Source organism: Ranitomeya imitator, chromosome 2, assembly GCF_032444005.1.
Source record: "Ranitomeya imitator isolate aRanImi1 chromosome 2, aRanImi1.pri, whole genome shotgun sequence".
NCBI classification, from domain to species: Eukaryota; Metazoa; Chordata; class Amphibia; order Anura; family Dendrobatidae; genus Ranitomeya; species Ranitomeya imitator.
This window is the reverse complement of record NC_091283.1, coordinates 811,631,128-811,751,074: the sequence shown is the minus strand read 5'-3', so window position 1 is coordinate 811,751,074 and position 119,947 is coordinate 811,631,128. Positions and strand designations below refer to the sequence as shown.

The 119,947-nt window shown below is 44.2% G+C and overlaps 1 protein-coding gene across 1 annotated transcript; it reads right to left on the bottom strand.

Annotated features, from left to right (window-relative positions):
* Window positions 1-14,400: 14,400 nt before the first annotated feature.
* On the bottom strand, window positions 14,401-119,435 carry LOC138665907 (disintegrin and metalloproteinase domain-containing protein 9-like). Its single transcript, XM_069753860.1, has 22 exons — window positions 119,027-119,435; window positions 97,530-97,612; window positions 79,397-79,464; window positions 77,001-77,079; window positions 76,515-76,594; window positions 69,874-70,048; window positions 67,983-68,045; window positions 67,305-67,376; window positions 40,315-40,484; window positions 38,871-38,955; window positions 38,678-38,802; window positions 36,894-37,065; window positions 36,159-36,248; window positions 30,574-30,763; window positions 29,177-29,282; window positions 28,680-28,854; window positions 25,889-25,969; window positions 24,631-24,736; window positions 21,894-22,020; window positions 20,711-20,813; window positions 18,338-18,387; window positions 14,401-14,938 (listed from the first exon to the last, which is right to left on the bottom strand). Exons 1-22 carry the CDS (start codon window positions 119,112-119,114, stop codon window positions 14,848-14,850), a joined length of 2,379 nt encoding a protein of 792 aa, XP_069609961.1. The 5' UTR covers window positions 119,115-119,435; the 3' UTR covers window positions 14,401-14,847.
* Window positions 119,436-119,947: the final 512 nt, after the last annotated feature.

The window sequence follows — 119,947 nt, the reverse complement described above, 5'->3', positions numbered from 1 at the left end:
CCTCTGTGTCCACAACTTTTTACTATTGATGCTGCGTATGCAGCATCAATAGTAAAAAGATCTAATGTTAAAAATAATAAAAAAAGAAAAAACCTGCTATTCTCACCTTCCGTCATCCGCCGATGTGCGCGCGGCTGCCGCCAGCTTCCGTTCCCAGAGATGCATTGCGAACTTACCCAGAAGACTTAGCAGTCTTGCGAGACCGCTAAGTCATCTGGGTAATTTTGCAATGCATCATAGGAACGGAAGCTGGCGGCAGCCGTGCGCGCACCGGCACAGCTTCGCTGGACGCTGGAGGGTGAGTATAGAACTATTTTTTATTTTCATTATTTTTTTTTAACAGGGATATGGTGCCCACACTGCTAAATACTATGTGGGCTGTGTTATATACTGTGTGGCTGCTATATATTATGTGGGCTGTTATATACTACATGGGAAGTGTTATATACTACGTGGGCTGTGCTATATATTATGTGGGTTGTGTTACGGTATATACTACGTGGGCAGTGTTATATGCTGCGTGGGCTGTGATATATATTGCGTGGCCACTGTTATATATTGCGTGGCCACTGTTATATATTGCGTGGCCACTGTTATATACTGCGTGGGCTGTGTTATATACTGCGTGGGCTGTGTTATACACTGCGTGGGCTGTGTTATACACTGCGTGGCCTGTGTTATATACTGCGTGGCTGTGTTATATATTGCGTGGCCTGTGTTATATACTGCGTGGGCTGTGCTATATGTTATGTGGGCTGTGTTATATATTGCGTGGGCTGTGTTATATACTACGTGGCTTTGCTATATACTACTATACTACGTGGCTTCTATATACTACGTGGCTGCTATATACATACATATTCTAGAATACCCGATGCGTTAGAATCTGGCCACCATCTAGTATATATATATATATATATATATATATATATATATATATATATACATATACAGTACAGACTGCCAAGAGTGTGCAAAGCAGTCATCAAAGCGAAGGGTGGCTACTTTGAAGAACCTAGAATATAAGACATATTTGTCAAGTATATAATTCCACATGTGTTAATTCATAGTTTTGATGCCTTCAGTGTGAATGTACAATTTTCATAGTCATGAAAATACAGAAAAATATTTAAATGAGGTGTGTCCAAACTTTTGATCTGTACTGTGTAAAATATATATATATATATATATATATATATATATATATATATATATATATATATATATATATATATATATATATATATATATATACATACATAATTGTCTAAGGGTCACTTCCGTCTGTCTGTCTGTCTGTGTGTCCTTCTGTCACGGTTATTCGTTCGCTGATTGGTCTCGCCAGCTGCCTGTCATGGCTGCCGCGACCAATCAGCGACGGCCACAGTCCGATTAGTCCCTCCCCTACTCCCCTGCACTCACTGCCCGGCGCCCGCTCCGTAATCCCCTCCGCTCACTGCTCACACAGGGTTAATGGCAGCGGTAACGGCCCGCGGTGTAACGCACTCTGTTACCGCTGCTATTAACCCTGTGTGTCCCCAACTATTTACTATTGATGCTGCCTATGCAGCATCAATAGTAAAAATATGTCATGTTAAAAATAAAAAAAACAAAAAACCTGCTATACTCACCCTCCGCCGCCTTTCTCGCTCCTCTCCACGCTCCCTGGATCGCTCCATTGCAAGCAGCAGCTTCCGGTCCCAGGGCTGGTGCGCGACAATAACAATAATAATAATAATAATAATAATAATTTTTATTTATATAGCGCCAACATATTCCGCAGCGCTTTACAAATTATAGAGGGGACTTGTACAGACAATAGACAATAATATTATTATTATTATTATTATTATTATACGTGGCTGGGCAATATACTACGTGGCTGGACAATATACTACGTGGCTGGACAATATACTACGTGGCTGGACAGTATACTACGTGGACATGCATATTCTAGAATACCCGATGCGTTAGAATCGAGCCACCATCTAGTATATATATATATATAGTGTGATCTCCCCTACTTAATACATCACCCAAGAAACTTCTGCAGCGTCCGACCAATATACTCAATATACAACAATCATACGCTCATGATACTCAAGCTCTTCCTCCATTAGTTATTCTGCCAGGACTTCGTTGTGAAAATGTATATTTTCAAAGGAAATCTTTATAATTTAATCAGTATATTTTATGTACTGGTCACTGAGACCTATGCGCAGAAAGACAAACTGTAGCAAGATTGTTTTATTTACATAGCAGGTATATTTGTAAATATTAATTAATACATTTATTTGTTTTGTTACACGAAGGTACAAAACAGGATATATTAGAGACCTTGTTTTAAATATAGAAAAATAAAATAACTTACTGTATGAATAAAAGGAACCAGCTTTCCTAATCTTCCTACTGTGAGAAAGTGTAGCCGGAATTCTCTGCATACGTCTCTATGAAGAGGAAACACTAAGAATGAGAGCTGCCCTATAGTGATGGGGATGAAGCAGAAGCCGTAAAGGAGAGACGGGCAATAATATCCATCGGGGTTAACGACATCGAATGTCCTCACAAAATGGGAATCGGACATATGTGCCGATGGGGCCATTGTGAGAATAGACCCTGTGAGTGGGAAGGGGCCAATATCCAATTGTGTTAACAAGTAAGGTGAAAGGTGTGAGAAAAGGAGTGAGTGAATAGACTAGAAACATCAAAGTAAAAAAAAAAAAGGGCTTAAGTGGAATTTTGTGAGCTATTATCTGCCCCGCGCCATCAGATGGTCTGCTGAGGGTTTATGGACTACAATAAGGCCGGCGTCGCACACAGCGTATGAAAATACGGTCCGTATATTACGGCCGTAATACGCTGAAAAGTCCCGAAAATAGTGGTCCGTAGCTCCTCCGTAGGCAGGGTGTGTCACCGTTTTTTGCGCATGGCATCCTCCGTATGTAATCCGTATGTCATCCGTACTGCGTGTTTTTATCGCAGGCTAGCAAAACCGACATACGGCTATACAAGGGATCCATGTGTAAAAAAAACCCATATATACTGTGTATATATATATATATATATATACAGTGGGGCAAAAAAGTATTTAGTCAGTCAGCAATAGTGCAAGTTCCACCACTTAAAAAGATGAGAGGCGTCTGTAATTTACATCATAGGTAGACCTCAACTATGGGAGACAAACTGAGAAAAAAAAATCCAGAAAATCACATTGTCTGTTTTTTTAACAATTTATTTGCATATTATGGTGGAAAATAAGTATTTGGTCAGAAACAAAATTTCATCTCAATACTTTGTAATATATCCTTTGTTGGCAATGACAGAGGTCAAATGTTTTCTGTAAGTCTTCACAAGGTTGCCACACACTGTTGTTGGTATGTTGGCACATTCCTCCATGCAGATCTCCTCTAGAGCAGTGATGTTTTTGGCTTTTCGCTTGGCAACACGGACTTTCAACTCCCTCCAAAGGTTTTCTATAGGGTTGAGATCTGGAGACTGGCTAGGCCACTCCAGGACCTTGAAATGCTTCTTACGAAGCCACTCCTTCGTTGCCCTGGTGGTGTGCTTTGGATCATTGTCATGTTGAAAGACCCAGCCACGTTTCATCTTCAATGCCCTTGCTGATGGAAGGAGGTTTGCACTCAAAATCTCACCATACATGGCCCCATTCATTCTTTCATGTACCCGGATCAGTCGTCCTGGCCCCTTTGCAGAGAAACAGCCCCAAAGCATGATGTTTCCACCACCATGCTTTACAGTAGGTATGGTGTTTGATGGATGCAACTCAGTATTCTTTTTCCTCCAAACACGACAAGTTGTTTTTCTACCAAACAGTTCCAGTTTGGTTTCATCAGACCATAGGACATTCTCCCAAAACTCCTCTGGATCATCCAAATGCTCTCTAGCAAACTTCAGACGGGCCCGGACATGTACTGGCTTAAGCAGTGGGACACGTCTGGCACTGCAGGATCTGAGTCCATGGTGGCGTAGTGTGTTACTTATGGTAGGCCTTGTTACATTGGTCCCAGCTCTCTGCAGTTCATTCACTAGGTCCCCCCGCTTGGTTCTGGGATTTTTGCTCACCGTTCTTGTGATCATTCTGACCCCACGGGGTGGGATTTTGCGTGGAGCCCCAGATCGAGGGAGATTATGAGTGGTCTTGTATGTCTTCCATTTTCTAATTATTGCTCCCACTGTTGATTTCTTCACTCCAAGCTGGTTGGCTATTGCAGATTCAGTCTTCCCAGCCTGGTGCAGGGCTACAATTTTGTTTCTGGTGTCCTTTGACAGCTCTTTGGTCTTCACCATAGTGGAGTTTGGAGTCAGACTGTTTGAGGGTGTGCACAGGTGTCTTTTTATACTGATAACAAGTTTAAACAGGTGCCATTACTACAGGTAATGAGTGGAGGAAAGAGGAGACTCTTAAAGAAGAAGTTACAGGTCTGTGAGAGCCAGAAATCTTGATTGTTTGTTTCTGACCAAATACTTATTTTCCACCATAATATGCAAATAAAATGTTAAAAAAACAGACAATGTGATTTTCTGGATTTTTTTTTTTCTCAGTTTGTCTCCCATAGTTGAGGTCTACCTATGATGTAAATTACAGACGCCTCTCATCTTTTTAAGTGGTGGAACTTGCACTATTGCTGACTGACTAAATACTTTTTTGCCCCACTGTATATTAATATTTCATCCAGCGCGATATAGCAGAAAGCCGGTAATTCAATTACCGGCTTTTGCTATCTCCTTCTTAAACCCGACATGATATGAGACCTGGTTTACATACAGTAAACCATCTCATATCCCCATTTTTTTTTTGCATATTCCACACTACTAATGTTAGTAGTGTGTCTATGCAAAATTTGGCCGTTCTAGCTAGTAAATTAAGGGGTTAAATGGCGGAAAAAATTGGCGTGGGCTCCAGCACATTTTTCTCCGCCAGAGTAGTAAAGCCAGTGACTGAGGGCAGATATTAATAGCCTGGAGAGGGTCCACGGTTATTGGCCCCCCCCTGGCTAAAAACATCTGCCCCCAGCCACCCCAGAAAAGGCACATCTGGAAGATGCGCCTATTCTGGCACTTGGCCACTCTCTTCCCATTCCCGTGTAGCGGTGGGATATGGGGTAATGAAGGGTTAATGTCACCTTGCTATTGTAAGGTGACATTAAGCCAAATTAATAATGGAGAGGCGTCAATTATGACACCTATCCATTATTAATCCAATACTAGTAAAGGGTTAAAAAAAACACACACACACATTATTAAAAATTAATTTAATGAAAAAAACACAAAGGTTGTTGTATTAATTTATTCTACTCTCAATCAACTCACTGAAGACCCTCGATCTGTAAATAAAAAAAAAAATAATAAACCAAGAATATACATACCTTCCGAGGATCTGTAAGGGCCAACGATGTAAATCCATCTGAAGGGGTTAAAATATTTTGCAGGCAGGAGTTCTGCTAATGCAGCACTACTCCTGCCTGCAAAACCCCTGCGAATGAAGGTAAAGTAGGTCAATGACCTATATTTAGCTTCATTTGCGGTGAGGCGCCCTCTGCTGGTTGTCCTCATATGAACTCGAGCCAGGGAGCTTTCTAGGAAAATTCCCACGATCTAGGAACAGCCAGCAGAGGGCGCCTCACCGCAAATGAAGCTAAATATAGGTCATTGACCTACTTTACCTTCATTCGCAGGGGTTTTGCAGGCAGGAGTAGCGCTGCATTAACAGAACTCCTGCCTGCAAAATATTTTAACCCCTTCAGATGGATTTACATCGTTGGACCTTACAGATCCTCGGAAGGTAAGGATATTCTTGGTTTATTTTTTTTTTTTTATTTACAGATCGAGGGTCTTCAGTGAGTGGATTGAGAGTAGAATAAATTAATACAAAAACCTTTGTGTTTTTTTCATTAAATTAATTTTTAATAATGTGTGTGTGTTTTTTTTTTTTAACCCTTTACTAGTATTGGATTAATAATGGATAGGTGTCATAATTGACGCCTCTCCATTATTAATTTGGCTTAATGTCCCCTTACAATAGCAAGGTGACATTAACCCTTCATTACCCCATATCCCACCGCTACACGGGAATGGGAAGAGAGTGGCCAAGTGCCAGAATAGGCGCATCTTCCAGATGTGCCTTTTCTGGGGTGGCTGGGGGCAGATGTTTTTAGCCAGGGGGGGGGGGCCAATAACCGTGGACCCTCTCCAGGCTATTAATATCTGCCCTCAGTCACTGGCTTTACTACTCTGGCGGAGAAAATTGTGCGGGAGCCCACGCCAATTTTTCCCGCCATTTAACCCCTTAATTTACTAGCTAGAACGACCAAATTTTGCACATACACACTACTAACATTAGTAGTGTGGAATATGCAAAAAAAAATGGGGATATGAGATGGTTTACTGTATGTAAACCAGGTCTCATATCATGTCGGGTTTTAGGAAGGAGAAAGCAAAAGTCGGTAATTGAATTACCGGCTTTCTGCTATATCGCGCTGGATGAAATATTAATATTAATATATATACATATATGTGTCTCAATGACATATATACATATTCTAGGTGTACACATTTATTCTACCTATTCTACTGTAAGCTGTCAGTGTGTACACCGCACTGAATTACCGGCTTTTCTCTCTAACACAGCTGCGTATTTCTCGCAAGTCACACTGCTTGTCTGTGTGTAATCCGTATTTTTGGGGCTTCCATAGACTTTCATTGACGTTTTATTTGCGCAATACGGTGACAAACGCAGCATGCTGCGATTTTCTACGGCCGTAGAAAGCCGTATAATACTGATCAGTTTAATACGGCAGATAGGAGCAGGGGCATAGAGAATAATTGTGCAGTATTTTTTGCGAGTTTTACGGACGTAGTTTCTGCGCTCTTACGTCCGTAAAACTCGCAAGTGTGACGCCGGCCTAAATGTACACATTTATGTGATTGGCCTAAAGTGCCTCTAAAATTAAGTAAAAAGTTGAATTAACATGTGGAGTCTGAAATATTGTTTTACTTTCTTACAGTCACACACGGCTTTGTACAGGATCATAATTATATATATTTTTTACATTACTTAGATATAGTACCATCATCTTCACCTCTATACACAGATTGTAAATGGTCACATGGCTTATTTCTGCATCCCACAGCCTCGAGGAGCTCAATAGTACATCGGCTGTGTAAGTATTTGGCTGACGGACATTTTATTTTGATGGCCAGCATCAGAGAAGTGACTATGTCCAAAAAATAGGGTGCAACACAAATAGTTGTCCATATAGTGCCAACAGATTACAATCTACCGATACAAAAGTATAAATCCTACTAAACCCTACAACAAAAAATCCATACAAGTATCATACTAATGTGCCAGGCTCTAAGCAACTCTCTCATAGTGCCAGCCCTGAGAATATTTGGTGCCCATGCAGTTGTGATGAGATTGCCAGCCACATAATAGCAATGCCATTTTGCCTATGCAATTGTGACAACTATACATTAGTTCCCCAGTTTCATCAGTTAGTAAATGCGGCACGTGCCATCCATGAATCAGTGCTCATCAGGGTCAATATTAGAAAGTCCCAGCAAACCAAACACAGAAGACATTACCCCATTGGTTGATCAGAAACAAGTGACATCACAGAGACCGAAGCCTATCATGTGCAAGCAGCCAGTGACATCACAGAGACAGAAGTGTTGTGAATTCTGTGGCTGAATTCACTCCTGTGGTCACAAGTGGTACTGCAGCTTCTGGGCTTCCTCCCTCAGGTGTTCTGGTGAGCTCGTTGGCTGCCTTGTTATTTAACTCCACCTGATTCTGTCTTCCTTGCTCCTGGGCAATGTTCCAGTGTTGGATCTGAGCTTCTGGATCTTTCCTGTGGCCTGCTGCTCTGCTTAGATAAGTGCTTCTTTGCTTTTGTTGCTGTTTTTTCTGTCCAGCTTGTCTATTTGTTTTTGCTGGAAGCTCTGAGACGCAAAGGGTGTACCGCCGTGCCGTTAGTTCGTCACAGTGGGTCTTTTTGCCCCCTTTGCGTGGTTTTTTGTTTTAGGGTTTTTTGTAGACTGCAAAGTTCTCTTTGCTATCCTCGCTCTATCTAGAATATCGGGCCTCACTTTGCTGAATCTATTTCATCCCTACGTTTTGTCTTTTCATCTTGCTAACAGTCATTATATGTGGGGGGCTGCCTTTTCCTTTGGGGTATTTCTCTGAGGCAAGTCAGGCTTGTATTTCTATCTTCAGGCTAGTCAGTTCCTCAGGCTGTGCCGAGTTGCATAGGTAGTGTCAGGCGCAATCCACAGCTGCCTTTAGTTGTGTTTAGGATAGGTTCAGGTGTTGCGGTCTACAGAGATTCCACGTCTCAGAGCTCGTTCTATTGTTTTTGGGTTATTGTCAGATCACTGTATGTGCTCTGATTACTGGCACACTGTGTTACTGGATTGCCTTCATAACAGTACAAGGAGCCAAACTAATGATTCTCAATAGAGGGAAAAAAGAAGTTCTGACATCATTTTTTTTTAAAGGAAAAAAAAAAAGGGATTGAGATCCAGCTCCTAAAATTCGGTAATTTTTATTAGATTCCAAAAACGATAAAATCCACAGACATGGAATAACCAAACTCCCTCCGGGTGGGTGCCCCTACACATGAGGGGCTATACGGCAACGCGTTTCGATCTGACAATCTTTTTCATAGCCATGGCTATTTTTTTTTTCCTTTGGAGGACTTGTTCATTTACCTGCAACGGAGATCCGTGCACCTGTGATCGTCATCGGTGAGCTGGCTTATTTCTTTTCTCTTGTTGTACATCATTTTTTTTTTTCTCAGCTCTGTGTTCTGTCTTTTTTTTCCCCTAGACATTAGGGTGCTTCAGGACACAGCTGTGGACATGGATATTCAGGCTCTGTGCTCTTCAATGGATAATCTCGTTATAAATGTACAAAAGATTCAAGATACAATTGATCAGAAATCTATGCTAGAACCAAGAATTCCTATTCCTGATTTGTTTTTTGGTGATAGAACTAAGTTTCTGAGCTTCAAAAATAATTGTAAGCTATTTCTGGCCTTGAAACCTCATTCTTCTGGTAATTCAGTTCAACAGGTTTTGATTATTATTTCTTTTTTGCGCGGCGACCCTCAGGACTGGGCATTTTCTCTTGCGCCAGGAGACCCTGCATTGAGTGGTGTCGATGCGTTTTTCCTGGTGCTCGGATTGCTGTACGATGAGCCTAATTCAGTGGATCAGGCTGAGAAAAATTTGCTGGCTTTGTGCCAGGGTCAGGATGATATTGAAGTATATTGTCAGAAATTTAGGAAGTGGTCAGTACTCACTCTGTGGAATGAATCTGCGCTGGCAGCTTTGTTCAGAAAGGGTCTCTCTGAGGCTCTTAAGGATGTCATGGTGGGTTTTCCTATGACTGCTGGTTTGAATGAGTCTATGTCTTTGGCCATTCAGATCGGTCGTCGCTTGCGCGAGCGTAAATCTGTGCACCATCTGGCGGTATTGTCTGAGATTAAACCTGAGCCTATGCAGTGCGATAGGACTATGACCAGAGTTGAACGGCAAGAACACAGACGTCTGAATGGGCTGTGTTTCTACTGTGGTGATTCCACTCATGCTATTTCTGATTGTCCTAAGCGCACTAAGCGGTTCAATAGGTCTGCCGTCATTGGTACTGTACAGTCCAAATTCCTTCTGTCCATTACCTTGATATGCTCTTTGTCATCGTATTCTGTCATGGCGTTTGTGGATTCGGGCGCTGCCCTGAATCTGATGGATTTGGATTATGCTAAACGTTGTGGATTTTTCTTGGAGCCTTTGCGGTGTCCTATTCCATTGAGAGGAATTGATGCTACACCTTTGGCCAAGAATAAACCTCAGTACTGGGCCCAGCTGACCATGTGCATGGCTCCTGCACATCAGGAAGTTATTCGCTTTCTGGTGCTACATAATCTGCATGATGTGGTCGTGTTGGGGTTGCCATGGCTACAAACCCATAATCCAGTATTGGATTGGAACTCTATGTCGGTATCCAGCTGGGGTTGTCAGGGGGTACATGGTGATGTTCCATTTTTGTCTATTTCGTCATCCACTCCTTCTGAGGTCCCAGAGTTCTTGTCTGATTATCAGGATGTATTTGAAGAGCCCAAGTCCGATGCTCTACCTCCGCATAGGGATTGTGATTGTGCTATCAATTTGATTCCTGGTAGTAAATTCCCTAAAGGTCGTTTATTTAATTTATCCGTGCCTGAACACACCGCTATGCGCAGTTATGTGAAGGAATCCCTGGAGAAGGGACATATTCGCCCATCGTCATCACCACTGGGAGCAGGGTTCTTTTTTGTAGCCAAGAAGGATGGTTCGCTGAGACCGTGTATTGATTACCGCCTTCTTAATAAGATCACTGTTAAGTTTCAGTATCCCTTGCCATTGTTATCTGACTTGTTTGCTCGGATTAAGGGGGCTAGTTGGTTCACTAAGATAGATCTTCGTGGTGCGTATAATCTGGTGAGAATCAGGCAAGGAGATGAATGGAAAACGGCATTTAATACGCCCGAGGGTCATTTTGAGTATCTAGTGATGCCGTTCGGACTTGCCAATGCTCCATCTGTTTTTCAGTCTTTTATGCATGACATCTTCCGTGAGTATCTGGATAAATTCCTGATTGTTTACTTGGATGACATTTTGATCTTCTCAGATGATTGGGAGTCTCATGTGAAGCAGGTCAGAATGGTTTTCCAGGTCCTGCGTGCTAATTCTTTGTTCGTGAAGGGATCATAGTGTCTCTTCGGTGTGCAGAAAGTTTCATTTTTGGGGTTCATCTTTTCCCCTTCTACTATCGAGATGGATCCGGTTAAGGTCCAAGCCATCCAGGATTGGATTCAGCCGACATCTCTGAAAAGTCTGCAAAAGTTCCTGGGCTTTGCTAATTTTTATCGTCGCTTCATCTGTAATTTTTCTAGCATTGCCAAACCATTGACCGATTTGACCAAGAAGGGTGCTGATTTGGTTAATTGGTCTTCTGCTGCCGTGGAAGCTTTTCAGGAGTTGAAGCGTCGTTTTTGTTCTGCCCCTGTGTTGTGTCAACCAGATGTTTCTCTTCCGTTCCAGGTCGAGGTTGATGCTTCTGAGATTGGAGCAGGGGCGGTTTTGTCACAGAGAGGTTCTGATTGCTCAGTGTTGAAACCATGTGCTTTCTTTTCCAGGAAGTTTTCTGCTGCTGAGCGTAATTATGATGTGGGCAACCGAGAGTTGCTGGCCATGAAGTGGGCATTCGAGGAGTGGCGTCATTGGCTTGAAGGAGCTAAGCATCGCGTGGTGGTATTGACTGATCATAAGAACCTTACTTATCTGGAGTCTGCCAAGCGCTTGAATCCTAGACAGGCCCGTTGGTCGTTATTTTTTGCTCGCTTCGATTTTGTGATTTCGTACCTTCCGGGCTCTAAAAATGTGAAGGCGGATGCTCTGTCTAGGAGTTTTGTGCCCGACTCTCCGGGTTTATCTGAGCCAGCGAGTATCCTCAAGGAAGGAGTCATTGTGTCTGCCATCTCCCCTGATTTGCGGCGAGTGTTGCAAAAATTTCAGGCTAATAAACCTGATCGTTGTCCGGCCGAGAAACTGTTCGTCCCTGATAGGTGGACTAGTAAAGTTATCTCTGAACTTCATTGTTCGGTGTTGGCTGGTCATCCAGGAATCTTTGGTACCAGAGAGTTAGTGGCTAGATCCTTCTGGTGGCCATCTCTGTCACGGGATGTATGTACTTTTGTGCAGTCCTGTGGGATTTGTGCTAGGGCTAAGCCCTGCTGTTCACGTGCCAGTGGGTTGCTTTTGCCCTTGCCGGTCCCGAAGAGGCCTTGGACACATATTTCGATGGATTTCATTTCTGACCTTCCCGTTCCTCAAAAGATGTCAGTCATTTGGGTGGTCTGTGATCACTTTTCTAAAATGGTCCATCTGGTGCCCTTGGTTAAATTGCCTTCCTCCTCTGATTTGGTGCCTTTGTTCTTCCAGCATGTGGTTCGTTTGCATGGCATTCCTGAGAATATTGTTTCTGACAGAGGTTCCCAGTTTGTTTCAAGGTTCTGGCGAGCCTTTTGTGGTAGGATGGGCATTGACCTATCTTTTTCCTCGGCTTTCCATCCTCAGACTAATGGCCAGACCGAACGAACCAATCAGACCTTGGAAACATATCTGAGATGTTTTGTTTCTGCAGACCAGGATGATTGGGTGTCCTTTTTGCTGTTGGCTGAGTTCGCCCTTAATAATCGGGCCAGCTCGGCTACCTTGGTCTCTCCATTTTTCTGCAATTCTGGGTTCCATCCTCTTTTCTCTTCAGGACAGGTTGAGTCTTCGGACTGTCCTGGTGTGGATTCTGTGGTGGACAGGTTGCAGCAGATCTGGACTCAGGTAGTGGACAATTTGACCTTGTCCCAGGAGAAGGCTCAACTTTTCGCTAATCGCAGACGCCGTGTGGGTCCCCGACTTCGTGTTGGGGATCTGGTTTGGTTATCTTCTCGTCATATTCCTATGAAGGTTTCCTCTCCTAAATTTAAACCTCGTTTTATTGGTCCGTATAAGATTTCTGAGATTCTCAATCCTGTGTCCTTTCGTCTGACCCTCCCGGACTCCTTTTCCATACATAATGTATTCCATAGGTCGTTGTTGCGGAGATACGTGGCACCTATGGTTCCATCTGTTGAGCCTCCTGCCCCTGTTTTGGTGGAGGGGGAATTGGAGTATATTGTGGAGAAAATTTTGGATTCTCGTGTCTCTAGACGGAAACTCCAGTATCTGGTTAAATGGAAGGGTTATGCTCAGGAAGATAATTCCTGGGTTTTTGCCTCTGATGTCCATGCTCCAGATCTTGTTCGTGCCTTTCATGTGGCTCATCCTGGTCGGCCTGGGGGCTCTGGTGAGGGTTCGGTGACCCCTCCTCAAGGGGGGGGTACTGTTGTGAATTCTGTGGCTGAATTCACTCCTGTGGTCACAAGTGGTACTGCAGATTCTGGGCTTCCTCCCTCAGGTGTTCTGGTGAGCTCGTTGGCTGCCTTGTTATTTAACTCCACCTGATTCTGTCTTCCTTGCTCCTGGGCAATGTTCCAGTGTTGGATCTGAGCTTCTGGATCTTTCCTGTGGCCTGCTGCTCTGCTTAGATAAGTGCTTCTTTGCTTTTGTTGCTGTTTTTTCTGTCCAGCTTGTCTATTCGTTTTTGCTGGAAGCTCTGAGACGCAAAGGGTGTACCGCCATGCCGTTAGTTCGGCACGGTGGGTCTTTTTGCCCCCTTTGCGTGGTTTTTTGCTTTAGGGTTTTTTGTAGACTGCAAAGTTCTCTTTGCTATCCTCGCTCTATCTAGAATATCGGGCCTCACTTTGCTGAATCTATTTCATCCCTACGTTTTGTCTTTTCATCTTGCTAACAGTCATTATATGTGGGGGGCTGCCTTTTCCTTTGGGGTATTTCTCTGAGGCAAGTCAGGCTTGTATTTCTATCTTCAGGCTAGTCAGTTCCTCAGGCTGTGCCGAGTTGCATAGGTAGTGTCAGGCGCAATCCACAGCTGCCTTTAGTTGTGTTTAGGATAGGTTCAGGTATTGCGGTCTACAGAGATTCCACGTCTCAGAGCTCGTTCTATTGTTTTTGGGTTATTGTCAGATCACTGTATGTGCTCTGATTACTGGCACACTGTGTTACTGGATTGCCTTCATAACACAGAAGCCTATCATGTGCAAGCAGCCAGTGACATCACAGAGACAGAAGCCTATCATGTGCAAGCAGCCAGTGACATCACAGAGACAGAAGCCTATCATGTGCAAGCAGCCAGTGACATCACAGAGACAGAAGCCTATCATGTGCAAGCAGCCAGTGACATCAGAGACAGAAGCCTATCATGTGCAAGCAGCCAGTGACATCAGAGACAGAAGCCTATCATGTGCAAGCAGCCAGTGACATCACAGAGACAGAAGCCTATCTTGTGCAAGCAGCCAGTGACATCACACAACCACTATATTTTTAAAGAAGCAGTCACATCACAGATAAAGAGTCGAGCAAAATGATTGGCAGGAACCTGCTCCAGAGGCCATGTTGGTAGTCAACGAGCTCGGCAAACCTCCTCCTTCCCACCATGCTCCTCTGAGTGGTAGACCTGGTACAATGTCACACCGCACCGGTGACATCACGACAGGTCTACTAGTCAGAAGAACTGCCGGCAAATAGGAGGAGGGTTACAGGGCTCTCGTCCGGGGACCTTGGACCACTAACATGGCCACTAGACCAGGATCCTGCCAGTCATCCTGCTCACCTCTACTCACAGGTTCTTGAGTCACTCAGAAGCTGGAGATATCACCCAGGCTTGTGTTTCAGAAGTATAACACAATAAACGTCGTATGGCACAGAAATAACCAAGATTTCACATTATATGTCGAATAACATTTATATATACAGGTTCTTCAAACAGATCTTATAAAAGTGCATTTTTCATATTTTCTTATGTAGCAGCTTTCATCGTGATTCCTTCATCCCGGTTACGTCTTCATAATGTGGTTATTACTTTGTGACACTGTATGGGTACGTACATTCCTTGGGGTGATGCCAAGGTTTTCACCATGTGGCAAAAAACACCCATGTTTCACTGTTTCCATTGTTTGGCACAAAACTGAGGCACTGGTAGACAAGTCAGCCCGCGTGGCAGAACCGCTACGTGTGAACATACGTCAGTGCTGCGCCCAAGGCCCAGGGATTCTAGCTCGGCAATTTGGGACTTATTGTCCCCAGCGGGATCTTTGGCAAAAATCTGGAAATCAGGTTTTGTTCCTGAGACTTCTCAGTGATGACGTTGAGGTGCTCGAGTGTGAACTGTTGTCAGAAGTTATGTGGCCAGTTATACTGTGGGACTGTGGACGGCTGAGGAGGACGGGAAGGTGGCGGAGGTCTGATGGGCGCCACTGGTTGTCTGTAATCGAGACAAATAAAGGATTAACATTAACCTGAAACATATTGTAACATGATGAACTCTTGATGAGTTTTTGATGTTGCACATTTTCTTTACCATTTTTGCCCCATTAATTAGAATAGGTTACTTGCATTTTTTTGTTGTTGAAAATACGCAGTATAAAAAAACTCACCAAAAACTCATGGTGGGAACATAGCCTTATTTTTTTTCCTTTCAAACAGATCTGTCATTAGGTTTCATGAAAAAACTGCATACATTATTAAATAAATCTCTTAGACCTGATGAGACTGGTGTGTTTATTTTAAGTCAGATAAGCTATTGTATATAATCCATTTTGAAAGCATTTCTGACATTCAATGAAAACTTTCAGATAGCTCTATACAGCTATTCTAAAATAGAGGTTTTTAACCTCACCTGATCTGATAATGTATGCAGCTTTTATCATTAAATTAATTGATAAATCCCTTATAGTAAGATTTAAGATATCACCAGTTGATAAATTTAAAGCCTTTTGCACTTCACCCAAGCCTGTTCAATTATTGACCTTGGCAGAATTGGCCATTAAATTGGGTATCTCATATTTGTGATCATTGAGGGTCTTCAATATGTACTACTAGAAGACCCCTTCAGCCCCTTTTCAATGTATCTCCAGACTCAATGGCTTATCTGTATACAGTACAGACCAAAAGTTTGGACACGCCTTCTCATTTAAAGATTTTTCTGTATTTTCATGACTATGAAAATTGTAAATTCACACTGAAGGCATCAAAACTATGAATTAACACATGTGGAATTATATACTTGAAAAATAAATGATGGTCCAACTAAACGCAAACCGGATGGAATAGCATGCCGCTGCAAGATGCTGTGGTAGCCATGCTGGTTCAGTATGCCTTCAATTTTGAAAAAATCCCCAACAGTGTCACCAGCAAAGCACCCCCACACCATCACACCTCCTCCTCCATGCTTCACGGTGGGAACCAGGCATGAAGAGTCCATCCGTTCACCTTTTCTGTGTCGCCCAAAGACACTGTGGATGGAACCAAAGATTTCAAATTTGGACTCATCAGACCAATGCACAGATTTCCACTGGTCTAATGTCCATTCCTTGTGTTCTTTAGCCCAAACAAGTCTCTTCTGTGTGTTACCTGTCCTTAGCAGTGGTTTCCTAGCAGCTATTTTACCATGAAGGCCTGCTGCACAGTCTCCTCTTAACAGTTGTTATAGAGATGTGTCTGCTGCTACAACTCTGTGTGGCATTGACTTGGTCTCTAATCTGAGCTGCTGTTATCCTGCGATTTCTGAGGCTGGTGACTCGGATAAACTTATCCTCAGAAGCAGAGGTGACTCTGGGTCTTCCTTTCCTGGGGTGGTCCTCATGTGAGCCAGTTTCTTTGTAGTGCTTGATGGTTTTTGCAACTGCACTTGGGGACGCTTTCAAAGTTTTCCCAATTTTTCGGACTGACTGACCTTCATTTCTTAAAGTAATGATGGCCACTCATTTTTCTTTACTTAGCTGCTTTTTTCTTGCCATAATACAAATTCTAACAGTCTATTCAGTAGGACTATCAGCTGTGTATCCACCAGACTTCTGCACAACACAACTGATGGTCCCAACACCATTTATAAGGCAAGAAATCTGTTGGCCTAATGCATATTGATCTGTATGTATTGCAACAACTATTGTTTGTTTAATATGATGTGATTTATATATCTGCATGCATATTGTTCACATGTCAACAAAGTTAAAAAAAAAAAGGAGTCCTCATTTACAGACAGGATGTTCCTCCTCCCCCTTCCCTGTGAGCACATTTCTTGTGTGTAGCTCAAGCTGAAAGGACTCACAGCAGATATCTCTCTCTTTCTCAGAAACCAGATTGATCCTGTTCTCATGTTGTAAGCTGGATGTTCTTGATTCTTAATAAATGAACATTCTCTGTTGCTCGTTGTGGACATCACGCTGATTAACCCGCTGCTTACAAAATCCCACTTATTAAACCTGACAGGGCACACCTGTGAAGTGAAAACCATTCCCGGTGACTACCTCTTGAAGCTCATCAAGAGAATGCCAAGAGTGTGCAAAGCAGTCATCAAAGCAAAAGGTGGCTACTTTGAAGAACCTAGAATATAAGACATAATTTCAGTTGTTTCACACTTTTCTGTTAAGTATATAATTCCACATGTGATAACTCATAGTTTTGATGCCTTCAGTATGAATGTACAATTTTCATAGTCGTGAAAATACCGAAAAATCTTTAAATGAGAAGGTGTGACCAAACTTTTGGTCAGTACTGTATGTGCCAAAATGGTTGAATTGGGGGATGCAAAGGCCCCTATACACATTAGATTAATGTCGGATGAAGCTGCCAATACAAACAGGTTCAGCCAACTGTATAATGTGTATGGGGGAGCCGGCCGACTTATGGTCGGAGGAGATGTCAATTGGACATGTCCGATTTCAGAAAGCCGATTGCTCTTTTCTCCCAGATATAAGCCAACAGCTGACGTGTCAGTCGGTGACTTTCTGATAGAGAACGCAGGAGCGCTCAGCAGAACAAGTAGAGAGTCAGCTGAGATGGCTGTTGGCCGAAAGATCATTTGGCCAACAGCCATCTAGTGTGTATGGCCGGCCTTAGATCTAAGGGCTGACATATAGCCACTGCAGGATGTAAAGGTAAAGTTGAACTAATTGACGCATAGGACCCTGGTCCAACGGCCATGTTGGTAGTTTGTGGCTATCAGACCAGAGCCCTATGAATCTCCTCCTATGTGTCAGCATCCCCATTGCCTCTTTTGATTAGTAGGCCCATGAATGTGTCATGCTGCTACAATGACGTTGTGCAGACTCCACTAATCAGAAGAGGAGCCAGCAATGCCGGCAGATAGCAGGAGGTTTACAAGGTTCTGGTCTGGCAGCCAAGAACTACCATTTTGTGGCCTCTGGATAAGGGTCTGGGGAACCATTTTGCTCAACTCTACAATAGGGATTTAGCCTGACTCCTCATTTACACTGTGTATTGTGACAGGAGACTCTAAACCCTGTCAGTGTTGACCCCAGCTCTTCATTTTAAGGCCCACAGCTGCCCACACATAACACGAAGACATTGCCTACATTTTTAGGTATCACTGAATGCTATAAGCGCATGTGCAAATACAGGCACAAAAGTTGACCTAGGTGAGAACAACCGATTTAGTTTATCAGGTGACTGACCCCAATTCATTCCTATGGATGCAGAGACCGTCGTCATATCCTCAACAGTATATTACTAAATATTTTCTACTGTATATTTCACTATTACTATTTTTAAGTTTAGATGCTGAGCTGGTTAACCTACTCCAAATCTGTTTATTTCCTAGCAAAAATAGTAGCAAAAAGTAATAAACTTAAAATTGACGAACCTTTGAGGAAAGTTATGTGATATAGTAAAAACGTCAGAGAAAGGCTTGTCCTGCAAAAATAAACAAAACACTTTATAGTTTATAATGATACAACCAGAATTAATTTTTTCAATACCTTTAATTAGTAAATTGCACTCATGTAGTCACAATAGTATGAAACAATGGCTACTGCCTTGCTAAACTGAGATAAACCTGTCCTTGTATGCTAAAAGGAATATGTGCTCTCAGTGGATATTCTGATCTAATACTGGAGATACCAGGCGTCTGAGGTAAGGAGAGGCTGCTCACACTGCTGTTCACCCTGTCTATCTGATTTAATACTATATATATCAGGAGTGTTGAGGTAAGAAGAGACTGCTCACATTGCTGTCCACCCTGTCTATCTGATCTAATACTGGAGATACCAGAGGTCTGAGGTAAAAAGAGGCTGCTCACACTGCTGTCCACCCTGTCTATCTGATCTAATACAGGAGATACCAGGGGTCTGAGGTAAAAAGAGGCTGCTCACACTGCTGTCCACCCTGTCTATCTGATCTAATACTGGAGATACCAGGGGTCTGAGGTAAAAAGAGGCTGCTCACACTGCTGTCCACCCTGTCTATCTGATCTAATACTGGGGATACCAGGGATGCTGAGATAAGAAGAGGCTGCTCACACTGCTGTCCACCCTGTCTATCTGATCTAATACTGGGGATACCAGGGATGCTGGGGTAAGAAGTGGCTGCTCACACTGCTGTCCACCCTGTCTATCTGATCTAATACTGGAGATACCAGGGATGCTGAGGTAAGAAGAGGCTGTTCACACTACTGTCCACACTGTCTATCTGATCTAATACTGTAGATACCAGAGGGGCTGAGGTAAGAAGAGACTGCTCACACTGCTGTCAACCCTGTCTATCTGATCTAACACAGAAGATACCAGTGGTGCTGAGATAAGAAAAGGCTGCTCACACTGCTGTCCACCCTGTCTATCTGATCTAATACTGGAGATACCAGGGATGCTGAGGTAAGAAGAGGCTGCTCACACTGTTGTCCACCCTGTCTATCTGATCTAATACTGGAGATACCAGGGATGCTGAGGTAAGAAGAGGCTGCTCACACTGTTGTCCACCCTGTCTATCTGATCTAATACTGGAGATACCAGGGATGCTGAGGTAAGAAGAGGCTGCTCACACTGTTGTCCACCCTGTCTATCTGATCTAATACTGGAGATACCAGGGATGCTGAGGTAAGAAGAGGCTGCTCACACTGTTGTCCACCTTGTCTATCTGATCTAATACTGGAGATACCAGGGATGCTGAGGTAAGAAGAGGCTGCTCACACTGCTGTCCACCCTGTCTATCTGATCTAATATTGGAGATACCAGCGGTTCTGAGGTAAGAAGGGGTGCTGAGGTAAAGTCGGAGGTCTAGCTATATCCCCCAGTGTGACACGGTGAGTAGCTATAACGATGGAATTTAAGAAGTGTTAGCTAGGTTGATAAAGGTGGAGTGAATTATCCTCTCCAACATAGGGCTTCGTAGCAGGTGAAAAATGGAGTCTACAGTATTTGCATTATTGTGAGAGGCCTGGCACAAGGTGGGTGGAGTGAAGCATCCATGGTGGGTGAAGGTCAAAGTCTACTTGCGTGGTTGTAAAAGGTTTCTGATGAGGTAGGTGAAGAGCAGTCCTCGGCAGGTGGAGAGTAAATTTTCTCTTCATGCTAATTGTGTGATCTGGTGGATGGGAGAAATTACTGTTCCCTTATGATAGTAAGAATGGGGAAATTGAGAGAAAAATCTGAGAGTTTATCCTGGAGAACTGGACATGAACCACATCCAAACCAAAAGATTGTTAGAGGGGGCTTGCCTGCAAAGTATCGTTAAAAACCAGAAAATTCAAATTTTATCTCTCTCCATGAGAATCAATGTGGGTATATGCCTCATACTAAATATTAATAATCAACTTCATGTGGACCATCTGTTGTGGGCTCTGTCCTTCTTACGCTACTCATTTAATTAAACTCTCCACCTTTATTTATGGCTAGTGTCGCTGCACAATCCCTCTGCAGAATGGTTGCCACCAAACTCCTCGCCTACCCGTTGTCCTGCCATGTTACACAATGTTGACTGACTCTAATATACATTTACTATCCCTAAAGAAGACTGAGATGATGATTTGCTAGGTTTCCTATAACAGGTCAAACAATATGTTGAAAAAACCTCATTGGTTTCACAAGTTTCATTGTGTTAATAAATATTACCACCATTGTCTAACGTAAAATCCTAGCTCATGCTTTTCATTATTTCATACTTTTACTGAAACATGCCACCCTCTCTATAGTATACCTGAATCTCACGTCTATACATATAAGTACCATTGGGGCATAATTACCTGGTTCCTCGGCACGTTGCTGGCAGCGTTCCGATTGTCGTGGGCGTTCTGGTTGCGATTTGCATAAGTGTTTTGTGCTTGTCTTGTCTGTTTATTTCCACCTCTAGGTAGAAAAAAAGGTTTCCATAAGAAAAAGCTTGAATTAATGTAACACTGATACATGCTCATAAAAGGGGTACAGAGTGTGGAAAGGGGCTCATCCCCTGCAAGGCACGGAGAAAAGGGTTTGGCTGCCAGTAAGGTATTGAACCATCCCAATATTAGATCAATAAGGCCTAACACGTGGCAAAAACTGGGGCTGTGATCACAATTCTTTTTTTTAAATGACACTCCGCTCATTCTTGAGTCATGACAACATGATGGATAAACATTCTGTAGGCAGATCAATCTTGTGCAAGCCTAGATAGGTCCACCAGGGTCTTCTCCACTGTTATCTTGATAGTAACAAACCATCAGGTTGCTGGGCTTCCTCTTTGCCTTGTTCCTCTATTCTGCCGACCATGATGTCTTTCTCATTTTTTTTTAAAACCCTGCTGTTTTCTTCGGTCAAAAACGACCGACCTTGAACTTCAATATTCTTTAAAAGATTCAAGATGCGGCTCTGAAACCCATGGCTGACCGACCCATCCTCATTTAAGTCAATCAACCACAAGTTTCGGAACCGCATCTTGAACACCCCAAAAAATACCAAAGTTCAAAATAGGTCTCCCCAGGCCGAAGACAACAGCAGGGTTTTAAATTGATTGCGATAAATAATATACAAGTGAGGATCTGATTCTCGATACCTCAGCAGACCAGCTGTTTACCCCTTCCGAACAATTGACATACACATATACATCACATATCATGTGCTCCTGAGCCAACATCATTCCTTCCTCTATGTGCAGCAATGACCGCAGGCTCCGCTTGCTGTACCTTAACCTCTTAGACAGGGGCTGCAGCATCTAAGTGGTTAGACAGGGGCCACCTCTGTCACTCCTTCATCCCTTTACCCGGCAATGCGATCAATAAGTTATGATAATTGATCATGGAAAACAATAATCCAGTGATTGCCCCCATCTTCATTCAGTTTGTACTTCTATGAAAGCATCGAAGAAGACGGGCCCATTGAAAGATGTGCTGTGGGGCATTAGGAATGTCATGTTCACTCCTGGATACAGCGATGTTCGGTTACTACAAGTACCTGTTTCTTCTCTTTCGGCAAAACCTCCTCCTAATTGCGTCTCTCTTTATAAACATGACAATTAAGAGGATGAGGATTGGCAGAACCAGCAAGAAGAATATAAGCAGTCCATCACGTAAGGAGGTGTCTGGGAAAACATAAGAAATGAAATCATCAGATGACTAGGAGTAAGGTTCTGTCCACATTTTTGTCATTTCTTTTGTTCTGTTGTGTCATAGGAGCTGAAAAATGAAATCAAAGTACCGGATTTATCACATGCTGGACACCAATAGTGCCTGATAGTCTCCATCGATGTCATCCATAGTTTATAGAAAAAAAGTCCAGCACATTGAGCTATTTCTTTTGATAAATATGATGGAATCTGATCTACAACAAAGATATGAACACAGTCTATATCTCAGAGGTGAACACAGTCTACCCCACAGATGTGAACACAGCATATACAACAAAAGTGAACACAGCTCACACCGTACATGTGAACAAGCCAAAACCACGGATGTGAACACAACCAACACAACACATGCGAACAAGCCAATACCACACGTGTGAACACGGCCTACACCACACCGCATATGTGAACACAGCCTACCTCACAGATGTGAACACAGCATATACAACAAACGTGAACACAGCTCACACTGTACATGTGAACAAGTCAAAACCACGGATGTGAACAAGCCAACACCACACATGTGAACACAGCCTACACCACACCGCATATGTGAACACAGCTCACAGCCTAAATCATAGATGTGAACACAGCCTACACCAGAGATGTGAACACAGCCTGCACCAGAGATGTGAACACAGCCTGCACCAGAGATGTGAACACAGCCTGCACCAGAGATGTGAACACAGTTTGCACCATTAGATGTGAACACAGCTTACACCAGAGATGTGAACACAGCTTACACCAGAGATGTGAACATATCCTACATCACATATGTGAGCACAGGCTACACTACAGATCTGAACACAGCTTGAACCACAGATGTGAACACAGACTACACCATATATGTGAACACAACCTAAATCATAGAAGTGAACACAGCATACTCCACAGATGTAAACACAATCTACGGAACAGATATGATCATAGCATAAACCACATATGTAAATGCAGCCTACACAACAGATGTGAACACAGCCTACTCAACAAAGATGAACACAGCTCACACAATAGATATGAACAAGCCAAAACCACAGATGTGAACACAGTCAACACCACACATGTGAACAAGCCAACATCATAGATGTGAATCCAGCCTACACCACATATGTGAACACAGCCTACACCAGAGATGTGAACACAGCCTACACCAGAGATGTGAACACAGCCTGCACCATAGATGTGAACACAGTTTGCACCATAGATGTGAACACAGTCTGCACCAGAGATGTGAACACAGCCTGCACCAGAGATGTGAACACAGCCTGCACCATAGATGTGAACACAGCCTGCACCATAGATGTGAACACAGCCTGCACCATAGATGTGAACACAGTCTGCACCACAAATGTGAACACAGCCTGCACCATAGATGTGAACACAGCCTGCACCATAGATGTGAACAAAGTCTGCACCACAGATGTGAACACAGCCTGCACCATAGATGTGAACAGAGCCTGCACCATAGATGTGAACACAGTCTGCACCATAGATGTGAACACAGCCTGCACCATAGATGTGAACACAGTCTGCACCACAGTTCTGAACACAGCCTACACCAGAGATGTGAACACAGCCCACTCCACAGATGTGAACACAGCCTACATCACATATGTGAGCACAGCCTACACTACAGATCTGAACACAGCTTGTACCACAGATGTGAACACAGACTACTACACAGAAGTCAATGCTGCCTAAGTGGGGAACACAAAAGGCAGTTTTAATGATGTCTCTTCGGTTGCAGAGATAAATAACAATTCCTCCTATCTTACTATTTTACTATCCCAGCAATAGTCATAGTGCTCCTTGTAAAATTGTAAGTCCCAGTTTGTTAACAATAGTGTATACTATGGAAACTGCTGAGACCTGTGATGGTAGATCAGTGAGATGTGAACAGGTTGCCTGCACCTGGTGGTGTGCAGAATTATTAGTTACAGGATGACTGTTATTTAGACCAGGGGTGTCAAACTGCATTCCTCGAGGGCTGCAAACAGGTCATGTTTTCAGGATTTCCTTGTACTGCACAGGTGATAATTTAATCACCTACACACATAATGAGTTGGTGATTAAATTATCACCTGTGCAGTACAAGGAAATCCTGAAAACATGAAAAGTGTAGCCTATTGTAACACCATGCATCTAAATTTTGGCAGAAATTTCTGGTACAAAGATAGCCAACGAATGGTTGTTGCAAACAGTCTTAAAATACGCCAGATTTATCAAACATCATAAACTTTTTGACAGTGAGGGTGATCAATGAGTGGAACAGGCTGCCACGAGAGGTGGTGAGTTCTCCTTCAGTGGAAGTCTACAAACAGAGGCTGGACAGACATCTGTCTGAGATGGTTTAGTGAATCCTGCATTGAGCCGGGGGTTGGACACGATGAACTTGGAGGTCCTTTCCAACTCTAACATTCTATGATTTAACCACTATGATAAATCTAAGATCTAAATTCTAAGATTGTCCAGTCTCAATTTATACGAATTAGACAATGTTGATAAATCTGCCCCAAACTAATCCAGTACATGTGCATTATCAGGTCCATAAGGCAATTTCTTACTTACCAATGTGGGTGGGTCCACTGTCAATGCTACCGCCATAACCTGCTCTGTCACAGCTCGGCGGGGCCCAGCCATCGTTGCAGTGACAGTTCCCATTGTTGTTACACACCTGAAATTAAAGAAGAAGGCGATTTGATCAAACCAGTCAGGATATTCAGAAAACATGCACCACCGACTGATCTGGATGTCTGAGTCCGGCCAAGGCTACACATGACTACATAGTCTTATATCATGCGTGCCAACTCCTCCAAAATGTCTGGGAGCGATCAGGTATAAAGGAGACCTCTGACAATCCTAGAAGCTTAAGCAAAATATCTTAGGTGGCACCAGAACCTCCTGGAAAGCCGAGCTCTTAGGACAATTCTTCTGTGAAAGGGGCATGAAAGAGGCGGAAGCTGAAAAAGGGGACGGATGTGGGAAGAAGTTTCCATACTGAGTCCTCTCGGAATGGCTGGCTTGGAGGTTGGCAAGTGTGTCCTTGTTGCCTTACGGACATAGTCCAGCCAAGGTCTAGTTTGGGATCTGAATTTTTTTTGTGGTTTGCGCTGGGTTTTGAATTCTGGAAGCTTCGTCTGAGGTATGAAATAATTTTGTAGTCTTGACCAGTTGTCTGAATGTTATGAAGGGTTCTGGTGTTTTTTTTGGATATTTCTTGGTGTTTTGATCTGTGGTCCTGCATTAATTAAGGCCTGAATGGAAAATCCAAATTAATTAAGGGTGTGATAAAAGGGCTGCATGCACGACAAACTTACTCTAAGACATTAGGTTTGGGGCATGACCTGTATATATGAGCGGGGTATGTATTGCTACTGTTCTGAAGTCTGAAAACACAATGGGATCTGGTCTAGGGTCTGTAGTCATCTTGTGATCTAGTCTGCGGTGTTAAATTATATTGGGGTTACACACATCCATGTTTCACAATCTAAGTATGGACCGTGATGAGCGGACTCGCCCTGGACTCCTTACCTAAACTCAACAGGCTCGTGTTTGCCTTTGAGGCTAACAAGCTCAAATTAGGAGACCTATGGTTGGTCTGTGCATCCTGGTCAGTTCTTGGACTGCAAAACAAGGATGCGTGAAACTGGCCTCAAAGAGCTTGAAATGGTTTGGATCCTAGGATTCTAGGGAACCTCAGGGTGTCATGAAGAGCTTTTCATGGCAAGTGGAGGTCTTGGGGTACTATCAGTTGGGGTTTAATCAGTTTGCAAACCGAATTTCATGGGAATGCTCATCGAATTTCCAAATGGAACAAATCACTCACCCCATGGTCGTTACATTTTCCTTTGATATCGCAGGTGAATCCTAAAGCAGAGGCGTTCTGACATGCATAGTTTACGCAGGCCTGAGAAGAATCACAAGGAGTCACTGTAGCATAGTACTGTTGTACAAGTTCCACAACATTTTCACTAGTCAGGGCTTTACAAGCCTAAGATGTGCAAGCCTTGTTTTTTGTTATTTCTAATGTGTATTTCAATTATGTTGGAACCCCCAAAGCAGTCCTAAAGTTCCTGATGTGTTCCTCTATGGAGCGGTGTCTGAGCATCACCATTCTCAGGATGGTAAAAATCCCCAGCCGTCATACGTTTATCATCCTGGGAACGGTCAAATGAATCTTTAATAAAAAATTCAGGTCTAAACATTTACAGTTATCCTGATTATAGGACCTGGACTATCTGTCTGCTTTCACTCCGCACTCTTGCGGCTCTGCACTCAGACCTTGCTTCGCACTCTCTGGCTTTGCTCTGTGGCTCCGCTCTTTGCGGTTCTATCTGGCCCCGCTCTTTGCGGTACTATCTGGCTCCGCCTCCTGTGTTTCTGCACTTGGCTCCGTCTCCGCTCTTGGCTCCGCCTCCAGCGTATCCGCTCTTGGCTCCGCCTCCAGCGTATCCGCTCTTGGCTCCGCCTCCAGCATCTCCGCTCTTGGCTCCGCCTCCAGCGTCTCCGCTCTTGGCTCCGCCTCCAGCGTCTCCGCTCTTGGCTCCGCCTCCAGCGTCTCCGCCCTTGGCTCCGCCTCTTGCGGTTCCGTTCTTGGCTCTGCCTTCTCCTTCTCTTCTCTTAGTTCCACCTTCTACTTGTTACTTGGTCCTCCTGTGTGAACAGGTCCCTACCTGTTCCTTCATTCTCCTTTCCTTCTGGCTTGTTTCCGTACCTGCATCTTCTGTGTGTACAGGTCCCTACCTGTTCCTTCTTCACACTCACAATAGGACTGCACTCGGGTGTCATCAGAGTGCAGCCTGATTCATACACCACATCACCCCGTCCTGTGTATCCTGTGTTCCTGCCAGTCCTGCCGTTCCTGCCCTGCCTTCCAGTCCTGTGTTCTCTGCAGTGCCTCCCAATCCTGTGTTCCTGCCAGTCCTGCCGTTCCTGCCCTGCCTTCCAGTCCTGTGTTCTCTGCAGTGCCTCCCAATCCTGTGTTCCTGCCAGTCCTGCCGTTCCTGCCCTGCCTTCCAGTCCTGTGTTCTCTGCCGTGTCTCTGCCAGCCCTGTCTCAGCCGTGCCAGCCTACTCGTCTGTGTTCCAGCCGTGCTCTTCTGCCAGTCCTGCCTAATGCCCGCACCAATCCTGGTGTTCCTGTCTCCCAAGTGGGATCAGCAGCCACAGCCAGACACCACCCTAGAGTAGCACCTGGCAGCTGCCTGCTGCACAAGCCTGTCCTCACCATCAGAGGCTCCAGTGAAAACCCAGGCAGCTGTCATAGTCACGCCCCTTCCAGGGTAGTCTGGTTTGTGGCACAGTGGGGCCACAAACCCCCCGAGCTCACGCCCACCAATCAGGGCGTGAGCGTGACACAGTGTCCATGTTAGACCACCGCTCTATTCATTTCCTATGGGGCTGCCGAGGGCTGCATATAGAGAATGAATGGAGCACCATTCGGCGACTGACCTGCTGCTGCATGCCGTAATGGGGATAAAAATTCCCAGTCATGCAGATTGGTTTGAGTCCCAGAAAATAGACCCCCTGAATATCAATTATGGCGATTTCACATTGCGTTCAGGTACCCCTTCATTGGTCCTGTCGGGGCTTACATCCAAACCTTCCCGCAAAATGTTGGCGCATAAGTTCAATTCCCGTTTTGTGGGAGGTTCGGACATAAGCCCCTATAGGGCCAATGAACAAGTGTCTAAACACAATGAGAAAGCACCCTTAGGTATCTATCTGTAGCTGTCTTGTTGACTTGTTTTCACTGGACAACCCTTTTTAATGAACGGCAAAAAGAGAATTTCTCTGTCAGGCACCAGTTCCTCAGGCCCTACATTAGGGATAACACAGTGCATCCGTTTTTGCTTGGAGTATTCCTTTACAAAGAATCTGTCAGTAACATCAAACCCCTACTAAACCATTTATACTTTTATATCTTCAATCTGTTGCTGCATTCTAGAGAAATCAGAGTTTTAATTGAAATGGAAATGAGCTGTTAAGTGCTTTGGGTATGACAGAGCACTTTCCAAGCCACTGCCTCTTGAAGTTGTTTCCCTGCCCAGCCCCTGCCTCATTAGCTTGATTGATAGCTCACTGTCTGTGTGATGTCAAGTGACCGGCAAGGAAAATGTCGATTTCTCAGGAATGCAGCAGCAGCTGGAAGATATAAAAGGTGTCTATGGCTTCGTCTTCCAATTTTTGGTTTGGGCTGGCTGATCTTACTGACAGATTCTCTTTAAGAACTGTATATTAAAAAGTATATTTACCACATATGACATTTTTCACTCATCTACACGATAGGTTACAGGGTATTCCAGTAGGTAGAAGTTAGCAGCTATCCACAGCATATGTGATGAATCCAAGATCGGTGGTCTGGGACCAGCCATGTCACCATAATGGGGCACCAATCTTTGTTAGAATGGAGTATCAATGTCATTTGGACTGAGGTTGACGGGCAAAGAATAGCAACAGCCCCATTGGCCCTGAACTGATGTGCAGCCATTGCTCTATTCAATCTCTGAGCACAGTGAGGACCAATGTGGTCCAATATCAGACATATGTCACCCATCCCATGTCATTCTGGTGGACCCCCCCTGCATCATATATTAACGTCATCACATTAGGACTGACCTTTCCTTCTGCACACGGTGCTCCCTGGTGAACTAGTCCGGGATCCGGCACATCGGGGCCTAGGTTATAGTCTACACTGATACAATCCTGCCCGTTGATGTTGGCAATAATTATACTACTGTTCAGTATCTTCTGAGGCGTCCCTGTGCACTGTAATTTACCGCACAGGCTGTTACTGCATAAAAAGAAAAAGGACAAATATAGCATAAATCTTGTGTTAAAAAAATATAGGTCTAAGGGTTCACGTTTCTCCTTGTGGAGAGTGACAAGCCAAGCCTGGCATGTCAGAGTGAGGAGACTTACAAGCCATGCATGCTCCTCTGGGAAATTAAATATGTAAATTATCTCTTCAGAGAGGAAGAGGACTAGAACTCTGGCGCCACCTATTGGAAGCAGCGATATTAAAAGTCAATATCGACTCTTTAACGAGCCTTGCCCCTCCAGCTATGAAAGCTGGGATCATGATTTTTCGGTAACTATCAGTATGAGTTACTTACGCTGTTGAACATTTTTGGGGTTTTCCTGACACGACGCCACAGTTCCCATATTGATCTCCAGCAATGTTTTTCGTTTCATAGCAGACATTGGCAGCTTGTTTTACTCCTTTGTGAGGTAACAACAAGGAAACACAGTTATCGCCATGAAGGGGTTTTACCACCAAAGACTAAACCCCACAAATTCATTAGATTCATACTGTTTGAATCCATCAACATTATTCGGCCAACAGTACAGGGTGGGCCATGTATATGGAGACGCCTAAATAAAATGGATATGGCTGGTGATATCAACTTCCTGTTTGTGGCACATTAGTATATGGGAGCGGGAAAACTTTTCAAGATGGATGGTGACCATGGCGGCCATTTTGAAGTTGGCCATTTTGGATGCAACTTTATAAATGGCCCACCCCACCCAGGCGTATCCATATAAATAGCTCATCCCTGTATAATGTGTATGGGGGCCTCCCAACTGTCCCCTGATAGATGACGTTGAGGAGATAAGGATCCGGCATGTTCGATTTTAGACTGGTCCTTTTGTTCTCCAGAGATAAGCCGCCCCCCAGCAGTGGCTCTTGTACAAAACACAGGAGATTGGCAGAGCGAGCAGTTTTGTGTATGCGATAGTCTGGGGAGGTAGCTAAATGGTTAGCTTTCTAAGGAGTGTGTGGGGCTTTAGGCTAGCCATACTCTTTAGATCCTTGTAGGCCAATTTCTGACGTCTCTATACACATGGACTCTCAGGTCGGTTGAGCATTCATATGTTCTGTATGAGGCGAGGAGAGCAAGACATGGCCAGACACTTCTTGCGATAAATTATCTACCCTAAGAATAAAAGTATGAGTTGTGTTTATCTTTTTCATGACACGGTGATTTTTTGCTTTTGAGATTTTGGTTTTTCCTCCCCTTCTTCCAAGAGACACAACTTTTTGGCTATGACAACCCATCAGCACCCCGCGATGGCATCACGGAAGGCGACGAGAGTCGGTGCACTTGCACACCGTTAATTGTGTCATTTAAATGCTGCTCTCGGTGACTGACAGTGACATTTATATGGTAAACAGCAGCTATCTGAGCTCGCTCCAGTTGCTGTTGTTACAGGAAGATTTGGGCTGGCCCCTATACACACTTGATGATTGGCCAATACCAGTGATATCAATAAGCTTGGCTAACTGTAATATGTTCCATCTTGAAGAATAGGGGTACCCTGCTCCTCGCCCATCAGACTAGGGCTGCTTGACTATTTTCTTTCTTTGGGACAGACCGCACAAAGGTGGTAACATCCCTACTTGGAAAAGTGATTGAACACGATAAACATTTGAGGGTCCCAATAATGATTGCGCCTCCAATGTGGATATAAACCCAATAAATATAATCACTAATGAGAAATCATTGATTACCTGGACCCAGCAGTGCCTGGCACTGATCGTCATAGCTCTGACACACCCCGCTATAGCAGTAAGAGTTGTTGCAGGGGTAACCATCCATTATATACACGTCAACAGGACACAGGGCATAGGATCCATTGCAGTATTCGGGCAGGTCACATATGTTAGACTGAGCTCGGCAAAGTATTCCCCCGACCTTAAACTGAAGTATGAAGAAAAATCAGTAGTCATTTGTTAAAGGAGCAATACACTACAGGAGTCACTACAGGATCAAGAGCAGCATGTCTCTACAAGACAATTGGTTGTATCAAGACCGGCATCACTCTACAGGAAAGCCGGTTGTATCAAGGCTCGCATGTCTCTACACTAAAGTGTGCGGTATCAAAACCAGCATGTCTCTACACTAAAGTGTGCGGTATCAAAACCAGCATGTCTCTACACTAAAGTGTGCGGTATCAAAACCGGCATGTTTCTACACTAAAGTGTGCGGTATCAAAACCAGCATGCCTCTACACTAAAGTGTGCGGTATCAAAACCGGCATGTTTCTACACTAAAGTGTGCGGTATCAAAACCAGCATGTCTCTACACTAAAGTGTGCGGTATCAAAACCAGCATGTCTCTACACTAAAGTATGTTGTATCAAAACCGGCATGTCTCTACACTAAAGTGTGCGGTATCAAAACCAGCATGCCTCTACACTAAAGTATGTTGTATCAAAACCGGCATGTCTCTACACTAATGTGTGCGGTATCAAAACCAGCATGTCTCTACACTAAAGTGTGTTGTATCAAAACCAGCATGTCTCTACACTAAAGTGTGCTGTATCAAAACCAGCATGTCTCTACACTAAAGTGTGCGGTATCAAAACCAGCATGCCTCTACACTAAAGTATGTTGTATCAAAACCGGCATGTCTCTACACTAATGTGTGCGGTATCAAAACCAGCATGCCTCTACACTAAAGTGTGTTGTATCAAAACCAGCATGTCTCTACACTAAAGTGTGCTGTATCAAAACCAGCATGCCTCTACACTAAAGTATGTTGTATCAAAACCGGCATGTCTCTACACTAATGTGTGCGGTATCAAAACCAGCATGCCTCTACACTAAAGTGTGTTGTATCAAAACCAGCATGTCTCTACACTAAAGTGTGCGGTATCAAAACCAGCATGCCTCTACACTAAAGTATGTTGTATCAAAACCGGCATGTCTCTACACTAATGTGTGCGGTATCAAAACCAGCATGCCTCTACACTAAAGTGTGTTGTATCAAAACCGGCATGTCTCTACACTAAAGTGTGCGGTATCAAAACCAGCATGCCTCTACACTAAAGTATGTTGTATCAAAACCGGCATGTCTCTACACTAATGTGTGCGGTATCAAAACCAGCATGCCTCTACACTAAAGTGTGTTGTATCAAAACCAGCATGTCTCTACACTAAAGTGTGCTGTATCAAAACCAGCATGTCTCTACACTAAAGTGTGTTGTATCAAAACCGGCATGTTTCTACACTAAAGTGTGCTGTATCAAAACCGGCATGTCTCTACACTAAAGTGTGCGGTATCAAAACCAGCATGTCTCTACACTAAAGTGTGCGGTATCAAAACCAGCATGTCTCTACACTAAAGTGTGCGGTATCAAAACCAGCATGTCTCTACACTAAAGTGTGTTGTATCAAAACCAGCATGTCTCTACACTAAAGTGTGCGGTATCAAAACCAGCATGCCTCTACACTAAAGTGTGTTGTATCAAAACCGGCATGTTTCTACACTAAAGTGTGCTGTATCAAAACCGGCATGTCTCTACACTAAAGTGTGCGGTATCAAAACCAGCATGTCTCTACACTAAAGTGTGTTGTATCAAAACCGGCATGTTTCTACACTAAAGTGTGCTGTATCAAGACCGTCATGTCTCTACACTAAAGTGTGTTGTATCAAAACCAGCATGTCTCTACACTAAAGTGTGTTGTATCAAAACCGGCATGTTTCTACACTAAAGTGTGTTGTATCAAAACCGGCATGTTTCTACACTAAAGTGTGCTGTATCAAAACCGGCATGTTTTTACACTAAAGTGTGCTGTATCAAGACCGTCATGTCTCTACACTAAAGTGTGCGGTATCAAAACCGGCATGTTTCTACACTAAAGTGTGCTGTATCAAAACCAGCATGTCTCTACACTAAAGTGTGCTGTATCAAGACCGTCATGTCTCTACACTAAAGTGTGTTGTATCAAGACCGTCATGTCTCTACACTAAAGTGTGCGGTATCAAAACCGTCATGTCTCTACACTAAAGTGTGTTGTATCAAGACCGTCATGTCTCTACACTAAAGTGTGTTGTATCAAGACCGTCATGTCTCTACACTAAAGTGTGCTGTATCAAAACCAGGAGGTCTCTACACTAAAGTGTGTTGTATCAAGACCGGCATGTCACTACACTAAAGTGTGTTGTATCAAGACCGTCATGTCTCTACACTAAAGTGTGTTGTATCAAGACCGGCATGTCTCTACACTAAAGTGTGCTGTATCAAGACCGGCATGTCTCTACGCTAAAGTGTGCTGTATCAAGACCAGCATGTCTCTACACTAAAGTGTGCTGTATCAAGACGGGCATGTCTCTACACTAAAGTGTGTTGTATCAAGACCGGCATGTCTCTTCACTAAAGTGTGTTGTATCAAGACCGGCATATCTCTACACTAAAGTGTGCTGTATCAAGACCGGCATGTCTCTACACTAAAGTGTGTTGTATCAAGACCGTCATGTCTCTACACTAAAGTGTGTTGTATCAAGACCGTCATGTCTCTACACTAAAGTGTGTTGTATCAAGACCGGCATGTCTCTTCACTAAAGTGTGTTGTATCAAGACCGGCATGTCTCTACACTAAAGTGTGCTGTATCAAAACTGGCATGTCTCTACACTAAAGTGTGTTGTATCAAGACCGGCATGTCTCTACACTAAAGTGAGTTGTATCAAGACCGGCATGTCTCTACACTAAAGCGTGCTGTATCAAGACCGGCATGTCTCTACACTAAAGTGTGTTGTATCAAAACCAGCATGTCTCTACACTAAAGTGTGCTGTATCAAAACCAGCATGTCTCTACACTAAAGTGTGCGGTATCAAAACCAGCATGCCTCTACACTAAAGTGTGCTGTATCAAGACCGTCATGTCTCTACACTAAAGTGTGCGGTATCAAAACCAGCATGCCTCTACACTAAAGTGTGTTGTATCAAAACCGGCATGTTTCTACACTAAAGTGTGCTGTATGAAAACCGGCATGTCTCTACACTAAAGTGTGCGGTATCAAAACCAGCATGTCTCTACACTAAAGTGTGTTGTATCAAAACCAGCATGCCTCTACACTAAAGTGTGTTGTATCAAAACCGGCATGTTTCTACACTAAAGTGTGCTGTATCAAAACCGGCATGTTTCTACACTAAAGTGTGCTGTATCAAGACCGTCATGTCTCTACACTAAAGTGTGCGGTATCAAAACCGGCATGTTTCTACACTAAAGTGTGCTGTATCAAAACCAGCATGTCTCTACACTAAAGTGTGCTGTATCAAGACCGTCATGTCTCTACACTAAAGTGTGTTGTATCAAGACCGTCATGTCTCTACACTAAAGTGTGTTGTATCAAGACCGTCATGTCTCTACACTAAAGTGTGCGGTATCAAAACCGGCATGTTTCTACACTAAAGTGTGCTGTATCAAAACCAGCATGTCTCTACACTAAAGTGTGCTGTATCAAGACCGTCATGTCTCTACACTAAAGTGTGTTGTATCAAGACCGTCATGTCTCTACACTAAAGTGTGTTGTATCAAGACCGTCATGTCTCTACACTAAAGTGTGCTGTATCAAAACCAGGAGGTCTCTACACTAAAGTATGTTGTATCAAGACCGGCATGTCACTACACTAAAGTGTGTTGTATCAAGACCGTCATGTCTCTACACTAAAGTGTGTTGTATCAAGACCGGCATGTCTCTACACTAAAGTGTGCTGTATCAAGACCGGCATGTCTCTACACTAAAGTGTGCTGTATCAAGACCAGCATGTCTCTACACTAAAGTGTGCTGTATCAAGACCGGCATGTCTCTACACTAAAGTGTGTTGTATCAAGACCGGCATGTCTCTTCACTAAAGTGTGTTGTATCAAGACCGGCATGTCTCTACACTAAAGTGTGCTGTATCAAGACCGTCATGTCTCTACACTAAAGTGTGTTGTATCAAGACCGTCATGTCTCTACACTAAAGTGTGTTGTATCAAGACCGGCATGTCTCTTCACTAAAGTGTGTTGTATCAAGACCGGCATGTCTCTACACTAAAGTGTGCTGTATCAAAACTGGCATCTCTCTACACTAAAGTGTGTTGTATCAAGACCGGCATGTCTCTACACTAAAGTGAGTTGTATCAAGACCGGCACGTCTCTACGCTAAAGTGTGCTGTATCAAGACCGGCATGTCTCTACACTAAAGTGTGCTGTATCAAGACCGGCATGTCTCTACACTAAAGTGTGTTGTATCAAGACCGGCATGTCTCTTCACTAAAGTGTGTTGTATCAAGACCGGCATGTCTCTTCACTAAAGTGTGTTGTATCAAGACCGGCATGTCTCTACACTAAAGTGTGTTGTATCAAGACCGTCATGTCTCTACACTAAAGTGTGTTGTATCAAGACCGGCATGTCTCTACACTAAAGTGTGCTGTATCAAGACCGGCATGTCTCTTCACTAAAGTGTGTTGTATCAAGACCGGCATGTCTCTTCACTAAAGTGTGTTGTATCAAGACCGGCATGTCTCTACACTAAAGTGTGCTGTATCAAAACTGGCATGTCTCTACACTAAAGTGTGTTGTATCAAGACCGGCATGTCTCTACACTAAAGTGAGTTGTATCAAGACCGGCATGTCTCTACGCTAAAGTGTGCTGTATCAAGACCGGCATGTCTCTACACTAAAGTGTGCTGTATCAAGAACGGCATGTCTCTACACTAAAGTGTGTTGTATCAAGACCGGCATGTCTCTTCACTAAAGTGTGTTGTATCAAGACCGGCATGTCTCTTCACTAAAGTGTGTTGTATCAAGACCGGCATGTCTCTACACTAAAGTGTGTTGTATCAAGAACGTCATGTCTCTACACTAAAGTGTGTTGTATCAAGACCGGCATGTCTCTACACTAAAGCGTGCTGTATCAAGACCGGCATGTCTCTACACTAAAGTGTGTTGTATCAATACTGTCATGTCGCTACACTAAAGTATGTTGTATCAAGACCGTCATGTCTCTACACTAAAGTGTGTTGTATCAAGAACGGCATGTCTCTACACTAAAGTGTGCTGCATCAAAACCAGCATGCCTCTACACTAAAGTGTGTTGTATCAAGAACGGCATGTCTCTCTCTGCACAATTTGGCTTTATTACAGATTCTGACACCCTTATTGAACGCAATACAACCATAATATACACAAATATATAATCATGTAAAAATGAGATAATAACCGTTCTTGAGAAGATTTTTAACAAGTAGATTGCAACGTTGCTTGTTCTTTGCAATTTTATCCATTTAAAATGGGAAAAGTTGAAATAAGGATATTTTTACCTTGCAATTCTCACAACATAATCCCTGTGCACACTGTGATCCACTGGTTAGCCTGCAAGTGGCAGCATTGCAACATGGGTTTTTGCATTCCTACAATAAAGTAGAAAAAAGTTTAAAAGTTGCACGTTTTGTAGAAATTGCACACATCCGCTACAGAGATCCCTGGTCCTGATGGCAGGGAATTAATGTTTTTTTTTTTTTTTTAAAAGGGTCTCCTCTTGGTAATTACATGTATTCCTGTTATCTTTAAAATTGGCACCATATAAAACCCAGTATAGAATACGTATTAGGAAAGATCCTCTATGACCACTGTCTCTTAGAATAAAGGGGCCGTAGCCCTGACTACCCCCTGCACAGCAGCAGCGCCCCCAGCAAACTGACTCTGCCAGGAACAGCAACAAGCCCCATTTACTTGAATAGAGCTGTGAATGGAAAGACATTAAAGGTGCTGCAGCACAGGAACTGCAGCTCCTTCACTGTCACAATCAGTGGTAGTGGTTCCAGAGGTCTGATACCTGCCAATCATAAAGTGATGATATATCCTACTGATTCTGAGATTAAATAGATAAAATGAAATGAGGTGAAGAGGCAATGATTTTATAAAAAATGAAGCAGATAAACGCAACCCTCCACCGCCAAAATAAAATGTGACTGTACATTTTTAATGTACAGCCACCCTATAGTATGTAAAAATAATAAATAAATATAAAAAATATATATAAAAATGTATATTACCGTTGAGGATCCGCAGTCACACTCTTCTCCGCGCTCGACCACATTGTTGCCACACACTGGTAAACTGAGGACCTGGTTTGGATCTGGCGGGTTTTTCAGACAAGTCCCTTGACCCCTCAGGATTAGTGCTTCAAAGTCATTGGCACTGCAGGTACTAAATGTCTGTGCATTACTGAGAACGATTCAATGTCAGGAGAAAAATCGATAAATCAGCTGGATTAAAATCCATCTCCAAACCAATTTTGCATGATTTACTTCTGAAAAGGTTTTTTACAAGGATGCGGCCAAAGCGGCCAAAATTCGTGTTGAGGCACAGGTCAGAATCTGCTAATGACAGCTGGTAACAAACACTTTCGGTGTTAATGGCTGCCAATTATGATGCGGAACGACAATTCGCAACTACGAAGCCATTGAGAAAGCGCTCTTTTAGCTGCTGCCATTTGTAAATGGCGCTGAATATTCTTAGGCTGCGAACACAGCTAAAGGCCACATTCACACATCCGTTGGCATCACATAAAACCTAAAATCACGCCATCGTATTAAAAATTGTTCCATTTTCATCCAAGAAAAAAACTTCTGATTCTTCATCTTGTATCATCATCCACATGCAATCCATCTGCTATGTTTTTTTATACATCATCGGATGATAAAACTTAAAAGAGCAAATACATTTTCCTATGTTAAGAATGGCAATGTTTCTCTAACAATCGGATGTAATATGGTTGATCCGTAATGGATCCGAAAATTTTTTTGCACCCATAAACAAAAGGTAAATTTCATCCAAAATGCATAAGACATTACTATATGCTGTGGGCGCTCGGTCCGTGCAAAGAAATGGTCATCTGAACGGCCCAATTGAATTACATTGGTCTGGATGAGGACAGTTTATCACACAATCATCACTGGGACCGAAGTTAGTGTGAGTTTATTGGAGCCATCCATATTTATTACGGAGATGCCTGTCTGTTCTATCAGACTCCGTATCGTATTCTGATCATTTTTTGAAAATCAGACTCGGCCATTCACATCTATACATCCCAAACGGATAAAAAAAATAGGAAAAATCCATATTAAATTAGTTTTCCATCCGTGTCAATGGGAAAAAAAAATTCAGATTAATTTCTGTTTTTCAGGTTTTTTTTAACTCGATGATAAAAGGATGTAAATGGAGGCAATATGGATGATACATGGGAGAAAAATGAATTAGTTTTAGGGCTCCTGCAGACGATTGTATTTTCGATCCAATAAAACATCGGGTCAATGTTATTCTAAGGGGCCGTGCATATATCCAATTTTTTTCCTGGACCATGCAAGAAAATTAACAGACAAAACCCAAGAAAAAAAAAACTGCTCTGCTCCCATCTATACTGAGGTCGACTGACACAAGGTGAGGTTTTAATAATAGATAGGTCCGTCAATCAAAACTATAACTCGTCGCGCAAAAATCAAGCCCCCGTACGGCTATGTCGACAAAAAAATTAAAAAAAAGTTCTGGCCTTTGAAAGAAGAAGTTGAAGAAAAGGGAAGAGAGAAAATGAAAATTGTCAGCGCCATCAAGGAATCACAGAGGTCTTGGTCGCGCTCCTGACATGTCTGCTTTAGTAAATCCACCAGTGACTCACTGACAAAGGGAATGGTAACGCCCTGTTGTCAATTACTGCTAAATAGATTTCCAGGAGGAATAATACAGGAATAGCACAAAACGAAGCATAAAGAATGGGTATATAGGATGAAGTTTCCACACTACATTACACAGATTCACGTCTTCCACCAGGAATACTTACTTGTCTGAACCAAACATTATAAAGGTGCTCGGACATCGATCATTATCGTGGCTCATCCCAAGGACGTGGCCAAGCTCATGAGCGACCACTGTGGCGTGAGACTGTGGGGTGGATCCGGGACTGAACTGCACAGACAAGTCCATGATGAGCGTCTGAAAAGTAGCGGCAAAACTGGACAAAACACTCTACTTACCGTACTAATAGAGGTGGCGACGCTTGGTGAACACACGGTGCCAACGAATGCCATGCCAACCACACTGCCGTATGCACCGCGCCCTCTGAAAGCAATAAAAAAAATAAATGTCATGCCATCAATAATTGGAAAAAAATAACATAATGAAAATTGCTTTTTAGAATCGCTGACACAACCATAGTGGCACCTTATAGCCTAAACGTCATCTAGTGCAAGGCTGCATTCACATGGTGCGGTTTTTGTTGGCTGATAATAGTGGTAAAATCACAACTTTTTTTGCCACAATTTTCAAACTAATTTTCGGCTGGGTTTGTTAAATTAAAAAAATTTCACTTGATGAGATTCTGTTCATTCACAGTAGCCAATCTGTACAAGCAAAGCCTCGGTGTAGCATAAGAAGAGGGACAAAGCAACAGCCCAAAAACTGATGAGGCAGAAGGTCGATTTCAGACCACCACTGACTCCAACAGACAATGCAGGAAAGCTGGAGTCATTGATCATAGCTGTGAGAAATGAAGCACAGCTATGAAAGAAAGAGAGCAGCCATGTCTATACCTCTGGTTTTCATATCATTTTAAGACAGTCCTGACATCCACTTATCAGTGATGGGCTCGTTGGTGGATGTGGTTATAAGGGAAATCATCACTGTGGGTCCTAAACACAAAGACTAGCAGGAACCATTCAATGTCAAGGCAATGATGTGGAGGTTTGACCAAGTGAGTATTACTTTTGCTAACTTCTGTGCCTTTTTGTGGGGGATTTCAGATAATCCGTTAAGGCTTTGACACATTATTTTAACTATGTTAGTGGTTATTTTTAGTGTATAAAGTTTAATTCTGCAATCTACATCCCTCTTTTCGCTTTCGAACCCCCTGAAACGTAGATTGTAGGCCGATACAAGTTGCAGATTTTTATCTCGTGGGAGTGTTTCTGCCAGTAATACAGGCTGGATGTGAAGTTTATGTGTAGGGTGCTGCTATGTTTCTTAGCTCATATATCAGCACAGCTTCTATCCTGCACCATTTTTCTTCTCATGTACTTTCTTAGTTATCTGACACAAGTTTTCTCTGCTCTCCCTGAGACTATTGCTGCTTTCATCCTCTCGACATACTATGTACAAGCCTCACCCGTTCCTTTCTTCTATCTCTAACACTAACAGAAAGAAGGTGAGGAGCAGAAAGAGCCGTCAGAACCAGGATCGGGATCTCTGATGGATTTGTAACACTTTTGCAGAACACTCACCTAGATGACTGGCAGACACTCTGCAGCAAAATGGTAGAAAACAATCTTTGGATCGTTGCTTAGCTTTACATTTAGGAAGCAAATGAAAAATAAAAAAGTTCTACTGTGCAAAGGGAAGAATAGCCCTAAATGATTGAGATATTGGCTTGTAAGCAAAGTTCCTGTCATCCTGAGCAGATCGAGGCATTAAGTCGTGACTCACATGAGGAGATGATAGATGTCGCATCTCTTAAGATCTTTAGTGCTACTCTTCCACTGTGAAAATCTTCCCAGCACATCCCCGGCGCTTCCTGATGTTACATCAAAGGGGTTGCTGGACGACCATGTAATCAAATTAGTCAGGACTATCCGAATGTTTAGGGGACGAAACATCTGAGAACACAGAGAACACAAGATAATTAGATAACATTAGGTTTCCCCAAAATATTAGAGATCAGGGTTTGGTGTATACAGCGGGAAACTCATCCCCATTGGCTACCATTAGCTTAACGTATGCCACAAGATTGTTCTTCTGGATATCATAGAACCATAGAATGTTAAAGTTGGAAGGGACCTCCTGGATCATCTGGTCCAACCCCCGGCTCAAAGCAGGATTCACTAAACCATCTCAGACAGATGTCTGACCAGCCTCCATTTGAAGACTTCCATTGAAGGAGAACTCACCACCTCTCCTGGCAGCCTGTTCCAGTCATTGATCACCCTCACTGTCAAAAAGTTTTTTTTCTAATATCTAATCTGTGTCTCCTCCCTTTCAGTTTCATCCCATTGCTTCTAGTCTTTCCTTGTGCAAATGAGAATAAAGATGATCCTTATACACTGTGACTGTCACGGCGTTCTCTCTGTATTTGGTTTTCAGCGTGACAGGAGCTAGAGGAACACACAGACATTCTAGGGAGGAGCTAGAGGAACACAGACATTCTAGGGAGGAACTAGAGGAACACAGACATTCTAGGGAGGAACTAGAGGAACACACAGACATTATTGGGAGGAGTGTTGTGAATTCTGTGGTCAAGCTCCCTCCTGTGGTCATGAGTGGTACTTCGGCTGGTTCTGTCCATGGGCTTCCTTTGGTGGATGTGAGTGGGGCTGCGGCTTCTGAGTTTCCTTCCTCAGGTGACGAGGTTAAGTCGTTAGGTGCTGCTCTATTTAACTCCACCTAGTTCTTTGCTCCTTGCCACCAGTCAATGTTCCAGTATTGGTCTTGCTCTCTCCTGGATCGTTCTTGTGGCCTGGCTTCCCTGCATAAGCTAAGTTCTGCTTGTGTTTCTTTGTTTGCTATTTTTTGTCCAGCTTGCTATTTTTGGTTTGTCTTGCTTGCTGGAAGCTCTGGGACGCAGAGGAAGCACCTCCGTACCGTTAGTCGGTGCGGAGGGTCTTTTTGCGCCCTCTGCGTGGTTGTTTGTAGGTTTTTGTGCTGACCGCAAAGCTATCTTTCCTATCCTCGGTCTATTCAGTAAGTCGGGCCTCACTTTGCTAAAATCTATTTCATCTCTGTGTTTGTATTTTCATCTTTACTCACAGTCACTATATGTGGGGGGCTGCCTTTTCCATTGGGGAATTTCTCTGAGGCAAGGTAGGCTTATTTTTCTATCTTCAGGGCTAGCTAGTTTCTTAGGCTGTGCCGAGGCGCCTAGGTCTGGTCAGGAGCGCTCCACGGCTACTTCTAGTGTGGTGTGATAGGATTAGGGATTGCGGTCAGCAGAGTTCCCACGTCTCAGAGCTCGTCCTATGTTATTAGTAACTATCAGGTCATTTTCTGTGCTCTTAACCACCAGGTCCATTGTGGTTCTAAATCACCAGTTCATAACAGTACTGGAGGCCCAAAGTACTAATGCTTCTCAATAGAGGGAAAAGAGAAGTTCTGAGACCATTTTTTTTTCTCTGCACTGTGTTTTGTCTTTCTTTTCCCCTAGACATTTGGGTGGTTCAGGACACAGGTGTAGTGATGGACATTAAAGGTCTGTCTTATTGTGTGGATCATCTCACTGCAAGAGTACAAAATATTCAAGACTTTGTGGTTCAGAATTCTATGTTAGAACCTAGAATTCCTATTCCTGATTTGTTTTCTGGAGATAGAGCTAAGTTTCTGAGTTTCAAAAATAATTGTAAACTGTTTCTGGCTTTGAAACCCCACTCCTCTGGTGACCCAGTTCAACAAGTGAAGATCATTATTTCTTTATTACGTGGCGACCCTCAAGACTGGGCATTTTCCCTTGCGCCAGGAGATCCTGCATTATGTGATATTGATGCGTTTTTTCTGGTGCTCAGATTGCTCTATGATGAACCTAATTCAGTGGATCAGGCAGAGAAAATCTTGCTGGCTCTGTGTCAGGGTCAGGATGAGGTAGAGATATATTGTCTGAAGTTTAGGAAGTGGTCTGTGCTCACTCAATGGAATGAATGTGCTCTGGCAGCAATTTTCAGAAAGGGTCTCTCTGAAGCCCTTAAGGATGTCATGGTGGGATTTCCTATGCCTGCTGGTCTGAATGAGTCTATGTCTTTGGCCATTCAGATCGATCGACGCTTACGTGAGCGTAAAACTGTGCACCATTTGGCGGTATTATCTGAGCATAAACCTGAGCCTATGCAATGTGATAGGACTTTGACCAGAGCTGAACGGCAAGAACACAGACGTCAGAATGGGCTATGTTTTTACTGTGGTGATTCCACTCATGCTATCTCCGATTGTCCTAAGCGCACCAGGCGTTTCGCTAGGTCTGCCACCATTGGTACGGTACAGTCGAAATTTCTTTTGTCCGTTACTTTGATCTGCTCTTTGTCATCCTATTCTGTCATGGCATTTGTGGATTCAGGCGCTGCCCTGAATTTGATGGACTTGGAGTTTGCTAGGCGCTGTGGGTTTTTCTTGGAGCCCTTGCAGTATCCTATTCCATTGAGAGGAATTGATGCTACGCCTTTGGCCAAGAATAAGCCTCAGTACTTGACCCAACTGACCATGTGCATGGCTCCTGCGCATCAGGAGGATATTCGCTTTTTGGTGTTGCACAATCTGCACAATGTGGTCGTGTTGGGGTTGCCATGGCTACAGGTCCATAACCCAGTATTGGATTGGAAATCTATGTCTGTGTCCAGCTGAGGTTGTCGGGGTACATGGTGATGTTCCATTTCTGTCTATTTCATCATCCACCCCTTCTGAGGTCCCAGAGTTCTTGTCGGATTACCGGGATGTATTTGATGAGCCCAAATCCAGTGCCCTACCTCCGCATAGGGATTGCGATTGTGCTAGCAATTTGATTCCTGGTAGTAAATTTCCTAAAGGTCGACTGTTTAATTTGTCTGTGCCTGAGCACGCCGCTATGCGGAGTTATGTGAAGGAATCCTTGGAGAAGGGTCATATTCGCCCGTCGTCGTCGCCATTGGGAGCGGGGTTCTTTTTTGTGGCCAAGAAGGATGGTTCGTTGAGACCTTGTATTGATTACCGCCTTCTTAATAAAATCACAGTCAAATTTCAGTACCCCTTGCCGCTGCTGTCTGATTTGTTTGCTCGGATTAAGGGGGCTAGTTGGTTCACCAAGATAGATCTTCGTGGTGCATATAATCTTGTGCGTATTAAACAGGGCGATGAATGGAAAACAGCATTTAATACGCCCGAGGGCCATTTTGAGTACCTGGTTATGCCATTCGGGCTTTCCAATGCTCCACAGGATTTCAGTCCTTTATGCATGACATCTTCCGAGAGTACCTGGATAAATTCCTGATTGTATACTTGGATGATATTTTGGTCTTCTCGGATGATTGGGAGTCTCACGTGAAGCAGGTCAGAATGGTGTTCCAGGTCCTGCGTGCGAATTCTTTGTTTGTGAAGGGGTCAAAGTGTCTCTTTGGTGTTCAGAAGGTTTCATTTTTGGGTTTCATTTTTTCCCCTTCTACTATCGAGATGGACCCTGTTAAAGTTCAGGCCATTTATGATTGGACTCAGCCGACATCTCTGAAGAGTCTGCAAAAGTTCCTGGGCTTTGCTAATTTTTATCGTCGCTTCATCAATAATTTTTCTAGTATTGCCAAACCATTGACTGATTTAACCAAGAAGGGTGCTGATGTGGTCAATTGGTCTTCTGCTGCTGTGGAAGCTTTTCAGGAGTTGAAGCGTCGTTTTTCTTCTGCCCCTGTGTTGTGCCAGCCAGATGTTTCGCTCCCGTTCCAGGTCGAGGTTGATGCTTCTGAGATTGGAGCAGGGGCTGTTTTGTCGCAAAGAAGTTCTGATGGCTCGGTGATGAAACCATGTGCCTTCTTTTCCAGGAAGTTTTCGCCTGCTGAGCGTAATTATGATGTTGGCAATCGAGAGTTGCTGGCCATGAAGTGGGCATTCGAGGAGTGGCGTCATTGGCTTGAAGGAGCTAAGCATCGCGTGGTGGTCTTGACTGATCACAAGAATTTGACCTATCTCGAGTCTGCCAAACGGTTGAACCCTAGACAGGCTCGTTGGTCGCTGTTTTTCTCCCGTTTTGACTTTGTGGTTTCGTACCTTCCGGGCTCTAAGAATGTGAAGGCGGATGCCCTGTCTAGGAGTTTTGTGCCCGACTCTCCGGGTTTGCCTGAGCCGGCGGGTATTCTCAAAGAGGGGTAATTTTGTCTGCCATCTCCCCTGATTTGCGGCGGGTGCTGCAAAAATTTCAGGCTAATAGACCTGACCGTTGCCCAGCGGCGAAACTGTTTGTTCCTGATAAATGGACGAGTAGAGTTATCTCTGAGGTTCATTGTTCGGTGTTGGCTGGTCATCCTGGAATCTTTGGTACCAGAGATTTGGTGGCTAGATCCTTTTGGTGGCCGTCTCTGTCGCGGGATGTGCATTCGTTTGTGCAGTCCTGTGGGACTTGTGCTCGGGCTAAGCCCTGCTGTTCTCGTGCCAGTGGGTTGCTTTTGCCCTTGCCGGTCCCGAAGAGGCCCTGGACACATATCTCTATGGATTTTATTTCGGATCTCCCTGTCTCTCAAAAGATGTCGGTCATTTGGGTGGTTTGTGATCGCTTCTCTAAGATGGTCCATTTGGTACCCTTGTCTAAATTGCCTTCCTCCTCTGATTTGGTGCCATTGTTTTTCCAGCATGTGGTTCGTTTACATGGCATTCCGGAGAACATCGTTTCTGACAGAGGTTCCCAGTTTGTTTCGAGGTTTTGGCGAGCCTTTTGTGCTAGGATGGGCATTGATTTGTCTTTTTCCTCGGTTTTCCATCCTCAGACAAATGGCCAAACTGAACGAACCAATCAGACCTTGGAAACATATCTGAGATGCTTTGTTTCTGCTGATCAGGATGATTGGGTGTCCTTTTTGCCTTTGGCTGAGTTTGCCCTTAATAATCGGGCCAGCTCGGCTACCTTGGTTTCGCCGTTTTTCTGCAATTCTGGATTCCATCCTCGTTTCTCTTCAGGGCAGGTTGAGTCTTCGGACTGTCCTGGTGTGGATACTGTGGTGGATAGGTTGCAGCAGATTTGGACTCATGTAGTGGACAATTTGACCTTGTCCCAGGAGAAGGCTCAATGTTTCGCTAACCGCAGGCGCTATGTGGGTCCCCGACTTCGTGTTGGGGATTTGGTTTGGTTGTCGTCTCGTTATATTCCTATGAAAGTTTCCTCGCCTAAATTTAAGCCTCTTTTCATTGGTCCGTATAGGATTTCTGAGGTTCTTAATCCTGTGTCGTTTCGTTTGACCCTTCCAGCTTCTTTTTCCATCCATAATGTATTCCATAGGTCATTGTTGCGGAGATACGTGGCACCTGTGGTTCCATCCGTTGATCCTCCTGCCCCAGTTTTGGTTGAGGGGGAGTTGGAGTATGTGGTAGAGAAGAATTTGGATTCTCGTATTTCGAGACGGAAACTCCAGTACCTGGTTAAGTGGAAGGGTTATGGTCAGGAAGATAATTCCTGGGTCTTGGCCTCTGATGTTCATGCTGCCGATCTGGTTCGTGCCTTTCATTTGGCCCATCCTGGTCGGCCTGGGGGCTCTGGTGAGGGTTCGGTGACCCCTCCACAAGGGGGGGGTACTGTTGTGAATTCTGTGGTCAAGCTCCCTCCTGTGGTCATGAGTGGTACTTCGGCTGGTTCTGTCCATGAGCTTCCTTTGGTGGATGTGAGTATGGCTGCGGCTTCTGAGTTTCCTTCCTCAGGTGACGAGGTTAAGTCGTTAGGTGCTGCTCTATTTAACTCCACCTAGTTCTTTGCTCCTTGCCTCCAGTCAATGTTCCAGTATTGGTCTTGCTCTCTCCTGGATCGTTCTTGTGGCCTGGCTTCCCTGCATAAGCTAAGTTCTGCTTGTGTTTCTTTGTTTGCTATTTTTTGTCCAGCTTGCTATTTTTGGTTTGTCTTGCTTGCTGGAAGCTCTGGGACGCAGAGGAAGCACCTCCGTACCGTTAGTCGGTGCGGAGGGTCTTTTTGCGCCCTCTGCGTGGTTGTTTGTAGGTTTTTGTGCTGACCGCAAAGCTATCTTTCCTATCCTCGGTCTATTCAGTAAGTCGGGCCTCACTTTGCTAAAATCTATTTAATCTCTGTGTTTGTATTTTCATCTTTACTCACAGTCACTATATGTGGGGGGCTGCCTTTTCCATTGGGGAATTTCTCTGAGGCAAGGTAGGCTTATTTTTCTATCTTCAGGGCTAGCTAGTTTCTTAGGCTGTGCCGAGGCGCCTAGGTCTGGTCAGGAGCGCTCCACGGCTACTTCTAGTGTGGTGTGATAGGATTAGGGATTGCGGTCAGCAGAGTTCCCACGTCTCAGAGCTCGTCCTATGTTATTAGTAACTATCAGGTCATTTTCTGTGCTCTTAACCACCAGGTCCATTGTGGTTCTAAATCACCAGTTCATAACAGAGGAGCTAGAGGAAGACACAGACATTCTAGGGAGGAAATAGAGGAGCACACAGACATTCTAGGGAGGAGCTAGAGGAACACAGACATTCTAGGGAGGAGCTAGAGGAAAACAGACATTCTAGGGAGGAGCTAGAGGAACACAGACATTCTAGGGAGGAAATAGAGGAGCACACAGACATTCTAGGGAGGAGCTAGAGGAACACAGACATTCTAGGGAGGAGCTAGAGGAAAACAGACATTCTAGGGAGGAGGTAGAGGAACACAGACATTCTAAGGAGGAGCTAGAGGAACACACAGACATTCTAGGGAGGAACTAGAGGAACACACAGACATTTTAGGGAGGAGCTAGAGGAACACAGACATTCTAGGGAGGAGCTAGGGGAACACAGACATTCTAGGGAGGAGCTAGAGGAACACAGACATTCTAGGGAGGAGCTAGAGGAACACACAGACATTTTAGGGAGGAGCTAGAGGAGCACACAGACATTCTAGGGAGGAGCTAGAGGAACACAGACATTCTAAGGAAGAGCTAGAGGAACACACAGACATTCTAGGGAGGAGCTAGAGGAACACACAGACATTCTAGGGAGGAGCTAGAGGAGCACACACACATTCTAGGGAGGAGCTAGAGGAACACACAGACATTCTAGGGAGGAAGTAGAGGAACACAGACATTCTAGGGAGGAGCTAGAGGAACACACAGACATTCTAGGGAAGAGCTAGAGGAACACAGATATTCTAGGGAGGAGCTAGAGGAACACACAGACATTCTAGGGAGGAGCTAGAGGAGCACACAGACATTCTAGGGAGGAGCTAGAGGAACACACAGACATTCTAAGGAGGAACTAGAGGAACACAGACATTCTAGCGAGGAACTAGAGGAACACAGACATTCTAGGGAGGAGCTAGAGGAACACACAGACATTCTAGGGAGGAGCTAGATGAACACAGACATTCTAGGGAGGAGATAGGGAACACACAGACATTCTAGGGAGGAACTAGAGGAACACAGACATTCTAGTGAGGAGGTAGAGGAACACAGACATTCTAGGGAGGAGCTAGAGTGTTATGCTAGGCAATTCAGTATCACTATGGACATGGAGGTCAGAGCACATACAGTGATCTGACAATAACCCAAAATAATAGAACGAGCTCTGAGACGTGGGAACTCTGCAGACCGCAATCCCTGATCCTCTCCAAACACAACTAGAGGCAGCCGTGGATTGCGCCTAACACTCCCTATGCAACTCGGCACAGCCTGAGAAACTAACTAGCCTGAAGATAGAAAAAATAAGCCTACCTTGCCTCAGAGAAATACCCCAAAGGAAAAGGCAGCCCCCACATATAATGACTGTGAGTAAGATGAAAAGACAAACGTAGGGATGAAATAGATTCAGCAAAGTGAGGCCCGATATTCTAGACAGAACGAGGATAGGAAAGATAACTTTGCGGTCTACACAAAACCCTAAAGAAAACCACGCAAAGGGGCAAAAAGACCCTCCGTACCGAACTAACGGCACGGAGGTACACCCTTTGCATCACAGAGCTTCCAGCAAAACAAATAGACAAGCTGGATAGAAAAAATAGCAACAAATAGCAAAGAAGCACTTAGCTATGCAGAGCAGCAGGCCACAGGAATGATCAAGAGAAACACAAGTCCAACACTGGAACATTGACAGGAAGCATGAATCAAAGCATTAGGTGGGGTTAAGTAGAGAAGCACCTAACGACCTCACCAGATCACCTGAGGGAGGAAACTCAGAAGCAGCAGTACCAGTTTCCTCCACAAACGGAAGCTCCCAGAGAGAATCAGCCGAAGTACCACTTGTGACCACAGGAGGGAGCTCTGCCACAGAATTCACAACAGTACCCCCCCCCTTGAGGAGGGGTCACCGAACCCTCACCAGAGCGCCCAGGCCGACCAGGATGAGCCATATGAAAGGCACGAACAAGATCGGGAGCATGGACATCAGAGGCAAAAACCCAGGAATTATCCTCCTGAGCATAACCCTTCCATTTAACCAGATACTGGAGTTTCCGTCTTGAAACACGAGAATCCAAAATCTTCTCCACAATATACTCCAATTCCCCCTCCACCAAAACCGGGGCAGTAGGGTCAACAGATGGAACCATAGGTGCCACGTATCTCCGCAACAATGACCTATGGAAGACGTTATGTATGAAAAAAGAATCTGGGAGGGTCAGACGAAAAAACACAGGATTAATAACCTCAGAAATCCTATAAGGACCAATGAAACGAGGTTTAAACTTCGGAGAGGAAACCTTCATAGGAATATGACGAGAAGATAACCAAACCAGATCCCCAACACGAAGTCGGGGACCCACACGGCGTCTGCGATTAGCGAAACGTTGAGCCTTCTCCTGGGACAAGGTCAAATTGTCCACTACATGAGTCCAAATCTGCTGCAACCTGTCCACCACAGTATCCACACCAGGACAGTCCGAAGACTCAACCTGTCCTGAAGAGAAATGAGGATGGAACCCAGAATTGCAGAAAAATGGCGAAACCAAGGTAGCCGAGCTGGCCCGATTATTAAGGGCGAAATCAGCCAAAGGCAAAAAGGACACCCAGTCATCCTGATCGGCAGAAACAAAGCATCTCAGATAGGTTTCCAAGGTCTGATTGGTTCGTTCGGTCTGGCCATTAGTCTGAGGATGAAAAGCCGAGGAAAAAGACAAGTCAATGCCCATCCTACCACAAAAGGCTCGCCAAAACCTCGAAACAAACTGGGAACCTCTGTCAGAAACGATATTCTCTGGAATGCCATGCAAACGAACCACATGCTGGAAGAACAATGGCACCAAATCAGAGGAGGAAGGCAACTTGGACAAGGGTACCAGATGGACCATCTTAGAAAAGCGATCACAGACCACCCAAATGACTGACATCTTTTGAGAGACGGGAAGATCCGAAATAAAATCCATAGAGATATGTGTCCAAGGTCTCTTCGGGACCGGCAAGGGCAAAAGCAACCCACTGGCACGAGAACAGCAGGGCTTAGCCCGAGCACAAATCCCACAGGACTGCACAAAAGAACGCACATCCCGCGACAGAGATGGCCACCAAAAGGATCTAGCCACTAACTCTCTGGTACCAAAGATTCCAGGATGACCAGCCAACACCGAACAATGAACCTCAGAGATCACTTTATTTGTCCACCTATCCGGGACAAACAGTTTCTCCGCTGGACAACGATCAGGTTTATTAGCCTGAAATTTTTGCAGCACCCGCCGCAAATCAGGGGAGATGGCAGACACAATTACTCCTTCCTTGAGGATACCCGCCGGCTCAGATAAACCCGGAGAGTCGGGCACAAAACTCCTAGACAGAGCATCCGCCTTCACATTTTTAGAGCCCGGAAGGTACGAAATCACAAAGTCAAAACGGGCGAAAAACAGCGACCAACGAGCCTGTCTAGGATTCAAATGCTTAGCAGACTCGAGATAAGTCAGGTTCTTATGATCAGTCAATACCACCACGCGATGCTTAGCTCCTTCAAGCCAATGATGCCACTCCTCGAATGCCCACTTCATGGCCAGCAACTCTCGGTTGCCCACATCATAATTCCGCTCAGCAGGCGAAAACTTCCTGGAAAAAAAAGCGCATGGTTTCATCACTGAACAATCAGAACCTCTCTGCGACAAAACAGCCCCTGCTCCAATCTCAGAAGCATCAACCTCGACCTGGAACTGAAGAGAAACATCAGGTTGACACAACACAGGGGCAGAAGAAAAACGACGCTTCAACTCTTGAAAAGCTTCCACAGCAGCAGAAGACCAATTGACCAAATCAGCACCCTTCTTGGTCAAATCGGTCAATGGTTTGGCAATACTAGAAAAATTGCAGATGAAGCGACGATAAAAATTAGCAAAGCCCAGGAACTTTTGCAGACTTTTCAGAGATGTCAGCTGAGTCCAATCATGGATGGCTTGGACCTTAACAGGATCCATCTCGATAGTAGAAGGGGAAAAGATGAACCCCAAAAATGAAACCTTCTGCACACCAAAGAGACACTTTGATCTCTTCACAAACAAAGAATTAGCACGCAGGACCTGAAAAACCGTTCTGACCTGTTTCATATGAGACTCCCAATCATCCGAGAAGATCAAAATGTCATCCAAGTACACAATCAGGAATTTATCCAGGTACTCTCGGAAGATGTCATGCATAAAGGACTGAAACACTGATGGAGCATTGGCAAGTCCGAATGGCATCACTAGATACTCAAAATGACCCTCGGGCGTATTAAATGCAGTTTTCCATTCATCACCTCGCCTGATTAGCACCAGATTATACGCACCACGAAGATCAATCTTGGTGAACCAACTAGCCCCCTTAATCCGAGCAAACAAATCAGATAACAAGGGCAAGGGGTACTGAAATTTAACAGTGATCTTATTAAGAAGGCGGTAATCAATACACGGTCTTAGCGAACCATCCTTTTTGGCTACAAAAAAGAACCCTGCTCCTAATGGCGACGATGACGCGCGAATATGCCCCTTCTCCAGGGATTCCTTCACATAACTGCGCATAGCGGTGTGCTCAGGCACGGATAAATTAAACAGTCGACATTTTGGGAATTTACCACCAGGAATCAAATTGATAGCACAATCACAATCTCTATGCGTAGGTAGGGCATCGGACTTGGGCTCATCAAATACATCCCGGTAATCAGACAAGAACTCTGGAACCTCAGAAGGGGTGGATGACAAAATTGACAGAAATGGAACATCACCATGTTGTTCTGAAAGGCAATTCAGTATCACAATGGACATGGAGATCAGAGCACATACAGTGATCTGACAATAACCCAAAATAATAGAACGAGCTCTGAGACGTGGGAACTCTGCAGACCGCAATCCCTAATCCTCTCCAAACACAACTAGAGGCAGCCGTGGATTGCGCCTAACGCTCCCTATGCAACTCGGCACAGCCTGAGAAACTAACTAGCCTGAAGATAGAAAAAATAAGCCTACCTTGCCTCAGAGAAATACCCCAAAGGAAAAGGCAGCCCCCCACATATAATGACTGTGAGTAAGATGAAAAGACAAACGTAGGGATGAAATAGATTCAGCAAAGTGAGGCCCGATATTCTAGACAGAACGAGGATAGGAAAGATAACTTTGCGGTCTACACAAAACCCTAAAGAAAACCACGCAAAGGGGCAAAAAGACCCTCCGTACCGAACTAACGGCACGGAGGTACACCCTTTGCATCACAGAGCTTCCAGCAAAACAAATAGACAAGCTGGACAGAAAAAATAGCAACAAATAGCAAAGAAGCACTTAGCTATGCAGAGCAGCAGGCCACAGGAATGATCCAGAGAAACACAAGTCCAACACTGGAACATTGACAGGAAGCATGAATCAAAGCATTAGGTGGGGTTAAGTAGAGAAGCACCTAACGACCTCAGCAGATCACCTGAGGGAGGAAACTCAGAAGCAGCAGTACCAGTTTCCTCCACAAACGGAAGCTCCCAGAGAGAATCAGCCGAAGTACCACTTGTGACCACAGGAGGGAGCTCTGCCACAGAATTCACAACAGTACCCCCCCTTGAGGAGGGGTCACCGAACCCTCACCAGAGCGCCCAGGCCGACCAGGATGAGCCACATGAAAGGCACGAACAAGATCGGGAGCATGGACATCAGAGGCAAAAACCCAGGAATTATCCTCCTGAGCATAACCCTTCCATTTAACCAGATACTGGAGTTTCCGTCTTGAAACACGAGAATCCAAAATCTTCTCCACAATATACTCCAATTCCCCCTCCACCAAAACCGGGGCAGGAGGGTCAACAGATGGAACCATAGGTGCCACGTATCTCCGCAACAACGACCTATGGAAGACGTTATGTATAAAAAAAAATCTGGGAGGGTCAGACGAAAAGACACAGGATTAATAACCTCAGAAATCCTATAAGGACCAATGAAACGAGGTTTAAACTTCGGAGAGGAAACCTTCATAGGAATATGACGAGAAGATAACCAAACCAGATCCCCAACACGAAGTCGGGGACCCACACGGCGTCTGCGATTAGCGAAACGTTGAGCCTTCTCCTGGGACAAGGTCAAATTGTCCACTACATGAGTCAAAATCTGCTGCAACCTGTCCACCACAGTATCCACACCAGGACAGTCCGAAGACTCAACCTGTCCTGAAGAGAAACGAGGATGGAACCCAGAATTGCAGAAAAATGGCGAAACCAAGGTAGCCGAGCTGGCCCGATTATTAAGGGCGAACTCAGCCAAAGGCAAAAAGGACACCCAGTCATCCTGATCGGCAGAAACAAAGCATCTCAGATAGGTTTCCAAGGTCTGATTGGTTCGTTCGGTCTGGCCATTAGTCTGAGGATGAAAAGCCGAGGAAAAAGACAAGTCAATGCCCATCCTACCACAAAAGGCTCGCCAAAACCTCGAAACAAACTGGGAACCTCTGTCAGAAACGATATTCTCTGGAATGCCATGCAAACGAACCACATGCTGGAAGAACAATGGCACCAAATCAGAAGAGGAAGGCAACTTGGACAAGGGTACCAGATGGACCATCTTAGAAAAGCGATCACAGACCACCCAAATGACTGACATCTTTTGAGAGACGGGAAGATCTGAAATAAAATCCATAGAGATATGTGTCCAAGGTCTCTTCAGGACCGGCAAGGGCAAAAGCAACCCACTGGCACGAGAACAGCAGGGCTTAGCCCGAGCACAAATCCCACAGGACTGCACAAAAGAACGCACATCCCGCGACAGAGATGGCCACCAAAAGGATCTAGCCACTAACTCTCTGGTACCAAAGATTCCAGGATGACCAGCCAACACCGAACAATGAACCTCAGAGATCACTTTATTTGTCCACCTATCCGGGACAAACAGTTTCTCCGCTGGACAACGAACAGGTTTATTAGCCTGAAATTTTTGCAGCACCCGCCGCAAATCAGGGGAGATGGCAGACACAATTACTCATTCCTTGAGGATACCCGCCGGCTCAGATAAACCCGGAGAGTCGGGCACAAAACTCCTAGACAGAGCATCCGCCTTCACATTTTTAGTTTCAATATATTTATTTAAAGTTTTCAATACAACCAAGGCTAGGCAAACTTCCGTACAGAAGAGAAATGTGCATCAACAAAAAAAGAGAAATGTAATAATTGTTCTGTACAAATAATTAGCCTTAGGGTACCGTCACACAGTGAAATTTTGATCGCTACAGCGGTACGATCCGTGACGCTCCAGCGTCGTAACAATATCGCTCCAGCGTCGTAGACTGCTGTCACACTTTGCAATGTACGACGCTGGAGCGATAATTTCATGACGTATGTGCGATGTAGAAGCCGTTGGTTACTATGCGCACATCGTATACGATATATGTTACACCATGCGATCATGCCGCCACAGCGGGACACTAGACGACGAAAGAAAGTTTCAAACGATCTGCTACGACGTACGATTCTCAGCGGGGTCCCTGATCGCAGGAGCGTGTCAGACATTGCGATATCGCTCGAACGTCACGGATATATCGCTCGAACGTCACGAATCGTGCCGTCGTAGCGATCAAAATTTCACTGTGTGACGGTACCCTAAGAGGGGACAAACAAAACGTACAAAGACTCATAGACAATACAGAGAGACAAAGGATGGAGACATCAGGGAGGGGGGTATCTAATCAGTCATCAAACAAGCAACAACTTTAACATAACATGAGAAATTACTCAGGTAGGTCAGAAACTAAAGGTCTCGTTAGTCTGGTTAGCCATTATCAGGAACAATCCAAATATAGCAAACAATAGAGGGGCACCAAGAATATATAACTTTGTAAGTAAATGATAGGGATATTAATCCCACCTAGAAGTGTTCGTCTCCAGACCCTCTAACCATATATGTTCACATTATGGGGAGATCCTGAGAGCTTGGGTCAGTTGAGCGACGGAATCCAGGTCAAGATCAATCCAATGACTCCAAGTCCGAAAGAAAGTGTTCCAATCATCATTCCTGGTAGCTTGTATGCGTTCATGCAGTAGAATCGAGTTTATTCTGTCTTTAACTAGCGAAATAGAGAGTGACGTGGTTCTCCATCTGGCCGCAATGTGAATTTTCGTGGCCATACATATAATGGTCACAAGTTTATGTAGACTTTTGGAGAAGCTGGGATATTTTGCTCCCAACAGGAAAACTGAAGGATCCATGGAGATTGTCTTACCATAGATTTGATCTATAATTAATTTAACTTCTCGCCACAGAGCCTCGACAATAGGGCAGCTCCACCATATGTGCAACATGTCACCTAAAGCATTACAACCTCTAAAGCAATTGCTAGGTATGTGTGAGTGGATGGCATGAAGTCTCGCTGGGACGTAATATGCTCTGTGGAGGACTTTAATCGACGTTTCCGCTAACGAGGCCTGATGACTGCCCTTTGTCAATGTATCGCAAGACATGTGCCATTTCTCTATAGGCATTACTAGGCCTAAATCCTCCTCCCATTGTAACATATATTTTAACTTCCCTTTAGTGCGGGGTGTATTAAGGGCAGAGTATACTAGGGAGATCAATCCCTTCCCCATGGGGTCATGTAGGCACCTATTCTCAAACCCAGATGCCAGAAGTGGTGTTCCATGTGGCGTAATATGCTTGGCGAAGTGGAGCACTTGATTTATGCGGAGAGCTTCCCTAAATGGTGGTTCATGCTTTTGAATAAATTCTTGCCTGGTGAGTAGGACATTGAATGGGGTGCATAGGTGTTTCAAGGTAGTGATATCTTTCAGGATCCACCAAGCAAAAAGAGAGGGCTCTAGGCCTGGTAAAAACATGGGGTTATAAAAAAGGGAGGTGAGTGGAGAGGGATCTGATTGTAATCCATACTTGAATCTTTCCTTCCTCCATAGTATTAAGGAGTGGGCAGTAAAAGGGGCAGTGTCAGAAATATTATGCGGTAGTTTTCCAGTGGACCAGAGGAGACCCTGGAGAGAATATGGCCTAAGGAGATAGGATTCTAAATGTACCCACCTAGGGCGTCTGCTACCAGAGTTGACACTAGTTAGTTGGGCTATTTGGGCTGATTTAAAGTATAAATTGAGGTTGGGTAAGGACAGCCCGCCTATCTTTCTATGCAAAAACATAACATTTTGTTTGATCCTTGGCCTCTTACCATTCCATACGAATTTTGCGATAAGCGTTTGTATATCCCGAAGATTTTTTGACGGTATTGTGATAGGGAGGGATCGAAAGAGATATAAAAATCTCGGAACAGATATCATTTTAATAGCATGTAGTCGACCCAGTAGTGATAGATTCAGAGAAGACCATCTGGTCACATCGGCCTGAAATTTTTTAATTAAAGGGAGATAATTCCATTTGTATAGGGTTGATTTGTGAGATGTCAAGTTAATCCCTAGATAGGTTAGAAAGTGATCTTTTTTGCTAAATCCGAACTGGGCCACCAGATTATCTTGGTCTTCTTTAGAGGTATTAACAAATAATGCTTCCGACTTTTCGACGTTAATTTTGAGGCCAGATACCAGTTCGAACATGCGTAGAAGAGAGAATAGGTTAGGGAGGGTGGAGTAAGGGTTCGTTAAGGCCAAGAGGAGATCATCCGCGAAAAGGCTGACTTTATATTGATCCCCGAGATCTGCAGGGCATAATATATTAGGATTTTTCCTTATAGCATGGGCCAGAGGTTCCATTGCTAGGGCGAATAACGTTGGCGATAACGGGCATCCTTGATGTGTACCTCGCTGTATGTTTATAGGGGAGGGCCTGGTAGTTGGGAGCTTAAGATATGCAGTTGGATTATCATAAATTAGTTGAAGACATGAGATCAATTTTTGAGGAAAGCCAAATTTAGTTAGGACCAAAAAGAGGTATGGCCAGGAGAGGGAATCAAAAGCTTTTTCAATGTCTAGGGCTAACATCATGAGTGGTTTGTGTAAATGATTTGCTGAGTGTATAATATTAAGATTTCTCCTTATGTTATCAGGGCCTTGTCTTTGGGGTATGAAGCCCACTTGGTCCTGGTGTATCAGTGAGGGAAGAAGTTTACTGAGTCTATCGTTGATAATTGAAGTAAATATTTTGAGGTCGACATTTAATAATGAGATGTGTCTATAGTTTTTAACTAGTAAGTGATCACTCTTTGGTTTGGGAATGACCGTTACGTGGGCTATATAGAATTCGGGGGGCATTTGGGAACCGTTAAGAAGGGCATTGCAGAATGTTTTAATGTGGGGTGTTAATAATTTATTAAATTTTTTATAGTACAAGGCAGTGAGTCCATCTGGACCGGGGGCTTTTCCTGTTTTTAGTTTTTTGATCACTAAGTCTATTTCTTCAGTTAGAATTTCTGATTGGAGCTGCTGGGATATTTGCTCAGTGATATTGGGCAGGGGTGTATCCTGTAGGAATGCTTGTAGAAGGTGCGGGGGGGGGGGGGGGGTGTTTCGGGAGCGGAGTAGAGTTTCTGATAGAATTCGTAAAATGCTTTGTAAATGATCTCTGGGTGGGCCGATACGTGTCCCGCAGGATCTCTAATAGAGGGTATAGCGTTAACAAGTTGTTTTGATCGTAACTGGCGGGCAAGCATTTTGGAGGGTTTATTTGCCTGCTTATAAAAAGTAGCTTGGGTCCAAGCAAGAGCTTTTTCCGTTCTGGTGGTTAGGACTACATCTAATTGTAGTTTGACGTCATGTATTTGTTTGATTAAGTAACGGGATGTAGACATCTGGTTTGCCTGTTCTAGTTTAAATAATTTAGTTTCCAACTTGTTTTGGAGCTCAGATCTGTTTTTTTTCTTTGTAGATGCTATTTTAATTATTGTGCCAGTAATATACTTTTTATGAGCCAACCAGACATTCCCAGGTGAGGATTCCTCAGTAACATTGGTTTGGAAAAAGAGTTTTAGTTCCTCCACAATTTGAGAGGCTATCATAGGGTCAGCTAGAAGAGATTCATTTAGCCGCCATCTAAAAAGATTGGATGTAACAATATCAAATTTAAAAACGGATAGAACAGCATCATGATCGGACCATGCTGACGGGACATGACGCGAAAACAAAACATTTGGGAGAGAATTTGCCGCAGTAATTTGGAGATCTATTCGGGAGTACGATCCGTGAACTGGAGAAAAGTAAGTGTACCCTCTCGTGGGCCCATTAATTTCTCTCCAAATATCAACTAACCGATTGTCAGTCATCATACGATGAATTTTTTTCCTATCCGCCTTCGAGATGTCCGAACGTTTCGATGAGCTACTATCTAGGATAGGGTTTAGGGTGAAATTGTAGTCGCCACACCAAATCAAGTGGTGGTAAGGGATTGTGGAGAGTTTAGAAAGAATTGTTTTGAAGACCGCTAATTGTGTGGTGGCGGGAAGATAACTATTTACAATACAGAGATTATGGCCTTGTAATGTTCCTTGTAAAATTAAGAATCTGCCCTCTGGGTCCGAATAGGAATTGGTTATATGGTATGGAAAGTTATTTTTGAGAAATATAGCTACCCCTCTAGTTTTGCGGTTCCAAGAGGCCAAGAAGAAACGGGAATATTTAGAGTCAAAATATTTGGGGTAAGATGTGTTAGAAAAATGAGTTTCTTGCAGACACAAAATGTCTGGCTTGGATTTTTGATAGTCTAAAAAGGCTTTTTTCCTTTTTATCGGTGAATTGAGCCCTCTAACATTATGAGATAAAACCCTACACATGGCTAGCTATATAATTACCGCTTACAATCCAGTAGTCTCGAGCCCCTCTCCGACCAGACCTGAAAGGCCACCTGAGTTGGTGCCAACTCGATGAACAGCTTTGTACAGCTCTAAAAGGAAACAATAGGAAAGATACAAAACGGGGGGAAACAAAGACAAATAACACATAAAATGCAAAGACTTGGGTCAAAGGCCCAAAGAGTGTGGTGACCCAGAGATTCATATTAGGGGAAAATCCGGGCATCACCAAGGTTGGGCGACATGTAGAACACCCGAGTATCCAACCCTTTCCGTAGCGGACCCTGATAGGGAGGTCAGGGGAGGGAAAATAGGGGAGGGGTAGGGGGGAGGTAAGAAAAAAAAAAAAGGGGGGGGGGGAGGAAGGTAGGAAAGTTGTAGGGGGAGTTTGGTAGGGTCGGGCTATTGTTGTATAACTCGGAACCGGGGGGGGGGGGGGGGCATTTAAAAGAATAAAGCATGTAATTGAAGAGTATCTCTAAATTAGTGAGATTTAGCATAACTTGTGATGCTCAGTTTTTTAACAGCAGGTTAGCCTGAGAAGATCGACGGGTTGGGTCCAAAGTCCAGTCATGTAGTAGATGCGGTTTGGCTCCTTGTTTTAGGAGCTGGCTTCCATTCTCTAGCTGGTCTTAACTTCCTTTGTGGCTGGGGTGGTATAACATCAGGAATTGGTATTCCGGCTTGTTCTAAGGCTTTTTTACCCTCGTCCAGCGAGCGGCAAACATGTAACTCATTTCCATGGGTAAAAGTTAGCGAGAATGGGTATCCCCAGCGATATTTAACTTGCGCCGTTTGTAAGGCAGCTGTGACAGGCTTGAGGGCTCTTCTCCTGGAGAGGGTAGCTGGAGCTATATCTGCATATAGACGCACTGAGTCAGGGAGGTCAGGTAGTGAGGAAAGAGGCCTTGCTGCATTTAGAATCAGATCTCTGGATTCCTCATAATGTAATTTTAGGACTATGTCTCTTGGGAAATCTGGGGAGCGGGGTCTGCCAAGTGCTCTGTGAATCCTCGTAATGTGTAAAAGAGAAGGGTCTATATCTGGCAGCAACGCAGAGAAAAGTGTGGTGGCTGTTTCCTTAAGCGCCATATTAGTTTCAGGCAGGCCACGTATGCGCACATTCCCCCTGCGGGATCTGTTTTCATAATCCTCGCTCCTTAGCTCAAGTTCCGTAATGCGGTCAGCATGGTACCTGAGGGTCTCTTGGTCCTCCTCGAGGGCGTCTGCTGTGGCATCCATCTTCTCCTCCAAGTTTGTTGTACGCTGAGCGATGTCCTGCAGCTGCGTGGCGATGGAGTGCATAGCTGCAGTAAGTTCAGCACGAAAAGTTGCCTGTAGCGACTTAGTTAAAGCTGCGGTGGATATGGTGGCTTCTCCTGCCCCACACAGCTCCTCTGTGCTTCCATCTGCGCTTGGCTGTGAGGAGGGAGCGAGGGTGGGGAGGGAAGGAGACGCGGCGGCCATTTTACCCGCACTGGCGCTTATCAGGAGCTCAGGTATTGTGCGGTTTGCCGATTGATTTGTGCCTCCTTTCTTAGGCATTTCAAGTCACACGTTTCCCAGCTGTAAGGGGGACCCGTCGGTGCTAAAATTACCCCGGTACCGGCACTCTGGAAGGGTAAGTTAGGATGCCGGGTTGCGGAGCTCAGCAGAGCATGTCTGACTCCGCGAAAGTCCGCGCATGCGCCCCCCCGCCTTCACATTTTTAGAGCCCGGAAGGTACGAAATCACAAAGTCAAAACGGGCAAAAAACAGCGACCAACGAGCCTGTCTAGGATTCAAACGCTTGGCAGACTCGAGATAAGTCAGGTTCTTATGATCAGTCAATACCACCACGCGATGCTTAGCTCCTTCAAGCCAATGACGCCACTCCTCGAATGCCCACTTCATGGCCAGCAACTCTCGGTTGCCCACATCATAATTCCGCTCAGCAGGCGAAAACTTCCTGGAAAAAAAAGCGCATGGTTTCATCACTGAACAATCAGAACCTCTCTGCGACAAAACAGCCCCTGCTCCAATCTCAGAAGCATCAACCTCGACCTGGAACGGAAGAGAAACATCAGGTTGACACAACACAGGGGCAGAAGAAAAACGACGCTTCAACTCTTGAAAAGCTTCCACAGCAGCAGAAGACCAATTGACCAAATCAGCACCCTTCTTGGTCAAATCGGTCAATGGTTTGGCAATACTAGAAAAATTGCAGATGAAGCGACGATAAAAATTAGCAAAGCCCAGGAACTTTTGCAGACTTTTCAGAGATGTCGGCTGAGTCCATTCATGGATGGCTTGGACCTTAACAGGATCCATCTCGATAGTAGAAGGGGAAAAGATGAACCCCAAAAATGAAACCTTCTGCACACCAAAGAGACACTTTGATCCCTTCACAAACAAAGAGTTAGCACGCAGGACCTGAAAAACCGTTCTGACCTGTTTCACATGAGACTCCCAATCATCCGAGAAGATCAAAATGTCATCCAAGTACACAATCAGGAATTTATCCAGGTACTCTCGGAAGATGTCATGCATAAAGGACTGAAACACTGATGGAGCATTGGCAAGTCCGAATGGCATCACTAGATACTCAAAATGACCCTCGGGCGTATTAAATGCAGTTTTCCATTCATCGCCTCGCCTGATTCGCACCAGATTAGAAGATCAATCTTGGTGAACCAACTAGCCCCCTTAATCCGAGCAAACAAATCAGATAACAAAGGCAAGGGGTACTGAAATTTAACAGTGATCTTATTAAGAAGGCGATAATCTATACAAGGTCTCAGCGAACCATCCTTTTTGGCTACAAAAAAGAACCCTGCTCCTAATGGCGACGATGACGGGCAAATATGCCCCTTCTCCAGGGATTCCTTCACATAACTGCGCATAGCGGTGTGCTCAGGCACGGATAAATTAAACAGTCGACCTTTTGGGAATTTACCACCAGGAATCAAATTGATAGCACAATCACAATCCCTATGCGTAGGTAGGGCATCGGACTTGGGCTCATCAAATACATCCCGGTAATCAGACAAGAACTCTGGAACCTCAGAAGGGGTGGATGACGAAATTGACAAAAATGGAACATCACCATGTACCCCCTGACAACCCCAGCTGGACACCGACATGGATTTCCAATCCAATACTGGATTATGGGCTTGTAGCCATGGCAACCCCAACACGACCACATCATGCAGATTATGCAACACCAGAAAGCGAATATCCTCCTGATGTGCAGGAGCCATGCACATGGTCAGCTGGGTCCAGTACTGAGGCTTATTCTTGGCCAAAGGCGTAGCATCAATTCCTCTCAATGGAATAGGACACTGCAAGGGCTCCAAGAAAAACCCACAACGCTTAGCATATTCCAAGTCCATCAAATTCAGAGCAGCGCCTGAATCCACAAACGCCATGACAGAATACGATGACAAAGAGCAGATCAAGGTAACGGACAGAAGAAATTTTGACTGTACCGTACCAATGGTGGCAGTGGCGTAGGAAACGGGGTGCGGGGGGGGCGGTCCGCCCCGGGCGGCACAATGCGGGGGGCGGCCGGCGCTGCAGGAGAAAAAAAAAAAAAGACGCCCCTTTAAATCTTCGGGCGGCGCCGTCCGCCGCCACGACCAGGGCCAGCTCCCCCCACCACCGGACCCCGCCCCCCGCTCTATACTCACCTCTCCTGGTTCCTGCGGCGCCGGCAGCTACAGCGTCCTCTGACTCTGCGACGTCTCAGAGCAGAGGGCGCGATGACGTCACTACTGTGCGCGCCGCTCTGCCTCTCTGTCCTGAGCGTCGCAGAGCCGGAGAGACGCTGACTGCACCGGACCTGCGCTAGGAACGGGAGAGGTGAGGATTTTACTTTTTTTTTTTTTTCTTTATGTCTGACTGTCTGGGGCTGGGGCAATGCTGGACACACTGGGGCAATACTGGAGACCATGGGGCAGATTGCTGGACACACTGGGGCAATACATGAGACCATGGGGCAGATTGCTGGACACACTGGGGCAATACATGAGACCATGGGGCAGATTGCTGGACACACTGGGGCAATACAGGAGACTATGGGGCAGATTGCTGGACACACTGGGGCAATACTGGAGACCATGGGGCAGATTGCTGGACACACTGGGGCAATACAGGAGACCATGTGGCAGAATGCTGGACACACTGGGGCAATACAGGAGACCATGTGGCAGAATGCTGGACACACTGGGGCAATACAGGAGACCATGGGGCAGATTGCTGGACACACTGGGGCAATACTGGAGACCCTGGGGCAGATTTCTGGACACATTGAGGCAATGCTGGAGACCCTGGGGCAGACTTCTGGACACACTGGGGCAATGCTGGACACTGGGGCAGATTGCTGGACACACTGGGGGTAATATGCTGGACACACTGGGGCAATGCTGGACACTGGGGGTAATATGCTGGACACACTGGGGCAGACTGCTGGACACACTGGGGAAAGGCTGGACACTGGGGCAGATTGCTGGACACACTGGGGGTAATATGCTGGACACACTGGGGCAATGCTGGACACTGGGGGTAATATGCTGGACACACTGGGGCAGACTGCTGGACACACTGGGGAAAGGCTGGACACTGGGGCAGATTGCTGGACACACTGGGGGCAGTGCTGGACATACTGGGGCAGATTGCTGGACACACTAGGGGTAATATGCTGGACACACTGGGGCAGATTGCTGGACAACATGGGGGTAATATGCTGGACACACTGGGGCAGATTGCTGGACAACATGGGGGTAATATGCTGGACACACTGGGGGCAGGACTTGAGGCATGGGCAGAATGTAGATACGGGGCATGATTGGAGACACGGGGCAGGATTGGATCATGGGGCAGGACGGATACGATGGAGGCTGGTGGGGCAGGATGTGGAGATCATATGGGGTAGAATGGATACTCATGAGGGCAGGATGCGAGAACATATGGCTGGAGCCAGGAATGAGAAACGGGGCCAGGGTGGGGAATATTATTACCATAGGGGCTAATTAAGGGATATTATTACTGCAGTGATGTATTTATTTTATTTTTTGAGTATACTGTTTTAAATGGGGGGGCGGTCCTGTTACTGTGCAGAGTGACACTATATCACCTTTTTTTCTTCATGTGATGTAATGTAGAAGTTGTGAAAAATTAAGTAATGTGTTCTGCAAGCGGAGCTCGAGATAACTGTGTTATTTCCTGCAGAAACGAGTCCTGGCTGGAAGGAATGATGGCGGTCTGTGCTGGATGAAAGATGAAGGACTTCACCTAGAGACGTCACTGGTGAGTCAGTGTTACCTATACACTGACACTATACACTGTATACTATATAGAGGTCCTGTGTATAATGTCACCAGTGATCTCTGTATTACCTCTACACAGACACTGCATACTAAGTACAGATCTCCTGTGAATACTGGCACTTATGGTGATAGTATTGTGGGTTTTTTTTTATTACTGATCAGTATTGTAGTATTCAGTCACTATGTGGTGGTAATATGTGGTCTGGAAATGGTGTTGTGGTATTTGTCCCTTGTATGTAGTATTATTCGGTCACTATGTGGCCTGGTCATGGTGTGGTGGTATTAAGTCACAGGTGTGGCATGTGGGGGTGACACTATTAGGCCCAGTTTAAGGTCTACAAAACAGGAAAACCGTTTTTGGTAACCTTTGTGTGTATTGAGCCGGGGGGGGGGGGGGGGTTGGGGGGCGCCAAACTCGGGAACAGCCCCGGGCGGCAAAAGCTCTAGCTACGCCTCTGAATGGTGGCAGACCTAGCGAACCGCTTAGTGCGCTTAGGACAATCAGAGATAGCATGAGTGGAATCACCACAGTAGAAACACAGCCCATTCAGACGTCTGTGTTCTTGCCGTTCAACTCTGGTCAAAGTCCTATCGCACTGCATAGGCTCAGGTTTAAGCTCAGGTAATACCGCCAAATGGTGCACAGATTTACGCTCACGCAAGCGTCGACCGATCTGAATAGCCAAAGACATAGACTCATTCAGACCAGCAGGCATAGGAAATCCCACCATGACATCCTTAAGGGCTTCAGAGAGACCCTTTCTGAACATAGCTGCCAGCGCAGATTCATTCCATTGAGTGAGCACTGACCATTTTCTAAATTTCTGGCAATATACCTCTATCTCATCCTGACCCTGACAAAAAGCCAGCAAATTCTTTTCTGCCTGATCCACTGAATTAAGCTCATCGTACAGCAATCCGAGCGCCAGGAAAAACGCATTGATATTACTTAATGCATGATCTCCTGGCGCAAGAGAAAATGCCCAGTCCTGAGGGTCGCCGCGCAAAAAAGAAATAATAATCAAAACCTGTGAACTGGATCACCAGAGGAACGAGGTTTCAAGGCCAGAAATAACTTACAATTATTTTTGAAACTCAGAAACTTAGTTCTATCTCCAAAAAACAAATCAGGAATAGGAATTCTTGGTTCTAACATAGATTTCTGATCAATAGTGTCTTGAATCTTTTGTACTCTTGCCGAGAGCTGATCCACAAATGAAGACAGACTTCTAATGTCCATCGCTACACCTGTGTACTGAACCACCCAAATGTCTAGGGGAAAAAAAAGACAAAACACAAAGCCAAGAAAAAAAAATGGTCTCAGAACTTCTTTTTTCCCTCTATTGAGAATCATTAGTACTTTTGGCTTCCTGTACTGTTATGCTAGGCAATTCAGTATTACTATGGACATGGAGGTCAGAGCACATACAGTGATCTGACAATAACCCAAAATAATAGAACGAGCTCTGAGACGTGGGAACTCTGCAGACCGCAATCCCTGATCCTCTCCAAACACAACTAGAGGCAGCCGTGGATTGCGCCTAACGCTCCCTATGCAACTCGGCACAGCCTGAGAAACTAACTAGCCTGAAGATAGAAAAAAATAAGCCTACCTTGCCTCAGAGAAATACCCCAAAGGAAAAGGCAGCCCCCCACATATAATGACTGTGAGTAAGATGAAAAGACAAACGTAGGGATGAAATAGATTCAGCAAAGTGAGGCCCGATATTCTAGACAGAACGAGGATAGGAAAGATAACTTTGCAGTCTACACAAAACCCTAAAGAAAACCACGCAAAGGGGCAAAAAGACCCTCCGTACCGAACTAACGGCACGGAGGTACACCCTCTGCGTCCCAGAGCTTCCAGCAAAACAAATAGACAAGCTGGACAGAAAAAATAGCAACAAATAGCAAAGAAGCACTTCGCTATGCAGAGCAGCAGGCCACAGGAATGATCCAGAGAAACACAAGTCCAACACTGGAACATTGACAGGAAGCATGAATCAAAGCATTAGGTGGGGTTAAGTAGAGAAGCACCTAACGACCTCACCAGATCACCTGAGGGAGGAAACTCAGAAGCAGCAGTACCAGTTTCCTCCACAAACGGAAGCTCCCAGAGAGAATCAGCCGAAGTACCACTTGTGACCACAGGAGGGAGCTCTGCCACAGAATTCACAACACTAGAGGAACACAGACATTCTAGTGAGGAGGTAGAGGAACACAGACTTTCTAGGGAGGAGCTAGAGGAACACAGACATTCTAGGGAGGAGCTAGAGGAACACACAGACATTCTAGGGAGGAACTAGAGGAACACACAGACATTCTAGGGAGGAGCTAGAGGAACACACAGACATTCTAGGGAGGAACTAGAGGAACACAGACATTCTAGGGAGGAACTAGAGGAACACAGACTTTCTAGGGAGGAGCTAGAGGAACACAGACATTCTAAGGAGGAACTAGAGGAACACACAGACATTCTAGGGAGGAACTAGAGGAACACACAGACATTCTAGGGAGGAGCTAGAGGAACACAGACATTCTAAGGAGGAACTAGAGGAACACACAGACATTCTAGGGAGGAGCTAGAGGAACACAGACATTCTAGGGAGGAGCTAGAGGAACACAGACATTCTAGGGAGGAGCTAGAGGAACACACAGACATTCTAGGGAAGAGCTAGAGGAACACAGACATTCTAGGGAGGAGCTAGAGGAGCACACAGACTTTCTAGGGAGGAGGTAGAGGAACACAGACTTTCTAGGGAGGAGCTAGAGGAACACGGACATTCTAAGGAGGAACTAGAGGAACACACAGACATTCCAGGGAGGAGCTAGAGGAACACACAGATATTCTATGGAGGAGCTAGAGGAACACAGACATTCTAAGGAGGAGCTAGAGGAACACAGACATTCTACGGAGGAGCTAGAGGAACACACAGACATTCTGCTGCAAGCTCTCCTGAAAACATAGTTACAGCTCTTCATAGAAGACAACTGTCATTTCCTATCTCACTAATGGGAAAGTCTGTATTCACTAAAGATATCCTTTACCCATGAATTGTGACTTTTATGAATAAATGATTAATCCAGGAGAAGAAAGATTCAGATTTCTCTGCCAAGATATATTATGAGATGTCTTATATTAATGTGTACTATTGATTGATGGAAAAAAAAGTAAAAAAGTAAAATGACAGTTACTCTTTAAAGTTACTATGGATATAAGGGATACACATAAAGGGACTACCCACCTCACTATAATATTGATAAATAACATGTACCTCTTTGGCGGCATACATTCTAGTTACTATATAAGAATGGTGTTAGAAGGACTTACCCCATCCACAATATTCACCAATTGTATGGTCTCCTCCTCCACCGCCGTGCTGTTAGACTTATCAACTTGGTACTGTAAGAAGACAGATAGTTTTACGAAAGAACATGAAAAGTGACCAATTTATGGAAATGACACTTGCCTGGAGTGAGCACTGCCACAGAGAAAACTCAGGCAAGTCGGTGCTGTCAATCACCAGTGAGAGAGGCGGGGACATACAAAATCAGTGGCAGAACAGTGCACCGAGCAGCCTAATTAGCATATTTGAATATACTTCGATTTTTGAGGAATGGAGGCAACAATTAGACAAGTGGTTATATCGCCTACAAGGTGATGTGCTCAGCTTATACCGTCACTTTGGGATTACAGACTCCCTTTAAGACTAGTTTTCCAGAAAAAGATATTTAAGGGATATCTACAAGTCGGACCCACAGTGATTGGGAGACGAGATAACATAGGATATCCCTGAACCATATTGGGAGCTGTTTGTGTCCGACCTTGCTTAATACACTTGCATTGAGTGAGGCCGAGCACGTCTAGTCGGTACGTGACCAAATATACAAAAATTACATAGAGTGTCTGTAGACTTGTAGCCTAAGGCCGGATAACCCCTTTAATAACCTACATCTTGCAAAACCCATTGTAGACATGACATTCCATAAGTAGAGATTGATTTCTTACCCTAAGATTATCCACCACTACTCCAAGCTCCACATAACTGGTTACAGCGAGAACATCCCGCTTCTGTGTGGAAAAGAAAAACATATGGACGGACATTTATGTAATATGTCATGGATAACAGGCAGCAGACACACATACAAAAAAACATATACCAGTATATCAGAAGATACTAAAGAACTCATCAAGGTGCAGAAATCTCAAAGATACTTTTATACTATAGTTCCATAATTCTATGATAGACTTTACAACCAATTTAAGGTATACGGTATATATATATATATATATATATATATACAGTGGGTGACATGTGTTGAACACGTCAACAATTTTCTAAGTAAATCTATTCCTAAAGGTGCTATTGACATGAAATTCTCACCAGATGTCGGTAACAACCCATTCAATCCACACAGGCAATGACATCAAGCCATAGATGTCCATAAATTAAGTTATGTGTAATAATGAAAAATGACACAGGAAAAAAGTATTAAACCCGTGAAGAAAGAGGGGTGCAAAAAGCCATTGAAAGTCATGGCACCAGCAGAAATCTATCAGTACTTAGAAAACAATCCTGCCACTTAGAAAAAAAATAATATCAGCTGGTTCAACTTATGGCCAAAAAAAAAGTATCTCATTACCAAGCTGCCACACAAGAAACATCTCATAATGGGTAAAACCAGTGAAAAGTCTCAAGACCATCGCAACTTTATTGTTGCAAAACATACTGATGGCATTAGTTACAGAAGAATTTCTAAACTACTGAAGGTTCCAGTGAGCACTGTTAGGGCCATGATCTGGAAGAGGAAAGAACATCATTTCATCATAAAACAGCCATGACCAGGTGCTCCCCGCAAGATTTCAGACAGAAAAGTGAAAAGAATTATCACTGAGTTGCCTAAGAGCCACGGACCACCTGTGGGGAGCTACAGAAAGATCTGGAATCAGCAGGTACAATTGTTTGAAAGAAAACTATAAGTAATGCACTCCAACTCCACTGCGTGTATGCACGCTCACCACACAAGACTCCATTACAACATTTAGACAATCCTGTGAAACATTGGAAGAATATAGTCTGGTTAGATGAGACCAAAATTTTAACTGTTTGGATGCCATAATACACACCATGTTTGGAGAACAAAAGGCACCGCTTATCACCCCAAAAACAACATACCAGCAGTGAAGTTTGGAAATGAGAAAATCATGGTGAGGGGCTCTGCCTCAGCATACGGCACTGGCAAACTTCATATAATTGAAGGAAGGGTGAATGAATGGATAAAAAGACAGTGACATTCTTGATAAAAATCTACCAACATCTTACCAGGATGATGAAGATGAAACGAGGGTGGACATTTCAGCAAGACAATGATCCCAAACACACAGCCAAGGAATCTCTCAAATGGTTTCAAAGAAAGAAAATAAAGTTGCCAATCACAGTTCCTGAATCCAAGAGAAACTTTATGGAAGGAACTAAAGCTCAGAGTTCATATAAGGAGTCCAAGGGATCTTCAGGATTTGAAGAGCATTTGTGTGGAAGACTGGCCAAAATCACACCTGAGCAATGCCTGCGACTAGTTTCTCCATACAGGAGGCGTATGGAAGCTGTCATCACCAACAAAGGCTTTTGTATGAAGTATTAATTAAATTTCACTAAGTGTGTTCAATACATTTTCCCTGTGTCATTTCTCATTATTACACATAACATAATTTATGGACATATATTGTTTGATTTTTTTGCCTGTGTAGATTGGATGGGTGGTTACAAACATCTAGTGAGAATTTCATGTCAATAGCACCTTAAGAAATATATTTACTTAGAAAATTGGTGACGTGTTCAATACTTATTTCACTCACTGTATGTACTGTTTATATATGTAAGCAGCATTTAGACATTTACCCTCCGGTGATGAAAATATGAGGACAGTAGAGTATGTGAGGTGTCCTTGGTTTCCTCCACGCCGCACATAAATGGTCCATGAGACTCGTCTAGCCGATACAGCCGGTGGGCTCCATCAAAGGGATGCTCTATGGGTTCAATCCCATAATGTACGTCACTCAAGTACATAACTCCTCTGTAAAATAGGGAGAAGTAGTTACTAGGAAGGCACTAAAACTATAAGCAAATATACAAAACATAGGCACCGATTCATCAAGATTGATGAGTTTCTCGCCGGCCTTGATGACAGGGCGTGTAGGAGTCAGACACTCCTGATTCATTAATCGTGCTCCTCATCACAAATTTTGCTAAAGTGTTTGAGTCCAGTGTTTCACTGGAGTAAGATTTTTGGCATAAGGAACCTCACGGCTCGTCATGAATTAGATGACCTGTGGTGCCAAGCACCCCTCACACCTTTGTCGCGCCCAGTTCCATCCCTTTTGGTGGAGCTGGGAGAAACTAGAGTGAAAATACCAAAAAGTTGACCATTTTTTTAGTTTGTCAAAAGACGAGTGACTTTTCAAAGAAATTTATGTTGGAATTATTGAAAAAATTATTTGATGAATCAGCTCCAAAATCTTGAGATTTTTATAAAATACTGAAAATGTAAATGAGACCCTAGATTGATTTGGGTATACGCTTATTATTTATTGCCCACCTGATATAAGTACGGTATATATCGCTATAAATAGCGTGGGTGTGAATGGCTGTCACTATGTTTGGACCATGATACTAATCCTCTGCTGTCCTCATCCATATATATATATATATATATATATATATATATATATACACAGTGGGGCAAAAAAGTATTTAGTCAGTCAGCAATAGTGCAAGTTCCACCACTTAAAAAGATGAGAGGCGTCTGTAATTTACATCACAGGTAGAACTCAACTATGGGAGACAAACTGAGAAAAAAAAATCCAGAAAATCACATTATCTGTTTTTTTTTAACGATTTATTTGCATATTATGGTGGAAAATAAGTATTTGGTCAGAAACAAACAATCAAGATTTCTGGCTCTCACAGACCTGTAACTTCTTCTTTTAGAGTCTCCTCTTTCCTCCACTCATTACCTGTAGTAATGGCACCTGTTTAAACTTGTTATCAGTATAAAAAGACACCTGTGCACACCCTCAAACAGTCTGACTCCAAACTCCACTATGGTGAAGACCAAAGAGCTGTCAAAGGACACCAGAATCAAAATTGTAGCCCTGCACCAGGCTGGGAAGACTGAATCTGCAATAGCCAACCAGCTTGAAGTGAAGAAGTCAACAGTGGGAGCAATAATTAGAAAATGGAAGACATACAAGACCACTGATAATCTCCCTCGATCTGGGGCTCCACGCACAATCCCACCCCGTGGGGTCAGAATGATCACAAGAACGGTGAGCAAAAATCCCAGAACCACGCGGGGGGACCTAGTGAATGAACTGCAGAGAGCTGGGACCAATGTAACAAGGCCTACCATAAGTAACACACTACGCCACCATGGACTCAGATCCTGCAGTGCCAGACGTGTCCCACTGCTTAAGCCAGTACATGTCCGGGCCCGTCTGAAGTTTGCTAGAGAGCATTTGGATGATCCAGAGGAGTTTTGGGAGAATGTCCTATGGTCTGATGAAACCAAACTGGAACTGTTTGGTAGAAACACAACTTGTCGTGTTTGGAGGAAAAAGAATACTGAGTTGCATCCATCAAACACCATACCTACTGTAAAGCATGGTGGTGGAAACATCATGCTTTGGGGCTGTTTCTCTGCAAAGGGGCCAGGACGACTGATCCGGGTACATGAAAGAATGAATGGGGCCATGTATCGTGAGATTTTGAGTGCAAACCTCCTTCCATCAGCAAGGGCATTGAAGATGAAACGTGGCTGGGTCTTTCAACATGACAATGATCCAAAGCACACCGCCAGGGCAACGAAGGAGTGGCTTCGTAAGAAGCATTTCAAGGTCCTGGAGTGGCCTAGCCAGTCTCCAGATCTCAACCCTATAGAAAACCTTTGGAGGGAGTTGAAAGTCTGTGTTGCCAAGCGAAAAGCCAAAAACATCACTGCTCTAGAGGAGATCTGCATGGAGGAATGGGCCAACATACCAACAACAGTGTGTGGCAACCTTGTGAAGACTTAGGGTACCGTCACACTATACCATTTCGATCGCTACGACGGTACGATTCGTGACGTTCCAGCGATATCGTTACGATATCGCTGTGTCTGACACGCAGCAGCGATCAGGGATCCTGCTGAGAATCGTACGTCGTAGCAGATCGTATGGAACTTTCTTTCATCGCTGGATCTCCCGCTGTCATCGCTAGATCGGTGTGTGTGACACCGATCTAGCGATCTAGCGATGCGATCCAGCGATGCGTTCGCTTGTAACCAGGGTAAACATCGGGTAACTAAGCGCAGGGCCGCGCTTAGTAACCCGATGTTTACCCTGGTTACAAGCGTAAAACTAAAAAAAAACAAACAGCACATACTTACATTCTGGTGTCCGTCAGGTCCCTTGCCGTCTGCTTCCAGCACTGTGACTGCCGGCCGTAAAGTGAAAGCAGAGCACAGCGGCTGTGCTTTCACTTTCACTTTACGGCCGGCAGTCACAGTGCGGGAAGCAGAGACTGCAAGGGACCTGACGGACACCAGAATGTAAGTATGTGCTGTTTGTTTTTTTTTAGTTTAACGCTTGTAACCAGGGTAAACATCGGGTAACTAAGCGCGGTCCTGCGCTTAGTTACCCTATGTTTACCCTGGTTACCCAGGGACCTCGGCATCGTTGGTCGCTGGAGAGCTGTCTGTGTGACAGCTCCCCAGCGACCACACTACGATTTACCTACGATCACGGCCAGGTCATATCGCTGGTCGTGATCGTAGGTAAATCGTATAGTGTGACGGTACCCTTACAGAAAACGTTTGACCTCTGTCATTGCCAACAAAAGATATATTACAAAGTATTGAGATGAAATTTTGTTTCTGACCAAATACTTATTTTCCACCATGATATGCAAATAAATTGTTAAAAAAAACAGACAATGTGATTTTCTGGATTTTTTTTTCTCAGTTTGTCTCCCATAGTTGAGGTCTACCTATGTGTAAATTACAGACGCCTCTCATCTTTTTAAGTGGTGGAACTTGCACTATTGCTGACTGACTAAATACTTTTTTGCCCCACTGTACATACATTCTGACATATGGCTTTGGGAATAGGTGCTAAACCGACGCCTCCTTGACTGACAGTTATTTTTTCCATGTGGCAATTACAGTAGTATTCTCATTATATGGCGGATCAGCATTACATTCTGATCAGTGGGGTCCAATCTCTGGGGCCCATTCTGACCCACAAAATGAAGAGACCTCATGCAGATTCTTTGGACATGGATTTTTCGGGTCATGTCCAAAATCTGTGTTAAAAAAGCAAAAATACTCCAAAAAACGTCATCATTGGTTAAAAAATCTATATCTAAAAACTGTGTGAAAAAAAGAAACATAAAAAATGCTCCAGAAAAAAACTGTTTCTGTGAAATTTCTTATCTAATAACTCTGTGTGAAAATACCTGAGGGAATGCTCACAATGAGATTTTTGATGTTGAATTTGAAGCAGATCCGCTTTTGAGTTGTACATTGAGAATACCTCTTAAGGGCCTGTGCACACGTTGCAGATTTGTTGACTCAAAAACATGGCAGAAGGACACCTATTTTATGCTGTGTTTTTCCTGCCAAGAGATGCAGAAATTTCTGCACCAAATACTTAATGTGTGCACATACCCCAAAGGTGTGTGCACGTGATGGCTTTAGGGTCACATGTTGCATTTTTGCGGTGGTTTTTGCAGCCTTTTGTTCTGCAAATTAAAAGCTGTTTTTTACAGTAGCAGCAAAAGCTAAGAGATTTCAAATATCTCCAGCGCACGTTTCTTTTTATTTCCTGACTAAATGGGAAAACTCTAGAATTTTGTAAACCTTTTACAGTGGGGAAAAAAAGTATTTAGTCAGTCACCAATTGTGTAAGATCTCACACTTAAAAAGATGAGTGAGGCCTGCAATTAACATCATAGGTAGACCACAACTATGAGAGTCAAAATGAGAAAACAAATCCAGAAAATCACCTTGTCTGATTTGGCAAGATTCATTTTGCAAATTACGGTGGAAAATAAGTATTTGGTCATTAACAAAAGTTCATCTCAATACTTTGTTATATATCCTTTGTTGGCAATGACAGAGGTCAAATGTTTTCTGTAAGTCTTCACAAGGTTGCCACACACTGTTGTTGGTATGTTGGCCCATTCCTCCATGCAGATCTCCTCTAGAGCAGTGATGTTTTGGGTCTGTCACTGGAAAACATGGACTTTCAACTTCCTCCAAAGGTTTTCTATGGGGTTGAGATCTGGAGACTGGCTAGGCCACTCCAGGACCTTCACATGCTTCTTATGAAGCCACTCCTTCGCTGCCCTGGCGGTGTGCTTGGGATCATTATCATGCTGAAAGACCCATCCAGGTTTCATCTCGAATGCCCTTGCTGATGGAAGGAGGTTTGCACTTCACATCTCACAACACATGGCCCCATTCATTCTTCCATGTACACGGATCAGTCGTCCTGATCCCTTTGCAGAGAAACAGCCCCAAAGCATGATGTTGCCACCCCCATGCTTCACAGTAGGTATGGTGTTCTTTGGATGCAACTCAGCATTCTTTCTCCTCCAAACACGATGAGTTTTGTTTCTACCAAACAGTTCTACTTTGGTTTCATCAGAACATATGGCATTTTTCCATTACTCTTCTGGATAATCCAAACGCTCTCTAGCAAACTTCAGACCGGCCCGGACATGTACTGCCTTAAGCAGGGAGACACGTCTGGCATTGCAGGATCTGAGTCCCTGGAAGTGTAGTGTGTTACTGATGGTAGCCTTTGTTACGGTGGTCCCAGCTCTGTGTTGGTCATTCACTAGGTCTCCACGTGTGTTCTGGGATTTTTGCTCACCATTCTTGTCATCATTTTGACCCCACATGAGATCTTGCGTGGAGCCCCAGATCGAGGGAGATTATCAGTGGTCTTGTATGTCTTCTATTTTCTTATTATTGCTCCCACAGTTGATTTCATCACACCAAGCTGCTTGCCTATTGCAGATTCAGTCTTCCCAGCCTGGTGCAGGGCTACAATTTTGTTTGTTGTGTCCTTCTACAGCTCTTTGGTCTTCACCATAGTGGAGTTTGGACTGTGACTGTTTGAGGTTATGGACAGGTGTCTTTTATACTGATAACAAGTTTAACCCCTTAGTGACTGAGCCAAATTTTTGAAATCTGACCAGTGTCACTTTATGTGGTAATAACTCTGCAACGCTTCAACAAATCCCAGTGATTTTGAGATTGTTTTTTCGTGACACGTTCTACTTTATGATAATGGTAAATTTAGTTCAACATTTTTTGTTAATTTATAAAAAAAATCAAAAATTTGAGAAAAATGTTAAAAAATTAGCAATTTTCTAAATTTGAATGATTATCCCTTTAATCCAGATAGTCATACAACAGCAAACCATTAATAAATAACATTTCCCACATGTCTGCTTTACATCAGGACCATTTGTAAAATGTTATTTTATTTTGTTAGCATTTTAGGAGGTTTAAAAATGTAGCAGCAATTTTTCATTTTTTCAAAGAAATTTACAAAATTTATTTTTTTAGGCACTTATCCATGTTTGAAGTGACTTTAGGGGTTCCATATATTGGGAAACCCCCAAACGTGATACCATTTTAAAAACAGCACCCCTAAACATATTGAAAACTGTTGTCAGGTAGTTTATTAACCCTTCAGGTGCTTTACAGGGATTAATGCAAAGTGGTATGACAGAAATGAAAATGTGTATTTTTACCACCTAAATGTTGCTAACTTCTAAACAGATTACTACAGCCATCAGACTCTAAGGCCGCTATTTGGTCATGAATTGCCACGGCAAACATCAGGACCACAAAATCATGATCTGAGGGCACCAATTGGGATAAAGAGTAAGCCCCCGCACTCTGTTAACCATTTATAATGATGTAGTCACTATTGACAGCAGCATCTAAGGGGTTAAACAGATTTAGAAGGTGCAAATACTGATCGTGGCTGGTGCAGCAAGTTGTCAGCTATAGTGTACAGCCGACAGATGATGGATTGTCATTTGTATGGGGATACTATTCTCTTATATCTAAGGTCAGTTAAAAGACGTATTGGCGGTCATTAAGGGGTTAAACAGGTGCCATTACTACAGGTAATGAGTGGAGGACAGAGGAGCCTCTTAAAGAAGAAGATACAGGTCTGTGAGAGTCAGAAATCCTGAAAGTTTTTAGGTGACCAAATACTTATTTTCCACCGTAATTGCAAAATAAATCTTGACAAATCAGACAAGGTGATTTTCTGGATTTGTTTTCTCAATTTTGACTCTCATAGTGGTGGTCTACCTATGATGTCAATTATAGGCCACTCTTATCTTTTTAAGTGGGAGAACTTGCACAATTGGTGGCTGACTAAATACTTTTTTTTCCCACCATACATTTGTTGTAGTTTACATCCAGCTCCACCAAGTTGTAACCTCATTTTTTTCCTGTAAGTAAATACTTGTAATCTAACCTGAGGCCATGGCAGTCGCTGATAGCGAGGACAGAGTTCTCCATTCCTTCCACCTGTCCATGATAATAACAGGAGTAATTCTGCAAAAAAACAATAATGTGAAAATTATCTCTCAAGAGATTAAATATATTAGGAAAGGAGTTGTGTGGTTTAATAAAAAGTATTTATTGGTTTATTAGAAAATTGATGGAGTTTTTTTTAGAGGGAACAGCTACCATCTTTCATTGTGGAGGAACGTCCATAAATATCTGGGGGTCTCACCATATAATCAATTCTGAATTGATGGCCCTTCTGATATTATACGCTTTTACCATTTGAGGCACATCCATAGTATATGCAATAAATGCTTGATTAGCGCTGGTTCCACTATTGGGACCTAATGAGAATGGTGTCTTAAGATTGATTTGCTGTCACCATTGTTTTTACCTTCTCCCTCCTCCACCTTGAGATATCGCAACATACGGCCCTGGTTGTGATGACACTTACCGGTACAGGGCGCTTCAGAGCTTCTAATCCTTCATCTTTGCTGTAGATAAAGTGCTCAAAGTCTTTGCTCACAAAATCTCTATGGATGATGAAAAATATACAGGACACAAAATTGGTGCACATTATAAATTGTGCTCAGATATACAAAACAATTCTACATATTCCTTTTCCTTCATCCTGCACCCATCCCACCCAGCTCTGTCCGATACCCCTACAACAATCCCACCAACAACCTCCGTTCTCCAGAAACTAAAGTTTAATCAAATACTAATTCCTGTGCTGGGTGCACCCTGGGTGTGGCCAAGAGGCTCAGTGCACCTAATGGTTTTACATGTCTCCGCCTCCCTCACTGGTGACGGACAGCACTGGCCTGTCAGGAGAAATCAGTGTCTGCAGAGAAACCTCAGGCAAGTCAGTGCCAGTGAGAGACACAAGACATGGCAGTCCAGTGCAATGAGCCTCATGGCCACACTAAGGGTGCACCGAGCAGAATCGTCAGCATATTTTATTAAATGTCAATTTCTGCAGAATGAATGCAGCAATTAAGACAATATGTCCACGTCACCACTTCTGTATTTATCACCCACTCCTGGTTTTGGCTTACAAATACTGATGTAAAATACTGACCAAATACTGAACGTGCGAACGTGGCCTTATCCAGAGCTACCAGCCCACATACATGCTAAGTCCTTCCAATGACAACCTTCTGGATGCCATATACAAGTGCTTCTCACAAAATTAGAATGTCATCAAAAAGTTAATTTATTTTAGTTCTTCAATACAAAAAGTGAAACTCATATATTATATAGAGTCACTACAAACAGAGTGATCTATTTCAAGTGTTTATTTCTGTTAATGTTGATGATTTGGCTGAAAACCCAAAAGTCATTATCTCAGTAAATTAGAATACCGTACTTTATAACACCAGCTTGAAAAATGATTTTAAAATCCGAAATATTCTCCTACTGAAATGTAAATGCACTCAATACTTGGTCGGGCTCCTTTGGCATCAATTACTGCAGCAATGCGTCGTGGCATGGAGGCGATCAGCCTGTGGCACTGCTGAGGGTTTATGGAAACCCAGGTTGATTTGATATCAGCATTCAGCTCGTCTGCATTGTTGGGTCTGCTGTCTCTCATCTTCCTCTTGACAATATCCATAGATTCTCTATGGAATTAAGGTCAGGCGAGTTTGCTGCCAATCAAGCACAGTGATACTGTGGTTCTTAAACCAGGTAGCGGTACTTTGGCAGTGTGGACAGGTGCCAGGTCCTGCTGGAGAATGAAATTTCCTTCTCCAAAAAGCTTGTCTGCGGAGAGAAGCATGAAGTGCTCTAACATTTCCTGGTAGACGGCTGTGCTGACTTTGGTCTTGATAAAACACAGTGGACCTACACCAGAAGATGACATGGATCCCAAACCATCACTGATTGTGGAAACTTCACACCAGACCTCCAGCAGCTTGGATTGTGGCCTCCACTCTTCCTCCAGACTCTGGGACCTTGATTTCCAAATGAAATGAAAAATTTACTTTCATCTGAAAACAACACCTTGGACCACTGAGCCACAGTCCAGTTCTTTTTCTCCTTGGCCCAGGTAAGACGCTTCTGGTGTTGTCTATTGGTCATGAGTAGCTGACACAAGGGATGCGACACTTGTAGCCCATGTCCTGGATACGTCTGTGTGTGGTTGCTCTTGAAGCAATGACTCCAGCAGCGGTCCACTCCTTGTGACTCTCCCCCAAATTTTTGAATGGCCTTTTCTTAACAATCCTTTCAAGACTGCGGTTATCCCAGTTGCTTGCGCACCCTTTTCTACCACACTTTTTCCTTCCACTCAACTTTCCATTAATATGCTTGGATACAGCACTCTGTGAACAGCCGGCGTCTTTAGCACTGACCTTTTGTGGCTTACCCTCCTTGTGGAGTGTGTCAATGACTGCCTACTAGATATCTGTTAAGTCAGCAGTCTTCCCCATGATTGTGGAGCTACTGAAACAGACTAAGGGACCTTTCTGAATGCTTAGGAAGCCTTTGCAGGCATTTTTGTTAACTATGCTAATTTACTGAGATAATGACTTTTGGGTTTCCATTGGCTGTAAGCCATAATCATCAACATTAACATAAATAAACACGTGAAATAGATCACTCTTTGTGTAATGATTCTATATAATATATGAGTTTCACTTTTTGTACTGAAGAACTGAAATAAATTAACTTTTTGATGATATTCTAATTTAGTGAGAAGCCCCTGTAATTGCCCCCTAGACTTTTGCCTACAAGACTTCTCTCATGCTTCCCCTCTGTTCTGAAATTCCCTCCCTCGTTCCATCTTACATTCCTCAATCACTCACTCTTAAGTTACGGATATTCTAGGTGCTGTTCTTCGTACATTACCTGTTTCTCTGCAGATTTAGGATGAGAGTTCCGTTAGAAGTCTCGATGGTATAGGATACACTCTCGTCCTGAAGATGAAAAGTTATATTGCTCAGTTTCATGTAATTTTGCATCATAGATGGAACAATATACAGTGCGTGCAATTTTTTTTTCCATGCATCAGTCCTCCTTTTATTTTTTACTATTTGGAGCTAAAAAAGATTTTTGCAATTGGGTTTCATTAAAAACTTTACCCCGTTTTACTTTTACAGCCTTTTTGTTTTCTGACACATTCAACTTTCATGTGGCCTGTGGTCATCGATCATCTAACAGGTGCCCAGAAAAGGACAGATAAAAGAATTACATATTGTCCGTTAAGACTGTCAGAACAGCTCACTGACGAATTCTCAGTTAACTCATTCTACAGCCAGCAATAGAAAATAAAGCACAGAGGCTACAGAAGACAAACGGTGGAACATCTTTAATACAACCCAATTTCAAAAATACTTTTTTAGCCTCAAATACAAGGACTTAAGTAATAAAACAATAAAAGTCCACAACTCCTTTAAGCCTTTTATGTAAAATATCCTTGAATATTCATTTTAGGTCATTTTAAAAGAAACGCCAGTAAGGCTGAAGCCATAACACTTTGTGAGAAGTCACAGAAGAACCACGGCGCTTTACAGCTGGGGCGCAGTTATTTATTAGTGTGGAAAAGTAAGCAAAATGTCATTTCTTGAAGGGTTTCAGCCTAAAAAAAAAGCTTCAAACTTGGCTGATAAATTTACCAAAGAAGAAAAAAACATCCCAGGCCAAAATACTGTGCCCCTTTTTAAACCATATTTGCATTTAAGTAAAAAAAAAAACACAAAGATAACCTCATTAATATATGACTGTAATACAAGAAACCTTTCAATCATGTGAATGAGGCCTTAGTTCATCAATGAGACACACTGGAAGATCCCTTCCCTCTCTCCTGTATGCGGATGTCTCACACCTAGGCTCGTTTTCTGGGTGCGCCTATGTGTACTCATGTGATTGCTGATCTCACTGGCAATGAGGAAACATATTTTACAGACCGTCCTGTGACTTCTGTGTGCGATCAAAGGCTCTGGGAACCGGAAATACTGCATGTGGAAACCTGCGGAGGCTTTTGACAGCTTTTACTTGGCCCTCTTCCCTAAATAGAACAGAGCATAAGATCTCCCAAACCTATGTCTTCTGCTACGTATGCAGAGATTTACCATGAAATCCTTTTGAGTCTGAGCATTAAACCTTGAAATCCAAGGCCAAAAAGAAGAGGTTAAAGTCAAGGATAACCAATAGGATTTTTCCCGGACTCAAGGATCTAAGTTTAATATTATTATACATTGGTTATATAGCACTATCCAGGGACGGACATAATAATAATATTAATCATTTTTATTTCTATAGCGCCAACATATTCCGCAGCACTTTACATTACAGAGGGGACTTGTATAATAAATAAAGACATTACAGAAAAACACATAACTCAGACACCAAGAGGAGTGAGGGTCCTGCCTCTCGTAAGCTTATAATCTATGAGGGAATAGGGGGGACATGAAAGGTGACTGGTAAAATGTGCTGATATTGTACAATACAGCCATCATATAATAACTGTCATGATCCAGTTCGGGGTTTGTTTTCTGCTATCCTCTCTCTGGACTGGTCATGCAGATGTTAATCCCCTCTACTTCGTTTTGGAGCTGGCTGGGCTTTTTAAATCCTCTGTAGTCTGCTGGCCGGCGTCAGTGATAGTTCATGCTTCCTGGCTAGGGCAGCTGACCCGTATACCCTGGTGATGCTTCTGCCTCTGACTTCCCTTATTTGTATTAAACTCGTTCCCCGCAGTGTATGACTCGGCCTGATCTCTGACCCCGCCTCTTGTTTTCCGTCTCTGTACCTCGTTCCCCGACCGGCTTTTGACTCTCTGGCTTGTTCCCCGACTTCGTCTTACATCTCTTGTTTTGGATACCGCGCTCCCGTTTGGCTCTGACTTCTGGCTTGTCTCTGACTATGTGCTTTGCTGTGACTTCTGGTTCTGGTACCTCATCTCCTGTTTGTTGCGGACCGGTCTGTCTGACTACTCTGCCGCCTCCTAGTGGGGCTCCGCGCCTTGCACTGTGGTGCTACATGGTGAGTGCTACCTTGTTCCCCTTACCTGCGCCCCCTGGGAGAGGTTGTGTGCAACTGCCTTGCAGTTGCTTCACAATAACTAGGATCTATAATATAACGCTGGGAGCGTCACTCTGTCCGAAGCCTCTATAGACTGCGCAAGCGCAAGCGCCGGCGCAGTCTGGGCCTCACAGAGCGACGCTCCCGGGAGATCGCGGTGTGCGTTCACACTGAACACACACCGCGATCTCCACCGCAGAAGCAGGGACCGCCAGGAGGGTGAGTATCGGCCATATTCACCTGTCCCCGTTCCGTCGCTGAGCGGCGCCATCTTCCCGGTCTTCGGTCTGTGGCCTTCAGTTCAGAGGGCGCGATGACGCGCTTAATGCGCGCCGGCGCCGCCCTCTGACTGAACAGTCACAGCCAGGAGACCGGGAAGATGGCGGCGCTCAGCGATGGAACGCCGGACAGGTGAGTATAGTAAGTGCTGGGGGGGCCTGAGCTGGCGGCGATACCGGTACCTGACCACCACAGCGCGCCGGTGTCCCCGCCTGCTCAGGCCCCCCAGCACTCGGCGCCGAGCGGGTCAGAGGCAGTATGGGGACGCAGGATGGAGCAGCACATAAGGATGGGGACGCAGGATGGAGCAGCACATAAGGATGGGGACGCAGGATGGAGCAGCACATAACAGTATGGGGACGCAGGATGGAGCAGGACATAAGGATGGGGACGCAGGATGGAGCAGGACATAAGGATGGGGACGCAGGATGGAGCAGCACATAAGGATGGGGACGCAGGATGGAGCAGCACATAAGGATGAGGACGCAGGATGGAGCAGCACATAAGGATGGGGACGCAGGATGGAGCAGCACATAAGGATGGGGACGCAGGATGGAGCAGCACATAAGGATGGGGACGCAGGATGGAGCAGCACATAAGGATGGGGACGCAGGATGGAGCAGCACATAAGGATGGGGACGCAGGATGGAGCAGCACATAAGGATGGGGACGCAGGATGGAGCAGCACATAACAGTATGGGGACGCAGGATGGAGCAGGACATAAGGATGGGGACGCAGGATGGAGCAGGACATAAGGATGGGGACGCAGGATGGAGCAGCACATAAGGATGGGGACGCAGGATGGAGCAGCACATAAGGATGAGGACGCAGGATGGAGCAGCACATAAGGATGGGGACGCAGGATGGAGCAGCACATAAGGATGGGGACGCAGGATGGAGCAGCACATAAGGATGGGGACGCAGGATGGAGCAGCACATAAGGATGGGGACGCAGGATGGAGCAGCACATAAGGATGGGGACGCAGGATGGAGCAGCACATAAGGATGGGGACGCAGGATGGAGCAGCACATAACAGTATGGGGACGCAGGATGGAGCAGGACATAAGGATGGGGACGCAGGATGGAGCAGCACATAAGGATGGGGACGCAGGATGGAGCAGCACATAAGGATGGGGACGCAGGATGGAGCAGCACATAAGGATGGGGACGCAGGATGGAGCAGCACATAAGGATGGGGACGCAGGATGGAGCAGCACATAAGGATGGGGACGCAGGATGGAGCAGCACATAACAGTATGGGGACGCAGGATGGAGCAGGACATAAGGATGGGGACGCAGGATGGAGCAGCACATAAGGATGGGGACGCAGGATGGAGCAGCACATAAGGATGGGGACGCAGGATGGAGCAGCACATAAGGATGGGGACGCAGGATGGAGCAGCACATAAGGATGGGGACGCAGGATGGAGCAGCACATAAGGATGGGGACGCAGGATGGAGCAGCACATAACAGTATGGGGACGCAGGATGGAGCAGGACATAAGGATGGGGACGCAGGATGGAGCAGCACATAAGGATGGGGACGCAGGATGGAGCAGCACATAAGGATGGGGACGCAGGATGGAGCAGCACATAAGGATGGGGACACAGGATGGAGCAGCACATAAGGATGGGGACGCAGGATGGAGCAGCACATAAGGATGGGGACGCAGGATGGAGCAGCACATAAGGATGGGGACGCAGGATGGAGCAGCACATAACAGTATGGGGACGCAGGATGGAGCAGCACATAAGGATGGGGACGCAGGATGGAGCAGCACATAACAGTATGGGGACGCAGGATGGAGCAGGACATAAGGATGGGGACGCAGGATGGAGCAGCACATAAGGATGGGGACGCAGGATGGAGCAGCACATAAGGATGGGGACGCAGGATGGAGCAGCACATAAGGATGGGGACGCAGGATGGAGCAGCACATAACAGTATGGGGACGCAGGATGGAGCAGGACATAAGGATGGGGACGCAGGATGGAGCAGGACATAAGGATGGGGACGCAGGATGGAGCAGCACATAAGGATGGGGACGCAGGATGGAGCAGGACATAAGGATGGGGACGCAGGATGCAGCAGCACATAACAGTATGGGGACGCAGGATGGAGCAGCACATAACAGTATGGGGACGCAGGATGGAGCAGGACATAAGGATGGGGACGCAGGATGGAGCAGCACATAAGGATGGGGACGCAGGATGGAGCAGCACATAAGGATGGGGACGCAGGATGGAGCAGCACATAAGGATGGGGACACAGGATGGAGCAGCACATAAGGATGGGGACGCAGGATGGAGCAGCACATAAGGATGGGGACGCAGGATGGAGCAGCACATAAGGATGGGGATGCAGGATGGAGCAGCACATAACAGTATGGGGACGCAGGATGGAGCAGCACATAAGGATGGGGACGCAGGATGGAGCAGCACATAACAGTATGGGGACGCAGGATGGAGCAGGACATAAGGATGGGGACGCAGGATGGAGCAGCACATAAGGATGGGGACGCAGGATGGAGCAGCACATAAGGATGGGGACGCAGGATGGAGCAGCACATAAGGATGGGGACACAGGATGGAGCAGCACATAAGGATGGGGACGCAGGATGGAGCAGCACATAAGGATGGGGACGCAGGATGGAGCAGCACATAACAGTATGGGGACGCAGGATGGAGCAGGACATAAGGATGGGGACGCAGGATGGAGCAGGACATAAGGATGGGGACGCAGGATGGAGCAGCACATAAGGATGGGGACGCAGGATGGAGCAGCACATATGGATGGGGACGCAGGATGGAGCAGCACATAAGGATGGGGACGCAGGATGGAGCAGGACATAAGGATACCTAAGATTGAAGCAATACCAGCAAGCAAAAAAGAAAAGGGCACACAGCAACAAGTGACAGCAAAAAGTACAGCCAAGAAGCAACGAAGAGTGGTGGTGGTGGGAGACTCACTACTGAGAGGCACCGAAGCAGCCATCTGCAGACCGGACATAACTGCAAGAGAAGTATGCTGACTTCCAGGTGCGATGATCAAGGATGTGACCGATAGGATACCAAAGCTCTTCAGCTCCAAGGACGTCCACCCATTTCTTCTGATACATGTTGGCACCAATGACACGGCAAGGAAGGACCTACCGACAATCTGCAAGGACTTTGAAGAGTTGGGGAAGAAAGTAAAGGAACTGGATGCACAGGTAGTTTTTTCTTCTATCCTTCCAGTAGACGGGCATGGCACCAGAAGATGGAACAGGATCCTTGATGCAAACAACTGGCTAAGACGATGGTGCAGACAACAAGGATTTGGATTCCTGGACCACGGTGTGAATTACTGGTATGATGGACTCCTCGCCAGAGACGGACTACACCTCAACAAACCTGGGAAACACACATTCGCCAGAAGACTCGCTACACTCATCAGGAGGGCGTTAAACTAGAAGAAGAGGGGACGGGAAGAAAAACATTAGACTCGAACAAAGACGACCCAGGAAAACATACTCAGAAGGGAGGTAAGAACATTTCTAAAACAATCCACAGTGAGGAGATTGGAACAAAACAAAATCCTCTAAACTGCATGCTCGCAAACGCCAGAAGCCTGACAAACATGATGGAAGAACTAGAAGCAGAAATATCTACAGGTAACTTTGACATAGTGGGAATAACCGAGACATGGTTAGATGAAAGCTATGACTGGGCAGTTAACTTACAGGGTTACAGTCTGTTTAGAAAGGATCGTAAAAATCGGAGAGGAGGAGGGGTTTGTCTCTATGTAAAGTCTTGTCTAAAGTCCACTTTAAGGGAGGATATTAGCGAAGGGAATGAGGATGTCGAGTCCATATGGGTTGAAATTCATGGAGGGAAAAATGGTAACAAAATTCTCATTGGGGTCTGTTACAAACCCCCAAATATAACAGAAAGCATGGAAAGTCTACTTCTAAAGCAGATAGATGAAGCTGCAACCCATAATGAGGTCCTGGTTATGGGGGACTTTAACTACCCGGATATTAACTGGGAAACAGAAACCTGTGAAACGCATAAAGGCAACAGGTTTCTGCTAATAACCAAGAAAAATTATCTTTCACAATTGGTGCAGAATCCAACCAGAGGAGCAGCACTTTTAGACCTAATACTATCTAATAGACCTGACAGAATAACAAATCTGCAGGTGGTCGGGCATTTAGGAAATAGCGACCACAATATTGTGCAGTTTCACCTGTCTTTCACTAGGGGGACTTGTCAGGGAGTCACAAAAACATTGAACTTTAGGAAGGCAAAGTTTGAACAGCTTAGAGATGCCCTTAATCTGGTAGACTGGGACAATATCCTCAGAAATGAGAATACAGATAATAAATGGGAAATGTTTAAGAACATCCTAAATAGGCAGTGTAAGCGGTTTATACCTTGTGGGAATAAAAGGACTAGAAATAGGAAAAACCCAATGTGGCTAAACAAAGAAGTAAGACAGGCAATTAACAGTAAAAAGAAAGCATTTGCACTACTAAAGCAGGATGGCACCATTGAAGCTCTAAAAAACTATAGGGAGAAAAATACTTTATCTAAAAAACTAATTAAAGCTGCCAAAAAGGAAACAGAGAAGCACATTGCTAAGGAGAGTAAAACTAATCCCAAACTGTTCTTCAACTATATCAATAGTAAAAGAATAAAAACTGAAAATGTAGGCCCCTTAAAAAATAGTGAGGAAAGAATGGTTGTAGATGACGAGGAAAAAGCTAACATATTAAACACCTTCTTCTCCACGGTATTCACGGTGGAAAATGAAATGCTAGGTGAAATCCCAAGAAACAATGAAAACCCTATATTAAGGGTCACCAATCTAACCCAAGAAGAGGTGCGAAACCGGCTAAATAAGATTAAAATAGATAAATCTCCGGGTCCGGATGGCATACACCCACGAGTACTAAGAGACTAAGTAATGTAATAGATAAACCATTATTTCTTATTTTTAGGGACTCTATAGCGACAGGGTCTGTTCCGCAGGATTGGCGCATAGCAAATGTGGTGCCAATATTCAAAAAGGGCTCTAAAAGTGAACCTGGAAATTATAGGCCAGTAAGTCTAACCTCTATTGTTGGTAAAATATTTGAAGGGTTTCTGAGGGATGTTATTCTGGATTATCTCAATGAGAATAACTGTTTAACTCCATATCAGCATGGGTTTATGAGAAATCGCTCCTGTCAAACCAATCTAATCAGTTTTTATGAAGAGGTAAGCTATAGACTGGACCACGGTGAGTCATTGGACGTGGTATATCTCGATTTTTCCAAAGCGTTTGATACCGTGCCGCACAAGAGGTTGGTACACAAAATGAGAATGCTTGGTCTGGGGGAAAATGTGTGTAAATGGGTTAGTAACTGGCTTAGTGATAGAAAGCAGAGGGTGGTTATAAATGGTATAGTCTCTAACTGGGTCGCTGTGACCAGTGGGGTACCGCAGGGGTCAGTATTGGGACCTGTTCTCTTCAACATATTCATTAATGATCTGGTAGAAGGTTTACACAGTAAAATATCGATATTTGCAGATGATACAAAACTATGTAAAGCAGTTAATACAAGAGAAGATAGTATTCTGCTACAGATGGATCTGGATAAGTTGGAAACTTGGGCTGAAAGGTGGCAGATGAGGTTTAACAATGATAAATGTAAGGTTATACACATGGGAAGAAGGAATCAATGTCACCATTACACACTGAATGGGAAACCACTGGGTAAATCTGACAGGGAGAAGGACTTGGGGATCCTAGTTAATGATAAACTTACCTGGAGCAGCCAGTGCCAGGCAGCAGCTGCCAAGGCAAACAGGATCATGGGGTGCATTAAAAGAGGTCTGGATACACATGATGAGAGCATTATACTGCCTCTGTACAAATCCCTAGTTAGACCGCACATGGAGTACTGTGTCCAGTTTTGGGCACCGGTGCTCAGGAAGGATATAATGGAACTAGAGAGAGTACAAAGGAGGGCAACAAAATTAATAAAGGGGATGGGAGAACTACAATACCCAGATAGATTAGCGAAATTAGGATTATTTAGTCTAGAAAAAAGACGACTGAGGGGCGATCTAATAACCATGTATAAGTATATAAGGGGACAATACAAATATCTCGCTGAGGATCTGTTTATACCAAGGAAGGTGACGGGCACAAGGGGGCATTCTTTGCGTCTGGAGGAGAGAAGGTTTTTCCACCAACATAGAAGAGGATTCTTTACTGTTAGGGCAGTGAGAATCTGGAATTGCTTACCTGAGGAGGTGGTGATGGCGAACTCAGTCGAGGGGTTCAAGAGAGGCCTGGATGTCTTCCTGGAGCAGAACAATATTGTATCATACAATTAGGTTCTGTAGAAGGACGTAGATCTGGGTATTTATTATGATGGAATATAGGCTGAACTGGATGGACAAATGTCTTTTTTCGGCCTTACTAACTATGTTACTATGTTACTATGTTACTAAGGATGGGGACGCAGGATGCAGCAGCACATAACAGTATGGGGACGCAGGATGGAGCAGCACATAACAGTATGGGGACGCAGGATGGAGCAGGACATAAGGATGGGGACGCAGGATGGAGCAGCACATAAGGATGGGGACGCAGGATGGAGCAGCACATAAGGATGGGGACGCAGGATGGAGCAGCACATAAGGATGGGGACACAGGATGGAGCAGCACATAAGGATGGGGACGCAGGATGGAGCAATGGAGCAGCACATAAGGATGGGGACGCAGGATGGAGCAGCACATAAGGATGGGGACGCAGGATGGAGCAGCACATAACAGTATGGGGACGCAGGATGGAGCAGCACATAAGGATGGGGACGCAGGATGGAGCAGCACATAACAGTATGGGGACGCAGGATGGAGCAGGACATAAGGATGGGGACGCAGGATGGAGCAGGACATAAGGATGGGGACGCAGGATGGAGCAGCACATAAGGATGGGGACGCAGGATGGAGCAGGACATAAGGATGGGGACGCAGGATGGAGCAGCACATAAGGATGGGGACGCAGGATGGAGCAGCACATATGGATGGGGACGCAGGATGGAGCAGCACATAAGGATGGGGACCCAGGATGGAGCAGGACATAAGGATGGGGACGCAGGATGCAGCAGCACATAAGGATGGGGACGCAGGATGGAGCAGCACATAAGGATGGGGACGCAGGATGGAGCAGCACATAACAGTATGGGGACGCAGGATGGAGCAGCACATAAGGATGGGGACGCAGGATGGAGCAGCACATAACAGTATGGGGACGCAGGATGGAGCAGGACATAAGGATGGGGACGCAGGATGGAGCAGGACATAAGGATGGGGACGCAGGATGGAGCAGCACATAAGGATGGGGACGCAGGATGGAGCAGGACATAAGGATGGGGACGCAGGATGGAGCAGCACATAAGGATGGGGACGCAGGATGGAGCAGCACATATGGATGGGGACGCAGGATGGAGCAGCACATAAGGATGGGGACGCAGGATGGAGCAGGACATAAGGATGGGGACGCAGGATGCAGCAGCACATAACAGTATGGGGACGCAGGATGGAGCAGCACATAACAGTATGGGGACGCAGGACGGAGCAGGACATAAGGATGGGGACGCAGGATGGAGCAGCACATAAGGATGGGGACGCAGGATGGAGCAGCACATAAGGATGGGGACGCAGGATGGAGCAGCACATAAGGATGGGGACACAGGATGGAGCAGCACATAAGGATGGGGACGCAGGATGGAGCAGCACATAAGGATGGGGACGCAGGATGGAGCAGCACATAAGGATGGGGACGCAGGATGGAGCAGCACATAACAGTATGGGGACGCAGGATGGAGCAGCACATAAGGATGGGGACGCAGGATGGAGCAGCACATAAGGATGGGGACGCAGGATGGAGCAGCACATAAGGATGGGGACGCAGGATGGAGCAGCACATAAGGATGGGGACGCAGGATGCAGCATGAACATAAGGATGGGGACGCAGGATGCAGCAGCACATAAGGATGGGGACGCAGGATGCAGCATGAACATAAGGATGGGGACGCAGGATGCAGCAGCACATAAGGATGGGGACGCAGGATGCAGCAGCACATAAGGATGGGGACGCAGGATGCAGCAGCACATAAGGATGGGGACGCAGGATGCAGCAGCACATAAGGATGGGGACGCAGGATGCAGCAGCACATAAGGATGGAGACGCAGGATGGAGCAGCGCATGACAGGATGGGGACGCATGATGGAGCAGCGCATGACAGGATGGGGACGCAGGATGGAGCAGCACATGACAGGATGGGGACGCAGGATGGGAGCAGCGCATCACAGGATGGGGACGCAGGATGGGAGCAGCGCATGACAGGATGGGGACGCAGGATGGGAGCAGCGCATGACAGGAAAGGGAACGCAGGATGGAGCAGCACATGACAGGATGGGGACGCAGGATGGAGCAGCGCATGACAGGATGGGGACGCAGGATGGAGCAGCACATGACAGGATGGGGACGCAGGATGGAGCAGCGCATGACAGGATGGGGACGCAGGATGGAGCAGCACCTACCATGATGGAGACAATATACCAATATCAATGCTCGCCACCCGGGCGTAGAACGGGTTCAATAGCTAGTATGTACATAATGCTGCATGAAGTGGTCACCAGCCAATATGTGTACAGTACAGACGCAGAGAGCTATTAAGTGCATGGAGGGTATAAACAGATGCTAAATGGGATCAGATTTGAAAGAACATTTTGGAAGGGCAAAACTGGAATAGTTACATAAATGAGGTGAGGCGGTAGGCCAGTCTAAAGAAATGCATTTTTAGGTCAACTGTGGGTATTGGGAATTAATCACATGGTCCTGGGTAGTGCATGCCAGAGAATTGGTGCAGCATGAGAGAAGTCTTGGAGACGGCAGTGGGATATTCAGATTATTAAGGATATTAGTCTCAGGTCATTAGCAGAACGGAGGGAATGGGTAGGGGGGGATAGACAGAGATGAGGGAAGATATGTAGAATGGTGCTGAACCATGAAGCACTTTATGGGAGATAGTGATAAGTTTATATTGGACTCTGTAGCCAGCGGATGGGCAACCAGTGCAACGACTGGCACAGGGTAGAAGAGTCGATGTTGTGGTTGGAAAACAATATGACATTATTATTCAGGATGGATTGGAGAGGGGAGAACTTAGTAAGAGGGAGTCCGGTTAGCAGAGAGTTGCAATAATCCAGATGAGAATGAATAAAAGATAACGTAAGAGTTTTTGTAAAGTCAAAGCAAGAAAAGGTCGAATTGTAGAGATGTTGTGACATGACAAGAGCACAACATATCATTGATGCAACCACACTGGGCCCCAAGAGGTAAGGAGGCCCATTTCTATCTCCAAAGCAGGTGGAGCTGTGCATTATGTTGAACTCTTGGGCTGCAAAGGGCCCATATACTGTTCTTGCACAGGGGCCATTTTTCGTCTGTGTCCACCAGTGGTGCTATCATATTCCACAGCGCTTTACAGACATCATCTCTGTCCCCATCGGGACTCACAATCTACATTCCCTATCAGTAGGTCTTTGGAGTGTGGGAGGAAACCGGAGAACCCGGAGGAAACCCACGCAAACACGGGGAGAACATACAAACTCCTTGCAGATGTTGTCCATGGTGGGATTTGAATCCAGGACCCCAGCGCTGCAAAGCAACAGTGCTAACCACTGAGCCACCATGCTGCCCTTTTTATGACGTTTACATTTCTTTTTCAGGCCAAAACAGATGCTCCCAGATGTAACTTTGAAGTCTGTAGTGCAATATGAAGCACATTACATACAGTGTATTATGATGTGTGATGTATTTGTGGCATTTTCAGCGTCATTTGCATGGTTTTTTTTTTACATATACAGCATACTTGGTGAATGGAATTTTCTGGGGTTTTTAACCCCTCTGTGACCTTAGACGTACTATCCCGTCGAGGTGCCCTGGGCTTATCTGACCCTGGACGGGATAGTACGTCATAGCCGATCGGCCGCGCTCACGGGGGGAGCGCGGCCGATCGCGGCCGGGTGTCAGCTGCTTATCGCAGCTGACATCCGGCACTATGTGCCAGGAGCGGTCACGGACCGCCCCCGGCACATTAACCCCTGGCACACCGCGATCAAAGATGATCGCGATGTGCCGGCGGTGCAGGGAAGCACCGCGCAGGGAGGGGGCTCCCTGCGGGCTTCCCTGAGCCCCCCGCAGCAACGCGATGTGATCGCGTTGCTGCGAGGGTCTCCTCACCTCCCTCCCTGCTCGAGCCCCGGATCCAAGATGGCCGCGGATCCGGGTCCTGCAGGGAGGGAGGTGGCTTCACAGAGCCTGCTCAGAGCAGGCACTGTGAAGGCTGCAGCGCTGCATGTCAGATCAGTGATCTGACAGAGTGCTGTGCAAACTGTCAGATCACTGATCTGTGATGTCCCCCCCTGGGACAAAGTAAAAAAGTAAAAAAAAAATTTTCCAAATGTGTAAAAAAAATAAAAAAAAATATTCCAAAATAATGAAAAAAAAAAAAAAATATTATTCCCATAAATACATTTCTTCATCTAAATAAAAAAAAAAAACCAATAAAAGTACACATATTTAGTATCGCCGCGTCCGTAACGGCCCGACCTATAAAACTGGCCCACTAGTTAACCCCTTCAGTAAACACCGTAAGAAAAAAAAAAAAAAACGAGGCAAAAAACAACGCTTTATTATCATACCGCCGAACAAAAAGTGGAATAACACGCGATCAAAAGGACAGATATAAATAACCATGGTACCGCTGAAAGCGTCATATTGTCCCGCAAAAAAAGAGCCGCCATACAGCATCATCAGCAAAAAAATAAAAAAGTTATAGTCCTGAGAATAAAGCGATGCAAAAATAATTATTTTTTCTGTAAAATAGTTTTTATCGTATAAAAGCACCAAACCATAAAAAAATGATATAAATGAGGTATCGCTGTAATCGTACTGACCCGAAGAATAAAACTGATTTATCAATTTTACCAAACGCGGAACGGTATAATTGCCTCCCCCAATAGAAATTCATGAATAGCTGGCTTTTGGTCATTCTTCCTCACAAAAATCGGAATAAAAAGCGATAAAAAAAGTCACGTGCCCAAAAATGTTTTCAATAAAAACGTCAACTCGTCCCGCAAAAAACAAGACCTCACATGACTCTGTGGACCAAAATATGGAAAAATTATAGCTCTCAAAATGTGGTATTGCAAAAAATATTTTTTGCAATAAAAAGGGTCTTTCAGTGTGTGACGGCTGCCAATCATAAAAATCCGCTAAAAAACTCGCTATAAAAGTAAATCAAACCCCCCTTCATCACCCCCTTAGTTAGGGAAAAATAAAAAAAAATGTATTTATTTCCATTTTCCCATTAGGGCTAGGGTTAGGGCTAGGGTTAGGGCTAGGGCTAGGGTTAGGGCTAGGGTTAGGGTTAGGGCTAGGGTTAGGGTTAGGGCTAGGGTTAGGGCTAGGGTTAGGGTTAGGGCTAGGGTTAGGGCTAGGGTTAGGGCTAGGGTTAGGGCTAGGGTTAGGGCTAGGGCTAGGGTTAGGGCTAGGGTTAGGGCTAGGGTTAGGGCTAGGGTTAGGGCTAGGGTTAGGGCTAGGGTTAGGGCTAGGATTAGGGTTAGGGTTAGGGTTGGGGCTACAGTTAGGGTTGGGGCTAAAGTTAGGGTTAGGGTTTAGATTACATTTACAGTTGGGAATAGGGTTGGGATTAGGGTTAGGGGTGTGTCAGGGTTAGAGGTGTGGTTAGGGTTACCGTTGGAATTAGGGTTAGGGGTGTGTTTAGATTAGGGTTTCAGTTATAATTGGGGGGTTTCCACTGTTTCGGCACATCAGGGGCTCTCCAAACACGACATGGCGTCCGATCTCAATTCCAGCCAATTCTGCGTTGAAAAAGTAAAACAGTGCTCCTTCCCTTCCGAGCTCTCCTGTGTGCCCAAACAGGGGTTTACCCCAACATATGGGGTATCAGCGTACTCAGGACAAATTGGACAACAACTTTTGTGGACCAATTTCTCCTGTTACCCTTGGGAAAATACAAAACTGGGGGCTAAAAAATAATTTTTGTGGGAAAACAAAAAGATTTTTTATTTTCACGGCTCTGCGTTATAAACTGTAGTGAAACACTTGGGGGTTCAAAGTTCTCACAACACATCTAGATAAGTTCATTGAGGGGTCTAGTTTCCAATATGGGGTCACTTGTGGGGGGTTTCTACTGTTTAGGTACATTAGGGGCTCTGCAAACGCAATGTGACGCCTGCAGACCAATCCATCTAAGTCTGCATTCCAAATGATGCTCCTTCCCTTCCGAGCCCTCCCATGCGCCCAAACGGTGGTTCCCCCCCACATATCGGGTATCAGCGTACTCAGGACAAATTGGACAACAACATTTAGGGTCCAATTTCTCCTGCTAACCTTGGAAAAATACAAAACTGGGGGCTAAAATATAATTTTTGTGGAAAAAAAAATATTTTTTATTTGCATGGCTCTGCGTTATAAACTGTAGTGAAATACTTGGGGGTTCAAAGCTCTCACAACACATCAAGATGAGTTCCTTAGGGGGTCTACTTTCCAAAATGGTGTCACTTGTGGGGGGTTTCTACTGTTTAGGTACATTAGGGGCTCTGCAAACGCAATGTGACGCCTGCAGACCATTCCATCTAAGTCTGCATTCCAAATGGCGCTCCTTCCCTTCCGAACCCTCCCATGCGCCCAAACGGTGGTTCCCCCCCACATATGGGGTATCAGCGTACTCAGGACAAATTGGACAACAACTTTTGTGGTCCAATTTCTCCTGTTACCGTAGGGAAAATACAAAACTGGGGGCTAAAAAATAATTTTTGTGGGAAAAAAATTTTGTTTTATTTTTATGGCTCTGCATTATAAACTTCTGTGAAGCCCTTGGTGGGTCAAAGTGCTCACCACACATCCAGATAAGTTCCTTAGGGGGTTTACTTTCCAAAATGGTGTCACTTGTGGGGGTTTCAATGTTTAGGCACATCAGTGGCTCTCCAAACGCAACATGGCGTCCCATCTCAATTTCTGTCAATTTTGCATTGAAAAGTCAAACTGCGCTCCTTCCCTTCCGAGCTCTCCCATGCGCCCAAACAGTGGTTTACTGCCACATATGGGGTATCAGCGTACTCAGGACAAATTGGACAACAACTTTTGAGGTCCAATTTCTTCTCTTACCCTTGGAAAAATAAAAAATTGGGGGCAAAAATATAATTTTTGTGAAAAAATATGATTTTTTATTTTTACGGTTCTGCATTATAAACTTCTGTGAAGCACTTGGTGGGTCAAAGTGCTCACCACACCTCTAGATAAGTTCCTTAGGGGGTCTACTTTCCAAAATGGTGTCACTTGTGGGGGGTTTCAATGTTTAGGCACATCAGTGGCTCTCCAAACGCAACATGGCGTCCCATCTCAATTTCTGTCAATTTTGCATTGAAAAGTCAAACTGCGCTCCTTCCCTTCCGAGCTCTCCCATGCGCCCAAACAGTGGTTTACTGCCACATATGGGGTATCAGCGTACTCAGGACAAATTGGACAACAACTTTTGAGGTCCAATTTCTTCTCTTACCCTTGGAAAAATAAAAAATTGGGGGCAAAAATATAATTTTTGTGAAAAAATATGATTTTTTATTTTTACGGTTCTGCATTATAAACTTCTGTGAAGCACTTGGTGGGTCAAAGTGCTCACCACACATCCAGATAAGTTCCTTAGGGGGTCTACTTTCCAAAATGGTGTCACTTGTGGGGGGTTTCAATGTTTAGGCACATCAGTGGCTCTCCAAACGCAACATGGCGTCCCATCTCAATTCCTGTCAATTTTGCATTGAAAAGTCAAATAGCGCTCCTTCCCTTCCGAGCTCTCCCATGCGCCCAAACAGTGGTTTACTGCCACATATGGGGTATCAGCGTACTCAGGACAAATTGGACAACAACTTTTTGGGTCCAATTTCTCCTGTTACCCTTGGTAAAATAAAACAAATTGGAGCTGAAGTAAATTTTTTGTGTAAAAAAGTTAAATGTTCATTTTTATTTAAACATTCCAAAAATTCCTATTAAACACCTGAAGGGTTAATAAACTTCTTGAATGTGGTTTTGAGCACCTTGAGGGGTGCAGTTTTTAGAATGGTGTCACACTTGGGCATTTTCTATCATATAGACCCCTCAAAATGACTTCAAATGAGACGTGGTCCCTAAAAAAAATGGTGTTGTAAAAATGAGAAATTGCTGGTCAACTTTTAACCCTTATAACTCCCTAACAAAAAAAAAAATTGGTTCCAAAATTATGCTGATGTAAAGGAGACATGTGGGAAATGTTACTTATTAAGTATTTTGTGTGACATATCTCTGTGATTTAATTGCATAAAAATTCAAAGTTTGAAAATTGCGAAATTTTCAAAATTTTCGCCAAATTTCCGTTTTTTTCACAAATAAACGCAGGTACTATCAAAGAAATTTTACCACTATCATGAAGTACAATATGTCACGAGAAAACAATGTCAGAATCACCAGGATCCGTTGAAGCGTTTCGGAGTTATAACCTCATAAAGGGACAGTGGTCAGAATTGTAAAAATTGGCCTGGTCATTAACGTGCAAACCACCCTTGGGGGTAAAGGGGTTAATATAGTCTTGAAAACCCAAGAAAAATGTTGTACTAAAATAAAAAATGTCACAAAAAACACAACCTAAAACGGAAAAAAAAGTAAAAGAGGACTAAAGATGGCTATATACCTCTCCTCTGTCATGAGAAATCTTCTTTGATTGATAAATAAGCATGCTACTTGGATCAACCAATTTTAACTGCCACTGAGAGATATAATGAGTGCCATCCGTGCCTGGATACCAGCTCCATTCTTAATGAATAACTTTTTTGTTTTGTTTTGCTTTTTATTTTCCAGAGTTATGCATCTTTATTATATACTTCACTTTCTTATTTTACTTCCTTCTCTCTCAAAAATCATGTGGAAAGTGGTGTTTTAACTGCTTAATTTGTGCTCTTTTATAAACTGCTTTGAGCTGCTTCTCTAGCAAGAATCCGTATTCAAACACTACTTGTAAACCTTGTCTCCATGTGAAACTTTCTGCTCTCCTTCCACATCTTCAGACAGTGAGAGTGTTTGTAAATAGTGTGTGAATACAGATTCTGGCTAGAGCAGCAGTTCAAAGCAGCTTCTAAAAGAACATGAACTACGCAGCTAAAATAGCACTTTCAACATTGTGTTTGAGAAAGAAGGGAGAAATATAAGGTTATGGGGTATTTCACAAAGATTTATAACTTTGCAAAGGCTGATAAATTATTATTTTTTTTTTCTCTAGTCTTTAGCTTAGTTTTAAATAAAGAATATTGAAAAATTATTCATAAAATCAGATTAGTACAAGATGTACAACACAAAGTGTTAAAGTGACTACATACAGTATAGCAAAGTTAGCTGAACTTTAATAATTTCTTCAGGGCCGGCTGACTATCTAATATGTGTGGGAGCCTCCCCTCTCCCGATTGAAAACATTGTGCAGGTGTATCGGAGGTCGGAAGGAATAACTATCGGTAGAACTACCTATGTCTTTCATTATATACAGGATTAAAGGCTTGATTAGAGGATATGAATATAAAGGCTTACTGTGTTTTGATCCCTCCTCACTCTGTTCACCATTCGTTCCGGAAAAACAATTTCTTGGTCCTCCAGTCCAGAAACGAAATATCCTAAAGATACAGAATCGTTATCGTTATGCAAAAATGTGCTACAGATGTTTAATTTACAGATTACAGGAAATGCCACAATAATGGAGGCATCCGTTATTCTGGTTTTGCAATCATCAATGCAATATCTATAGCTTTCTAATTAAATAACTATGTGTACGCTACCGGAGATGTAATAGGAAACTCCCAGGCCCCGATCCAAAACCTGATCTCATTAATGGAGGTATAACGGTCATTGGACTCAGTCACCAGGTCTGATTACAGCTCCATTGTTACACCCCTCTGGAATTTCAAGGGTTACAGTCTTCTTGTCACATCCATGTCTGAACATACTGCTGCCACCTCTACCCTGGTCGCTAGATGGTGCTGGACTTAGGCTCGGACTGGCCCACGGGAGAACAGGAGAATCCTCCGGTGGGCCCCTGCGCAACAGTAGTTCACCATGTTCTTAAATGAGCAGGTCTTGGCACAATACACTTGATTCTCTACGTATAGACAAAGGCAGCAGTTTATTAATTTAACCATCTACCCAGTTCATTGCTATATAAATTTGTGATTACGGATAATACGTCATATTTGCATGAAGGTGAAAAGTGGGGATCTGGAGTTGGGTACTGGTGGGTCCATGGCACCCCAGTCCGACACTGGCTGCACTAATACTGCGGCGACTGCTGGCTTTTCAGCTATAAGATTGCTGAGACTAGTTGCCAATTTCTTGTCCACCTGTGTTTTGCTGCAGTAAGCTGGTAATGTAATTAGCTCTCTGCTGGGAGCCATAGGCGAAGCTCCCTTCATTATAAACCCCAGCAGACAGTCACTGGCTGCCAGTTACCTAGTTCAGCTTGACCCGGTCTCACTGATCCATTTCTCCTGTGTACATCTTTATTCAATTTTCTGACCCATAAACTAATCTGAAACCTTTAAATGAGGTGTCCACTTTGTCTGCCAGTCCTCCATTTCTTCTGTTCTGTCCCTATGCTGCCCGGTCCTTGCTCTTCTCTACTTTGTGCAGCATTGCTAACAATCTGACACATGGACATGTAACGAGCTGCAGCCAATCACTGGCTGAGGCCAGTCAACGCTGCAGCCAGTGATTGGCTGAGTGGTCATTTTCCGTATCCTGTGGGGAACCAGGACTAGAGATCAGCGGGGGAAATGAGAAACATCTGAACAGGACTGATAAGGGATTGTTGAGGTATGACTTTTTTTCTTTCGATTCTGACGTCATTTTTTAAAAATAAGCCCAAGGTACATCCCCATCAAGGGTTAAAGAGGAGGGGGTCAATTACTAAATATTACCCATCTTGATTATCACTTGCTTAGAGGCCAATTACTAAAGGTTCTTCCAGTTCCCTCGAGACGTAACCAAAGACTTCTAGTTTATATTAAACAATCGCGAAGATGGTGAAGGAAGATGACAACTCATGCATCCTGCTCATCCAATCCAGAGCAACCAATCAGAGCCCAGCTTTTATTTCTTAAACTGCTGTGGAAAAATTAAAGCTCAGCTCTGATTGGTTGATGCGGGAAATAATGACAGATTATATATGTTTTCTAATTATTTTGAGAGCACTAATCGGCGTCCATATTGTCATCACATGATATTATATAATTGCTCCAGGGGTCAAGTCCATGTTTATAGTATCAATAATCTTCTTAACAGCAGAGCGGCTCCGTCAGCACGCAACGCACCGGCTAAGGTCATAATCGCTCACCAAACATACTAATGTTTGTAGTCAGTACACGAGCGTCACAGACAGAGCTGAGCTCACCGCTCGTCTACCTCTCCAGGGCATATAATCATATCGTACAATTTAACCATGAATTGCGAGTTAAAAAATAATTAGACGTCAGTGTCTGGTCATTTTTTAACACATACTGCATATGAGTGCTTTTCCGAGGTTTCCTTCTTTTGTGGTTATTATACTCTAGTGTAATGATAAAGTCACAATGGCTTAAAGCTTCGTTTATAGGCTTTGTTCTATTGTGATGACAATACAGCACCACCTGTCGTTATATGTACGCTGTGCTCTGTTCTGATTATGTCACTGTGTACTTGTTTATTTAAAAGCTGACAAGTATGTCAGAATGGTGTCTCTACAATTCTAGGCTGTCTCCTATATTCATGATGTCAGAATGGTCTGTTTCTGTATTTCTAGATTGTGTTCTATTTTTTTGATATCAGAATGGTAAGTCTTTATATATATACTAGATGGTGGCGCGATTCTAAGGCTAGGTTCAGATTGCGTTAGTGCAATCCGTTTAGCGCCTAGCGCTAGCGGATTGCGCTAACGCAATGTGATATAAAGGGGTCGCGGTAACGTCCCCGCTCTCGCAAATCTCTGATCTGCGAGAGCGGGGAACGGACCGCGGGCGCGCCTCGGACGCTGCAAGCAGCGTCCGCGGCGCGCCAGAAAACACCGGCGCTTTGCTAGCGCGTGCCGAACATGGCACGCGCTAGTGAAGCGCGTTCCCATTGCCGTGAATGGGCGCGCTAACGGACGCGTTGCACGGCGTTAATTTCGCCGTGCAACGCTGTCCGTTAGCGCGGTCCCATTAACGCAATGGGAACCCAGCCTTACGCATCGGGTATTCTAGAATATGCATGTCCACGTAGTATATTGCCCAGCCACGTAGTATATTGCCCAGCCACGTAGTATATTGCCCAGTGACGTAGTATATTGCTCAGCCACGTAGTATATTGCCCAGCCACGTAGTATATTGCCCAGTGACGTAGTATATTGCCCAGCCACGTAGTATATTGCCCAGTGACGTAGTATATTGCCCAGTTACGTAGTATATTGCCCAGCCACGTAGTATATTGCCCAGTGACGTAGTATATTGCCCAGTTACGTAGTATATTGCCCAGCCACGTAGTATATTGCCCAGTGACGTAGTATATTGCCCAGTTACGTAGTATATTGCCCAGTGACGTAGTATATTGCCCAGTGATGTAGTATATTGCCCAGTCACGTAGTATATTGCCCAGTTACGTAGTATATTGCCCAGCCACGTAGTATATTGCCCAGTGACGTAGTATATTGCCCAGTTACGTAGTATATTGCCCAGTCACGTAGTATATTGCCCAGTTACGTAGTATATTGCGCAGCCACGTAGTATATTGCGCAGCCACGTAGTATATTGCCCAGCCACATAGTATATTGCCCAGCCACGTAGTATATTGCCCAGTTACATAGTATATTGCGCAGCCACGTAGTATATTGCCCAGTGACATAATATATTGGCCAGCCACGTAGTATATTGGCCAGTTATGTAGTATATTGCCGAGCTACGTAGCATATTGCACAGCGACGTAGTATATAGCACAGCCACGTAGTATATTGCCCAGTGACGTAGTATATTGCCCAGCGACGTAGTATATTGCGCAGCCACGTAGTATATTGCCCAGTCATGTAGTATATTGCCCAGCCACGTAGTATATTGCCCAGCCACGTAGTATATTGCCCAGTGACGTAGTATATTGCGCAGCCACGTAGTATATTGCCCAGTCACGTAGTATATTGCCCAGCCATGTAGTATATTGCCCAGTGACGTAGTATATTGCGCAGCCACGTAGTATATTGCCCAGTCACGTAGTATATTGCCCAGTCACGTAGTATATTGCCCAGTCACGTAGTATATTGCCCAGTTACGTAGTATATTGCCCAGCCACGTAGTATATTGCCCAGTGATGTAGAATATTGCCCAGTTACGTAGTATATTGCCCAGTGACGTAGTATATTGCCCAGTGACGTAGTATATTGCCCAGTGACGTAGTATATTGCCCAGTTACGTAGTATATTGCCCAGTGACGTAGTATATTGCCCAGTGACGTAGTATATTGCCCAGTTACGTAGTATATTGCCCAGTGACGTAGTATATTGCCCAGTGACGTAGTATATTGCCCAGTGACGTAGTATATTGCCCAGTTACGTAGTATATTGCCCAGTGATGTAGTATATTGCCCAGTTACGTAGTATATTGCGCAGCCACGTAGTATATTGCCCAGTCACGTAGTATATTGCCCAGCCACGTAGTATATTGCCCAGTTACGTAGTATATTGCGCAGCCACGTAGTATATTGCCCAGTGACGTAGTATATTGCCCAGCCACGTAGTATATTGCCCAGTGACATAATATATTGGCCAGCCACGTAGTATATTGGCCAGTTATGTAGTATATTGCCGAGCTACGTAGCATATTGCACAGCGACGTAGTATATAGCAAAGCCATGTAGTATATTGCCCAGTGACGTAGTATATTGCGCAGCCACGTAGTATATTGCCCAGTCATGTAGTATATTGCCCAGCCACGTAGTATATTGCCCAGCCACGTAGTATATTGCCCAGTGACGTAGTATATTGCGCAGCCACGTAGTATATTGCCCAGTCACGTAGTATATTGCCCAGCCACGTAGTATATTGCCCAGTGACGTAGTATATTGCGCAGCCACGTAGTATATTGCCCAGTCACGTAGTATATTGCCCAGCCATGTAGTATATTGCCCAGTGACGTAGTATATTGCGCAGCCACGTAGTATATTGCCCAGTCATGTAGTATATTGCCCAGCCACGTAGTATATTGCCCAGTGACGTAGTATATTGCCCAGCCACGTAGTATATTGCCCAGTCACGTAGTATATTGCCCAGCCACGTAGTACATTGCCCAGTCACGTAGTATATTGCCCAGTCACATAGTATATTGCCCAATCACATAGTATATTGCCCAGTCACGTAGTATATTGCCCAGTCACGTAGTATATTGCCCAGCCACGTAGTATATTGCCCAGCTACGTAGTATACTGCGCAGCCACGTAGTATATTGGCCAGTTATGTAGTATATTGCCGAGCTACGTAGTATATTGCACAGCGAGGTAGTATATTGCCTAATGACGTAGTATATTGCGCAGCCACGTAGTATATTGCCCAGCCACATAGTATATTGCACAGCGGCGTAGTATATTGCCCAGTGACGTAATATATTGGCCAGCCACATAGTATATTGCCCAGTGACATAGTATATTTCCCAGCTACGTAGTATATTGCCAAGCTACGTAGTATATTGCCTAGTGACGTAGTATATTGCCCAGCCACGTAGTATATTGCCCAGCTATGTAGTATATTGCCCAGCTACGTAATATATTGCCTAGTGACATAGTATATTGCGCAGCCACATAGTATATTGCCCAGCCACATAGTATATTGCCCAGTGACGTAGTATATTGCCCAGTGACATAATATATTGCCCAGCCACGTAGTATACTGGCCAGTTATGTAGTATATTGCCCAGCCACGTAGTATATTGGCCAGTTATGTAGTATATTGCCGAGCTACGTAGTATATTGCACAGCGATGTAGTATATTTCCCAGTGACGTAATATATTGGCCATCCACGTAGTATATTGCCCAGCCACGTAGTATATTGCCCAGCTACGTAGTATATTGCCCAGTGACGTAGTATATTGCGCAGCCACGTAGTATATTGCCCAATCACATAGTATATTGCCCAGTCACGTAGTATATTGCCCAGTCACGTAGTATATTGCCCAGCCACGTAGTATATTGCCCAGTTACGTAGTATATTGCGCAGCCACGTAGTATATTGGCAAGTTATGTAGTATATTGCCGAGCTACGTAGTATATTGCACAGCGACGTAGTATATTGCCTAATGACATAGTATATTGCCCAGCCACGTACTATATTGCCCAATCACATAGTATATTGCCCAGTCACATAGTATATTGCCCAGTCACGTAGTATATTGCCCAGCCACGTAGTATATTGCCCAGTTACGTAGTATATTGCGCAGCCACGTAGTATATTGGCAAGTTATGTAGTATATTGCCGAGCTACGTAGTATATTGCACAGCGACGTAGTATATTGCCTAATGACATAGTATATTGCCCAGCCACGTACTATATTGCCCAATCACATAGTATATTGCCCAGTCACGTAGTATATTGCCCAGTCACGTAGTATATTGCCCAGCCACGTAGTATATTGCCCAGTTACGTAGTATATTGCGCAGCCACGTAGTATATTGGCAAGTTATGTAGTATATTGCCGAGCTACGTAGTATATTGGCAAGTTATGTAGTATATTGCCGAGCTACGTAGTATATTGCACAGCGACGTAGTATATTGCCCAGCCACATAGTATATTGCACAGCGGCGTAATATATTGGCCAGCCACATAGTACAGGTCCTTCTCAAAAAATTAGCATATAGTGTTAAATTTCATTATTTACCATAATGTAATGATTACAATTAAACTTTCATATATTATAGATTCATTATCCACCAACTGAAATTTGTCAGGTCTTTTATTGTTTTAATACTGATGATTTTGGCATACAACTCCTGATAACCCAAAAAACCTGTCTCAATAAATTAGCATATCAAGAAAAGGTTCTCTAAACGACCTATTACCCTAATCTTCTGAATCAACTAATTAACTCTAAACACATGCAAAAGATACCTGAGGCTTATATAAACTCCCTGCCGGGTTCATTACTCAAAACCCCCATCATGGGTAAGACTAGCGACCTGACAGATGTCAAGAAGGCCATCATTGACACCCTCAAGCAAGAGGGTAAAGGTACCGTCACACATAGCGACGCTGCAGCGATACCGACAACGATCCGGATCGCTGCAGCGTCGCTTTTTGGTCGCTGGAGAGCTGTCACACAGACAGCTCTCCAGCGACCAACGATCCCGAAGTCCCCGGTAACCAGGGTAAACATCGGGTAACTAAGCGCAGGGCCGCGCTTAGTAACCCGATGTTTACCCTGGTTACCATCCTAAAAAGTAAAAAAACAAACGCTACATACTTACCTACAGCCGTCTGTCCTCGGCGCTCTGCTTCTCTGGTCTGGCTGTGAGCGCCGGGCAGCCAGAAAGCAGAGCGGTGACGTCACCGCTCTGCTTTCCGGCTGACCGACGCTCACAGCCAGAGCAGGAGGAGAGCAGAGCACAGCGCTGGAGGACAGACAGCGGTAGGTAAGTATGTAGTGTTTGTTTTTTTACTTTTAGGATGGTAACCAGGGTAAACATCGGGTTACTAAGCGCGGCCCTGCGCTTAGTTACCCGATGTTTACCCTGGTTACCAGCAAAGACATCGCTGAATCGGTGTCACACACACCGATTCAGCGATGTCTGCGGGGAGTCCAGCGACGAAATAAAGTTCTGGACTTTCTTCCCCGACCAGCGATCTCCCAGCAGGGGCCTGATCGCTGCTGCCTGTCACACTGGACGATATCGCTAGCGAGGACGCTGCAACGTCACGGATCGCTAGCGATATCGTCTAGTGTGACAGTACCTTAAGACCCAGAAAGAAATTTCTCAACAAATAGGCTGTTCCCAGAGTGCTGTATCAAGGCACCTCAATGGTAAGTCTGTTGGAAGGAAACAATGTGGCAGAAAACGCTGTACAACGAGAAGAGGAGACCGGACCCTGAGGAAGATTGTGGAGAAGGACCGATTCCAGACCTTGGGGAACCTGAGGAAGCAGTGGACTGAGTCTGGTGTGGAAACATCCAGAGCCACCGTGCACAGGCGTGTGCAGGAAATGGGCTACAGGTGCCGCATTCCCCAGGTAAAGCCACTTTTGAACCATAAACAGCGGCAGAGGCGCCTGACCTGGGCTACAGAGAAGCAGCACTGGACTGTTGCTAAGTGGTCCCAAGTACTTTTTTCTGATGAAAGCAAATTTTGCATGTCATTCGGAAATCAAGGTGCCAGAGTCTGGAGGAAGACTGGGGAGAAGGAAATGCCAAAATGCCTGAAGTCCAGTGTCAAGTACCCACAGTCAGTGATGGTGTGGGGTGCCATGTCAGCTGCTGGTGTTGGTCCACTGTGTTTCATGAAGGGCAGGGTCAATGCAGCTAGCTATCAGGAGATTTTGGAGCACTTCATGCTTCCATCGGCTGAAATGCTTTATGGTGATGAAGATTTCATTTTTTCAGCACGACCTGGCACCTGCTCACAGTGCCAAAACCACTGGTAAATGGTTTACTGACCATGGTATTACTGTGCTCAATTGGCCTGCCAACTCTCCTGACCTGAACCCCATAGAGAATCTGTGGGATATTGTGAAGAGAAAGTTGAGAGACGCAAGACCCAACACTCTGGTTGAGCTTAAGGCCGCTATTGAAGCATCCTGGGCCTCCATAACATCTCAGCAGTGTCACAGGCTGATTGCCTCCATGCCACGCCGCATTGAAGCAGTCATTTCTGCCAAAGGATTCCCGACCAAGTATTGAGTGCATAACTGAACATTATTATTTGATGTTTTTTTTGTTTGTTATTAAAAAACACTTTTATTTGATTGGATGGGTGAAATATGCTAATTTATTGAGACAGGTTTTTTGGGTTATCAGGAGTTGTATGCCAAAATCATCAGTATTAAAACAATAAAAGACCTTACAAATTTCAGTTGGTGGATAATGAATCTATAATATATGAAAGTTTAATTGTAATCATTACATTATGGTAAATAATGAAATTTAACACTATATGCTAATTTTTTGAGAAGGACCTGTATATTGCCCAGTGACGTAGTATATTTCCCAGCTACGTAGTATATTGCCTAGTGACATAATATATTGCGCAGCCACGTAGTATATTGGCCAGTTATGTAGTATATTGCCGAGCTGCGTAGTATATTGCCCAGTGACGTAATATATTGGCCATCCACGTAGTATATTGGCCATCCACGTAGTATATTGCCCAGCTACGTAGTATATTGCCCAGTGACGTAGTATATTGCGCAGCCACGTAGTATATTACCCAGTGACGTAGTATATTGCCCAGTCACGTATATTGCCCAGTGACATAATATATTGGCCAGCCACGTAGTATATTGCCCAGTGACGTAGTATATTGCCCAGCCACGTAGTATATTGCCCAGCCACGTAGTATATTGCCCAGTTACGTAGTATATTGCCTAGTGACATAGTATTTTGCGCAGCCACGTAGTATATTGCCCAGTGACGTAGTATATTGCCCAGTGACGTAATATATTGCCCAGTGACGTAGTATATTGCCCAGCCACGTAGTATATTGCCCAGCCACATAGTATATTACCCAGCCACGTAGTATATTGCCCAATCACGTAGTATATTGCCCAGCCACGTAGTATATTGCCCAGCCACGTAGTATATTGCCCAGCCACGAAGTATATTGCCCAGTGACGTAGTATATTGCCCAGCCATGTAGTATACTGCCCAGTCACGTAGTATATTGCCCAGCCATGTAGTATATTGGCCAGCCACGTAGTATATTGCCCGGTTACGTAGTATATTGCCCAGCCACGTAGTATATTGCCCAGTCACGTAGTATATTGCCCAGTGACGTAGTACATTGCCCAGTCACGTAGTATATTGCCCAGTCACGTAGTATATTGCCCAGTAACATAGTATATTGCCCAGTCACGTAGTATATTGACCAGTCACGTACTATATTGCCCAGCCACGTAGTATATTGCCCAGTGACGTAGTACATTGTCCAGGCACGTAGTATATTGCCCAGTCACGTAGTATATTGGCCAGTGACGTAGTATATTGCCCAGTGACGTAGTATATTGCCCAGTCACGTAGTATATTGCCCAGTCACGTAGTATATTGCCCAGTCACGTAGTATATTGCCCAGTCACGTAGTACATTGCCCAATCACGTAGTATATTGCCCAGCCACGTAGTATATTGCACAGTCACGTAGTATATTGCCCAGCCACGTAGTATATTGCCCAGCCACGTAGTATATTGCCCAGTCACGTAGTATATTGACCAGTCACGTACTATATTGCCCAGCCACGTAGTATATTGCCCAGTGACGTAGTACATTGTCCAGGCACGTAGTATATTGCCCAGTCACGTAGTATATTGGCCAGTCACGTAGTATATTGCCCAGTCACGTAGTATATTGCCCAGTGACGTAGTATATTGCCCAGTCACGTAGTATATTGGCCAGTGACGTAGTATATTGCCCAGTCACGTAGTATATTGGCCAGTCACGTAGTATATTGCCCAGTGACGTAGTATATTGCCCAGCCATGTAGTATAATGCAATAAAAAAATCATAATGTTGTATGTACTGCAAAATAGTAGTAACCTCTTCAGGCCATTTTCCTTTTTTTTTGTTTTCGTTTTTTGTCTCCTTCTTCCAAGAGCCATAAAATATTTATTTTTCCATCAACATAGCTATGTGAGGGCTTGTTTTTTGCGGGACAAGTTGTACTTTTAAATTACACCATTCATTCTACAACAGAGTGTACTGGAAAAAAAATTCCAAGTACAGTGAAATTGCAAAAAATTCAATTTCTTTATTTTTTTTGTGTTTATTTTTTTTTACCATGTTCACTATATGGTAAAACTGACCTGCCATTAGAACGAGTATGCAGCTACCAAACATTATTTAAGTGGTGAAAAAAAAAACTAGAAATTTTTTAAAAACTTCTTGCTTATGTTTCCGTTTTCCGAGACCAGTAACACTTAAATTTTTTGGTATCTGGGGCTCGATGAAGGCTTATTTTAGATGCGATTTTTTGATCATCTATTTGCATTTTATTGCACTTGCCCAAAAAAATTTTGGAGTTTAGAATTTTTTTGTTACGCCATTTACCAATCAGATTATTTTTTTTAATGGTAGATCGAACTTTTATGAACGCAACAATACCAAATATGTGCATTTTTTATTGTTTTATTTTTGAAGGGGCAAAAGGAGGGTGATTTGAACTTTTGTGTTTTTTTTTTTAAATTTTTCCTAAGTGGACTTGATGCTGCAATGAGCCGACGTTCACAGGAGGATCGTAATGACAGGCACAGTAGTCTTCAGCAGACCCTTCGCCGTCAAGATACGGGTGTGCCGAAGGGAGCGTGATGTTTCAAGCATGTGATGCTCATTTAAAGTCACCTGTGGCAAGTAACAGGTGTGGGTAATATGAAAATCACACCGGAAAATAAGATAAAAAGGGAGAAGTTGACTCAATCTTTGCATTGTGTGTCTGTGTGTGGAGAACAGAAAGAGGAGAAGAGAGCGGTCTGAGGACTTGAGAACCAAAATTGATGAAAAATACCAACAATTTCAAGGTTACAAGTCCATCTTGATGTTCCTTTGTCCATTGTGCACAACATATGCAAGGAGTTTACAACCCATGGCACTGTAGCTAATCTTCCTGGACGTGGGCTACAGAGAAAAATTGATGAAAGGTTGCAACGCAGGATAGTCAAGATGGTGAATAAACAGCCCCAAACAACTTCCAAAGAAATGCAAGCTGTCCTTCAGACTCAGGGTGCATCAGCGCAAACTATCCATTGACATTTGAATTAAATGAAACACTATGGCAGGGAAAAATACTTCATTTTCTGGAACAATTTCAAGGATGCCAACTCTTTCGGCCATGACTGCATGATCTTGTCTGTTCATCTACCAGCTCCAGGCACATGGCCACAGTCACGTAGTGATAGGGGAATACACAATCCCTCAAACTAGGGGCGCCCTAGGCTATTGCTGTCCCCTGGATTACCCCGGATGGTGGAGATGTTGGGGTCATGTACCTTGCTGTGCTTTTACCTTATCTGTTCCCTCCCCCACACAGGGAGGTGTGAGGCTAACATCTATGGGAAAACACTACCCAGACAGGGATAAAAGAAAACTACAATCATACAAATACACTGACAGAACAACAAAGTTGGAAATAGGGGAGGAATAGGAAGAAAAAAACCAAATGGGAGAGGATAAGGATTAACATGCAAACCAACTCCACCCAGCAATCTCCTGAAAATCTCTCCAACTATCTACTCCAAACACTGAACTCTCCTCCTTTAACTCCAAACCAGGTAGTGGTAGCTATCACTGGCAAGGTCAGAAGCAAGGAGGAGGGTGTTTATACCTGCTGGGAGTAAAGAACTCAGAACAGCTGATACAACCCAAGACAGAGAACTCCAGGAGTCCAACTAAGCAGTTTAACCCTTGTAGCACCATAGCAAAGAAAGTCAGAACTGCTAATAGGACGGTGAAGCTGTTCTGACTACTGAAGGTGTATGCGTCACAGTCCGCTGCGATCGTCTGACCCCACTCGGTCGCGGTATCCCAGTGCCAGCCGCTGCTGCATGGCGCTCTTTTCTGAGCAATGTAGAAGGAGAGAGGGTGAGAGTCATGTACTAACTGTGGCAGGGAAATAAGCGGCCATCATTTTTAGTAAAGGTCAATAACAAACCCATGGAGTTTTTCTTATTCTTAAAACAATGCCTTTAAAATAATTAGAGCAAAGTTGCTGGTGTGTCCTTAAACCCAGAACGTACAGTGACAGCAGGACTGGAAATACCGGAATTGTATGAATTTTATCCTCTGGCAAAATTATTACATGACCATGGAGATAATGCTGTCAACCAGAGCCTGGCAGAACTGACAGGTGAAGGATGTTCATTGTTTGTCGATGATTACGTTGTGTATTGATGAGTTTTTTTTTAACTTTTATCGCATAATGAAAAATTTTGAAACTTTCTAATACACTTTTGATATTTTTAAATTCTTGCACAGGGGTATATTGGTAAATCATCCACCAGCTGAAAGTTGGTAGTTCTTCGTGCCCAACTGACAAAAGTTCGTGGCTCAATAAAGTGGCCTCATATGAAGGTCTTACGTATATTTTTCATGTATATTTTTTTTTATTTACGCAGTCAAGAACCATGAGTGCTTCAAGCAGAAATCCCTTTAAGAAACACTCCTGTTTTTTTTTTTTGAGTTTTTGGATATGTTCGCACTATGTTGGTTTATGGTGTGTTTTGAGCAAATCACTCCTAAAAATGCTGGAAAAAGTGCTCAAAATAATTTTCTTATTCATTTTCAAGCAAAAACAACTTACTCTTCGTATATGTTAAGGTTTTTTAACGTTCTTTTAAAGACATAAAACATTTTTTTTTTAAAGTAGTGTACATTATTCAGGCATTTTCTGCTAGGAAGAAGCTCCATACTTTATAATCGAAGTCAATAGAAAGGCTAAAAAAAACGCTGGTGCTTTTTCAATTAGAGTTTCGCTGAACAAACTCCAGCATTTTATTCATTGCTTAACGGATGACAAAAATCGTGCTATAAAAAAGAGAAAACAAAACAACAAGAAACATTAACAAAACATTAACTAAAATACTTTAGAATAAAAGAAACAAAAAAAACACCTGAGCAGGGCCGTACTTGGCGTTCATGCTGCCCTAGGTATAATAAGTGGTCACGCCACCTACTGAGAAGTAAGAGCAATTGTATATGCCCACACCGTCTAATTCATACAGGTCTGCTCTGTAACCCACTTGAAAAAGCACTAAACGATTGCTAAAAAGAATGTGAATATGCACTGGAGTCTAAAAACGACTTGCTGTGCATACGTTCTGTCTTTTGATCTTCTTTTAACCACTTCAGGTTTTCAAAGTGGTAAAAGAAGTGACCTGACCACTTTTCAGGCGGCTTCCCCTTGAAGCCACTCATTAATACAATTTAAATAAAAAAACAGCCAAAAGATGTCAGAAAACATGAATGACAAGAAAAGATGCTTCAGGATAAATAAAAGACACTGGTGTCACCTGGAGCGTCTTCCACCTGAAAAACTCGAAGGGTTCACAGCTGTCTAAAAAACATCACATGTACATACCCTAAAAGTGCCCATATCCTTTAGATAGTAGTAAAGGCACTCATTCATATTATACTAAAGTTTGCCAAACCCAGAGATATTGACAGGTATGGCCAACAGTCTAATATTCATAGGTGCCCAAGACTAATGATGTCGGAAGAAGATAAGAATCTGTCATGTCCAATTTCAGACTGCAGATCCTTTTTTAAGTGATAAGCGGCCAACAGAGATTTTTGGCAACAGCTCTTATAGAGAACACAGGAACACTCACCAGCGCGTGCAGACAGTTGTCTATAGTATATGGGGGTTTTAGTCAAATACTTTGTTTCGCTGACATATATCGCCTCATTCAGATGGCGGCATTTTTAGTCCAGCACTCTGACCCTAATAATGATCTACTATCAAATCTAATAAATAAAAGATTGCCACATCTACACTGAGTCACTATTTCCACAATCAGTACATGACTACATAACCAGAACCATCATCATAACACAGCTACATAACCAAAACCACCATCAGTACATAACTACATCAGCAGATCCACTGACAGTACAAGACTACATCCCCCATTACTACCACCAGTTTATGGCTACATCATCAGATTCAACAACAGCACACAACTGCATCACATTATGGATCCCAGCTTGTCGGTATGTGCACAATGACTCTTCAGGCAGATTTGCCTTCAATCCGTCATAAAGAGCGCCGCAAAACATGAACATATTGCACAGCAATTTAAAACCAACCTTGCTGTGCAGATATTCCATCATATGTTACTTCTTTTAAGCGCTTCGGGGCTCAGAAACACTGAAGTATTTAAAAGAAACAGCACTGTCATTCTTTGGGTGGCTTCTGTTAGGATGCTGCTGCCTAGCTATAGTATAAATCAGTGAAAAAAGATGCTGGGGACCACAAATCAATGGTGGAGCTGCTTCAGGAAGAAAGCGGCTGGCTTTTACAGAAGTGACTTTGTGGAATAAAACTTTGATGGCTTCGTTGCTGCATTAATGACGTCGTGTGCACGTACCCTCAATGTGCACATAGGTCACAAACACATTCTAAGCGTGTTTCATTAATGGAACTTATAGGAAATCTATTCTGTGAATCAGAGAGAAAATATGCAGCACACATTAAAGGGTTTGTCTACCACTGATCAACCCCCTATACATATACAGCGGGGGAAATAAGTATTTGATCCCTTGCTGATTTTGTAAGTTTGCCCACTGACAAAGACATGAACAGTCTATAATTTTAATATAAAAAATAAAATCCAGAAAATCCCATTGTATAAATTATATAAATTTATTTGCATTTTGCAGTGAGCAATAAGTATTTGATCCCCAACCATTAAGAGTTCTGGCTCCTACAGACCAGTTAGACGCTCCTAATAAACTCATTAACTGCATTAAAGATAGGTGCCTTACATAGTCACCTTTAAAAAAAAACCTCTTGTCCGCAGACTCAATTAATCAGTCAGACTCTAACCTCTACAACATGGGCAAGACCAAAGAGCTTTATAAGGATGTCAGGGAAAAGAGCATAGACCTGCACAAAGCTGTAATGGGCTACACAACCATAAGTAAGATGCTGTGTGAGGAGACAACTGTTGGTGCAATCGACATTGATCTGGGGCACCTAGCAAAATCTCACCTCGTGGGGAATCCTTGATCATGAGGAATGTGAGAGATCAGCCTAAAACTACACGGAAGGAACTTAATGATCTCAAGGCAGCTGGGACCACAGTCACCAAGCAAACCATTGGTAACACATTATGCCGTAAAGGTTTAATATCCTGCAGTGCCCACAAGGTCCTCCGGCTCAAGAAGGCACATGTGTAGGTCTGTCTGAAGTTTGCCAATGAACACCTGGATGATTCTGTGAGTGACTGGAAGAAGGTGCTGTGGTCAGAGGAGACAAAATTGAGGCATAAACACAACTCGCCGTGTTTGGAGGAAGAGAAATGCTGCCTATGGCCAAAAAAACACCATCCCCACTGTTAAGCATGGAGGTGGAAACATTATCTTTTGAGAGCGTTTCTCTGCTAAGGGCACAGGACTACTTCACCATGTCAATGGGAGAATGGATGGAGCCATGTACCGTAAAACCCTGAGTGACAACCTCCTTCCCTCTCCCTTTCAGCAGCTTTTCAGTTTATGCTGGGGATATTTTCTGCTTACTTCTCCCAATGGAATAAACAAATAAAAACTAAATCTGCACAATTTAGTGCAACAATGTCATCAGATATGGGGAATTTACACTGCAGATATGTCTCTTTGCGGACATAGTGCACCCTTCAAGGAGAATATGGTGCCTCATGGAAGCTACATAAGTCGGCACATGAAGTGCCTGTAGGTCCATAGTCTGTATCCGTACTAATGAACAGGATTCTGATTTTACAGAGTATATAACAGCAAGCAATGTATTATTTTGCAGCCGAGGGTAATTTTTACATTGGGATGAAAAGGGTTAAAAAAAACTCTCATTCAAACAAAAACATCTAAAACCTCATTGAAATGCATTGTTTGCTGCATTTGTTACATTCACATGCATTGTTTGCTGCATTTGTTGTATTCACATGCATTTCATGCTGCATTTGTTGCATTCACATGCATTGTTTGCTGCATTTGTTGTATTCACATGCATTGCTTGCTGCATTTGTTGCATTCACATGCATTGTTTTCTACATTTGTTAGGTATTTTTGTTGCAAAATGTGTGAACAGACGCTGACTGCTCATTCCATACATACTGACTATCCTCAGCTCTCTATTTAGTGCACAGGTAAAAGGTTACAGGTGTGTAAATGTCGATTATCATCGCATTGTGACTCGGCACTGGCGCACGTCAGTCCCCTTTTCAATTCCTTCCTATTTATGGGATTTAGAGATTATCCAGACGTGTATAACAAGTAAATCCTTGTAAAGTCCTGTGTTATTCTGTGAACAATCTCCCATTGTGTTCTGCGGGGTGCCATTTCCATGTAATGAATAGGGATGTACTAATTATTTATATGACTTGGTATTTATGGTTTATGACATTTCCTCTTGTCTCTAACACTGTCCTGTGCAGACAATGCACTTACCGGTCACTGACATAACTGTTGCATACAATTTTCCTATGGTATTACAGCCTCCATGCTGTTGGGTGGAAGGGTGCCCCTTTATATAAATGCGGGATGGCCCCAACGGTCATTCAGTGCTTCCCTATTTAGGGATGTGGTCAAAATTTCTGATGGGCACAGAACAGAGACAGCTCAACAACAGCATTACTCATAGAGAGGCAACCAGCCTAATGGTTATAGGGTCTCTCAAGAGGTAATGTGCTTGGTGGTTACAAACTCACAGGGCCAAAGGCTTGGCTTTGTTATATTGGGCTGGTACTTGCCACACTTTGCAGTTCCCCTCCTCTTTGTCCGTCACCTCTCCAAACAGCAATGCCCTGTGTCAGTCTTACACACTCCTGTGGCCTACTCACTTAGCTGCCATATAACAGTCACACTCAGGCATCAAAAACACATACAAATCACAGTTCTGTATATAAAAACTGGCTAATGTTATACAAACATAACGACTATGCACATAACTTACTACATTTTAGGAGCTTCCCCCTTTCTTCATGCCTAGAAGAAGGGACAAAGCCACCAAAACCTCAAAAGGATTCTCAGGAATAAGCCTCCTTGCCCTCTCTCTGTAATGCTGGCACTCTCGTGCAAGAGGACTTGTCTCCACCTGGGACAAACTATACAAAAAGCAGTAAAGGCTGGAGTTTCATGCTTTAATGTTCTGTAGGTCTCTCTATACCCCATATGGCGTCATTCCATTTTAGGTAAGTGCTACTCACCCCCACCACAAGCTATCTACGATGCAGACACTTCTGTTGGACACCACCTCCTACTCAGGCTGTCCATCAGACATCTGCTCAAGGGGAACATGTTTTTTTTTGTTCTTTTTGCCTTTCGGCTTAGGTAACCTGCTGATATCTCCACCCCAACAAGGAACATAACATTGCGGTTCTTTTGGCACCAGTCGTTAAGTTTTGTAAGTGGATGTTGGTTCTATTTTCAGCTCTCATATTCACTCACTAGCATGTTTTCTGGCGTGTGGATGGAAATCAGAGTACCTGGGAGACTGTCGCGAGGTCGTCACATCCCTCTTCAATATATAGTAGAATAAACTTGGCAAAAGTGTAGCTGAACAATAGATATCTATTCATTGAATTTTTCTATAAGGAGACTGGCAAAAGGCTTCCCATTAGAGACTTTGTCACCTGTGACACATCTTACGTAGTTTATCTATCTGATTAAATGCCCGTGTGGACACTTTTATATAGGAAAGACCACTCAGCCCATCAAAGACAGGATATCAAAACATAGGTCAACTAATAGATGCTACCTGTACCTCATCATTTTGTCACGGTCGGCCACAATGTCTCACAACTAAAGTTTCAAGTCACTGAGCACGTCCCTCCCCTGAGACGAGGTGGTGACCGTATACGCCATCTTATACATAGGAAGGCCTTATGACCTCCAAGCTCTGGCTCCAAACTGCCTGAATAAAGATTATGAGTTACTCGCTTTCATACAGTAAGCTCCATAATCTGACATATCCTGCTCCATTTGTTCTCTCATTTGTCAAATATACGCCTGTTAAACTGTATATCACTCGCTGGTACTTCCCATATCTCCTTATTGAAATATCTCTTACAGGACACTGGGTCCTATCGTACCTTCCCCCTCACCCTCATCTGGTAGGGTAGCCGTATTTGTACATGGTGATATAACTTTAAATCTACCATCACATAGATGTTAATCCTGGCTCTGATGCCAGATGTTTAAGATATATTGACTTGACTGTAGAATTTTCTATACATAGAGCAGTGTTCCCCAAGTTCGGTCCTCAAGAGCCACCAACGGGTCATGTTTTCAGGATTTCCTTAGCATTTCCCAGGTGAGAATTCCATCATCTAGACAGGCATCAATTAAATCACCTGGGCCATACTAAGGAAATTCTGAAAACACGACCTGTTGGTGGCTCTTGAGGACTGGAGTTGGGGAACACTGCTATAGAGTATACTGATGAAGGTAGTATTGGACCGAAATGTCTACATGTATTACTCTCACTTTCTTTGACTGCTATTCAATTAAAAGATATATATTGTTCAAACTACAATTTGAGAGCCAAGTTTTTTCTACTATATATTACCGGTATTGGACCCTTCTTGAGCACCTATTCCTGGAGTGCAGTGAATTTGCTATAATTTTATCCACGTTCCTCTGGAAGACCTGGAGTTAGATGGTCACGTAGGGTAATGAATCAGAGGTCTTCTTTAGAGATATTGGGATTTGTGTCCCATATTAAATCGATGTGGTTTACTCAGGTGCTGAAGAGGTTAACAACCCTTTCTTTACTGGTTAGAAACATGCAGCTCCATTTCAGCTGCTTCTGACCTGGTCATTTCCTCTTCCTATAAAAACCTTCTGGTTCATGCCGGTGAAAGATTTGTCTTCCTGTGCTGTGTGCTAAAGCTAAGTGGTTGGGGTAGAGTTGTTGTAGTAGGGTTCTGTGGTTTGCTGTAATACGTGTATGTTTATCTTCTGGTCCCTGTTCCCATTCAGTGTATTCCTCCCTGTCCCTATCCTCCTCCCTATTGTTGGTTAGTACTTTTGTATGATAGAGGTTTTCTGTTATCCCTGTTTTGTCTTTGTGTCTTGTTTACCTTTCATTTCTGTCCCATGCCTCATGGGGTGGGGGAGGGGACAGATAATGGTTTAACACTAGCGGAGTAAGGTCGAAGACTTTGGCCTCTGCCTTCAGAGATAGTTAGGTTCCCAGTTCCAGGGACAGTTTGACGCCCCTCTTCCTTACCAAAGACCGTCACAGTGTGACAGAAACCCACAAAAACGTAGATGGGGAAAGTGGCAACCATTTATATAGTTCTTTATTCTGGTTTCATACTTCAAAATATGGCATTGTTTCATGTTCTCTATAGAGGACACGACACTGACCTCGACAGTTCAACTAAACCAAAGTTAGGACCTTACTCTGACTAAAGTCTGGTTTAGAATGTTTCTGACTTGTCTTTGCATTACCCTGATACATCCATACGGAACAAATGGAACACTTCTTTGAGAGGGTCTCCGCTGGATACATGGGGGAAAGAGGTGGTGAAAGCCAAAAAGACACTTAGTCTCAATCAGGGCAATTAGATACAGGGCTATGACTGCAAACAGAATCTTTGCCCAGACTACATTTTTCTTAATAATGACCACAATGTACGAGCTCTTAAAATGCCTTATACTTGAAGGTATGCTGCTAACCAAGTAAAACCCATAGTACAACACATATTATTTTAAACGCGCCCTCAAATGTTTTTTCTCCCCTAGATCTCACCATGGCTTCTATTAATTTGATTATATGACAGCAACGCGAATGAGTAAAAGGGCAATATGCATCCAAATTTAGTGTAACCACCCTTTAAAAGCATTCTACTGTATGTACAATAATGTGCAAAAGTTCTAGGCAGGTGTCGAAAAAAGGCTGCAAATTAAATTTTGAAATATTAATTGTGTATCTAAAACTTTCAACACAAAGACACAGACATTTTCAAAAACACAATTTTGAAGGTTACTACCCTAATACAGTGTGTATGATAGTGGTGGTGTTAGTTCTAGCCATATGGGGGATAGCAGTTTATTTTATTAGCGTAGTACTTTTCAAAATGTTGTTTTTTAAATGTTTTTTTTGGTTGGACGTTTTTTTGAATACATAATAAATATTTAAAAATGTATTTTTTGGGATGTGCATTCTTTTCTTGTTTTGCTTTTGGTCCAAAATTGCAGCTTCCAACGTCCTTCTAGATTGCGCATGGTGCACTTTGAAACCCCCTAATGATGGTCCAGAACTATTACTATGTTCATTGTGTATCGCATATCCCCTCACTTGCAAATACTCGTGCATGCGATCGATTATATTGGATGAGTCCTATCTGTGGTTTTCACGAATAGCCTTGTGCCTATGATATGGGCCTGTGCACGTGTCCAAAAATGGAGACATTTTCTTTCTACGTTCTAGAAAAATTGATGCCGCTTTGATCAAAGTCTGATCCGAAAAATCGGACCCTTGTTCACGGATGGAGTGAAAACGGTTTTCATCTACAAGGAAGGAGATATTTCTAGTGGAGAATACCTGTAAAATAAAGCACGCAAAGGGGCCTGCCACAGCTATAAAATCAGAGGCACAAAACAGTAGGAACCTAGAGCAGGTAATGGGGTCGTTATTACAGTATCTAGCTCTACCACATGGATAATAGCCAAACCCATAATGTAATAGCCACCTCTGTACGTATAGTTATGGACTGGATGAGACAAATTCCCCGAGCTCGGGCTATAATAATATAGTAATAATAATATTATGGCTGCTAATACCAATAAACATTATAATAAGGATTGCCGTGTATGTAAGCAGTCACCTTCCTGGATAGGCAGGTTCCATAACAATGCCAAGGTAGAAAGCATATCAGCTATGGCGAGACAGAAGTGATTAAGGTTGCCTATCTCCAATCCTTAGCCATAAATGTCGACGATAGGAAACGAGAATGGGAAAAGTATTGCAGGTCACTAAGAAAGTAAGAAAAGGAGCAAAAGACACAAAGGACAAAGTAATCCCGAACTTTGAGTCCTGACGGATCAGATCCCCATTCTTTCTCATGGTTATATTACACCCTGCCGAGTGTATTACTAGGACTTCCTAGGTCCCCACTCCCCACATGTGCACCGTTCTGTCACCCAAATTACTCACCGTTCAGCGAAAGATAAAGGAAACCCAGCAGCAGCCACTTCTCCCCCATATCTGAATATGGCGGTTTGAGCGTTTTTGGGTTCCTCATTGTGAAGACAGACCCTGGTCCTGTGACACAATCATTTCACAAAACTGGAAGAGCCAGGTCTCAGCCCTTTCCTGGCAGGTTGGAGAATGAGAGTTTGCTGATAACTTGCACTGGAGTGCTCCCCAGCTCTCAGGTATGTGTAGGAACCAGTCTCACAAGTTATTTGACCCTTGTAGACAACCCTGGAGTGGAGAAGAATTAGCTAAAGATGACTCAGTCTGTGTGCAGACCATGTAAGGCACAGAAGGCTTATTTACATACAGGATAATGCCGCCGCCGTGTATACAACTGCTTAACACTGTGAAGAACAGAATACGCAAGAACTACACACAATACAAGGCCAAACCTAGAGCACGACTTCAGATACCTGAGACATGCCGTAAGGAATTTGTAGGCAGGGGCGTATTTATAGAGAATGCAGAGGTTGGGCCCAAAAGGTCCCTTTGACCCATATCAGACCAATTCTATTAGAGGCCTGTGATGGATGGAGGCACTATTGTAGATTTTGAATTGGGGCTTACAAGCTTCATTACAATCCTTATTACCCCCTTCCCAGACATGAAGCTAGGAAGGAGGTCTTGGAAAACATACTTGACTAAAGGTACCATCACATTAAGCGACGCCGCAGCGATATAGACAACGATGCCGATCGCTGCAGCGTCGCTGTTTAGTCGTTGTGTGGTCGCTGGAGAGCTGTCACACAGACAACTCTCCAGCGACCAACGATGCCTAAGTACCCTGGTAACCAGGGTAAACATCGGGTTACTAAGCGCAGGGCCGCGCTTAGTAACCCGATATTTACCCTGGTTACCATTGTAAATGTAAAAAAAAAA

Excerpts from the sequence above, each read along its gene's own strand:
- LOC138665907 (XM_069753860.1), bottom strand. The coding sequence starts at position 119,114 with ATGAGGAACCCAAAAACGCTCAAACCGCCATATTCAGATATGGGGGAG. Across the intron at positions 67,377-67,982 it reads TAGTGGTGGATAATCTTAGG|TACCAAGTTGATAAGTCTAA; the intron begins GTAAGAAATCAA and ends GTCTTCTTACAG. Across the intron at positions 38,803-38,870 it reads TCGCCACCTCTATTAGTACG|TTCAGTCCCGGATCCACCCC; the intron begins GTAAGTAGAGTG and ends TTGTCTGTGCAG.